The sequence below is a fragment of the Pongo pygmaeus genome, chromosome 20, assembly GCF_028885625.2.
Source record: "Pongo pygmaeus isolate AG05252 chromosome 20, NHGRI_mPonPyg2-v2.0_pri, whole genome shotgun sequence".
Lineage (NCBI taxonomy): Eukaryota > Metazoa > Chordata > Mammalia > Primates > Hominidae > Pongo > Pongo pygmaeus.
The window spans coordinates 12135673-12278111 of NC_072393.2; the positions used below are offsets into that span (position 1 = coordinate 12135673).

The following is a 142439-nucleotide window of genomic DNA, read 5'->3' on the forward strand; positions in this document are numbered from 1 at the left end:
AAGTAACTGGAGCAGCACTTGCACTCTTGTCCAATTGGCGATCTCTTTCACACTGGCATTTCGTCAACCAAAAAAAAAGAAAAGCCACAACACCAAAAAATAAGAGAAGCCCCTTATAAGTCTTTTGACTCTCAAGTTTACATAAAGGCCATTAGAGTCCCATGGGGAGTGCCTAACAAGTTCAAAACCTGAGACCAAATAACTGCAAGATTTAAATCCATATTTCCCTGAATAACTATTAATAAAAATGTAGCTTAGATAAATTACATCTATTATAATTAGCAGCAGTTTATGAATTACACCAAGGATCTTATCAAAAAATAGCTGACCAATTAAGGCCTACTAGCTAAATGGCTTAAGAAAACAGAATCACTTGACTGGGCGTGGTGGCTCACACCTGTAATCCCAGCACTTTGGGAGGCCGAGGTGGGCGGATCACGAGGCCAGGAGATCGAGACCATCCTGGCTAACACGGTGAAACCCCGTCTCTACTAAAAAATACAAAAAAATTATCCGGACGTGGTGGCGGGCGCCTGTAGTCCCAGCTACTGGGGAGGCCGAGGCAGGAGAATGGCGTGAACCCGGGAGGCGGAGCTTGCAGTGAGCCGAGATTGCGCCACTGCACTCCAGGCTGGGCGACAGAGCAAGACTCCATCTCAAAAAATGAAAAAAAAAGAACCAGAATGGCTCTAGACATATTATTAGCCGAAAAAGGTGGAGTTTGTGTTATGATTAAAACTCAGTGTTGTACCTTCATCCCAAACAACAGTGCCCCCAGTGAGAGCATAACAAAGGACTTCTGCTTTATCCAATGAATTAGCTAAAAATTCTGGAGTCAATGACCCTATTTCAAGATGGCTAGGAAAGGAGTTCAGTCAGTAAAGAATCATAGCCTCAATACTTCTTTCTTTCACAGGCGTAACAGGTGTACTTATTCCTGTTAGGCGTTGTGTCATACCATGCATCCATAGGCTAATACAAAGGACTGTACAAACAGCACTTACTGAAACCTCCCTTAGTTCTCCTCCACCTTGTTCAAGTAAGCTTTTCCTTTTAAAAGATCAAATCAAACAGCAAAGCCAAAACATGTTAAAAAAGTTTAAAGAGAAAAAATCGTAAGAAAATTAAAAGGGAGGAATTGTAACATACAGTAAATTTCTCTGAGTTTCTTTTTGTTTGTTTGTTTTTGAGACGGAGTCTTGCTCTGTCACCCAGGCTGGAGTGCAATGGCGCGATCTCGGCTCACTGCAAGCTCCACCTCCTGGATTCACGCCATTCTCCTGCCTCAGCCTCCCCGAGTAGCTGGGACTACAGACACCGGCCACCACGCCCGGATAATTTTTTGTATTTTTTAGTAGAGACGGGGTTTCACCGTGTTAGCCAGGATGGTCTCGATCTCCTGACCTCATGATCCACCTGCCTCGGCCTTCCAAAGTACTGGGATTACAGGCGTGAGCCACCGTGCCTGGCCTCTCTGAGTTTCTCTTCAAAGACAGCCTGCTAACTTCCTTGTCTTTTGTTCTCAAGCTCAACTTTCCTGTTCCTCCTTGCCCCTAGTTACTGTAAAACAGCCTACCCCCTTCCCGTCAGCTCTAATCAATAACTCACATCTGTTCCCTTGGTTAGCTGTACCCATTGTTCCCCCGAAACTGCACGTCTCACACTCTCCATCTCTGTACCTCACGTTCCCCTCTCCTTCTATATTTAGAAAAATATGTACAAGCAGCCAATCGGGTCAGCTCAGACTGTGTGGTCGAACCCCAGCCCATGAAGGAGTGACACGGAGATAGGGACTGCGTTAAGGATAAAAACCCCCTGGTGACCTTTGTTCTCTGTGCTCTTGTAATCTTGATTGACACAAGTGGCACCCTTCTGCAGAAGTAAATTGCCTTGCTAAACAAATTAAACTTTTCCCTAAGTGCTAGTTTTACTTCGTGGGACCAAGAATTTATTCCTAAAGCATTTTATATCCAACAGAGATATTCATATATATAAAGAAAATGTGGGCCGGGCGCGGTGGCTCACGCCTGTAATCCCAGAACTTTGGGTGGCCCAGGCTGGTGGATCACTTGAGGTCAGGAGTTCGAGACCAGTCTGGTCAACATGGTGAAACCTTGTCTCTACTAAAAATACAAAAAATTAGCCGGGCGCGGTGGCATGTGCCTGTAATCCTAGCTGCTGGGGAGGCTGAGGCAGGAGAATCACTTGAACCCAGGAGGCGGAGGTTGCAGTGAGCGGAGATCGCGCCACTGCGTTCCAGCCTGGGGGGACAGAGCGAGACTCTGTCTCAAAAAAAAAAAAAAAAAAGAAAAGAAAATGTGTGAATATCAGGCTAGAGCCAGAATTGTTTGGGAGCGTCACCTGGATAAAGGGTTCATGAAGTTGACAGTTTATTTAGGTCAAAAGCTTAAATTAACCCCTGGAGAGAGTTTCCTGCTGGTGAAAATGAAGATCTGGAAGGAGGGAGCATTTTCACACTGTTAGGAGGGGATGGGGGTGTGAGAGCAAGTCTTAGCCATGCCTCATCCCCAGTTGCGGCCCGCTCCAGGACATATGCTTCTCCTCCTGGTACAGTCGTGCTTGGCCTGGTCTCCGTTCCACTGCTGCTGTGAGGCAGGAGATGGCTCCTGTGGACACTGAGTCTGAAATTTCCTACACACTCCTGTGACCCCGTGCAGAACGAAGGAGCAGGGACAGTCCCTTGAGTGAGGAAGACGCTAGTGTTCTCCTCTATCAATAGCAAGTTTGGCTGAAATGCAAATATCCAATAACCAGAGTGCAGGAAGGAGCTCGCCCTTAGAGAAGCTGTGGTTAGAATCCGTCAGTCTGGCTCTGCGGGGCCTGATACCCAGGGCTTCCGCTGTCACTCAGACATGGGGGGCGGGGCCTAGCATTCCATCCAATCAGAGGCACTGGGGCGGTTCCGTGCCCACTGTTCATCCAGACACGGAGCGGGTCGCATTCCTTCCCGCACCTTTGTCCCTGCGCGGGCCGCGGTTAGGATCCGGTCTTTCCAGCCCCGAGAGGGACCTGGTTCCTTTACCCAGGCTTCTGTCGCTCTGTCACCTACGCTATGCCCTGCTGTAGTCACAGGAGTTGTAGAGAGGACCCCGGGACATCTGAAAGCCAGGAAATGGTGCGTGTCTGGGGCCGGGTGTCGTGAGACGGGGGAGGGGCTGCCTGGACCGACCGGAACCGACTGTGGCGAGACCCGGGCCTTCCTGCGGGCGACTTTGGGATCTGGGACCGAGTCCTCCTGGAGTCGCTCGGCCCTCGGTCCCCTCGGCTGCTCGGTATGGCTGGGCCGGCAGCCGGGACACCAGGCGTCCTGTTCCGTCCCTGCGCGGCGCCTGCGGTTCCCGAGCCCTCTCTGGGCAGCTCCGCGCCCGCAGCCACGCGTCTACCCAGATTGTGCGGGGGCCACGAGAGGGTCATATGGGTGATCCCGACTCGGGTGTGGGGTTCGTGCGTGGGAGGAGCAGCGGTCTGTGAGGCCCCCAGTGTCCACTTTTTCTCCTGTTAAAAATTAAACTGAGGAACGTTAACAAAGAGTTCATTTGAGCAAACAGCGATTCACGAATGAGACACACCCAGTCCTGGCTTGTGGTTTGTCAAAGGAAAAAGCCAAACTATGTAAAATAAAGAAATTTATTCGGAGTCGAACAGGAGAGACCTTGGCCGAGGGAAAAACAACCCCAAGCAGCCTGGAGTAAGTGGTCCCGAGGCGGCTCAAGACAGTTTGGTTTTATTCATTTTAGAGAGACAGGAATTGCAGGGAAAATCATGAATTAGTGCCTGGAAGGTGTAAGTTCCTTTGGCAGAAAGGGCGGGACCTGGCCGGGCACGGTGGCTCACGCCTGTAATCCCAGCACTTTGGGAGGCCAAGGCAGGCGGATCACCTGAGGTCAGGAGTTCAAGACCAGCCTGGCCAACGTGGTGAAACCCCGTCTCTACTAAAAATATAAAAAAGAAACTAGCCGGGCCTGATGGTGGACGCCTGTAATCCCAGCTACTCGGGAGGCTGAGACAAGAGAATTACTTGAACCCAGGAGACGGAGGTTGCAGTGAGCCCACACAGTGCCACTGCACTCCAGCCTCGGCGACAGAGTGAGACTCTGTCTCAAAAAAAAACAAAACAGAAACGAAAAACAGAAAGGGCGGGACCTGTGGAAGGGGGGTTAGAAGGCACAGGTGGTTGAGGGATTCTGTAGGTGGCAGTTGGTTGAGAGTGTGAAGCTTTGTCTAAAGTTTGGAGGAGGTAGGAAGGAATGCTGAAGGAAGGGGGTATGTTATCTGCCACTTGATTCCATCCCAGCCAAAAAACAGACGTGTTTCTCTAGATTTTATGAATTCTAAGGTGTGACTTACCCTTGCCTTGCGTGGCCTTAGGTCTTGTTTGTAATTTGGTATCTTCTTGCCACAAGGAGTCTGTTTTTCCAGTCTGATAATGTCTGTTTTTACATGAATGTGCGTCAGTTGCTGCATCTAAACTCCTAAAGGGAGAGGGTATAAGGAGGCCTGTCTCACCTCCCATCCTGTCATACCGAGGCACTCAATTTTCAGGGTTTTTTGGGGGTTCCCTTGGCCAAGAGCCAGTCACTTCACTTACCTGGGAAGGTACTTGGTTTTTGTTTTTATTTGAAACAGAGTCTCCTTCTGTCACTCAGGCTGGAGTGCAGTGGCTCAATCTCGGCTCATTGCAACCTCCACCTTCCAGATTCAAGCGATTCTCTAGCCTCAGCCTCCCGAGTAGCTGGGATTACAGGCACGCACCTGAAGGGGGCCTGCCCCTCCACCCCGTGGGTATTTCTTGTCAGGTAGAGACAAGAGACTGAGAAAAGAAATAAGACACAGAGACAAGGTATAGGGAAAGAACAGTGGGCCCAGGCGACCGGCACTCAACATGCGAGGGCCTGCACCGGCGCTGGTCTCTGAGTTCCCTCAGTATTTATTGATCACTATTTTTACTATCTTGGCGAGGGGAGTGTGGCAGAGCAACAGGGTGATGGGGAGAAGGTCAGCAGGGAATCATGTGAGCAAAGGAACCTGTATCATGAATAAATTCAAGAAAAGTTACTGTGTCTGGATGTGCACGTAGGCCAGATTTATGTTTCACTTTACACAAATATCTCAGCGTAGCAAAGAATAACAGAGCAGTATTGCTGCCAGCATATCTCGCCTCCCACAGGGCGGTTTTCTCCTATTTCAGAATAGAATGAATGGTCGGCTTTACACCGAGACATTCCATTCCCCCGGAGCGAGCAGGAGACAGACGCTTTCCTCTTATCTCAACTGCAAAGAGGCCTCCCTCTTTCACTACTCCTCCTCAGCGCAGACCCTTTAGAGGTGTCAGGCTGGGGGATGGTAAGGTCTTTCCTTTCCCACGAGGCCAGATCTCAGGCTGTCTCAGTGGGGGGAAAACCTTGGACAATACCCAGGCTTTGTTGGGCAGAGGTGCCTGCAGCTTTCCGCGGTGCATTGTGCCCCTGGTTAACAGAGAGTGGAGAATGGCGATGACTTTTACCAGGCATACTTACTGCCTGCAAACATATTGTTAACAAGGCACATCCTGCACAGCCCTAAATCCATTAAACCTTGATTCAATACAGCACAGGTCTCTGTGAGCACAGGGTTGGAGCTAAAATTACAGATTAACAGCATCTCAAAGAAGAACAATTTTTCTTAGTACATACCAAAACGGAGTTTCTTATGTCTTCCTTTTCTACATAGACACAGTAACAATCTGATCTCTCTTTCTTTTCCCCACATGCACCACCACGCCCGCCTAATTTTTGTGTTTTTAGTAGAGATGGGGTTTCACCATGTTGGCCAGGCTGTTCTCGAACTCCTGACCTCAAGTGACCCACCCGCCTTGGCCTCCCAAAGTGCTGAGATTACAGATGTGAGCCACCTCGCCAGGCCAGAAGGTATATTTTTATTTTTAGTTGATAGGTTGAAGGCTCGGCTTTTATAAGGTACATGAGGAGACAAACCAGATAAATGCTTGATTGGTTGCAGAGATGCAGTTGCCTTATTTGGACTTGCCAACCCGAAGTAATTCAAAGGTTCAGATTTCAGTTTGAAGAGTTTATTCAAGCAGAAAGATAGCAATGGCCCATTCAGGAAAAAAAAAAAACAGACTCCAGAGAAATGGACTCAGTACTCTACAATTAGAAGTTGAGTTCTTGCTTATATTACCAGGAAAAGAGGTCCTGATCAGACCCCAAGAGAGTTCTTGGATCTCACACAGGAAGAAATTCAAGACGAGTCACAAAGTGCAGTGTGAAGGGAGTTTGTTGAAAGCTACTCTGGGCCCGCATGATGGCTTAGATCTGTTTTCCGAGCACATTGGGAGGCCAAGGCAGGAGGATCACTTCTAGTCAGCAGTTCGAGACCAGCCTGGGCAACATAGGGAAACCCCATCTTTTCCAAAAATAACAAAAATTAGCCGGTTGTGGTGGCCTGCACCTGTAGTCCCATGTACTCGGGAGGCAAGAGTTCAAGACCCAGCTGGCCAACGCAGTGAGACCCTGTCTCTATTTAAAAAAAAAAAAAAAGAAAAGAAAGAACGGAAGGGAGGGAGAGAAGGAAGGAGGGAGGGAAGGAAGGAGGAAGGAAGGAAGAAAGAAAAAGAAAAGGAAGGAAGGAAAGAAGAAAGGAAGGAAGGAAGGAAGAGAGTGATTCTCTGTTACAGAGTACAGCATCCTCATAAAGCAAGTGGAGGAACGCACTAAGTTTTTCTTATGTAGGAGTCTTCTCTATGTAAAGACTAAACTAAGCTGTGCCTACCTGCATGTGGGCTAACAGCATCACAAAATTTATTACTCTGTTGATTTAAAGAAAACTACCCTTTACATGTTAGCACCCAAGTGCATTAAAACAACTGTAATTATCTTGAAAGCACATATTGTTATGGGTATTGGGACATCGGGACATTCTGTCGTTGTGGGAGTGTAAGGATACTTGCAGGCATCTTCAGGCTGTTTTCTTCATGGGAAACATTTTATGATCACGGGTTGTGACTGGCAAGGAGTGTTTCTTGCTAGTTTCAAGATGGAGCTGAACTTAAATTGGTGTTACTCTGGCTCCCCTAGGCACCTGCTTCCCTAACACTTGTATAGGGAAATGGCAAATAAATATAATAGGATTGCATTTTCCGTAGAAGGCTGATGTATGAGGTACAATAATTTAATTTTATTTTTTTCTTTGAGCTAATGTCTTGTTCTGTGGCCCAGGCTGGAGCAGTGGTGCGATCATGGCTTGCTGCAGCCTTGACCTCCCTGGCTCAAGCACCTCCGCCTCCCAAGTAGCTGAGACTACAGTCGCACACCAGCACGCCTGGCTGATTTTTTTTTTTTTTTACGGAGGTGGCATCTTGATATGTTGCCTAGGCTGGTCTCTAGCTCCTGGCCTCAAACAGTCCTGCTTCCTTGACCTCCAAAAGTGCTGCGATCACAGACGTTAGCCAGTGCACCTGGCTAACAACTTAATTCGTTAGGGTTTGCTTTTTTCCCCCAGCGCTTGTTTTCTTTTCTTTCTAGCTGGTTTTTATTTCCTTTTCAATGTAAAAGAGTGAATTTAACATTCCAGCTGAAGACAATGTGATAACCATGAAGTCTTTGTGTGAGAAAGTTAAGAGGGAAGTTAGTCTACTATAGAGATCAGTAGTGAAGAGGGGCCCAGTGGGATGGCTCACACCTGTAACCCCAGCACTTTGGGAGGCTGAGGCAGGTGGATGGCTTGATCTCAGGAGTTCAAGACCAGCCTGGGCAACATAGTGAGACACCATCTCAATTGTGAAAAATCATATTAAATAAATTTTTAAAAAGTGAAGAGGGAAAGGGTCTTTCCCGTTTCCCTCAGTCATTTACAACATTTTACAAAACAGTATAGGTAAGAAAGAAGGCGAATCTGTAATCAGGGAAAGGAGAGTTCCAGCTGGCTATGTAAAAGCTGTGTGTTATGTGACTCAATCCCATGATCGCATTGCTTCAAGATAGAGATCCACCAGCTTAAATATTTGAATTACTTTGTTTTTGTTTGTTTGTTTGTTTTGAGACAGGGTCTCACTCTGTAGCCCAGGTTGGAGTGCAGTGGCACCATCTCAGTTGACTGCAGCCTTTGCCTCCTGGGTTCAACTAATTCTCCTGCTTCAGCCTCCCAAGTAGCTGGGATTACATGCATGTGCCACTACACTCGGCTAATTTTTGTATTTTTAGTAAACATGGGGTTTTACCACGTTGGCCAGGCTGGTCTCGAACTCCTGTCCTCAAGTGGTCCACCCACCTTGGCCTCCCAAAGTGGTGGGATTACAGGTATAAGCCAGCTTGCCTGGCCTGACTTTGGTAGAAATTTTCTAGTTATGTAATCAGAGGTTAATTGGTGGATTCTGCCTGATTAAGCATAAATTTTGTTTCCCTATAAATTAGTAATTTTGAAGAGTTGTATTTAAATTTGATTTCAGGGTCTTTAAGTAGGACCTTCGGACACTGCATACAGTTCAGTCTCATTGTTTTCTATTTAAATTTTTCCACAATCTCCAGGGAGACTGTTTTACCCTGGCATTTTCCAAATATATGGGATGCAGGGCCTCAAATCTTCCACCCTCATACCATGCCTAACTCTTCAAGGGCTTGCAGTGAAATCTGTTTCTGAACATTTCACATGAGAGGAAAGCAGAGAATAACCACTAGACATTTTCCCGAAAAAATCCTTTCTGCCTCTCCTCCTTTTCTTTCCTAGACACAGACACCTTATCAGGATGTCTTTGGGATGAGGTTCCTTTCTAGAAACTGTACAGGGTGATGTGTCTTCAGTACACCCTCCTATCTTTTCCTGGTTTGGGGTTTTAGAACTGCCTGGGGCTGACGCAAGATCCCCACAACTGCCATGTCTCCTGGAGGGTCTAGTGGGTATCAGTGCCTTAGGGGAGTGGGGCCTCCCGAGGCAGCAGCTGAATGCCTTATGGTGGAGGAGATGCCTGGTATACTCTTCATCTAGATAACCAATTCTTGGGATGCTGAACTTCTCTCTCCCAACTCCAGTTTCCATTAATTGGAGACACATAAACAGTCAGCCAATCGGATGTTGCTATTGAGGAAAAAGAGAAATGATTCCTGTCCTCTGGATTGTCTCAACTGTGAAGGGAGAAATATCCCAAAAGACAAGGAAAAGCCACTGCAACATAGTGGAGCAATAGTCTGCAAAGCAAGATATACATGGGGGTACACAGGGGACACAATGCCGTATTGGTGGGAAATAGTCATTGAGCACTTCTCCTTTCCTCTCATGTGAAATGTTCAGAGAATCACCACCAGACACTCCCGTGTGAAAATTTGTATGCGTCTCCTCCTTTCATCTATCCTAAAAACAGAGATCTCTTTTTTTGAGACAGTCTTGCTCAGTCGCCCAGGCTGGAGTGCAGTGGCGCGACCTCGGCTCACTGCAAGCTCCGCCTCCCTGGTTCACGCCATTCTCCTTCCTCAGCCTCCGGAGTAGCTGTGACTACAGGCGCCTTTTAGTAGAGACAGGGTTTCACCATGTTAGCCAGGATGGTCTCCATCTCCTGACCTCGTGATCCACCCGCCTTGGCCTCCCAAAGTGCTGGGATTACAGGCGTGAGATACCGCACCTGGCCTAAAAACAGATATCTTATCAGATTGTCTTTTGGTTGAGGCTCCCCTTTGGAAACTTCGAAGAGTATTGTGTCTTCAGCACACTCTCCTATGTTTTCTTGGTCCTGGGTGGCAGAATTGGGGTGACCTTATATGCCCACAGCTGCCATGTCTCTTGGAGGGTCTAGTATCAGCCCCTGAGTCACTCCTCCCAGGGGACAGACTGAGGTAGGAGAATGGGGACTCCCAAGAAAGCAGCTGAATGCCTTATGATGGAAGGAGACTCCTAGTATACTCTGCATCTAGATAGCCAACCCCTTGAGATGCTCAGCTTTTCTTTCCCAGTCCCAGTTTTCATAAGTTGGAGACACATGGCTGGTCAGCCAGTTGGATGGTGCTGTTGAGGGAAAGGAGAAATGATTCCTGTCCTCTGGATTGTGTCAACTGTGAAGGAAGACAAAACCCCAAAAGACAAGGAAAGCCCACCCCAATGGGGTGGACCAGTAGCCTGCAAATCAGAAATATGAAATTGAGGTTCACAGGGGGGCATAGTGTGGTGTTGGTGGAAAGTAGTCATGAGCGCTTTGGTGAGCAGGATGGGGGTAGAGAGATGTCTCATGTGATAGGGTGACCTGTGCTGACACACGAGTCAGACATCACTGTGTTCCAGCCAGTATTGCCCCTCTGTGGGCTTGTCCCTTGTAAAAAATTGTTCATAGATTGCCGCTTGAGTGTTTCAAGTTAACTTTACATTGCATTTGTCACTAGAGCCAAATCCAAGAATGATTGCATAGATCAGGTAAGACACGGAAGAGGCAACTCAACAAAGCCCATGACATACAGTGCATGGCTCACAGTCCTAGGAGATGAGGGCAGCACTGCTGAGCTGTGCTGAGATGAGAGCAACACAGAGTTGGGGGGAACATCCAGGATGCACATTTCAACCAGCAGGTGGGGAGCAAGACAGTTAGGGACCTGTGGGCCAAAGCTTTTCTCAGGGTCCAGGGAATGGAACAAGGAGATGTCGCTCAGGGAGTTGTTTCTGGTGGATTTAGAGCAAGCAGGCACTAGTTCTGTGAAGTCGTACTGTGATTAAGAGGTGGTTTGTGCCATCCGTATGGGGTGTAAGGGTTAGTGGAACAAGTCAAATTGGTTATATCTAGCTGTCCCACAGGGAGATGGTCACCAGAATGCAGTCGTGTAAGAAAGATATGTGAGTTGACCACATGGAGGAACTGGGAGAAAGTGGAGAACTAGAAACTCTGTTGAGTTTGAATAAAGTTTTCTTGTTATGAGAAAGTTAAATCCATAAAGAAAATGCATGCTAAGGTAACATATGATTATAAGAACTCGGTATAACAGGCAACTCCAGAATTAATTAAATTATTGTATATGGAGATGATGGGTAGTAAACTGATTATTCTCCTGTAGATAACCATTTGTCCTTGCTTTTTCTGTTAAGTGTTCACCACTTGTATCATTGGCTGGCAATACCTGGTTTGTCATAGTTTCACATTACCTTAAACAGATGCCCAGACTGGGCACGGTGGCTCATGCCTTTAATCCCAGCACTTTGGGAGGCTGAAGCGGGTGGAACACCCGAGGTCAGGAGTTCAAGATCAGCCTGACCAATATGGTGAAACCCCGTCGCTACTAAAAGTACAAAATTAGCCAAGCATGGTGGCGCATGGCTGTAATCCCAGCTACTCGGGAGGCTGAAACAGGTTCTCTGAATCACGAGAACCTGGGAGGTGGAGGTTGCAGTGAGCCGAGATCACACCATTGCTCTCCAGCCTGGGCAACAAGAGCGAAACTCCATTAAAAAAAAAAAAAAAAAAAAAAAGATGCCCTGGTTTCACAATTTGCTGTTTTCCATTGGTCTATCTTTCCATCTCTCTAATAATACCATTTTCTCTTAATTAGTATAGCGTTCAAAGCTGCAGTGTTTAGTGGGTATATTGCCTGTCTATCTTAGTCATCTTGGGCTGCTATATCAAATTGCCATAGACTGGATGACTTAAGGAATAAACATTTATTTCTGGCAGTTCTTGAGGTTGTGAAATCCATGTTCAGGGAGCTGGCAGATCTAGTGTATGGTAAGGGCCCGCTTCCTGGTTTGCAGATGGTCATCTTCTTGTGTTTCTTCACGTGACAGAAAAGAGAGGAAGCCAGCTCTCCTGTGTCTTCTCATCTAGAAAGACTAATCTCGTCTAGAAAGGATCGACTCTTATGCTGTCATCTAATCCTAATTACTTTTCAGAGATGTCAACTTTTAATACTATATTGGGGGGTAGGTTATTAATGTGTGTTTTTTTGGAGTGATGCAAATATTCATGCCATAACCTCCCCCAACCGTATTCTATAGAGCATCTTGGCTATTCTTAGTCATTGTGTTGTATTTCAGTTTTTAGAAGTAGTTTTTTCTTAATATTAGTGAATAAAACAAACTGCCTTGTAAATTTCATGGACTAAAATATAACTGTAGTCATATTTCAGAAAGGTTACATCATAGTGCTATTTAATCTCCTTTTAAGGACACATGACATTTTTCCATTTATTTCATTTTATATTGATGTTTTTCTTTGTAGACTTTTTGCATAATAATCATTTTATATCCTTCCTGAGACTTTTTTGGACTTCAAGAAAATTAGTTTTAATAGAAATTAGTGGCTGGGCATGGTGGCTCATGCCTGTAATCCCAATATTTGGGAGGCCAAGGTAGGTGGATCACCTGAGGTCAGGAGTTCAAGACCAGCCTGATGAACATGGAAAAACCCTGTCTCTACTAAAAATACAAAATTAGCCAGGCCTGGTGGCACATGCCTATAATCCCAGCTATTTGGGAGGCTGAGGCAGGAGAATCACTTGAACCCGGGAGGCCAAGGTTGCGGTGAGCCAAGATCGCACCATTGCACACCAGCCTGGGCAACAAGAGTGAAACTCCATCTCAAAAAAATAAAAATAAAAATAAAGAGATTATTCCAGCGTCGGCAACATGGCAAACTTTGCCTATACAAAAAATTACCTAGTCACTGTGATGTGTGCCTGTAGTCCCAGCTACTCAGGAGGCTGAGGTAGAAGGATCTGTTGAGCCTAAGAGTTCAAGGCTGCAGTGAGCTATGATTGCACCACTACACTCCAGCCTGGGCAACAGAATGAGACCCTGTTTGAAAAAAAAAAAGAAAAGGGTCAGGTGTGGTGGCTCACGTCTCTAATGCCAGCACTCTGGGAGGCCGAGGTGGGGGGATCACAAGGTCAGCAGATCGAGACCATCCTGGCTAACATGGTGAATCCCCGCCTCTACTAAAAATATAAAAAATTAGCCGGGCGTGGTGGCGGATGCCTGTAGTCCCAGCTACTCGGGAGGCTGAGGCAGGAGAATGGCGTGCACCCGGGAGGCGGAGGTTGCAGTGAGCCGAGATGGCGCCACTGCACTCCAGCCTGGGTGACAGAGCGAGACTCCATCTCAAAAAAAAAAAAAAAAAGAAAAGAAAAAAGAAAAAAATTAGTTTCAATTAAGTATGCTGTCTTTTAAAAATTATATTCAGCAGATTGTTGCTGATAATTAAAATTCACTGATAGTTATTTCTGTATAAAGTGTGCATTCTAGAATCTTACTAAAAATATTACATATGCACAAAATACATAAAAGAATTGCACAATTAATCCAAATAATGATGGAGACAGTATTGGGAATAAGATAACTGCCTTACTTTTCCTTATACTTTCACAACCTGGGTACGCATCCTCATCAGTATGTTTTATTTTTGCATGTTTTTTATGCAAATGATAACCAATATGTGATATTTCATATCGGATTTTATTTTTACTCAGTTATGAACCTTATATGGAATGATAGTTAATTCACTTTCTTATTTAATGGATTTTATTATTTAGAACAGTGGTTGTTTCCCCAAAACATTGAGCAGATAATCCACAGAGTTCCCTCATTTTTCTTCCAGGCTCATAGTTCCCCCCAGCTTTTTTTTTTTTTTCTTTTTTTTTTTTGAGACAGAATCTCGCTCTGTTGCCCGGGCTGGAGGGCAGTGGCATGATCTCGGCTCACTGCAACCTCCGCCTCCTGGGTTCTAGCAATTCTTCTGCCTCAGCCTCCCGATTAGCTGGGAATACAGGCGTACACCAACAAACCCAACTAATTTTTGTATTTTTAGTAGAGAGAGGGTTTCACCGTATTGACCAGGCTGGTCTTGAACTCCCAACCTCGTAATTCGCCCACCTCAGCCTTCCAAAGTGCTGGGATTACGGGCGTGAGCCACCGCGCCCAGCATAGTTCCCACTATTTTAAACATCTTGACTGGCCAGGTGCTGAGCCTCATACCTGTAATCCTACCACTTAGGTAGGCCAAAGCAGGAGGATAGCTTGGACTCGGGAGTTGGAGGCCAGCCTAGGCAACATAGCAAGACCCTGTTTCAAAAAAAAAAATTGTTTTAAACCAAAATAACCATATTGAATTTGTGTAGTGTATCCTACAACTTGTGCAAGAACATATTACATGTGAACATGATGAAAATTGAAGAAGCCAATGTTATTATTACCTGAAGTCCATCTTTTACATTAGGCTTCACTCTTTGTGTTCTGTGGTTTAAGACAACTACATGTGTCATGTATCCACCATCACAGTCTTACACAGAAGCGTTTCACTGCCCTCAAAATCCCCTGTGCTCCTCCTAATCATAGCTCTCCCCTCCCTCTTTTGCCACCCCTGTTTATCCCTGGCAACAAATGATGATGTTCCTGCCTCTAGAGTTTGCATTTTCCAGAATATCACATATTTGGAATGATGCTGTAAGTGGCCATTTCAGACTTGCCTCTTTCATGTAAATATATGCATTGAAGGTCTCTTGATACCTTTGTTGCTTGACAACTCATTTATTTTTAATTTTTCTTTCTTTATCTAAAGATTTTTGTTTTGTGAGAGATGGGGTCTCAAACTCCCCAGCTCAGGTGATCCTCCCGCCTCAGCTTCCCAAAGTGCCTGGATTCCACTTGTGAGCCACCATGTCCAGCCGCTCATTTTCTTTCATTACTGAGTAACATTCCATTGTACGGATGTTACCATAGTTTGTTTCTTTATTCATCTATTGAAAGACTCATCTTGAGCCTGGTGTGATGCCTCATCCCTGAGTTCCCAGCACATGGGAGACTGAGGTGAGAAGATTGCTTAAGGCCAGAAGTTAGAGAACAGCCTGGTAGATACAGTGTGAGACCTTGTCTATTTTTTTTTTTAAGACTCACCTTGTTTGATTCTAGTTTTTGGCAGTTATGAGTAAGGCCGCTAAAAACATTTGTGGGAGGACTTTTGTGTGGACATCAGTTTTCAGTGCATTTGGGTCAATATGTAGGAATGAGACTACTGAATCAGTAAGACCATGCTTATTTTCTTCAGAGCTCCTCAGACTGTCTTCCAAATTGGCTGTAGAATTTTCCATTCACATCCCTAGTGAAGGAGAGTTCACTGTCTCCAGCATTTGGAAGTGTCAGTGTTTTGGATTTTAACTACTCTACCAGATACTTACTAGTGCTTTTTTTTTTTTTTCCTTTTTTTTTTCTTTGGAGACAGAGTTTCATATTCTTTTTGCCCAGACTGGAGTACAGTGGCGCAATCTCAGCTCACTGCAGCCTCTGCCTCCTGGGTTCAAGTGTTCTCCTGACTCAGACTCCCGAGTAACTGGGATTACAGGTGTACGCTGCCACGCATGGCCGCTGTTCATATTATTAGTAGAGACAGGGTTTCACCATGTTGGCAAGGCTGGTCTCAAACTTTTGACCGTAGGTGATCCACCTGACTCAGCTTCCCAAAGGGCTGGATTACAGGCGTGAGCCACTGCGCCCGGCCTGTTTTCATTTGGTCTTTAATAACATGTAATGTAGAGCATCCTGTCATATGTTTGTTTGCCATAATTACATTCTTTAGAGGTAGGTATACTTGGAAAGATTGGGCTTTTTTTTTTTTTTTTTTTTGAGACTGAGTCTGACTATGTCACCCAGGCTGGAGGGCAGTGGCGCGATCTCGGCTCACTGCAACCTCTGTCTCCTGGTTTCCAGCGATTCTCCTGCCTCAGCCTCCTGAGTAGCTGGGATTACAGGCTCACGCCACCAGGCCCAGCTAATTTTTGTATTTTTACTAGAGAAGGGATTTCACCTTGTTAGTCAGGCTGGTCTCAAACTCCTGACGTCGGTGATCCACCCGTCTTTGCTTCCCAAAGTGCTGGGATTAAGGCATGAGCCACCGCACCCGGCCTTTTGCTTATTTTTTGATCGGTTGGTTTTTTTAATAGAATTTTAGGAGTTCTTCATACCTCTTGGGTACCAGTCCTTGATCAGATAGGTGTTCTGCAAATATTTTGTCCCAGTCTGCTGCCTGTCTTTTTATTCTTTTAACAGAGTCTTTTCCAAAACATTTTTGTTTTGAATGAAGTCCAATTTATCGATTTTCTCATTCACAGATCATGCTTTTTGTGTTGTGTGTGAAATCTTATTGCCAAATCCAAGGTCGTCTTGGTTTTGACAAGTGTGAAATTGTGAGTTTTGCATTTTCCATATAAGTAAATGATTCATTAGGAAGTAGTTTTGTAAAAGGTACAGTTCTGTGTCTAATTCATTTCTTTGCATTTGCTAATTCAGTTGTTTCAATACCATTTGTTTTGTGCTACCATGCCTAATTTTTTATTTTATTATGGAGACGGGGTCTCCTTATGTTGCCCAGGCTGGTCTCGAACTGTGGGGCTCAAATGATCTGTCCACCTTGGCCTCCGGCTTTGCATTTTTAATACATGTCTTTATAGTAGATTTTTCTATGTTCCTAGTGCCTCTCTTGTCATCTTATGGAATCTTCTCTTGTATATTTAGTTTATTGAGCATTTTTAATCATGAGGAGATATTAACTTATTTATGCCGGAGGTTGCACTTTTTTGAATTGCCGACGTGTGAAAAATAAGACTTTGGCCATGACCTTAAGCAGTAGGATATAAACAACTCCCACATTCTTAGCGTTCCAAAAATGGAACACTAGGCATAAATTGGTTAAGGCTTGCCAGATGCCTTTTCTGCCTCTATTAGGACATTCTTATGGTGTTTTGTTTGTTTGTTTTAAGAGTCTCACTCTGTTGCCCTGGCTGGAGTGCAGTGGCACGATCTCGGCTCACTGCAACCTCTGCCTCCCAGGTTCAAATGATTCTCCCGCGTCAGCCTCTCAAGTAACTGGGACTACACATGCCACCATGCCTGGCTAATTTTTGTATTTTTTAGAGATGGAGTTCCACCATGTTGACCAGAGTGGTCTCAAACTGCCGACCCCAAGTGATCTGCCCGCCTCAACCTCCCAAAGTGCTGGGATTACAGGCGTGAGCCACCATGCCTGGCTGCTACCATGATTTATTATCATTACTTATCTTAAAACAAAATGTAAAACTTATCAGCTTAAGAAATTTTACAGGTACAGTTGAGATAGTTTGACAAATCTACATAAGTTCTCTAAGATGAATTCTATTGTGTTTTGCTTTTTTCAATTATCCTGAGGTTTCATGCATGTTGTAGTTTAGGCCAAGATGTTATTTTTTCTTTTTCTTTTTTTTTGTTTTGTTTTGTTTTTGAATAGGAGTTTCACTCTTGTTGCCCAGGCTGGAGTGCAATGGTGCAATCTTGGCTCACCACAACCTCCACCTCCCAGATTCAAGCAATTCTCCTGCCTCAGCCTCCCGAGTAGCTGGGTTTACAAGCACGCGCCACCATGCCCGGGTAATTTTGTATTTTTAATAGAAATGGGGTTTCTCCATGCTGGTCAGGCTGATCTTGAACTCCAACCCTCAGGTGATCCGCCCACCTCGGCCTTCCAAAGTGCTGGGATTACAGGCGTGAACCACCATGCCTGGCTAAGATGTCATTTTCTAAGAGCAAATAGTATCCCATTTTATGTATATGCTTACCACATTTTGTTTATCCATTCAGCCATCAATGGATATGTGGGTGGCTGCATTGCTCATTACTGCCACCTCAGGAAGTTCGTATAGTGGTTAAATCTGTGCTTATGACACCTGGGTATCTCTTAGGAGTTTCTTGTTTGCCCTCTTGTGTACATACGGTGCCAGGTTTTGCTTAGGAATGTCCCCTTTGCCCTATCAGCATCTATCTAGCTACATTCTGACAGGATAACTGCAAAGTGAATGATTCCTGGGCATCATAATGGAAGTTTCTTTCTACCTAGGTGATTCCCCTCCTCTCTGCTTATATCTAGCATGCCTGATTTGGGTGGTCCCTGGGGGTGTGGGATTTCCCAGGTGCTCCCCCTCCTGCTCTTAGCTACCTATGTGCTTCCTCTGACAATATCATCAAAGATTACACTTTGGGAACAGGCATTTTCAAGGATACACAGCCTCAGGACTGCTAATGTTAACTTTGTTAACAAAAGTGAGCCCAGGCAACTCACTTTTCTCCCTGGGATGAGTAAATACATTTCCTATCCTGCTGTGGCTTTACCCTTGTTCAGTTCTAGCATCACAATTGCTTTATGAACTAGCCAGGTGTGGTGGCACATGCCTGTGGTCTCAACTACTCAGGAGGCTGAGGCATGAGAATTGCATGAACCCAGGAGTAAGAGGTTGTAGTGAGCCAAGATGGTGCCACTACACTCCAGCCTGGGTAACAGAAGGAGACGCTGTCTTGAAAAAAAAACAACTGCTAGCCGGGCATGGTGGCTCATGCCTGTAATCCCAGAACTTTGGGAGGCTGAGGCAGGCAGATCACCTGAGGTCGGCAGCCTGACCAACATGGAGAAACTCTGTCTCTACTAAAAATATAACATTAGCCAGGTATGGTGGCACATGCCTGTAATCTTAGCTACTCAGGAGGCTGAGGAAGAAGAAGTGCTAGAACCCCGGCAGTGAGGCGAGATTACGCCATTGCACTGCAGCCTGGGCAACAAGAGTGAAAAAAATGTTGCTTTATGGAAGAAAGTAAGTATACACAGGGAGAAAGGGATCTGATGACACTTGGAGTCCACAGCATCCTGAGAACTTCTTGAGAATAGAGTCTAGGCCCCCAGTGCTGTCACTCTCACCTATCCTCCTCTACACATGTGAGATGTTTCAGGACCCAGTGGCCTTTGATGATGTTGCTGTGAACTTCACCCAGGAGGAGTGGGCTTTGCTGGATATTTCCCAGAGGAAACTCTACAGGGAAGTGATGCTGGAAACTTTCAGGAACCTGACCTCTATAGGTAAGGATGACAGTATTCCTCCCCTCAGTCCATTAGTGAACCAGTGTTTCTAGCTCATGAATGCTATTGAGTGATTTAGAACATAGACAGGAAATACTTTGATGAATAAATGAGGTATGGCTGCAATAAATCATGGGCATAGAATCTAATAATTTTTTCACAATTTTATAATGCCTCAGGACTATTTTTCTGTGTCTATATTTTAGGAAAAAGTTGGAAAGACCAGAACATTGAATATGAGTACCAAAACCCCAGGAGAAAATTCAGGTAATTTGTACTTACAAGACAAAACAGTGTCTCTCTAGACAATCTTAGAATATGACAATATATTAAAAATAAGTAAAACAAAGAACTAAGTCCAGGACCAAATTCATTTATTTTTAGAATATTTGATCAAAAAACATATATGTAAATGTGACCTAGGCTGTGGGCTCACTCCTGTAATCCCAATCCTTTGAGAAGTGGAGATAGGAGGATAGCTTGAGGTCAGCAGTTCAAGAACAGCCTGGGCAACATAACGAGACCACATATCAACAACAGCAAAAAATTAGCTGGGCATTGTGGTCTATAGTCCCAGATACTCAGGAGGCTGAGGCAGGAGGATCACTTGAGCCAGTAAAGGCTATAGTAAGCTATTATGGTATCACTGCACTCCAGTGTGGGCAACAGGACAAGACCCTGAAATAAAAGAAAAATGACACAGAGTATTTAGTATTTGTAAAATAGTTTACATGGGAAGAGTATTAAGAAACCCCATATAAACATTTTTTTAAATAATAGTTATGGCTGGGTCACCTTGTAGAATATGTTGTCCAGTCACCTTCAAACGATTCAGACAGGGCAGAAAGCCTACACTTTGATGGAGAGTGTTAAAAATGCAAGTGCAATACTTGTTGATGAATATAAAATTACTTATAAACCCTTCGTAATGTGCTTCTCATTTTTGACAGGAGTGTCATAGAAAAGAAAGTCAATGAAATTAAAGAAGACAGTCATTGTGGAGAAACTTTTACCCAGGTTCCAGATGACAGGCTGAACTTCCAGGAGAAGAAAGCTTCTCCTGAAGTAAAATCATGTGAAAGCTTTGTGTGTGGAGAAGTTGGCCTAGGTAACTCATCTTTTAATATGAACATCAGAGGTGACGTTGGACACAAGGCCTATGAGTATCAGGAATATGGACCGAAGCCATGTAAGTGTCAACAACCTAAAAAAGCCTTCAGATACCACCCCTCCTTTAGAACACAAGAAAGGGATCACACTGGAGAGAAACCCAATGCTTGTAAAGAATTTGGAAAAACCTTTATTTCCCATTCAAGCATTCAAAGACACATGGTAATGCACAGTGGGGATGGACCTTATAAATGTAAATTTTGTGGGAAAGCCTTCCATTGTCTCAGTTTATATCTTATCCATGAAAGAACTCACACTGGAGAGAAACCATATGAATGTAAACAATGTGGTAAATCCTTTAGTTATTCTGCTACCCTTCGAATACACGAAAGAACTCACAGTGGAGAAAAGCCTTATGAGTGTCAGGAATGTGGGAAAGCATTTCATAGTCCCAGATGCTATCGTAGACATGAAAGGATTCACACGGGAGAGAAGGCTTATCAATGTAAGGAATGTGGAAAAGCATTCACGTGTCCCCAATATGTTCGTATACATGAAAAGACCCACTCTGGGAAAAAACCCTATGAATGTACGCAATGTGGGAAAGCATTATCCTCTCTTACAAGTTTTCAAACACACATAAGATTGCACTCTGGAGAAAGACCTTATGAATGTAAGATATGTGCAAAAGGCTTTTGTTCTGCCAATTCATTTCAAAGACATGAAAAAACTCACAGTGGAGAGAAACCCTATAAATGCAAGCAATGTGGTAAAGCCTTCATTCATTCCAGTTCCCTTCGATATCATGAAAGGATTCACACTGGAGAGAAACCCTACGAGTGTAAGCAATGTGGGAAAGCCTTCAGGTCTTCCTCACACCTTCAATTGCATGGTAGGACTCACACTGGAGAGAAACCGTATGAATGTCAGGAATGTGGGAAAGCCTTCAGATCTATGAAGAACCTTCAAAGTCATGAAAGGACACAAACACACGTAAGAATACACTCTGGAGAAAGACCGTATAAATGTAAGCTATGTGGGAAAGGCTTTTATTGTCCCAAATCATTGCAAAGACATGAAAAAACTCACACTGGAGATAAACTCTATGAATGCAAGCAATGTGGTGAAGCCTTCAGTAGTTCCAGTTCCTTTCGATATCATGAAAGGACTCACACTGGAGAGAAACCGTATAAATGCAAGCAATGTGGGAAAGCCTTCAGAGCTGCCTCAATCCTTCGAATGCATGGTAGGACTCACCCTGAAGATAAACCCTATGAGTGTAAGCAATGAGGGAAAGTCTTCAGATCTGCCTCACACCTTTGAATGCATGGTAGGACACACAGTGGAGAGAAACCCTATGAATGTAAAGAATGTGGGAAACCCTTTGGATCTGCCCAGAACCTTCGAATTCAGTAAAGGACCCAAGCACACAAAAGAATGCACTCCAGATAGCTGAACAAAAGGCAGCAGAAACTTCTGCAGACTTAAATGTCCCAGTCTGCCAGCTTTGAAGAGAGTAGCAGTCCTCCCAGCATGGAGTTTGAGATCTGAGAACGGACAGTCTGCCTCCTCAAGTGGGTCCCTGACCTCCAAGTAGCCTAACTGGGAGGCACTTCCCAGTAGGGGCCAACTACCTCATATGGCCGTGTGCCCCTCTGTGATGAAGCTTCCAGAGGAAGGATCAGGCAGCAACATTTGCCATTCTGCAATATTTGCTGTTCTGCAGCCTCCGCTGGTGATACCCAGGCAAACAGGGTCTGGAGTGGACCTCAAGCAAAATCCAACAGACCTCAGCTGAGGGTCCTGACTGTTAGAAGGAAAACTAACAAACAGAAAGGACAACCACACCAAAACCCATCTGTACGTCACCATCATCAAAGACCAAAAGTAGATAAAACCACAAAGATGGGGAGAAACCAGAGCAGAAAAGCTGAAAATTCTAAACATCAGAGCGCCTCTTCTCCTCCAAAGGAACGCAGCTCCTCGCCAGCAATGGAACAAAGCTGGGTGGAGAATGACTTTGACGAGTTGAGAGAAGAAGGCTTCAGATGATCGGTAATAACAAACTTCTCCAAGCTAAAGGAGGATGTTCGAACCCATCACAAAGAAGCTAAAAACCTTGAAAAAAGATTAGACAAAATGGCTAACTAGAATAAACAGTGTAGAGAAGACCTTAAATGACCCGATGGAGCTGAAAACCATGGCACGAGAACTGCGTGACGCATGCACAAGCTTCAGTAGCCGATTCGATCAAGTGGAAGAAAGGGTATCGGTAATTGAAGGTCAAATGAATGAAATGAAGTGAGAAGAGAAGTTTAGAGAAAAAATAGTAAAAAGAAATGAAAAAGCCTCCAAGAAATATGGGACTATGTGAAAAGACCAAATCTATGTCTGATTGGTGTACCTGAAAGTGACAGGGATGGAACCAAGTTGGGAAACACTCTTCGGGATATTATCCAGGAGAACTTTCCCAACCTAGCAAGGCAGACCAACATTCAAATTCAGGAAATACAGAGAACGCCACAAAGATACTCCTTGAGAAGAGCAACTGCAAGACATATAATTGTCAGATTCACCAAAGTTGAAATGAAGGAAAAAATGTTAAGGGCAGCCAGAGAGAAAGGTCGGATTACCCACAAAGGGAAGCCCATCACACTAACAGCGGATCTCTCGGCAGAAACTCTACAAGGCAGAAGAGAGCGGGGTCCAATATTCAACATTCTTAAAGAAAAGAATTTTCAACCTAGAATTTCAAATCCAGCCATACTAAGCTTCATAAGTGAAGGAGAAATAAAATCCTTTACAGATACAAATGCTGAGAGATTTTGTCACCACCAGGCCTGCCTTACAAGAGCTCCTGAAGGAAGCACTAAACATGGAAAGGAACAACTGGTACCAGCCACTGCAAAAACATGCCAAATTGTAAAGACCATCAAGGGTAGGAAGAAACTGCATCAACTAACGAGCAAAATAACCAGTTAACATCATAATGACATGATCAAATTCACACATAACAGTATTAGCCTTCAATGTAAATGGGCTAAATGCTCCAATTAAAAGACACAGACTGGCAAATTGGATAAAGAATCAAGACCCATCAGTGTGCTGTATTCAGGAGACCCATCTCACGTGCAGAGACATACATAGGCTCAAAATAAAGGGATGGAGGAAGATCTACCAAGCAAATGGAAACCAAAAAAAAAAAAAAAAAAAAAAAAAGCAGGGGTTGCAATCCTAGTCTCTGATAAAATAGACTTTAAACCAGCAAAGATCAAAAGAGACAAGGCCATTACATAATGGTAAAGGGATCAATTCAACAAGAAAAGCTAACTATCCTAAATATTTATGCACCCAATACGGGAGCACCCAGATTCATAAAGCAAGTCCTTAGAGACCTACAAAGAGACTTAGACTGACAATAATAATGGGAGACTTTAATATCCCACTGTCAACATTAGACAGATCAATGAGACAGAAAGTTAACAAGGATATCCAGGAATTGAACTCATCTCTTCGCCAAGAGGACCTAATAGACATCTACAGAACTCTCCACCCCAAGTCAACAGAATATACATTCTTCTCAGCACCACATCACACTTATTCCAAAATTGACCACATAGTTGGAAGTAAAGCACTCCTCAGCAAATGTAAAAGAACAGAAATTATAACAAACTGTCTCTTAGACCACAGAGCAATCAAACTAGAACTCAGGTGAAGAAACTCACTCTAAACCACTCAACTACATGGAAACTGAACAACCTGCTCCTGAATGACTCCTGGGTACATAACAAAATGTAGGCAGAAATAAAGATGTTCTTTGAAACCGACAAGAACAAAGACACAACATACCAGAATCTCTGGGACACATTTAAAGCAGTTTGTAGAGGGAAATTTATAGCACTAAATGCCCACAAGAGAAAGCAGGAAATATCTGAAATTGACACCCTAACATCACAATTAAAAGAACTAGAGAAGCAAGAGCAAACACATTCAAAAGCTAGCAGAAGGCAAGAAATAACTAAGATCAGAGCAGAACTGAAGGAGATAGAGACACAAAAAAAACCCTTCAAAAAATCAATGAATCCAGGAGCTGTTTTTTTGAAAAGATCAACAAAATTGATAGACCACTAGCAAGACTAATAAAGAAGAAAAGAGAGAAGAATCAAATAGATGCAATAAAAAATGATAAGGGGGATATGACCACCGGTCCCACAGAAATACAAACTACCATCAGAGAATACTAGAAACACCTCTATGGAAATAAACTAGAAAATCTAGCTAAAATGGATAAATCCCTTGACACATACACCCTCCCAAGACTAAACCAGGAAGAAGTTGAATCCCTGAATAGACCAATAACAGGCTCTGAAATTGAGGCAATAATTAATAGCCTACCAACCAAAAAAAGTCAAGGACCAGATGGATTCACAGCTGTATTCTACCAGAGGTACAAAGAGGAGCTGGTACCATTACTTCTGAAACTATTCCAATCAATAGAAAAAAAGGGAATCCTCCCTAACTCATTTTATGAGGCCAGCATCATCCTGATACCAAAGTCTGGCAGAGACACAACAAAAAGAATTTTAGACCAATATACCTGATGAACATCGATGCAAAAATCCTCAATAAAATACTGGCAAACCAAATCCAGCAGCACATCAAAAAGCTTATCCACCATGATCAAGTTGGCTTCATCCCTGGGATGCAAGGCTGGTTCAACATACGCAAATCAATAAACGTAATCCATCATATAAACAGAACCAAAGACAAAAACCACAGGATTATCTGAATAGATGCAGAAAAGCTTTGACAAAATTCAACAGCCCTTTATGCTAAAAACTCTCAAAAAACTAGGTATTGATGGGATGTATCTCAGAATAATAAGAGCTATTTATGACAAACCTACAGCCAATATCATACTGAATGGGCAAAAACTGGAAGCATTCCCTTTGAAAACTGGCACAAGACAGGAATGCCCTCTCTCACCACTCCTATTCAACGTAGTGTTGGAAGTTCTGGCCAGGGCAATCAGGCAGGACAAAGAAATAAAGGGTATTCAAGTAGGAAAAGAGGAAGTCAAATTGTCCCTGTTTGCAGATGACATGATTGTATATTTAGAAAACCCCATCATCTGAGCCCAAAATCTCCTTAAGCTGATAAGCAACTTCAGCAAAGTCTCAGGATACAAAATCAATGTGCAAAAATCACAAGCATTCCTATACACCAATAACAGACAAACAGCCAAATCATGAGTGAACTCCCATTCACAATTGCTTCAAAGAATAAAATACCTAAGAATCCAACTTACAAGGGATGTGAAGGACCTCTTCAAAGAGAACTACAAACCACTGCTCAATGAAATCAAAGAGGACATAAACAAATGGAAGAAAGTTCCATGCTCATGGATAGGAAGAATCAATTCATGAAAATGGCCTTACTGCCCAAGGTAATTTGTAGATTCAATGCCACCCCCATCAAGCTACTGATGACTTTCTTCACAGAATTGGAAAAAACTACTTTAAAGTTCATATGGAACCAAAAGAGAGCCCGCATTGCCAAGACAATCCTAAGCTAAAAGAACAAAGCTGAAGGCATCAGGCTACCTGACTTCAAACTATACTACAAGGCTACAGTAACCAAAACAGCATGGTACCAGTACCAAAACAGAGATATAGACCAATGGAACAGAACAGAGCCCTCAGAAATAATACCACACATCTACAACCATCTGATCTTTGACAAACCTGACAAAAACAAGAAATGGGGAAAGGATTCCCTATTTAATAAATGGTGCTGGGAAAACCGGCTAGCCATATGTAGAAAGCTGAAACTGGATCCCTTCCTTACACCTTATATAAAAATTAAATTCCAGATGGATTAAAGACTTAAATGTTAGACCTAAAACCATAAAAACCCTAGAAGAAAACCTAGGCAGTAACATTCAGGACATAGGTATGGGCAACAACTTCATGACTAAAACACCAAAAGCAATGGCAACAAAAGCCAAAATTGACAAATGGGATCTAATTAAACTAAAGAGCTTCTGCACAGCAAAAGAAACTACCATCAGAGTGAACAGGCAACCTACAGAATGGGAGAAAATTTTTACAATCTACCCATCTGACAAAGGGCTAATATCCAGAATCTACGAAGAACTTAAACAAATTTACAAGAAAAAATCAAACAACCCCATCAAAAAATGGGCAAAGTATATGAACAGACACTTCTCAAAAGAAGACATTTATGCGGTGAACAGACACATGAAAAAATGCTTATCATCACTGGCCATCAGAGAAATGCAAATCAAAACCACAACGAGATACCATCTCACACCAGTTAGAATGGCAATCATTAAAAAGTCAGGAAAAAACAGGTGCTGGAGAGCATGTGGAGAAATAGGAACACTTTTACACTGTTGGTGGGACTGTAAACTAGTTCAACCATTGTGGAAGACAGTGTGGTGATTCCTCAAGAATCTAGAACTAGAAATACCATTTGACCCAGCGATCCCATTACTGGGTATATACCCAAAGGATTATAAATCATACTGCTATAAAGACACATGCACACGTATGTTTACTGCAGCACTATTCACAATAGCAAAGACTTGGAACCAACCCAAACGTCCATCAGTGATAGACTGGATTAAGAAAATGTGGCACATGTACACCATGGAATGCTATGCAGCCTTAAAAAAGGATGAGTTCATTTCCTTTGTAGGGACATGGATGAAGCTGGAAACCATCATTCTGAGCAAACTATCACAAGGACAGAAAACCAAACACTGCATGTTCTCACTCATAGGAGAGAACTGAACAATGAGAACACTTGGACACAGAAAGGGGAACATCACACACTGGGGCCTGTCGTGGGATAGGGGGAGGGGAGAGGGATAGCATTAGGAGATATACCTAATATAAATGATGAGTTAATGGGTGCAGCACACCAACATGGCGCATGTATACATATGTAACAAACCTGCATGTTGTGCACATGTACCCTAGAACTTAAAGTATAAAAAAAAAAAAAGAATGCACTCTGTAGAAAGACCTTATAAATGTAAGATATGTGGGAAAGGCTTTTATTCTGCCAAGTCATTTCAAATATATGAAAAATCTTACACTGGAGAAAAACCCTATGAGTGTAAGCAATGTGGTAAAGCCTTTGTTTCTTTCACTTCCTTTTGATATCATGAAAGGACTCACACTGGAGAGAAACCCTATGAGTGTAAGCAATGTGGGAAGGCCTTCAGATCTACCTCACACCTTTAAAAGCATCGTAGGACTTACACTGGAGAGAAACCCTATGAGTGTAAGCAATGTGGGAAAGCCTTCAGATCTGTCAAAAATCTTTGAATTCATAAAAGGACACACACTGGAGAGAAACCCTATGAAGGTAAGAAATATGGAAAAGCGTTCCACAATTTCTCTTCTTTGCAAATACATGAAAGGATGCACAGAGGAGAGAAGCCCTGTGAATGTAAGCATTGTGGGAAAGCATTCATATCTGCCAAGGTCCTTTGAATACATGCAAGAACACACACTGGAGAGAAACCCTATGAATGTAAAGAATGCAGAAAAGCATTCAGCTTGCCTACTTCCTTTCATAGACATGAAAAGACTCACACTGCAAGGAAACCCTATGAAGGCAAGCAATGTAGCAAAGCTTTCACTTCTTCCGGTTCTTTTCAATATCATGAAAGAACTCACACTAGGGAGAAACCCTATCAATGTAAGCAATGTGCGAAAGCCTTTATTTCTTCCACTTCTTTTCAATATCATGAAAGGACTCACATGGGAGAGAAACCCTATGAGTGTATGCCATGTGGGAAAGCCTTCATTTCTTCTAGTTCCCTTCGATATCATGAAAGGACTCACACTGGAGAGAAGCCCTATGAATATAAGCAATGTGGGAACGCCTTCAGATCAGCCTCACACCTTCAAATGCATGGAAGGACTCACACTGGAGAGAAACCCTATGAATGTAAGCAGTATGAGAAAGCATTCAGATCTGACAAGATTCTTTGAATACAGATAATGAATGTAAACAATTAACTGTTTATAATAACTGTATACTAACAAATGTTATTTTTAAATAATGAAGAAGCTATAATAGTAAGGCTGGGTGCCGTGGCTCACGCTTGTAATCCCACCACTTTGGGAGGCCAAGGTGGGCAGATCACGAGGTCAGGAGATCGAGACCATCCTGGTTAACATGGTGAAACCCCGTCTCTACTAAAAATACAAAAAATTAGCCAGGCATGGTGGTGGGCGCCTGTAGTCCCAGCTACTCGGGAGGCTGAGGCAGGAGAATGGCATGAACCCAGGAGGTGGAGCTTGCAGTGAGCCAAGATTGTGCCACTGCACTCCAGTCTAGGCGACAGAGCGAGACTCCATTTCAAAAAAAAAGCTATAATAAAATATCCCACTGGTGTCATGTATTAGATCAACCTTATACTGTTAAATTGTTATTATTTGGACATTGTAAGTCAGTATAACCATGTGGATAAAATGCCAGGCATCTTTTTTTTCAGAAATTTTACTTTTCATGCTTATGTACTTAAAATTTTATTTCAACCCTAATTTTTCTTATCTTTTTTTTTTTTTTTCCAGAAAAAAATCTCACTCTGTCACCCAGGCTGGAGTGCGGTGGCATGATCTCGGGTCGCTGCAACCTCCGCCTCCAGGGTTCAAGCAGTTCCCCTGCTTCAGCCTCCTGAGTAGCTGGAACTACAGGCATGCACCACCATGCCAGGCTAATTTTTTGTATTTTTTAGTAGAGACAGGGTTTCACCATATTGGCCAGGCTGGTCTTGAACTCCGGACGTCATGATTCCCCTGCCTTGGCCTCCCAAAATGCTGGGATTACAGACATGAGCCATCATGCCCAGCCGCAACCCTAATTTTTTATTCAGTCATAATACCAATAGTTATCTCATGTACCTCTGAGTGCCTTCTTCCCCAAAACCAGCAGTGCCATACCTGCTGTCAGCAAGGGTGTAATATACCATAGTGATAAATATGACCAAAAGCCACAAATGACTGTGAGATGTATGAGAATTACAAGTCACATTAGTAAGAAGAGAAAAATTTTGGCCATGTTTATGATTTGAAATATGTTTTCCTCTATCACATTTAGAAATATAGTTACAAAATGCCCTTGGTTTTGTCCTGATTCATCATGGTCACTGAGGAGCGTCTCATATGCCTGATATGTGACACGTGTCTCTCCAGCAGTAAAAGACTTGGCCTTGGCTGGGCATGGTGGCTCACGCCTGTAATCCCAGCACTTTGGGAGGCCGAGGTCAGGAGTTAGAGACCATTCTGAGCAATATGATCAAACCCCGTCCCTACTAAAAATACAAAAATTAGCAGGGTGTGGTGGCATGCTCCTGTAATCCTAGCTATTCAGGAGGCTAACACAGGAGAATCGCGTGAATATGGGAGGCAGAGGTTGCAGTGAGCCGAGGTCACACCATTCACTCCAGCCTGGGCAACAAGAGCGAAACTCCATCTCAAAAAAACAAAAAAGGCTTGGCCTTGTGGTGAAGGGAGGTCATCTGTAGACTCCTGGACCTGTTTTTGCCTTACTTATTGTCTAAAGACTGAAATATTTCCTAAAATGTATGGGCACCGTTTACCAGAAAGTACCTTAGTTAAAACATACAAATTCATTTATGCCTTATAAAGCTATATTTTTTCAAATTGCTTTACTGAGTCATAAGAGGCTAATAAATTTGTGTAAATTGTCTAAATACAAGCCTGTCTTTCTCTGATAACGTGCTGTTGATGCTAACTTGTCAACAGCCTGCTTATCTCAGCAGTGCAAAGTTAACAGCAACATGGAAAAGTTTCTTTTATATATTATGCAACGGCATAGAACAATTCAGTCATTTCTTTTAAGGTACCAATGAAGCTGCTCTTCAGAAACGCTTATTTAAAACTCCCTAAGGTCAAAATCCAGGCACCACAAGATGCAGCATCAGCCACTGACCAAACCCTGTCTGTGTGTGGAGGTGACATACCCAGTTCCAGATAATGTATCCACATCAGTGAAGGGTGGAGTCATCGATTGTCAGATCACACAAAGTGACTCAGAGCAGGGAAGACAGGGCAGTGAAACCTGGCCAGGCACAGTGGCTCACACCTGTAATCCCACCACTTTGCTAGTCCAAAGTGGGTGGATCACTTGAGGTCAGGAGTTCAAGACAAGCCTGGCCAACATGGTGAAACCCTGTCTCTACTAAAAATAGAAAAATTAGCTGGGCATCCTGGTGTGTGCCTGTAATCCCAGCTAATCAGGAGGCTGAGGCAGGAGAATGGCTTGAGCCTGGAGACAGAGGTTACAGTGAACTGAGATCACATCATTGCACTCTCCAGCCTAGTCGACACAGCGAGACTCTGTCTCAAGAAAAAAAAAAAAAAAGTTGGGTGCACCTGAATCCAACCCCTGTCTCATCCCTTTCCCTTGAAGGCCAAATACACCCTTATACTTTTCACCAAAGAGTAGAAACAACACCATCCACTTGACCCCAAATGTGACTTTCCACAGGATGCAAGCACAGTGTTGGAATGGCCAATGACAGTGACAATGAAAGTGCAGGCTGAGGGTGATGAACAGGACACACTGGAGAGCCTGACATTGGCCTAGACTATGGGGGTGTCTTGATCCTTCACAAAGAGCCCAAGGAGCACCCCCAAAGAGGACACTGGAGCACAGGCCCAAAGGGTGTTCATATGCCAGGAAGGCCACTAATTTTGGAAGTCAGGGACATTGGTGCCTGTTTGAGTCCTGATCCTACAAAGAGTGATCATTGAAAGCTCACACCAGGCGGGGTGGCTCACGCCTATAATCCCAGCACTTTGGGAGGCTGAGGTGGGTGGATCATCTGAGGTTGGGAGTTTGAGAGCAACCAGGCCAGCATGGCAAAACTCCATCTCTACTACAAATACAAAAAGTAGCTGGGTGTAGTGGCTCATGCCTGTAATCCCAGCCAGTTGGGAGGCTGACGCACGAGAATAGCTTAAACTCACAAGGCGGAGGTTGCAGTGTGCTGAGATCGCGCCATTGCACTTCAGCCTGGGTGACAGAGCGAGACTGTCTCCAAAAAAGAAAAAAAAGCTCACTTGGTTCTTCCCCTGGTGCCCCCACTGCAGGTGTACCAGCTACTCACATTGACCATGGGAGGAGCCCTTTATGCTGAGAGAACCTCAGAGCCTTGGAAAGCTAGGGATCCACAGGCAGATGCAGTAGTCAGTGATGCCGTCCACAAGTGATAGTTTTTGTCATGGGGCTTTTTCCAGACATTCTAGTAAAACAAATGTGGGTTTAGGTAAGAAATTAATTCTAGACCTTGAAGTCAGCTTGTCATTAAAACAGTTCATAGCAAAAAAGTCTAGGTACTGAACTTGCAAGTAAAAATAAAAATATTAAATAAATATTTAATAAGATATTAAATAAACACATAAAATGTGCTTGTATATAGGCTTAGAAGGGGTCAGTCAAAAATTCGGGGGCCGCTGGGCAGATTGGCTCATGCCTGTAATCCCAGCACTTTGGGAGGCTGAGGCAGGTAGATCACTTGAGGTCAGGAGTTAAAGACCACCCTGGCCAGCATGGTGAAACACTATCTCTATGAAAAATATAAAAATTAGCTGGGCGTGGTGGCACACACCTGTAACACCAGCTACTCCAGAGACTGAGGCATGAGAATCACTTGAACCAGGGAGGCGGAGATTGCAGTGAGCCAAGATCGTGCTACTGCACTCCAGCCTGGGCTACAGAACAAGACTCTGTCTCAAAAAAACAAAAAAGTTCAGGAACCTGGAGGAAGGAGAGAAACTGAAGCATGCTTTGGTTAATAGATATTTCATTTTGACTGATCACTAAAGAGAAAACTATTCACCTAATGGTTTGTGAGGTAAATACTGCGATTTCTAGTCTGTGTCTGGTTTGTCATAGGTAACAAACGTGGCACCATCTAAGTCATCATGGGAAGCTTGTTTCATTGTAGTAAGGTGCTCTTGCACAACACAAAGGATTGGGGAGTTCATGAATCACAGCCATTTTCAGGATTGCCCACCCACCCCCATCTCCTTTCCACACCCCTTACTCTTTTTCTATCCATGTCTTTGATTTGACTGGTCCTGAGTTGTATCCTTCATAGTAAGTGGGTAAATGTAAGTGAACTGTGGGTAGTTCTATCAAATTATGGAACTTGAGGAGGCTGTTGTACAGGACCCAGATCTAGATGCGGTTGCTGAGAAGTACACGTGGCCCCTGGGGCTTTGACTTGCATCTGCCGAGTGGGGCTGTGTTGGGTGAACCAGGAACTTGTGGAGTCTCTGCTAACTCTGGGTGGCTTCTGAATTGAGTGGTCGCATAACTGCTTAGTGCTGGAGAATTGGTTGGTGTTCAGCAAGCACCACACATTTGATGTCAGAAAAAAAGACAGCCTAGGTCAGAACCTTCCACGGACTCACAGTGAGCGAGTGGTCTTTGCTGGGCATTGAGACCCAGGTAGAAGGACTGTGTCCACACTGTGGGGATGGGCCAGCAGGGTGTGTGTGGAAGTCCCAGAAGTAATTTTCTGGCTGCTCACATTTCCTTCACATACTGCCTAGGAGTGGGCCAGCCTGGCCTGTGTCTCCACGGTCCAAGTGGTTCCTAAGCTTGGGAATGTGTAACTATTGGAGTGTGGGTTTCCTTGTGAGCTGTGGGTGAGGCAGGCTGCCTACCTGAGCTGCCTCCCTTTTGTTTTTTTACAGAATCTTGCTGCCATGGAATTGCTCTTTCCCCATGCATCTGAGAATTTATTTATTTGTTTGTTTGTATATTTTTCAGATAGAATCTCACTCTGTGGCCAAGGCTGGATCAGTGGCGCGATCTCAGCTCACTGCAACTTGCCTCCCAGATTCTCCTGGCTCAGCTTCCTGGGTAGCCGGGACTATTGGCACATGCCACCACGCCCTGTTTTTTTGTTTTTTTTTTGTTGTTTTTTTTTTTGTATTTTTAGTTACGACAAGTTTTCACCATGTTGACCAGGGTGGTCTCAAAGTACTGACTTCAAGTGATCCACCTGTCTCAGCCTCCCCAAAGTTCTGGGATTACAGGCATGAACCGCTGCACTGACCGCATCTAAGAATTTTATTCTGTGATTTGGGTGTTAGGATTTTAATTAGCTGATTGGAACCTTAGTCAACAGTTTGATAATGTTTGAAGAAGGAAATCGAGTTCTTGAAATAAGCTGTTTTATGCCAAGTCAAAATAATAGAAATATGAATACTCAGAGACATACCATCCCAAAAAATAAATAGGCCTTGGGCATTTCTGGTGTGTCTCCTTGGTCTCACTTATTTCTGCTATGCAAAGGTGATCAAAGTTTTGATTCTTTTTATTGTTCTTTGTAACTTTGTCATCTCTGTCACAAAGCAGAATTTTGCCGCTTTTGAATTTTTTGGTAACAGAATATTACCATGATACACCATTAGTATTATGCTGAGAGGGTGTCTTTCTGGTTTTCTTGCCTGAGCCTGTTGCAAACATGCTGCTCTGTGAAGTTATGGGTCATGTAATTGACTCGCCCATTCCACTACTTAATGGCACTTGAGTTGGTTCAACTCTGTCTTTTGATTTTTTTTTTTTTTTGAGACAGAGTCTTGCTCTGTCGCCCAGGCTGGAGTGCAGTGGCGGGATCTCGGCTCACTGCAACATTTGTCTCCTGGGCTCAAGCAACTCTCCTACCTCAGCCTCCTGAGTAGCTGGGATTATAGGCACCTGCAACCACACCCAGCTAATTTTTGCATTTTTAGTAGAGACGGTTTCACCATGTTGTCCAGGCTGGTCTCGAACTCCTGACCTCAGGTGATCCACCCGCCTCGGCCTCCCAAAGTGCTGAGATTACAGGCATGAGCCACCATGCCCAGCCTATCTCTTGATCTTATTGACAATGTTTTTCTTGTTTTTATTCCTAATTGGAAATACAACACAAAGTTTTACACATTGGGAAATAATTGCTGGGTTGTAGATTATGGATAAATTCAAATTTACTAGGAAATGTCAATAGAGTATGAATGTAACTTATGAATTAACCATCTCACCTTTCATGCATGTGTCTTTATTCTTGTGACCCAACACTTTGAATTATCTAACTCACTTTTCGTCGCCCATTTACTCTTAAACAGAATCTGTGTGTGATTATGTATTGCTTTTTATTTGTTGCCATTGGTTGAGCATTTTTCTTATGTAATCTTTCATCTTCTGTGTAGCAGTATCCAGTCATCCTCTTACATTTGACTAATTTGTAGTTATTTCTCTTTTTTTTTCCTCGTTTTCTTTTATTTTAATTTGAGACAGCCTTGCTCTGTAGCCCAGCTGGAGTGCAGTGGTCTGGTCACTCACTGCAGCATCAAGCTCCTGGGCTTGAGCAATCCTCCCACCTCAGCTTTCTGCCCAGCTAATTTTTAAAAATTTTTTGTAGAGACAAGGGTGTCACGGTTTTGCCCAGGCTGGTCTCGAACTCCTGGGTTCAATCAATCCTCTTGCCTTGGGCTCCCAAAGTGCTGGGATTGCAAACATGATCCACCATGCTCAGCAATTAGGGTTTTTTTTTTTTTTAAACCAAGATATCTGTACATGTTTCTGACAAATATTTTATTTAAAATCTTTAACAACTGTATACTAACCAAGGTTATTCTGTTTTTCATTTTCATTATGATTACTTGTTTTTCTTTTCTTTTTTTTTTTTTTTTGAGACAGAGTCTCGCTCTGTCGCCCAGGCCGGAGTGCAGTGGTGCGATCTCCACTCACTGCAAGCTCCGCCTCCTGGGTTCACACCATTCTCCTGCCTCAGCCTCCTGAGTAGCTGGGACTACAGGCATCTGCTACCACGCCCGGCTAATTTTTTGTATTTTTAGTAGAGATGGGGTTTCACCATGTTAGCCAGGATGGTCTCGATCTCCTGACCTCGTGATCCACCTGCCTCGGCCTCCCAAAGTGCTGGGATTACAGGCGTGAGCCACCGCACCCGGCTCCTTGTTTTTCTTTTTTATTCTCATTTTTTCCTAGATAATTATAATAATTTTCCATGTAGTGGCCCTGGCATGCATTTTCATCCTTCATGCAGTCATACAGCTACCTCGATGTCCCTTCTCTCTGCCATTCTGAAATTGGACTTCACTCCTTTGTGACTCTTGCTCCCTATCTGCTATGTGATAAAGTCCTGTCTGATTACATTGTCTCCAAAGCCTCTTTGTTTACCCCTTGGCGTGTCCTGTATTTACTCTCCTCGGAATATATACTTGGAGGCCAGGTGTGGTGGCTCACGCCTGTAATCCCAGTGTTTGGGAGGCTGAGGTATGAGGATCCTTGAGCCCAGGAGTTTAAAACCAGCCTGCGCCACAGAGGGAGACCCTGTCTCAAAAACAAAATTTATACTTGTAAGCCCTAAACCCCAACACAGTCATATTTGGACACGAACCCATTAGGAGATCACATAACATTTATAAAGGAGGGCCCTCATAATGGGATTAGTAAGAGAGAGAGAACTCTGTCTGTCCAGCATGTGAGGACAAAGCAAGAAGGCATCTAGCTGCAAACCAGGAAGATAGCCTTCACTAGGAACAAAATTGCTGGCAGCAAGATGTTGGACTCCCGAAGCTCCAGAACTGTGAGAAAAAAATTCTGCTGTTTAAGAAACTGTGTCCATGGTATTTTATTATACCAGCCTCAGCTAAGTCACCCCAAGAGTCCTCACATTAACCATATACTATCGTATAAGTGCTGCATTTGGATCTACCTGGAATGTCTCCAAATCTTCTACTTTTCCTCTTGGACCCACTGTGAGAATAGGTTTTGCTTCATAGGCAACTACTGGTGATAGTAGTGATAGCCCATAACAACTTGGGACAAAAAAGGAACTTTTACTTTTTGTTTTTTTTTTCTTCCTGAGATGGAGTTTGTGCTCTTTTGCCCAGGCTGGAGTGCAATGGCGTGATCTCAGCTCACTGCAACTTCTGCCTCCTGGGTTCAAGCGATTCTACTGCCTCTGCCTCCCGAATAGCCAGGATTACAGGTGTGCATTACCACGTCCCGATAATTTTTGTATTGGTAGTTAGAGACAAGGTTTCACCATGTTGGCCAGGCTGGTCTTGAACTCTTGATATCAGGTGATCCACTCACTTTGGCCTCCCAAAGTTCTTGGATTACAGGCATGAGCCACCATGCTCACCCTGTTTTATGTATATAAATGTGTGTGTGTGTGTGTCTGTGTGCGTGTGTGTGTGTGTGTCTGTGTGCGTGTGTGTGTGTCTGTGTGCGTGTGTGTGTGTCTGTGTGCATGTGTGTGTGTATTTCTCTTTTTAATAAAATGGAGACTAGGTCTCACTATGTTGCCCAAAGTGGTCATAGGCCAAACTTCTGGGCTCAAGCAATCTACCTGCCTCGACCACTCAACGTGCTGGGATTAAGGCATGGGAAACTGTGCCAGGCCAAATGAAAGAGACTTAGTGGGAGGCCGGGCGTGGTGGTTCACACCTGTAACCCCAGCACTTTGGGAGGCTGAGGGGGTGGATCACCTGAGCTCAGGAGTTCAAGACCAGCCTGGACAACATGGTGAAACCGCGTCTCTATCAAAAATACAAAAAATTAGCCAGGCATGGTAGTCCCATTCTCACAGTCACAGAAAGGTTCTTTCTTAAGGATTCCACCTGCTGGAAAGCATTATATACTACCAGAACTTGTTCAATTCAAGAGTGTCTGGTTTCATCTCCATGTCATAATTACAACCAAAATCCTAAAGGGACTGATTTACCACATTGTGGTTGCCATAAGGCCCAATTTTTACCCTCAGCAGCAGCTGTAACATCCCAAGTTACAGCTCTACCCTCTAAAGATGTGCCTGAGGCTTGTGCCTGCCATACTAACATGTTAATATGTCCAAAGCTTCCTGCAGAGCTGTGTCCCAGTCCCAAAGTGCCCCTTTCTAATAAGTCTATATATTGGTCTCAAACATTGGACTAAGTGTCAGATAAATGCTCTCCAATAATCCAAAGACTAACAAATGTTTGGATTTCTTTTTTCCTTTTTTTTTTTTTTCTTTAAGAAACAGAGTATGGTTCTGTTTCCCAGGCTGGAGTGCAGTGGTGGGATCATAGCTCACTGCAGAAACTCCTAGGCCCAAGGGATTCTCCTGCCTCAGCCTCCCAAGTAGCTGGGAATAAAGGCACATGCCACCATGCCTGGCTGTTTTTAAATTTTTTTGTACAGATGGAGTCTCACTATATTGCCCAGGCTGTTCTTGAACTCCCAGGCTCAAGTGATCCCCCTACCTCAGCCTCTCAAAGTGCTGAGATTACAGTCATGAACCAATGCTCCCAGCCCTGAAATGGAAATATTTCTTTTGTTTGTTCGTTTGTTTTTTGAGACAGAGTCTCACTCTGTCATCCAGGCTGGAGTGCAGTGGCATGATCTCGGCTCACTGCAACCTTCCAACTCCCGGGTTCAAGCGATTCTCTGCCTCAGCCTCCTGAGTAGCTGGGATTACAGGCACCCGCCACTATGCCTGGCTAATTTTTGTATTTTTAGTAGAGACAGGGTTTCACCATCTTGGCCATGCTAGTCTTGAACTCCTGACCTCAGGTGATCCACCCGCCTCGGGCTCCCAAAGTGCTGGGATTACAGGCGTGAGCCACTGCGCTCGGCCCTGAAATGGAAATATTTCAAAGGGAAAACCTCTAACGTTCAAGTTGTTATCTACAGAGCAGTTAACAGGAACTATCATTTAGGGTCCATCGTGAGGCAGAAATTTAAAAATAATAAGTACTGAATTTATTTACTCCAAGAAAAGTAAAAGCTAAGGCCCAGAGTGTAGCAAGGCAAGGGTTAAAAAGAAAAGAAAAGCACAAGTTTTCCTCTGCCTAGCAGCTCACTTCCAGGACCTTATCAAGAAGATAACGATGTCCAAATAGCCAAGGCCAAAGGAATAGGCTCCAGACACCCCTCCCTTCCAGAGCAAGGTTGAAGGAAAAAAAAAAAAAAGAGATTCTTTTACTGTTACTCTTTTCCAAGTCTTCTTAAGCATTATTATGTTTTACAAATGTCTGTATTTAGCCAATTCTTGTTTTTCTTTCAATGCAGCTACAAGGACACTGGCTATGCAAGGTCATAAATTATGTTATGCTATAGATTACATGACCTGTTACTCTATGATTAACTGCTTTTGTTTTGCATCTGTAAGGCAGCTTATAAAAACCCTGCTTTATCTTTGTTCAATGCTCAGCTTTTTGGATATAAATCGTCTGAGCCAGTGCGTACCTAAAATATAAGCAAATCCTCCTGTACTCCATATTGGTCTCTCTTTCCTCAGTTTACCGCAACAATGGGATTCTAGGACACTAGGTATGAAGCAAATATGAGGAAGGTCAGGGAACAAGCTGACTTAATGATTAATGCTGAAGGTGCTGCCAGCTTGGTTTAAGTTTTCCTCCTCCCTTCCTCCCTGATGAATTTGATAAAGTTTAAAGGGATGGTTTCACCAGGGGCCTTTTCCATCGACTGCAAGGAGGTCATCCCGCCTGGTAAATCCTCAGTAGGATTTACCTCAGTAGCATTCAAGCCTCTTATCGTGGCTAGAATGCTCCAGTCCATGAGGAAATATCACCACCTGTTGTGTTTTACAATTAGACCATCCAAGGGGGTCAGGGTTTCCCCAGGGAGTTTGGTGGGCTTTTTATGGGTTTTTTTGTTTTTGATTTTTTTTTTTTTGAGACAGTGTCTTGCTGAAGTTCAGTAACCTGATCACAGCTCACAGCAGCCTCAAACTTTGGGGCTCAAGTGATCCTCCTGCCTCAGCCTCCTGAGTAGCTGTGACTATAGGTACACACCACCTCTCCTGGCTAATTAAAAAATAAATTTATGGAGATGGGAGTGTCTCAATTCACTGCTCAGGGTGGTCTTCAACTTCGGGCTTCAAGTGATCCTGCCACTTTGGCCTCCCAAAATGTTGGGATTGCAGGCATGAGCCATGGCACCCGGCCTCCCAGGCTGTTATTGAAAGATCTTTGCAATCTCTAAGAGTTCTGCAGCAGTTTATTCCCTAACAGCGAGAGTCTCATCCTTTGACCCCATTTTGCAGCAGTAGTTGAGCGTTCACTTTTCTTTCCATAAGGAAGCGAGCTTGCCAGTGACCCTTATCCCCCTCCTCATCGATGACTTCTTTGTCATCAGAGCCTTCCTCTTCATAAATTCCCACGGAATCCAAGTTTTCACGTCCCAGTTGGGCTTAGTTATGATAGCTACTGACTCACAAAAGCTGCAACAGCACCCCGTCCCATGGAAGCCACCAGACTCTCTTCTCCCTGAGTTTCCTGTCCTGGGAGCCCCCATCTCTGTTCTCCCGGGCTCCGGGCCCTAGAGCCGCGCTGCTGCAGAGCCCAGTTCCCAGGGCAGCTCCCTCCACCTATCCACATCCATCTCCAGCTCTCCACCCTCTCCCACCAGCCTGGCCTGGAGGTGCTGCAGTGGTCATTGACTGCGAGTCCCTCAGCTGCCACCTCCACTGCGATCTGGAAGTCTTTCAAATGCACTTAAGTTATCTTAGATTTTTCCTCCCCCACTTTATACATAAGCATAGGAGGAGAGCAGGGACTCTGCTGGTGTCTTATTTATACAATGGGATTGAAGGTGTTTGTCTCGCGAAACTAATCGATGTGGTGAGAAGTAGCGGAATAACCTGCAGGGGGCAGCAGAGCCCAAGGCCAGTGATTCCACGTTGAGGACAGTCTCTGGAGCTTGCAAAGGGAGGGAAAGAGAGTTTCCCTGGGGGCTTCGCGGGCAGCCCACCCCCTTCTACAAGTGGCCTCCAGCTGCTCAGAGCAGCTCCAGAAAGGGTGTGGATTCCGAGAAGCTGCAGAGCCCTGGAAAGCGGAAGACCCACGTGCAGATGCATTTGTGGCGTCTCTGTCCTTTCTGGTGTTGTACCTCTGGAGCTGTCTTCTGGGCAGGGTTTGGGGTTTGACATGCATGGGGTCGTTGGGGTCAGAGTTATTTGTATAGATAAAGAAAATGTGTGGCCGGGCGCGGTGGCTCACGCCTGTAATCCCAGCACTTTGGGGGGCCGAGGCGGGCGGATCAAGAGGTCAGGAGATCGAGACCATCCTGGCTAACACGGTGAAACCCCGTCTCCACTGAAAATACAAAATATTAGCCGGGCGTGTTGGCGGGCGCCTTTAATCTCAGCTGCTCCGGAGGCTGAGGTAACAGAATGGCGTGAACTCGGGAGGCGGAGCTTGCAGTGAGTCGAGATCGCACCACTGCACTCCAGCCTGGGCTACAAAGCAAGACTCCGTCTCAAAAAAAAAAAAAAAAAAAAAAAAGAAAATGTGTGAAGATCAGGCTAGAGCTAGAGAAAGAATTGTTTGGTGGCGTCACCTGGATAAAGGATTCATGAAGTTGACAGTTTACTTAGGTCAGAAACAAAACCTGGTGAGAGTTTCCTGCTGGTGAAAATGAAGATCTGAAAGGAGGAAGCATTTTCACAAGGGGATGGGGGTGTGTGAGCAAGGCTTGGCCATGCCTCATCCCCAATTCCGGCTCGCTCGAGGACAGATGCCTCTCCTCCTGGTGCAGTCGTGCCTGGCCTGGTCTCGGTTCCCCTGCTGCTCTGAGGCCAGCAGATGGCTCCTATGGACACTGGTCTGAAATTCCCTGCACACTTCTGTGACCCCGTGCAGAACGAAGGAGCGGGGACAGTCCCTTGAGTGAGGATGACGCTAGTGTTCTCTTATATCAATAGCAAGTTTGGCTGAAATGCAAATATCCAATAACCAGAGTGCAGAAAGCAGCTCGCCCTTAGAGAAGCTGTGGCTAGAATCCATCAGTCTGGCTCTACGGGGCCTGATACCCGGGGCTTCATCTGTCACTCAGATGTGGGGGGCGGGACCTAGCATTTCATCCAATCAGAGGTGCTGGGGCGTGGCCCTGCCCACAGTTCATCCGGAAATGGAGGGGGTCGCTTTCCTCACCTTCCTAGCTGCGCGGGCGGCGGTTGGGAACCGGTCTGTCCAGCCCAAGAGGGACCTGGTTCCTGTACCCAGGCTTCTGTCGCTCTGTCGCCTGCGCTATGCCCTGCTGTAGTCACAGGAGCTGTAGAGAGGACCCCGGGACATCTGAAAGCCGGGAAATGGTGCGTGTGCGGGACCAGGTGTCGTGAGACGGGGGAGGGGCTGCCTGGAACAGGCGGGAACCGGCTGTGGCGGGACCCGGGCCTCCCTGTGGGCGACTCCAGGGTCTGGGACCGAGTCCTCCTTGAGCAACTCGGCCCTTGGTCCCCTTGGCCGCTGGATGGGGCTGGGCCGGCAGCCAGGACCCGGGCGTCCTGTCGCGTCCCTGCCCGGCGACTGCGGCCCCGGCCCCGGCCCCGGAGCCCTCTCTGGGCAGTTCCGCTCCCGCAGCTCCGCGTCTCCCCAGATTGTGCGGAAGCAACGGGAGGGTCATGGGGGCATCCTGACTCGGGTGTGGGGTGCGTGCGTGGGAGGAGCAGTGGTCTGTGAGGCCCCCAGTCCCCACTTTCTCCTGTTAAAAATTAAACTGAGGTACGTTAACGATTAAAGAGTTCATTTGAGCAAACAGCGATTCACGAATGAGAAACACCCCGTCCTGGCTTGTGGTTTGTCAACGGAAAAAGCCAAACTATGTAAAATAAAGTTTATTCAGAGCCGAATAGGAGAGACCTTGGCCGACGGAAACACAACCCCAAGCAGCCTGGAGTAAGTGGTCCCGAGGCGGCTCAAGACAGTTTGGTTTTATTCATTTCAGAGAGACAGGAATTGCAGAGAAAATCATGAATCAGTGCCTGAAAGGTGTTAAGTTCCATTGGCAGAAAGGGCGGGACCTGTGGAAGGGGGGTTAGAAGGCACAGGTGGTTGAGGGATTCTGTAGGTGGCAGTTGGTTGAGAGTGTTGAATCTTTGTCTAAAGTTTGGAGGAGGTAGGAAGGAATGCTGAAGGAAGGGGGTCTGTTATCTGCCACTTGATTCCATCCCAGCCAAAAAACAGACCTGTTTCTGGAGATTTTATGAATTCTGAGGCGTGACTTTACTTTTGCCTTGCGTGGCCTTAGGTCTTGTTTGTAAGTTAGTATCTTCTTGCCACAAGGAGTCTGTTTTTCCATTCTGATGATATCTATTTTTACATGAATGTGTGGGAGAGGGTATAAGGAGACCTGTCTCACCTCCCATCCTGTCATACAGAGGCACTCAATTTTCAGGGTTTTTTGGGGGTCTCCTTGGCCAAGAGCCGGTCACTTCACTTAGCTGGGAAGGTACTTTGTTTTTGTTTTTGTTTTTGTTTGAGATGGAGTGCAATGGCCTGATCTCGGCTCACTGCAACCTCCGCCTTCCGGGTTCAAGTGATTCTCCTGCCTCAGCCTCCTGAGTAGCTGGGATTACAGGCATGCACCACTATGCCCTCCTAATTTTTGTATTTTTAGTAGAGATGAGGTTTCACCATGTTGGCCGGGCTGGTCTCGAACTCCTGACCTCAAGTGATCCACCCACCTCAGCCTCCCAAAGTGCTGGGATTACAGATGTGAGCCATCTCGCCAGGCCAGAGGTATGTTTTTATTTTTAGTCTACCAGTTTAGGGGTAGGCTTTTATAAGTTACGTGAGGAGACAAACCAGATAAATGCTTGATTGGTTGCAGAGATGCAGTTGCCTTATTTGGACTTGTCACTCCAAAATAATCGAAAGGTCAGGATTTCAGTTTGAAGAGTTTATTCAAGTGGAAAGATAGCAATGGCCCGTTTGGGAAAAACACAGACTCTGGGGAAATGGACTCAGTACTCCAAAATTGGAAGTTAAGTTCTTGCTTGTATTACTGGGAAATGAGGTCCTGATTAGACCCCAGGAGAGTTCTTGAATCTCACACAGGAACGAATTCAAGACGAGTCACAAAGTGCAGTGAGAAGAGAGTTTATTGAAAGCTACTGTGGGCCAGCATGATGGCTTAGGCCTGTAATCCAAGCACTTTGGGAGGCCAAGGTGGGAGGATCACTTGAGGTCCGGAGTTCGAGACCAGCCTGGGCAACATAGTGAAACCCCATCTCTTCCAAAACTAGCAAAAATTAGCCGGGTGTGGTGGCCTGCACCTGTAGTCCCAGGTACTCAGGAGGCTGAGGTGAGAGAATCACTTGAACCCCGGAGGCAGAGGTTGCAGCCCAGCCGAGAATGCACCACTGCACTCCAGTGTGAGTAACAGAGTGAGACCCCATCTCAAAAAACAAAACAAACAAGAAAGAGTTCAAGACCAACCTGACCAACACAGCGAGACTCTTTCTCTATTTAGAGAAAAGGAAAAAGAAAAGAAAAAGCTTCTCTGTTTCAGAGTAGGGCATCCTCATACAGCAAGTGGAGGAACGCACTAAGTTTTTCTTACGTAGGGATCTTGTCTATGTAAAGACTAAACTAAGCTGTGCCTACCTGCATGTGGGCTGACAGCATCACAAAATTTATTACTCTGTTGATTTAAAGAAAACTATCCTTTACATTTTAGCACCCAAGTGCATTAAAACAACTGTAATTATCTTGAAAGCACATATTGTTATGGGTATTGGGACATCGGGACATTCTGTCGTTGTAGGAGTGTAAGGATACTTGCAGGCATCTTCAGGCTGTTTTCTTCATGGGAAACTTTATGATCACGGGTTGTGACTGGCAAGGAATGTTTCTTGTTAGTCTCAAGATGGAGTTAAACTTAAATTGGTGTTACTCTGGCTCCCTTAGGCACCTGCTTCCCTAACACTTATATAGGCAAAAGGCAAATAAATGTAACAGGATTACATTTTCCATAGAAGGCTGATGTATGAGATACAACAATTTAATTTTTTTTTTTTTTTTGAGACAATGTCTTGCTCTGTGACCCAGCGATGATGGCTTACTGCAGCCTTGACCTCCCCTGCTCAAGCACCTCAGCCTCCCAAGTAGCTGAGACTACAGTTGCCCACCAGCACACCTGGGTAATTTTTTATTTTTTACAGAGGTTAGGTCTCGTTATGTTGCCCAGGCTGGTCTCTGGCTCCTGGCCTCAAACAGTCCTGCTTCCTTGGCCTCCAAACGTGCTGGGATTACAGATCCAGATAATCAGCCACTGCACCTGGCTAACAACTTAATTCGTAATGGTTTACTTTTTTCTCCCAGAGCTTGTTTTCTTTCTAGCTGGTTTTTGTTTCCTTTTCAATTTAAAAGAGTGAATTTAACATTCTAGCTGAAGACAATCTGATAGCCATGAAATCTTTGTGTGAGAAAGTGGTCTCTGTAGTCTACTACAGAGATCAGTAGTGAAGAGGGGTCTGGCAGGATGGCTCACACCTGTAACCCCAGCACTTTGGGAGGCCAAGGCAGGTGGATGGCTTGATCTCACGAGTTCAGGACCAGCCTGGGCAACATATTGAGACCCCATCTCATTTGTGAAAAATCATATTAATATAAGTTAAAAAAAATAGTGAAGAGGGAAAAGGTCTTTCCTGTTTCCCTTCAGTCATTTACAACATTTTACAAAACACTACAGGTAAGAAAGAAGGTGAATCTGTAATCAGGGAATGGAGGATTCCAGCTAGCTATGTGAAAGCTGTGTGTCAGGTGACTCAACTCCATGATCACATTGCTTCAAGATAATTTAGAGATCTACCAGCTTAAATTTTTGAATTACTTTGTTGTTTTTGTTGTTTGTTTTGAGATAGGGTCTTACTCTGTCACCCAGGCTGGAGTGCAGGCGCGATCTCAGCTCACTGCAGCCTCCGCCTCCTGAGTTCAAGTAATTCTCCTGCCTCAGCCTCCCAGGTAGCTGGGATTACAGGCATGTGCTGCCACACTCAGCTGATTTTTGTATTTTTAGTAAAGACAGGGTTTTACCACGCTGGCCAGGCTAGTCTCAAACTCCTGTCCTCAAGTGATCCACCCACCTTGGCCTCGCAAAGTGGTGGGATTACGGGTGTGAACCACTGCGCCCAGCCTGACTTACTTGTTCAAACAGCCTATGTAGGTAGAAAATTTCTAGGTATGTAATTACAAGGTAGGTAAATTGTGCCTGGTTAAGCATGAATTTTATTTCCCTATAAATTAGTAATTTCCAAGAGTTGTATTTAAATTTGATTTCAGGGTCCTTAGGTAGGACCTTAGGACACTACACACAGTTCGGTCTCATTGCTTCTTATTTAAATTTTTCCACGCTTTTCCAGGGCAACTGGTTTCCCCTTACATTTTTCAAATATATGGGATGCCGGATCTCAAATCCTCCACCCTCATACCACAGCCTAACTCTTCAAGGGCTTGCAGTAAAATCTGTTTCTGAACATTTAACATGACAAGAAAGCAGAGAATAACCACTAGACATTTTCCTGAAAAATCCTTTCTGCTTCTCCTCCTTTTATCTTTTCTAGACACAGACACCTTATCAGGACGTCTTTGGGATGAGGTTCCTTTCTGGAAACTTTGCAGGGTGATATGTCTTCAGTACACACTCCTATCTTTTCCAGATTTTGAGTTTTAGAACTGCCTGTAGCTGACCCAAGACCCCCACAATTGCCATGTCTCTTGGAGGGTCTAGTGGGTATCTGTGCCTAGGGGAGTGGGGCCTCCCAAGGGAGCAGCTGAATGACTAGTGGTGGAGGAGATGCCTGGTATACTTTTCATCTAGATACCCAGTTCGTGGGTGCTCAGCTTCTCTCTCCCAACTTCAGTTTCCATTAATTGGAGACACATGGCTGATCAGCTAATCGGATGTTGCTACTGAGGAAAAACAGAAATGGTTATTGTCCTTTGGATTGTCTCAACTGTGAAGAGAGAAATATCCCAAAAGACGAGGAAAGACCACCCCAACAGGGTTGTATTTAGCTGTCCTACAGGGAGGTGGTCACCAAAATGCAGTTGTGTAACAAATATATGTGAGTTGACCACATGGAGGAACTGGGAGGAGGTGGAGAACTGGCAACTCTGCTGAGTTTGAGTAAAGTTTTCTTCTGTTATGAGAATGTTAAATCCATAATCAAAATGCATGCTAAGGTAACATATCAATATAAGAACTCACTATAACCGGCAACTCTAGAATTAATTAAATTATTGTATATGGAGATGATGGGTAGTAGATTATTCTCCTGTAGATAACCATTTGTCCCTGCTTTTTCTGTTAAGTGTTCACCACTTGTATCATTGGCTGAAATACCTGGTTTGTCATAGTTTCACATTACCTTAAATAGATGCCCAGACTGGGTGCAGTGGCTCACACCTGTAATACCAGCACTTTGGGAGGCTGAGACTGGCATATCACCTGAGGTCAGGAGTTTGAGACCAGCCTGACCAATATGGTGAAACTCCATGTCTATTAAAATTCAAAATTAGCCAAGCATAGTGGTGCATGGCTGTAATCCTAGCTACTGGGGAGGCTGAGGCAGGAGAATCACTTGAACCTGGGAGGTGGAGTTTGCGGTGAGCCGAGATTGTGCCATTGCTCTCTAGCCAGGGCAACAAGAGCAAAATTCCGTCTAAAAAAAAAAAACAACAACAACATAGATGCCCTCGTTTCACAGTTTGCTGTTTTCCATTGGTCTGTCTTTCCATCTCTCTGTTAATACCATTTTCTCTTAATTAGTATAGAGTACAAAGCTGCAGTGTGTAGTAGGGATAGTGCCTCTCTATCTTAGTCATCTTGGGCTGCTATATCAAATTACCATAGACTGGGTGACTTAAAGAATAAACATTTATTTCTGGCAGTTCTTGAGGTCATGAAGTCCATCTTCAGAGAGCTGGCAGATCTAGTGTCCAGCAGGGGCCCACTTCCTGGTTTGCAGATGATCGTCTTCTTGTGGTTTCTTCACATGACAGAAGAGAGGAAGCCGGCTCTCCTGTGTTTTCTTATAAGAGCACCAATCTCATTCAGAAAGGATTTACTCCTATGCTCTCATCTAATCCTAATTACTTCCTAGAGATGTCAACTTCTAATACTATATTGGGGGTAGGTTATTAGTGTATGATTTTTTTGGATTGATGCAAATATTCATGCCATAACACCTCCCAACAATATTCTATAGAGGATCTTGTCTATTTTTAGTCATTGTCTTCTATTTCAGTTTTTAGAAGTACCTTTTTCTTAATTTTAGTGAGGGAAACAAACTTCCTTGTAAATTTCATAAAATATAACTGTAGGCATATTTCAGAGAGGTTACATCATAGTGATACTTAATCTCCTTTTAAGGACACATGGCATTTTTCCATTTATTGCATTTTATATTGATGTTTTTCAGTATAAACTTTTTGCATAATAATCATTTTTTATCCTTCTTGAGACTTTTTTGGACTTGAAGAACATTAGTTTTAAAATTAGTGGCCAGGCACGGTGGCTCACGCCTGTAATCCCAGCACTTTGGGAGGTCAATGCATGCAGATAGCCTGAGTTCAGGAGTTCAAGATCACCCTGACGAGCATGGAGAAACCCCATCTCTACTAAAAACACAAAATTAGCCAGGCGTGGTGGCAGAGGCCTGTAATCCCAGCTACTCAGGAGGCTGAGGCAGGAGAATCGCTTGAACCTGGGAGGCGGAGGTTGCAGTGAGCCAAGATCCCAAGATCATGCCATTGCACTCCAGCCCAGGCAACAAGAGTGAAACTTTGTCTCAAAAAAAAAAAAGAAATTAGTCCAGCCTGGGCAACATGGCAAACCTTGTCTATACAAAAACTTACCTGGTCATGGTGATGTGTGCCTGTAGACCCAGCTACTCAGGAGACTGAGGTGGAAGGATCTGTTGAGCCTAGGAGTTCAAGGCTGCAGTGAGCTATGATTGCACCACTACACTCCAGCCTGGGTAACAGAACGAGACCCTGTTTCAAGAAAAAAGAAAAGAAAACAAACAAAAAAATTAGTTTCAATATGCTATGCTGTTGTTGCTGATAATTAAAATTCACTGAGATTTATTTCTGTATAGAGTGTGCATTCTAGAAACTAAAAGTATTACATATGCACAAAATACATAAAAGAATTGCACAATGAATCCAAATATTGATGGAGTCAGTACTGTGAACGATAACTGCCTTACTTTTTTTTATACTTCCCCAACCTGGGTACCCATCCACATCAGTATATTTTATTTTTGCACGTTTTTTATGCAAATGATAACCAATGTGTGGTTTGTTTTTTTTTTTTTTTTTTTTTTGAGACAGAGTGTTGCTGTGTCGCCCAGGCTGGAGTGCAGTGGCGTGATCTCGGCTCACTGCAAGCTCTGTCTCCCGGGTTCATGCCATTCTCCTGTCTCAGCCTCCCAAGTAGCTGGGACTACAGGCGCCCGCCACCCCGTCCGGCTAATTTTTTGTATTTTTAGTAGAGACGGGGTTTCACCCTGTTAGACAGGATGGTCTCTATATCCTGACCTCGTGATCCGCCCGCCTCGGCCTCCCAAAGTGCTGGGATTACAGGCGTGAGCCACTGCGCCCAGCTAATATGTGATATTTTATATTGGATTTTATTTAAACTCAGTTATGAACCTTACATGGAATGATAGTTAATTCACTTTCTTATTTAGTTGATTTTATTATTTAGAACAGTGGTTGTTTACCCAAAACATTGAGTAGATAATCCAGAGTTCCCACATTTTTCTTCCAAGCTCATAGTTCCCCCTATTTTAAACATCTTGACTGGCCAGGTGCTGTGCCTCATACCTGTAATTCTACCACTTAGAGAGGCTGAAACAGGAGGATAGCTTGGCCTCAGGAGTTGGAGGCCAGCCTAGGCAACATAGCAAGACCCTGTTTCAAAAAAAAAAAAAAAATGTTTTAAACCAAGGAAACCATATTGACTGTGTGTAGTGTATCCTATAATAGATGCAAGAATATATTACATGTGAACACGATGAAAATTGAAGAAGCCAATATTATTATTACCTAAAGTCCATCTTTTACATGAAACTTCACTCTTTGTGTTCTGTGGTTTAAGACAACTACGTGTGTCATGTATCCACCATCACAGTCTTATACAGAAGCGTTTCACGGGCCTCAAAATCCCCTGTGCTCTTCCCAATCATAGCTCTCCCATCCCTCTTCTGCCACCCCTATTTATCCCTGGCAACAAATGATAATGTTCCTGCCTCGGTTTTGCATTTTCCAGAATATTAAATATTTGGAATGATGCTGTAAGTGGCCATTTCAGACTTGCTTCCTCGATGTAAAAATATGCATTGAAGGTCTCTCGATACCTTTGTTGCTTGACAACTCATGTATTTTTTATTTTTATTTATTTATCTAAAAAAAATTTTGTTTTTGAATGGTGTGGTCCCAGGAGGCGGAGCTTGCAGTGAGCTGAGATCACGCCACTGCACTCTAGCCTGGGCGACGGAGCAAGACTCCATCTCAAAAAAAAAAAAAAAAATTTGTTTTTGTTTTGTTAGAGACAGGGTCTCAAACACCCCAGCTCAGGTGATCCTCCCACCTCAGCTTCCCAAAGTGCTGGGATTCCACTTGTGAGCCATCATGTCCGGCCACTCATTTTCTTTCATCACTGAGTAACATTACATTGGATGGGTGTTACCATAGTTTGTTTCTTTATTCACCTGAAACAATGAAAGGCTCATCTTGAGCCTGGTGTGATGCCTCATCCCTGAATTCCCAGCTACATGGGAGACGGAGGTGAGAAGATTGCTTGAGGCCAGGAGTTAGAGAACAGCCTGGTAGATACAGTGTGAGACCTCATCTATTTTTTTTTAAAAAAAGACTCACCTTGTTTGAGTCTAGTTTTTGGCAGTTATGAGTAAGCCTGCTAAAAATGTTTGTGGGAGGACTTTTGTGTGGACGTCAGTTTTCAGTTCATTTGGGTCAATATTGTAGGATTGAGACTACTGAATCAGGAAGACCATGCTTATTTTCTTCAGACCTCCGCAGACTGTCTTGCAAATTGGCTGTAGAATTTTCCATTCACATCGATAGTGAATGAGTGTTCACTGTCATTGGCATTAGGAAGTGTCAGTGTTTTGGATTTTAGCTACTCCACCAGGTATTTGCTGCTGCCTCATTGTTTTCTTTTTTCTTTGGTTTTTTTTTTTTTTTTTTTTTTTTTGAGATGCAGTTTTGCTTTTGTTTCCCAGGCTGGAGTGCAATGGCGCAATCTCAGCTCACTGCAACCTCTGCCTCCCAGGTTCAAACGATTCTTCTGACTCAGCCTCAGGAGTATCTGGGATTACAGGCATGCGCTGCCTCTCCTGACCAATTTTTGTATTATTAGTAGAGATGAGGTTTTACCATGTTGGCCAGGCAGGTCTCAAACTCCTGACCTCAGGTCATCCACCTGCCTCGGCTTCCCAATGTGGTGGATTACAGGCGTGAGCCACTGCGCCCAGCCTGTTTTCATTTCGCTCTTTAATGACACGTAATATAGAGCATCCTGTCATATGTTTGTTTGCCATAATTACAGTCTTTGGCCGGGCGCAGTGGCTCACGCCTGTAATCCCAGCACTTTGGGAGGATGAGGCGGGCGGATCACGAGGTCAGGAGATCAAGACCATCCTGGCTAACATGGTGAAACCCCGTCTCTACTAAAAATAGAAAAAATTAGCCAGGCGTGGTGGCAGGCACCTATGGTCCCAGCTACTGGGAGGCTGAGGCAGGAGAATGTTATGAACCCAGGAGGCAGAGCTTGCAGTGGGCCGAGATCTCACCACTGCACTCCAGCCTGGGGGCGACAGAGCGAGACTCCGTCTTAAAAAAAAAAAAAAAATTACAGTCTTTGTGGGGAGGTATACTTGGAAAGATCTTGTTTTTTTTTTTTTTTTTTGAGACTGTGTCTGGCTCAGTCTGGAGTGCAGTGGTGTAATCTCGGCTCACTGCAACATCTGCCTCCCAGGTTCAAGTGATTCATCTGCCTCAGCCTCTAGAGTAGGTGGGATTATAGGCTTACGCCACCAGGCCCAGCTAATTTTTGTATTTTTAGTTGAGACTGGGTTTCACCATGTTAGGCTGGTCTTGAACTCCTGACCTCGACGATCCACCCACCTCAGCCTCCCAAAGTGTTGGGATTATAGGCGTGAGCCACCGTGCCTGGTTTTTGCTTCTTTTTTGATTGGTTGGTTTTTTTCTTATAGAATTTTAGAACTTCTTCATACCTTTTGGATACCAGTCCATCACCAGATAGGTGTTCTGCAAATATTTTGTCCCAGTCTGTCACCTTTTTATTCTGTTAACAAAGTCACTTCCAAAACAGACAGTTTTACTTTGTTTTGTTTTTTAATTATAGTTTAAGTTCTAGGGTACATGTGCACAACGTGCAGGTTTGATACATAGGTATAACATGTGCCATGTTGGTTTGTTGCACCCATCAACTTGTCATTTACATTTGGTATTTCTCCTAATGCTATCCTTCTCCCAGCCCTCCACCCCCTGACAGGCCCCGGTATGTGATGTCCCCTGCCCTGTGTCCAAGTGGTCTCATTGTTCAGTTCCCACCTATGAGTGAGAATATGCGGTGTTTGGTTTTCTGTTCTTGTGATAGCCTGCTGAGAATGATGGTTTCCAGCTTCATCCATGTCCCTGCAAAGGACATGAACTCATCCTTTTTTATGGCTGCATAGTATTCCATGGTGTGTATGTGCCACATTTTCTTAATCCAGTCTATCATTGATGGACATTTGGGTTGGTTCCAAGTCTTTGCTATTGTGAATAGTGAATATTGCTTTATAGTAGCATGATTTATAATCCTTTGGGTATATACCGAGTACTGGGATTGCTGGGTCAAATGGTATTTCTAGTTCTAGATCCTTGAGGAATCGCCACACTGTCTTCCACAATGGTTGAACTAGTTTACAGTCCCACCAACAGTGTAAAAGTGTTCCTGTTTGTTTCTCCACATCCTCTCCAGCACATGTTGTTTCCTGACTTTTTAATGATTGCCATTCTAACTGGTGTGAGATGGTATCTGATTGTGGTTTTGATTTGCATTTCTCTGATGACCAGTGTTGATGAGCATTTTTCCATGTGTCTGTTGGCGGCATAGATGTCTTCTTTTGAGAAATGTCTGCTCATGTCCTTTGCCCACTTTTTGATGGGGTTGTTTGATTTTTTTCTTGGAAGGTTGTTTGAGTTCCTTGTATATTCTGGATATTAGTCGTTTGTTGGATGGGTAGATTGCAAAAATTTTCTCCCATTCTGTAAGTTGCCTGTTCACTCTGATGGTAGTTTCTTTTGCTGTGCAGAAGCTCTTTAGTTTAATTAGATCCCATTTGTCAATTTTGGCTTCTGTTGCCATTGCTTTTGGTGTTTTAGTTATGAAGTCCTTGCCCATGCCTATGTCCTGAATGGTATTGCCTAGGTTTTCTTCTAGGGTTTTTATGGTTTTAGGTCTAATATTTAAGTCTTTAATCCATCTTGAATTAATTTTTGTATAAGGTGTAAGGAAGGGATCCAGTTTCAGCTTTCTACATATGGCTAGCCAGTTTTCCCAGCACCATTTATTAAATAGGGAATCGTTTCCCCATTTCTTATTTTTATCAGGTTTGTCAAAGATCAGATGGTTGTAGATGTGTGGTGTTATTTCTGAGGCCTCTGTTATGTTCCATTGGTCTGTATATCTGTTTTGGTCCCAGTACTGACAGTTTTACTTTGAAGTCCAATTTATCGATTTTCTCATTAACAGATCATGCTTTTTGTGTTGTGTGTGAAACCTTATTGCCAAATCCAAGGTTGTCTTGATTTTCACAAGTGTTACGTTCTAGAAGTTGTGAGTTTTGCATTTTCCATTTAAGTAAATGATTCATTAGGAGGTAGTTTTGTAAAAGGTGAAGTTCTGTATCTAATTCATTTCTTTGCATTTGCTAATCCAGGTGTTTCAGTACCATTTGTTGTGTGCCACCATGTCTAATTATTTATTTATTTTATTATAGAGATGGGGTCTCCCTATGTTGTCCAGGCTGGTCTCGAACTGCTGGGCTCAAATGACCTGTCTGCCTTGGCCTCTGGTTTTGAATTTTTAATACATGTCTTTATAGTAGATTTTTCTTTTTTTTTTTTTTTTTTTGAGACGGAGTCTCACTCTGTCACCCAGGCTGAAGTGCAGTGGCGCCATCTCGGCTCACTGCAACTTCCACCTCCTGGGTTCAAGCCATTTTCCTGCCTCAGCCTCCCGAGTAACTGAGACTGCAGGTGCCTACCACCACGCTCGGCTAATTTTTTGTATTTTTAGTAGAGACGGGGTTTCACCATGTTAGCCAGGATGATCTCGATCTCCTGACCCCGTGATCCGTCTGCCTCAGCCTCCCAAAGTGCTAGGATTACAGGTGTGAGCCACTGCACCTGGCCTATAGATTTTTCTGTGTTCCTTGTGCCTCTCTGTCATCTTATGGAATCTTCTCTTGTATAGTTCGTTGAGTGTTTTTAATCATGAGGAGATATTAACCCATTTATGCTGGAGATTGCAATTTTTTGAATTGAAGATGTGTGAAAAATCAGACTTTGGCGATAACCTTGAACAGTAGGATATAAATAACTCCCACATGCTTAGCGTTCCAAAAATGGAACACTACTCATAAATGGGCTAAGGCTTGTCAGATGCCTTTTCTGCCTCTATTTATTCATTCTTGTCGTTTTTTGTTTGTTTGTTTGTTTGGAGGCGAAGTCTCACTCTGTCATCCAGGCTGGAGTGCAGTGGTGTGATCTCGGCTCACTGCAACCTCCATCTCCCAGGTTCAAATGATTCTCCTGCCTCAGCTTCCCAAGTGACAGGGACTACAGGTACACACCACCACACCTGGCTGATTTCTTTTTTAATATTATATTTTAAGTTCTAGGGTACATGTGCACAATGTGCAGATTTGTTACACATGTATACATGTGACATGTTGGTGTGCTGCACCCATTAACTCGTTATTTACATTAGGTATATCTTCTTATGCTATCCCTCTCCCTTCCCCCCACCCCACGACAGGCCCCAGTGTGTGATGTTCCCCTCCCTGGGTCCAAGTGTTCTCATTGTTCAATTCCCGCCTATGAGTGAGAATATGTGGTGTTTGGTTTTCTGTCCTTGAGATAGTTTGCTCAGAATGATGGTTTCCAGCTTCATCCATGTCCCTACAAAGGACATGAGCTTATCCTTTTTTATGGCTGCATAGTATTCCATGTATATATGTGCCACATTTTCTTAATCTAGTCTATCATTGACAGACATTTGGGTTGGTTCCAAGTCTTTGCTATTGTGAATAGTGCTGCAATAAACATACATGTGCATGTGTCTTTATAGCAGCATGATTTATAATCCTTTGGGTATATACCCAGTAATGGGATGGCTGGGTCAAATGGTATTTCTAGTTCTAGATCCTTGAGGAATCGCCACACTGTCTTCCACAATGGTTGAACTAGTTTACAGTCCCACCAACAGTGTAAAAGTGTTCCTATTTCTCCACATCATCTCCAGCACATGTTGTTTCCTGACTTTTTAGTGATCGCCATTCTAACTGGCGTGAGATGGTATCTCATTGTGGTTTTGATTTGCATTTCTCTGATGGCTAGTGATGATGAGCATTTTTTCATGTGTCTGTTGGCTGCATAAATGTCTTCTTTTGAGAAGTGTCTGTTCATATCCTTTGCCCACTTTTTGATGGGGTTGTTTGATTTTTTCTTGTAAGTTTGTTTAAGTTCTTTGTAGATTCTGGATAGTAGCCCTTTGTCAGATGGGTAGATTGTAAAAATTTTCTCCCATTCTGTAAGTTGCGTGTTCACTCTGATGGTAGTTTCTTTTGCTGTGCAGAAGCTCTTTAGTTTAATTAGATCCCATTTGTCAATTTTGGCTTCTGTTGCCATTGCTTTTGGTGTTTTAGTTATGAAGTCCTTGCCCATGCCTATGTCCTGAATGGTATTGCCTAGGTTTTCTTCTAGGGTTTTTATGGTTTTAGGTCTAACATTTAAGTCTTTAATCCATCTTGAATTAATTTTTGTGTATGGTGTAAGGAAGGGATCCAGTTTCAGCTTTCTACATATGGCTAGCCAGTTTTCCCAGCACCATTTATTAAATAGGGAATCATTTCCCCATTTCTTGTTTTTATCAGGTTTGTCAAAGATCAGATGGTTGTAGATGTGTGGTATTATTTCTGAGGGCTCTGTTCTTTTCCATTGGTCTATATCTCTGTTTTGGTACCAGTACCACGCTGTTGTGCTTGGCTAATTTTTGTATTTTTAGTAGAGATGGAGTTCCACCATGTTGGCCAGGCAGGTCTCAAACTGCTGACCTCCATAATTGCACCTGCCTTGGCCTCCCAAAGTACTGGAATTATAGGCATGAGTCACCACGCCTGGCTGCTACCATGATTTATTATCATTACTTATTGGAAAACAAAACTTAAAACTTATCAGCTTAAGGAATTTTACATGTACACTTGAGATAGTTTGACAAATCTACATAAGTTCTGTAAGATGAATTCTATTGTATTTTGCTTATTGCAGTTATCCTGAGGTTTCATGCATGTTGTAGTATGTAACAAGATGTTATTTTCTTTTTTTTTTTTTTTCGAGACAGCAGGCTGGAGTTCAGTGGTGCAGTCTCGGCTCACTGCAACCTCTGCCTTTCAGGTTCAAGCAATTCTCCTGCCTCAGCCTCCTGAGTAGCTGGGATTACAGGCATGTGCCACCATGCCTGGCTAATTCTGTATTTTTAGTAGAGACGAGGTTTCTCCGTGTTGGTCAGACTGGTCTCCAGCTCCAACCTCAGGTGATCGACCCGCCTCGGCCTCCAAAAGTGCCGGGCTTACAGGCATGAGCCACAGTGCCTGGCCAAGATGTTACTTTCTAAGTATAAATAATATCTCATCGTATGTATATACTTACCACATTTTGTTTATGCATTCAGCCATCAGTGGATATGTGGGTGGCTGCATTGCTCATTACTGCCACCCCAGGAAGGTTGTATAGTGGTTGAATCTGTGCTTATTACACCCTGGTATCTCTTAGGAGTTTCTTGTTTGCCCTCTTGTGTACTTAGGGTGCCAGGTTTTGCTTAGGAATGTCCCCTTTCCTTTGCCCTTCTTACCAGCATCTATCTAACTACATTCTGACAGGATAACTGCAAAGTGAATGATTCCTAGCATCATAATGGATGTTTATTTCTAGTTAGGTGTCTCCCCTCCTCTCTGCTTATATCTAGCATGCCTGTTTTGGGTGGTCCCTGGGGGTGTGGGCTTTCTCCTGGACTTCCCCTCCTGCTCTTGACTAGCTATCTGCCTTCTCTAACAATGTCATCAAAGATTACACTTTGAGAACAGGCATTTTCAAGGAAACACAGCCTCAGGACTGCTAATGTTAACATTTTTCTGCATATTAATTCATAGGACTCTGTTATGACAGGTGCTACAGACCCACAGTCCAAAGAGACATTAAGGACAGCCCAGGCAGCTCACTTTTCTCCCTGGATTTGTGGCAGGACAAGCTGCAGACAAAACCTCTCAGACACTGGGTTAGAGAAGGAAGTGGCTTTATTCTGCCGGGAGCATCAGCAGACTTGCATCTTAAAAACTGAGCTCCCCGAGAGAGAGAAATTCCTGTCCCTTTTAAAGACTTACAAGGAGGTCCATGTGAAAGGATCGTGATCAATTAAACAAGGATGGGGTGTGTAACTGGGGCTGCATGCATCGGTAACAGGACAGAGCAGAACAGAAAAGAGACTTTCACAATGCTTTCTCATACAATGTCTGGAATCTATAGATAATACAAGTGGTTAGGTCAGGGGTTGATTTTTAACTACCAGGCCTGGGGTGTGGCACCAGACTGTCTATTGATCTCATTTCTGCCTTCTTTTAACTTTTGCTTCGTCTTTCTTTTTCTGAGGTATGAGACAATAAGAGAGGTGGTCTCCTTCCTTATTCCCCCCTTTGAGAATCTCACTTATTAATGGGGGTTCTCACTTTCATCCTTACTACCTAGGTCTTCCTGTAAGACAGATCAGTAGTGGTTAATGTAATACACTTGTGCTGAAACATTTTGGTGGACCAAGGTAGTGACAAAGCTTCTCATTATTTGAAGGAGCACAGGTAGCAAGCAGGGGAGTAACAAGCAGGTTTCTATTATTATTTCTATTATAAGTGTTTTAAATCCTCCTAGTGCTGGAAACCATTTTCCAAATACAGATTTAGGATTAAACCCATGCCAAACCTGTACAGGCACATGTGCCAACTTTGTTATGTCCTTAACTATATTTTTGACTACTTGCCCTTGATTATTTATATGCAGACAGCAATTGGTTAGGTTAAATTCTCCATAGACCCCTCCTTTAGCTGCTAGCAAGTAGTCTAGGGGCCAATCTATTTTGATAGATAGCATTTTTCATCTGGGTTTCTTACCAGGCTAAAACAGTTAAAGCTCTGCCAGTTTTATTAGTGATTATTTCTAAGATAGCTTGTAACTATATGATCCGGTTGAGCATGTAAATGGGGGTTTCTTTTTTTTCTGTTTTAGCTATTTTTTTTTACTTCTATTACCTAGAAAAGAACTAGCTTTTTAATCTTATTTCAAAGACTGTGATCATGGGAGGCTCAGATGGGTTATAGTACACATCAGGTCAGGCATTTCCTCGGTTACGCACTTTGTACTGAGTGGTGTTACACAGGCAAGTTCCTTTTAAAGTTCCTAGGCATTCATAATAACTAGAAAACAGAAAGATTGTTTTAACTTGTTGCCCTACCTCAGTAACCTGATGAATACACTGGGAACAATCTTCCATGTGGGGAAAATCAGTTGATGTCCTTATTCTACAAGTCCAAATTTTAAGGAGAATGAGTCCCATGATGAGTTTCCTCATGCTTTGGCCGCACATAGACCAGTCAGCTTCCAGGTGTGACAGGAGCAGGGCTTGTCGTCTTTTTCAGAGTCACTTTGCAGGGGTTTTCCAGGCTTGGTCCTGCCTCCCAGGAGCCGCAGGTTTTACACGACTGTGGTGGATCCAGGCCAGGATTCCCTCTACCTTCATGGTGGTGTGAGTGGTCTGGGTTCCCTTCCACCATGGGCACAAGGGGACTACGTTCCAGTCCTTGATCCACACTCGATTACCTGGGAAGAAAGGGTGAACTGGGGAGAATAAGCTAATGGGGCATTTCTCGTTTACCCAGGCTGAGATTGTTCATGTAGTTTTTCGTAAGGCCTGTAGCTGTCGCTGTAACTTAATTTCACCTAATTCTCAGGGAGTGCCTGGAAGTCCCCATAGTGTGGGAGGAGGGCTATGATATAATATTTCATAAGGGGAATATCCTGTTTTTCTAGAAGGGGTAAATTTAATCTTAAATAGTACCATAGGGAGAGCTTGTACACACTTTAATCCTGTTTCTTGACACACTTTCCCTAAACTATTTTTGATAGTCCGATTCATCCACTCTACCTTTCCGGAACTCTGAGGTTGGTAGGCGGCATGCAGTATCCATGTGATCCCCAATACCTTTGCTGTCTTCTGTACCAAGTCAGCCACAAATGCTGGCCCGTTATCTGAGCCGATTCGTAAGGGCAGTTCAAACCTAGGAATAAGATCTTGAAGAAGCACACGGGTTACTTCACCAGCTTTCTCAGTTCGCGTTGGATAAGCTTCCACCCACCCAGAGTATGTACACACAAGAACTAGTAAATACTTGTTATCTTCACATTTTGGCATTTCTGTGAAGTCTACCTGCAGATCTTCAAAGGGGGCTGCTCCATAAGCTTGTATGCTGGGTGGGACGGTTGGACTCTGCCTTGCATTGTGTTGTTGGCAGGTAATACATCGCTGTGCCACTGTTTTGGCAAGGGCTGATAAATGTGAGATGTAGAAGTACCGGCTTAACAACTTTTCAAGTGACTCCTGGCCTAGATGGGTGGTTTTATGCACAGCCAGTATGACTGTGGCTCCCAGCAGCTGTGGCACAGCTACTCTCCCATCCGGTAACCAGATCCATCCTTCTTCCATCACCTGTCCTCCCTCTGCCTGGAGAAAGTCCTTTTCTTCTTTAGAATAAGTGGGTACAAGGTAGGCCACTGGCCTTGGCCAGCGCCCTACAGTCTGGGTTAGAACTCTGACTGCCATCTTTTTCTTTTTCTGACACAGTGTAAAAGGCTTTGTCAGATCAGGTAGCCCCAGGGCTGGGACTGACATAAGTTTTTCCTTTAACTCATGAAAGGCTCACTGTTGTTGGGATTTCCATTCAAAAGGTTCCCAGCACCCCCCTTTGTGACCCCATATAGAGGTTTGGCCAGTACTGCAAAGTTTGGGATCCACAGTCTGCAGAACCCTACTGTTCCTAAGAATTCTCTCACCTGCCTTCTGGTTTTAGGTTGCAGTAGGCTGCAGATGACTTGCTTTCTTTCTGAGCTTGATTGACCAAGCACAAGTCCTGTACTGGCCTGTAGTTCTTGGTTCCTGGCTTGGGAACAGGCAGGAGGGTAGTGTTCCATGGAGACTGACAAAGGACTATAATTCCAAAGGCTCTCAGGTGCTTGAGATGGACCTGGATTCCTTCAAGAGCTTCTCTGGGGAACCGGGTACTGTTTTTGCCTCACCGGCTGGGCCCCAGGCTTAATTTCTATAGGTATGGGGGTTTGGTTGACTGCCAGCCCTGGAGGGTTGTCTTCTGCCCACAACTTTGACCACCGCTTAGCCAGAGCTGGTCTTATCTCTTGACCTGGCTCGGTTAAGAAAAGTCTTCATTCCTCCTCCTGGGGGACCGTAAGGGCCGTGATGACTCCCTTTCCAGGTGACTTTAGCTGTAAAAGAGCTGTGCTTTGTAAAAGAGATGGTGGCTCTCAGCTTGCTAAGCAAGTCCCTTCCCAGCAAGGGCAAGGAGCAGTCGGGCATGTACAAGAACTGATGAATTACTTCATGTCCCCCTACAGTATAAGTCGAGGGCAAGCAGAAAGCTTGTTTTGCCGAGACTCCTGTGGCTTCGATTATATCAATGGTCTTTTTGGATAAGGGGGTGACCGGAGTGGTTACTACTGAATGTTCAGCACCAGTATCAACAAGAAACTCAACGTCCTTGTCCCTGACTGTCGTCCTGACCATGGGCTTGTTAGGGGCACCTGAGCCCGGTCCCCCTTAGTCCAGTAACCCTTCTGCCAGATTAAACAAGGCCCTTTCGTCCTTGCCTGAGACCTCTGGCTTGGAGCCATTTTGTTTCTTCTTTAACTGGGGGCATTTGTCTTTCCAGTCTTAGGTCGTAAATGACCTGCCAAGGGAGGGGTTTCTCCCACAGCTTCACATTCTCTCTTGTCTGCTCTGGGTGGTCTAGGGGTGTATCTGTCCGGAGGAGGCACAGGTGCTGTGGGCTCAGGAGTGGGGAGTCTCTCTTCTAGGTAAGGGCGGGGGGCATTGCTGTGCTATTTCCTGCCATGGGTCCTCTGACATTGGGTCAGATAGAACTTTAGGGGCTGACTTCCCTTGGCAGGTGGGGAGAGATCCCTCATTGGCTATCTGTCCCTTTGCCACTAACACTGCTGCTGCCTGTCCTCTCAACCACTGGAGGGGGCGTCTAAAACCAGCTGTAAGTAAGTGTCTATGTACGGGAACTTGTCTGGATGCCCTGGCTTACAGGTAATCTTGTGCCATACCTTTGAAATAAGGGACCTATCCAGGCTTCCTTCTGATGGCCAACCCACCTCTAATGCTGGCCAGTCTGTCTCACACAAAGTTCTAAGTTTTCCTGGTGTTATAGTAGCTCCATAGTCTCCCTTAAATCCCTTTTTGAAATTTTTTTTAACAAAGTTCCTAGTGGGGTAGGCTTACTTTGTGTCTGACCCATTTTTCTTTTGAGACAAGACAACACTCACACTACAAGAGGGAAATGGTAAAGGTCACTCACGCGTGGCAGTACATGCCTGTAATCCCAGCTACTTGGGAGGCTGAGGCAGGAGAATCGCTTGAACCCTGGTGGTGAGCCAATATTACGCCATTGTACTCCAGCCTGGGCAACAAGAGCGAAACTCTGTCTCAAAAAAAAAAAAAAAAATTGATTTATGGAAGAAAGTAAGTATAGATGGAGAGAAAGGGATCTGATGACCAAAGCAGGGAATAAATGTTTGGAGTCCATGGCATCGTGAGAACTTCTTGGGAATAGGGTCTAGGACTCCAGTGCTGTCACTCTCACCCATCTTCCTCTACACATGTGAGATGTTTCAGGACCCAGTGGCCTTTGAGGATGTGGCTGTGAACTTCACCCAGGAAGAGTGGACATTGCTGGATATTTCCCAGAAGAATCTCTTCAGGGAAGTGATGCTGGAAACTTTCTGGAACCTGACCTCTATAGGTAAGGATGACAATATTCCTTCCCTCAGTGCATTAGCAAACCAGTGTTTCTAGCTCATGAATGCTGTTGAGTGATTTTGAACATAGACAGGAAATGCTTTGATGAATAAATGAGGCATGGCTGCAGTAAATCATGGGCATAGAATCTAATAATTTTTTCACGATTTTATACTGCTTCAGGACTATTTTTCTGTGTCTGTATTTTAGGAAAAAAATGGAAAGACCAGAACATTGAATATGAGTACCAAAACCCCAGAAGAAGCTTCAGGTAATTTGCACTTCCAAGAGAAAGCAGTGTCTCTCTGCACAATCTTAGAATATGAGAATATGTTGAAGAGAAGTAAAACAAAGAACTAAATCCAGCATCAAATTCATTTCTTCTTAGAATATTTTCTCAAAAAACATATATTTAAATGTGACTGAGGCTGAGGGCTCACTCCTGTAATCCCAATCCTTTGAGAAGTGGAGATAGGAGGATAGCTTGAGGCCAGCAGTTCAAGAACAGCCTGTGCAACATATTGAGACCACATATCAACAACAGCAAAAAATTAGCTGGGCATTGTGGTATGCATCGGTAGTCCCAGCTACTCAGGAGGTGAAGGCAGGAGGATCACTCGAGACTTCAGGAGTTAAAGGCTGCAGTAAGCTGTGATGATATCACTGCACTCCAGCATGGGCAACAGGGCAAGAACCGGACTCAAAAGAAAAATGACATACAGCATTTAGTAATTGTAAAATAGTTTACATGGGAATAGTATTAAGAAGCCCTTTATGAATATTTTTTTAAACAATAGGTATGGCTGGGTCATCTTGTAGAACATGTCCAGTCACCTTCAAACGATTCAGACAGGGCAGAAAGCCTACACTTCAATGGACAGTGTTAAAAATGCAAGTGCAATACTTGTTGATTAATATAGAAGTACTTATAAACAAACCCTTCATAATGTGCTTCTCATGTTTTACAGGAGTCTCATAGAAGAGAAAGTCAATGAAATTAAAGACAACAGTCATTGTGGAGAAACTTTTACCCAGGTTCCAGATGACAGACTGAACTTCCAGGAGAAGAAAGCTTCTCCTGAAGTAAAATCATGTGACAGCTTTGTGTGTGCAGAAGTTGGCGTAGGTAACTCATCTTTTAATATGAACATCAGAGGTGACACTGGACACAAGGCATATGAGTATCAGGAATATGGACCAAAGCCATATAAGTGTCAACAACCTAAAAATAAGAAAGCGTTCAGGTATCGCCACTCCATTAGAACACAAGAAAGGGATCACACTGGAGAGAAACCCTATGCTTGTAAAGTCTGTGGAAAAACCTTTATTTTCCATTCAAGCATTCGAAGACACATGGTAATGCACAGTGGGGATGGAACTTATAAATGTAAATTTTGTGGGAAAGCCTTCCATTCTTTCAGTTTATATCTTATCCATGAAAGAACTCACACTGGAGAGAAACCATATGAATGTAAACAATGTGGTAAATCCTTTAGTTATTCTGCTACCCTTCAAATACATGAAAGAACTCACACTGGGGAGAAGCCCTATGAATGTAGCAAATGTGATAAAGCATTTCATAGTTCCAGTTCCTATCATAGACATGAAAGGAGTCACATGGGAGAGAAGCCTTATCAATGCAAAGAATGTGGAAAAGCATTTGCATATACCAGTTCTGTTCGTAGACATGAAAGGACCCACTCTGGGAAAAAACCGTATGAATGTAAGCAATATGGGGAAGGCTTATCCTATCTTATAAGTTTTCAAACATACATAAGAATGAACTCTGGAGAAAGACCTTATAAATGTAAGATATGTGGGAAAGGCTTTTATTCTGCCAAGTCATTTCAAACACATGAAAAAACTCACACTGGAGAGAAACGCTATAAATGCAAGCAATGTGGTAAAGCCTTCAATCTTTCCAGTTCCTTTCGATATCATGAAAGGATTCACACTGGAGAGAAACCCTATGAGTGTAAGCAGTGTGGGAAAGCCTTCAGATCTGCCTCACAGCTTCGAGTGCACGGTGGGACTCACACTGGAGAGAAACCCTATGAATGTAAGGAATGTGGGAAAGCCTTCAGATCTACCTCACACCTTCGAGTGCATGGTAGGACTCATACTGGAGAGAAACCCTATGAATGTAAGGAATGTGGGAAAGCCTTCAGATATGTGAAGCACCTTCAAATTCATGAAAGGACAGAAAAACACATAAGAATGCCCTCTGGAGAAAGACCTTATAAATGTAATATATGTGAGAAAGGCTTTTATTCTGCCAAGTCATTTCAAACACATGGAAAAACTCACACTGGAGAGAAACCCTATGAATGCAACCAATGTGGTAAAGCCTTCAGATGTTGCAATTCCCTTCGATATCATCAAAGGACTCACACTGGAGAGAAACCCTATGAGTGTAAGCAATGTGGGAAAGCCTTCAGATCTGCCTCACACCTTCGAATGCATGAAAGGACTCACACTGGAGAGAAACCCTATGAGTGTAAGCAATGTGGGAAAGCCTTCAGTTGTGCCTCAAACCTTCGAAAGCACGGTAGGACTCACACTGGAGAGAAACCCTATGAGTGTAAGCAATGTGGGAAAGCCTTCAGATCTGCCTCAAACCTTCAGATGCATGAAAGGACTCACACTGGAGAGAAACCCTATGAATGTAAGGAATGTGAAAAAACGTTCTGTAAATTCTCTTCTTTTCAAATACATGAAAGGAAGCACAGAGGAGAGAAGCCCTATGAATGTAAGCATTGTGGGAATGGATTCACATCTGCCAAGATTCTTCAAATACATGCGAGAACACACGTTGGAGAGAAACACTATGAATGTAAGGAATGCGGAAAAGCATTCAATTATTTTTCTTCCTTGCATATACACGCAAGGACTCATATGGGAGAGAAGCCATATGAATGTAAGGATTGTGGGAAAGCATTCAGCTAGCCTGGTTCCTTTTGTGGACATGAATAGACTCACACTGGAAGGAAACGCTATGAATGCAAGCAATGTAGCAAAGCTTTCACATTTTCCAGTTCTTTTCGATATCATGAAAGGACTCACACTGGGGAGAAACCCTATCAATGTAAGCAGTGTGGGAAAGCCTTCATTTCTTTTACTTCTTTTCAGCGTCATGAAAGGACTCACACAGGAGAGAAACCCTATGAGTGTATTCTAGTTCTCTTCGATATCATGAAAGGACTTACACTGGAGTGAAACCCTATGAATGTAAGCAATGTGGGAAAGCCTTCAGATGTGCCTCGCACCTTCAATGGCATGGAAGCGTTCACACTTGGGAGAAACTCTATGAATGCAAGCAGTATGGGAAAGCCTTCAGATCTGCCAAGATTCTTTGAGTACAGATAATTAATGTAAACAATTAACTTTATCATAACTGTATACTAACGTTATTCTTTTTAAATAAGAAGCTATAATAAAATATCCCATTGGTTTTACGTATTAGATCAAGCTTATAATGTTACATTGTTATTATTTGGACATTGTGAGTCAGTATTACCATGTGGATAAAATGCCAGGCATCTTTTTCCTCATGGAAAGTTTACTTTTCGCACCGGGTGCAGTGGCTCACGCCTGTAATCCCAGCACTTTGGGAGGCCGAGGCAGGCGGATCACAAGGTGAAGAGATCAAGACCATTCTGACCAACATGGTGAAACCCTGTCTCTACTAAAAATACAAAAATGAGCTGGGCATGGTGGCATGCACCGGTAGTCCCAGCTTTGGGAGGCTGAGGCAGGAGAATCGCTTGAACCTGGGAGGCGGAGGTTGCAGGGAGCAGAGATCACACCACTGCACTCCAGCCTGGCAACAGAGCAAGACTTCGTCTCCAAAAAAAAAAAAAAGAAATTTTACTTTTCATGCTTATGTACTTATTTTTTATCTCAATCCTAATTTTGCTGGTTTTTTTTTTTTTTTTTTTGATAGTCTCATTCTGTCGCCCAGGATAGAGTGCAGTGGCGCAATCTCAGCTCACTGCCACCTCCGCCTCCTAGGTTCAAGCGATTCTCCTGCTTCAGCCTCCTGAGTAGCTGGGACTACAGGCATGCCCCACCTCGCCCAGCTAGTATGTGTATTTTTTAGTAGAGACAGGATTTCACCATATTAGCCAGACTGGTCTCAAACTCTGGACCTTGTGATCTGCCCACCTCAGCTTCCTAAAGTGCTAGGATTACAGACATGAGCTACTGGGCCCGGCTTCAACCCTAATTTTTCATTCACTCATTATACCAAAAGTTATCTCATATACCTCTGAGTGCCTTCTTCCCCAAAACCACCAGTGCCATACCTGCTGTCAGCAAGGGTGTAATATACTGTAGTGGTAAATATGACCACAAGTCATAAATGACTGTGGGATGTATGAGAATTACAAGTCACATTAGTAAGAAGAGAAAAATTTTGGTCATGTTTATGATTTGAAATATGTTTTCTTTTATCACATTTAGAAATATAGTTATAAAATGTTCTCTCTTTTTGTCCTGATCCATCATGGTCACTGAGGAGCATCATCTCATATGCCCGATGTGTGACTTGTGTCTCTCCAATGGTAAAAGACTTGGCCTTGGCCGGACACTGTGGCTCACGCCTGTAATCCCAGCACATTGGGAGGCTGAGGCAGGCAGATCACCTGAGGTCAATACTTTGAGACCAGCCTGACCAATATGATGAAACCCCGTCTCTACTAAAAATACAAAAACTAGCCAGGCATGGTTGCATGCTCCTGTAATCCTAGCTAGTCAGGAGGCTGAGACAGGAGAATCGCTTGAATCCGGGGGGAGGGCAGAGGTTGCAGTGAGCCAAGATGGCACCATTGCACTCCTGCATGGGCAACAGGAGTGAAACTCCGTCTCAAAAAAAAAGACTTGGCCTTGTGATGAGGGGAGGTCAGCTCTAGACTCTTGGACTGGTTTTTGCCTTACTTATTCTCTAAAGACTAAAATATTTCCTAAAATGTATGGACACTGTTTACTAGAAATTACCTTAGTTAAAACATACAAATTCATTTATGCCTTATAAAGCTATATTTTTTCAAATTGCTTTACTAAGTCATAGGAAGCTAATACCGTTGTGTAAATTGTCTGAATACAAGCCTTTCTTTCTCTGATAATGTGCTGTTGATGCTAACTTGTCAACAGCCCGCTTATCTCAGCAGTGTAAAATTAACGGCAACATGGAAAAGTAACTTTTATATATTATGCAATGGCATAGAACAATTCAGTCACTTCCCTTAAGGTACCAATGAAGCTGCTCTTCAGAAACCCTTATTTAAAAAACACTGAAGTCAAAATCCAGGCACCAAAGGATGCAGCATCAATCATTGACCAAACCCTATCTGTGTGTCGAGATGACATACCCAGTCCCAGATAATGTATCCACATCAGTGAAGGGTGGAGTCATTGATTGTCAGATCACACAAAGTGACTCACAGCAGGGAAGACAGGGCAGTGGCAGAGATAGGGGCACCTGATCAGGTGCAGTGACTCAACACCTGTAATCCCAGCATTTTGGGAGGCTGAGGCGGGTGGATAACTTGAGGTCAGGAGTTCAAGACCAGCCTGGCCAACATGGTGAAACCCCATCTCTAGTAAAAATACAAAAATTAGCTGGGCATCATGGTGTGTGCCTGTAATCCCAGCTACTCAGGAGGCTGAGACAGGAGAATCGCTTGAGCCTGGGAGGCGGATGTTACACTGAACTGAGATCATGCCATTGCACTCTCTAGCCTGATCAACAGAGCGAGACTCCATCACAAAAAAAAAAAAAAAAAAAAAATTAAAAAAGAGTTGGGTGCACCTGGATCTAACCCCTGTCTCATCCTTCTGCCTTGAAGGCCAAATGCACCCTGATACTTTTCACCAAAGAGTAGAAACACCACCATTCACTTGACCCCAAATGGGACTTTCCACAGGATGCAAGCACAGTGTTGGAATAGCCAAAGACAGTAACAATAGAAGTGCAGGGTGAGGGTGATGAACAGGACACACTGGAGAGCCTGACATTGGCCTAGACTATGGGGGTGTCTTGATCCTTCACAAAGAGCCCAAGGAGCAACCCAGAGACACTGGAGCACAGGCCCAAAGGGTGTTCATATGCCAGGAAGGCCACTAATTTTGGAAGGCAGTGATGTTGGTGCCTGTTGGAGTCCTGATCCTTTATAACATATGCTTTTCTGCATCTGGTTAGACAAGGAAATCTGCAATTTTTGACTTTCAGCATTCAGAAATAAGTTATTTTAGCAATCCACACACTCGTGGTTTATTCTGAACTCACTTGAGACAAACAGCTACAGATAGGGAATATCATGAGTATTTCCAAGACTAAAACTCTTCACGAAGTCAGTGGGACCCTCTCATGGCTACAGATAGGGAATATCATGAGTATTTCCAAGACTAAAACTCTTCATGAAGTCAGTGGGACCCTCTCATGGGAGGGTTTTAAGACCCACAGTCAAAAAGGTGGGGAAACATTGAGTGGAAAGAGGGCAGCAGAAGGTCAGGGGCCTTCCCCAGAGGCCTAACACACCCAACATTACCCTGGATGAAAACAAATACATACCATAACACCACAGTCTCTTCAATGTATAACAGAGAAAATGAAATGTATTCAAAGGTAAGCTTTCAGAATTCCACTTTACACAATAAGGTTTTAATATTACTCTATGTGTTGATGTTAAGGAATTATTAAATATGAACAGCATTTTCTGGTTATATATGGAAAATACCTTGATTTATGAGGTATGAAAATGCTCATTTTTACATATGCATGTTTTACTTTTGTGCTTTGTTATAAAACAAGGTGAAAAGAGGAAAAAAATTTCAGATCAAGGAAGTTAAGCAGATTAATAGGAGAAAAGTTATACAAATTTATTTAACATGTGTATATGGGAGCCTTCCGAATGAAGACCCACCCAACAATAAGACAAAAACGTATATACCATTCCAGGGTAGGAAAGAATGCAGACGTGGCATGGCCAAAAAATCCCAGATTTGATGGGTAAGTCAGGTTTAATAGCAAGACAGATTCTGCAAGAGGAAAGGAAGAAGCTTGGCTAGCAAAGCAGACCTTGTTATGTAGATGAAGGCTCCCTCAGAGAGAATAGGTGGGAAATTCTGATTTTCATTCAGGCTTTCATTTAGAATTTTAAGTAATAGAGACAGGATTATGCTATGTTGCCCCGGCTGCTCTCTAATTGTTTGTCTCAAGCAATCCTCCCAGCTCAGCCTCCCAAAGTGCTGGGATTCTAGGCATGAGCCACCATGCCCAGACAGGGTTTGTCTCCTTATAAAGAATTATTCATTGCTGGGCACAGTGGCTCACATCTGTAATCCCAACAATTTGGGAGGCCAAGGCAAGAGGATCACTTGAGCCCAGGAGCTCAAGACCAGCCACAGCAACATGACGATTCCCTCTCTCTACAAAAAATACAAAAACTTAGCTGGATATGGTGGCACGTACCATATCCAGGAGGCTGAGGCAGAAGGATAACCGAAGCCTGGGAGGTTGATGCTGCAGTGAGCTGTGATTGTGCCCCCGCACTCCAGCCTGGCAATTGAGTGAGAGCCTTTGTTAAAAAACAACAACAACAAAAAAATTGTTCACTTATTGCAGCTTCAGATTTTTTAAATGAATTGTAAATTGCATTTTCATTACAATTGGAAAGATAAGAAAACTTTGCACAGAGCCCAGATAAAGACAGATTTCAGGAAAATATCATTTGTGTTATACAGCATTTGTTTCAAAAAAAAAAATTTTTTTTTTTTTTGAGACAAAGTTTTACTCTTGTTGCCCAGGCTGGAATGCAATGGCTCAATCTTCGCTCACTGCAACTTCTGCCTCCCAGGTTCAAGTGATTCCCCTGCCGCAGCCTCCTGAGTAGCTGAGACTACAGGTGCACGCCACCATGCCTGGCTAATTTTTGTATTTTTAGTAGAGACCGGATTTCACCATGTTGGGTAAGCTGGTCACAAATTCCTGACCTTGTGATCCGCCCACCTCAGCATCCGAAAGTTCTGGGATACAGGTGTGAGATACCGTGCCCAGCCTGAAAATTCTTGTTTAATTTTTTTCTTCCTTAGAGGCCGTGTAGTACATTTCTTGGTCTGTCCTTTTTCGTGGATGATTTCTTTTTCTTTTTCTTACTTTCTTTTTTTTTTTTTGAGACAGGGTCTGGCTCTGGTGCCCAGGCTGGGATGCAGTGGCACAATCTCAGCTCAGCTCACTGCAGCCTTCATCTTCCAGGCTTAAGCTATCCTTCCACCTCAGCCTCCCTAATAGCTGAGACCACAGGCGCACGCCACCATGCCCAAAGTGCTGGGATTACAGGTGTGAGCCACCGTGCCTAGACGTTCATGCATCATTTCTAACAGTTTCAGGGCTTAGCTTTGGGAATGCTGCTTGGGAAAAGAAATAGGGAAAATCTTTTATCACAGCTGGAGAAAATGAATAAACTTCCACAACAAAGTATAGTAGATAATCAGTGAATTACAAAGATTCAGAAAAATATCAGTCCTCCTTTGCAGGTTGGAGAACTTGTAACGGTGGATAACTCTTCTCTTCCTGTTATCTATGGGGTAAGACCTGGCTGGCAACTGTTGTGATATGTTTGTGTTCACATATGGTTAATGTGTAGTATGTACTTTGTTATGGAAATCATAAGTAATAATGTCCACCTTAAGATAATAAGATTCAGAGAATATGATTAAATATTGAGTTTATGTGAACACAAAGTTTGAGGGTAGCCACTGGGGAAACAGACATCCTGAAGAGTGGGGTCACTGCTCCCACTCTTAACTGGAGAAGTTAAGTCTTCACTTCTGTAGGGCAAAATGAAGATGCTTAATAGGGTTACATTTTCCATACAAGGCCAATGCATATATTTCAGTGATTTCATTGGTTGCCGCTTGCCAAATTGCAGCTTACCAAATTTCAAGGATGATTGCTTTAACTTTTTTAAGGAGGGGTAGTGGTGTCAAAAGGATCCTACCTCTGGCACTTCTCAGTGTTTTCTAATCACTTATAGCCCAAGAACAAGGAAGAGAGTTAATCTTTTTGACATGCACACGGAAGGAGCAATTACATGGTAGTGTAAACACATTTCTCAATATGTTTATTGAGTGAAAGGGTTAGATACTTTCCCTGATGAGGGGTGATAGGTAAGTGTCTTATAATTTCCTTCCAGCCTATAATAAACCGAGTTTGAGAGATTTTACTGGATTCTTCAAACACTGGGTATTTTCTCATTGAAACAGAGGCCTGAGTCCACTGACTGCAAGCTAAGGCCAATGAGAAACCTACAAAAAGAGGTCATTGAAAGCTCACACCAGGCACAGTGGCTCACACCTGTAATCCCAGCACTTTGGGAGGCCGAGGCAGATGGATCATCTCAGGTAAGGAGTTTGAGACCAACCTGGCCAACATGGCAAAACCCCATCTCTACTAAAAATACAAAAATTAGCCAGGTGTAGTGGCTCAAGCCTGTAATCTCAGCCATTTGGGAGGCTGAGGCATGAGAACTGCTTGAACTCGGGGCAGAGGCTGCAGTGAGCCAAGATCACGCCATTGCACTTCAGATTGGATGACAGAGCAAGACTCTCTCTCCAAAAAAATAAATAAAGCTCACCTGGTTCTTCCCATGGTACCGCCACCACTGTAGTGTTTCAGCTGCTCAAATTGACCATGGGAGGAGCGCTTTATACTGAGAGAACCTCAGATCCCTGGAAAGCTAGGGATCCACAGGCAGATACAGTACTCAGTGATGCCCTCTGCAAGTGACAGTTTTTGTCATGGAGCTTTTTCTAGACGTTTCTAGTGAAACAAATGTAGGTTTAGGTAAGAAATAACTTTTTTTTTTTTTTTTTTTTTTGAGATGGGGTCTCGCTCTGTCACCCCGGCTGGAGTGCAGTGGCACGATCTCAGCTCACTGCAACCTCCACCTCCCGGGTTCATGCCATTCTCCTACCTCAGCCTCCTGAGTAGCTGGGACTACAGGCGCCTGCCACCATGCCGGGTTAATTTTTTCTATTTTTTTTTTTTTTGTAGAGACGGGGTTTCACCGTGTTAGCCAGGATGATCTCGATCTCCTGACCTTGTGATCCACCTGCTTCGGACTCCCAAAGTACTGGGATTACAGGCGTGAGCCACCGTGCCCAGCCAAGAAATAACTTTTAATTTTAGACCTTGAAATCAGCTTGTCATTAGGAGAGGTCATAAAAAGAGTCTAGGTACTGAACTTGCAAGTAAAAATAAAAATACTAAATAAATACATAAAGTGGGGTTGCATATAAGCCTAGAAGGGGTCAGTCAAAAATTCAGGGGTGGCTGGGTGTGGTGGCTCATGCCTGTAATCCCAGCACTTTGGGAGGCTGAGATGAGCAGATCACTTGAGGTCAGGAGTTCAAGACCACCCTGGCAAGCATGGTGAAACACCATCTGTACAAAAAATACAAGTATTAGCTGGGCATGGTGGCACACACCTGTAACCCCAGCTATTCTGGAGACTGAGGCATGAGAATCACTTGAACCAGGGAGGTGGAGGTTGCAGTGAGTCAAGATCGTGCTAATGCACTCTAGCTTGGATGACAGAACAAGACTGTCTCAAAAAAATAAAGTTCAGGGACCTGGAGGAAGGAGAGAAACTGAAGCATGCTTTGGTTAATAGATATTTCATTTTGACTGATCACTAAAGACAAAGCTTTTCGCCTAACGGTTTGTGAAGTAAATACTGCAATTTCTAGTCTGTGTCTGGTTTGTCATAGGTAACAAACGTGGCATCATCTAAGTCATTGTGGGAAGGGTGTTTCATTGCAGTAAGGTGCCCTTGCACAACATAAAGGATGGATTTCTTGAATCACAGCTATTCTCAGGATTACCCATCTACCCCCATCTCCTTTCTACACCCCTCACTCTGTCCCTATCCATGTCTTTGATTTGGCTGCTGCTGAGTTGTATGCTTCATAATAAGTGGGTAAATGTAAGTGAACTGTGGGTAGTTCTATCAAATTATGGAACTTGAGTAAGGTGTTGTACAGGACCCAGGTCTAGATGCAGTTGCTGAGAAGTACAGGTGTCCCCTGGGGCTTTGAGTGGCATCTGCCGAGTGGGGCTGTGTTGGGTGAGCCAGGAACTCATGGAGTCCCTGCTAACTCTGGGTGGTTTCTGAATTGAGTGGTTGCATAACTGCTTAGTGCTGGAGAATTGGTTGGTGTTCAGAAAGCACCACACATCTGGTGTCAGAAAAAAAAGACAGCCTAGGTCAGAACCTTCCGCTGACTCACAGTGAGCGAGTGGTCTTTGCTGGGCATTGAGACCCTGGTGGAAGGACTGTGTCCACACTGTGGGGAGGGGCTACAAGGGTGTTAGTAGAAGTCCCAGAATTAATTTTCTGATTGCTCACATTTGCCTCACACACTGCGTAGGAGTGGGCCAGCCTGGCCTGTGTCTCCACAGTCCAAGTGGTTCCTAAGCTTGGGAATGTGTAACTATTGGAGTGTGGGTTTCCTTGTGAGCTGTGGGTGAGGCAGGCTGCCTACCCTGAGCTGCCTCCATTTTGTTTCTTTTATAGAATCTTGCTACCATGGAATTGCTCTTTCCGCATGCATCTGATAATTCATTTGTTTGTTTGCTTATTTATTTATTTTTCAGACAGAATCTCACTCTGTGGCCCAGGCTAGAGTGCAGTGGCACGATCTCGGCTCACTGCAACCTCTGCCTCCCAGGTTCAAGCGATTCTCTTTGCTCAGCCTCCCAAGTTGCTGGGACTACAGGCACATGCCACCACACCCTGCTCATTTTTGTGTGTGTTTTTAATAGTGACGGGGTTTCACCATGTTGACCAGGCTGGTCTCAAAGTCCTGACCTCAAGTGATCCACCTGCCTCGGCCTCCCAGAGTTCTGGGATTGCAGGCATGAGCCATTGCACCTGGCCACATCTGAGAATTTTATTCTATGATTTGGATGTTAGGATTTTAATTAGCTGGTTGGAACCTTAATGAGTAGTTTGGTAACCTTTGAAGAAGGAAATAGTTTTTTAATAAGCTGTTTTATGCCAAATCAAAATAATAACAATATGAATAATCAGAGACATACCACCCCAAAAAATAAATAGGCCTTGGGCATTTCGGGTGTGTCTCCTTGGTCTCACTTATTTTTGATACGCAAAGGTGATCAAAGTTTTGATTCTTTTTGTTATTCTTTGTATCTTTGTCATCTCTTTGTCACAAAGCAGAATTTTCTCACTTTTGAATTCTCAGTAACATAATTTTACCATTAATACACCATTAGTATTATGCTGAGAGGGTGTATTTCTGGGTTTTTTGCCTGAGCCTGTTGCAAACATGTTGCTCTGTGAAGTTGTGGGTCATGTAATTGATTCTCTTATTTCACTGCTTAATGGGACTTGAGTTGTTCAAGTCAATAAGATCAAGTCTTTTGATCTTATTGACAGTACTCTTCTTGTTTTTGTCCCTAATTGGAAATAATTGCTGGCTTGTAGATTATGGATAAATTTAAATTTACTACAAAATGTCAATAGAGCGTGAATGTAACTTCTGAATTAACCATTTCACCTTTCATGCACGTGTCTTTATTCTTGTGATTTGTCAACATTTTGAATTATCTAACTCACTTTTTGTTGCCCATCTACTCTTAAATAGAATCTCTGTATGATTATGTATTTTTTTACTGGTTGCCATTGGTTGAGCATTTTTCCTATGTGATCTTTCATCTTCTGTGTAGCAGTTTCCAGTCATCCCCTTACATTTGACTAATTTGTAGCTATTTTTTTTCTTTTTTTTTTTTTTTTTTAGACAGAGTTTGGCTAAAACTCTGTTGCCCAGGCTGGAGTTCAGTGGCGTGTTCTCACCTCACTGCAACCTCTGCCTCCTAGGTTCAAATAATTCTTGTGCCTCAGCATCCCGGGGCGCACACCACCACCCCAAGCTAATTTTTGTATTTTTAGTAGAGATGGGGTTTCACCATTTGGCCAGGATGGTCTCAATCTCTTGAACTCGTGATCTGCCCACCTTGGCCTCCCAAAGTGCTGGGATTACAGGCGTGAGCCACCGCGCCCGTCTCTTGTTTTCTTGTTTTTAATTTGAGACAACCTTGCTGTGTAGCCCAGCTGGAGTGCAGTGTGTGCAGCATTAAGCTCCTAGGCTTGAGCAATCCTCTCACCTCAGCTTTCTGCCCAGCTAATTTTTAAAAGTTTTTTGTAGAGACAGGGGTCTCAGTGTTTTGCCCAGGCTGGTCTCAAACTCCTGGGCTCAATGAATCCTCCTGCCTTCACCTCCCAAGGTGCTAGGATTGCAGACATGATCCACCACGCTCAGCAATGAGCGTTTTTTTTTTTTTTAAACCAAGATATCCGCACATGTTTCTGACAAATATTTTATTTAAAATCTTTAACAACTGCATACTAACCAAGGTTATTCTGTTTTTCATTTTCATTATGACTACTTGTTTTTCTTTCTTATTCTCATTTTTTACCTAGATAATTAAAATAATTTACCATGTAGTGGCCCTGACATGCATTTTGCTGCTTCATGCAGTCGTACAGCTACCTCGATGTCCCTTGTTTCTGCCATTCTGAAATTGGACCTCACTCCTTGACTCCCCATCTGCTATGTGATAAAGTCCTGTCTTATTACATCATCTCCAAAGCCTCTTTTATAGACTTCCATTTGCCCCTTGGCATGTCTTGCATTTACTCTCCTCAAAATATATACTTAGAGGCTGGGTACAGTGGCTTATGCCTGTAATCCCAGTACTTTTGGATGCCGAGGCAGGAGGATCCCTTGAGCCCAGGAGTTTAAAACCAGCCTGCGCCACAGAGGGAGACCCTGTCTCAAAAACAAAATTAATACGTACCAGCCCTAAACCCCAACACGGTCATATCTGGACACAAACCTTTTAGGATATCACATAACATTTATAAAGGAGGGCCCTCATAATGGGATTAGTAAGAGAGAGAGAACTCTGTCTGTCCAGCATGTGAGGACAAAGCAAGAAGGCATCTAGCTGCAAACCAGGAAGATAGCCTTCACTAGGAACAAAATTGCTGGCAGCAAGATGTTGGATTCCCCAAGCTCCAGAACTGTGAGAAACAAATTTCTGCTGTTTAAGAAACTGAGTCCATGGTATTTTGTTATACCAGCCTGAGCTAAGTCACCCCAAGAGTCCTCACATTAACCATATACTATTGTACAAGTGCTGCATTTGGATCTACCTGGAATGTCTCCAAATTTTCTGCTTTTCCTCTTGGACCCATTGTGAGAATAGGTGTGCTTCATAGGAAACTGCTGGTGATAGTAGTGATAGCCTAACAACTAGGGACAAAAAGGAAACTTTTTTTTTTCTTTTTCTGAGATGGAGTTTGTGCTCTGTTGCCTAGGCTGGAGTACAATGGCGCTATCTCAACTCACTGCAACTTCTGCCTCCTGAGTTCAAGAGATTGTCCTGCCTCAGCCTCCAGAGTAGCTGGGATTACAGATGCGTGCCACCACGTCTGGATAATTTCTGTATTGTTAGTTAGAGATGGGGTTTCACCATGTTGGTCAGGCTGGTCTCAAACTCTTGACTTCAGGTGATCCACCTGCCTCGGCTTCCCAAAGTGTTAGGATTATAGGCGTGAACCACCATGCTTGGCCTCTTTTACACACACGCACACACACACATATATATTTTTTTCTTTTTTAAATAAAAATAAACAGAAACTAGGTCTCACTATGTTGCCCAGGGTGGTCATAGCCCAAGATTTTGGGCTCCAGTGATCTACCCGCCTTGGCCACCCCAGTGCTGGGATTAAGGTGTAAGAAACTGTGCCAGGCCAAACGAACGAAGCTTAGTGGGAGGGTGGGCGCACTGGCTTACACCTGTAATCCCAGCACTTGGGAGGCTGAGGGGGGTGGATCACCTGAGCTCAGGAGTTCAAGACCAGCCTGGACAACATGGTGAAACCCCATCTCTACTAAAAATACAAAAAATTAGCCGGGCGTGATACTCCCACTCTCATAGTGAAAGTTCTTAAGGATTCTACCTGCTGGAAAGCATTATATACTGCCAGCACTTGTTCAATACAAGACTGTCTGGTTTCATCTCCATGTCCTGTTTCCCAGGCAGGAGTGCAGTGGTGGGATCATAGCTCACTGCAGAAACTCCTGGGCTCAAGGGATCCTCCTGCCTTAGCCTCCCAAGTAGCTGGGAATAAAGGCACATGCCAACATGCCCGACTGTTTTTAAATTTTTTGTACATATGCAGTCTCACTATATTGCCCAGGCTTTTCTTGAACTCCCAGGCTCAAGTGATCCCCCCCACCTCAGCCTCCCAAAGTGCTGAGATTACAGTCATGGACCAATACTCCCAGCCCTGAAACAGATATATTTCAGAGGGAGAACATCTAATGTTCAAGTTGATATCTATAGAGCAGTTAACCAGAACTATCATTTAGGGTCTGTGGGATTCTAGGACACTAGGTATGAAACAAATATGAGGAAGGTCAGAGAACAAGCTGACTTAATGATTAATGCTGAAGGTGCTGCAAGCTTGGTTTAAGTTTTCCTCCTCCCTTCCTCTCTGATGAATTTGATAAAGTTTAAAGGGATGGTTTCACCAGGGGCCTTTTCCATTGACGGCAAGGAGGTCATCCCTCCTGGTAAATCCTCAGTAGGCCAAGCCTCTTACGTGGCTAGAATGATCCGGTCCATGAGGAAATATCACCACCTGTTGTGTTTTATAATTAGACCATCCAAGGGGGTCAGGGTTTCCCCAGGTAGTTTGGTGAGAGAGAGAGAGAGAGAGAGAGAGAGAGTGTGTGTGTGTGTGAGAGAGAGAGAGAGAGAGACAGTGTCTTGCTGAAGTGCAGTAGCCTGATCATAGCTCACAGCAGCCTCAAACTTTGAGGCTTAAGTGATCCTCCTGCCTCAGCCTCCTGACTAGCTGAGACTATAGGTACACACCACCTCTCCAGGCTAATTCTAAATAAAAATGTATGGAGTTGGGAGGGTCTCACTTCACTGCTCAGGGTGATCTCCAGCTTCTGTCTTCAAGTGTTCCTCCCACTTTGGCCTCCCGAAATGTTGGGATTACAGGCGTGAGCCATGGTACCCGGCCTCCCAGGCTGTTGTTGACAGGTCTTTGCAATCTCTCAGAGTTATGCAGCAGTTTATTCCCTGACAGCGATACTCTCATCCTTTGACCCCATTTTGCAGCAGTGGTTGAGTGTTCACTTTTCTTTCCATAAAGGGGCGAGCTTGCCAGTGATCCTCTTCCCCCTCCTCATCAATGACTTATTTGTCATCAGAGCCTTCCTCTTCATAAATTCCCACGGAATCCAAGTTTTCACGTCCCAATCGGGCTTAGTTATGATAGCCACAGGCCCACACCAGCTGCCACAGCACCCCCGTCCCATGGAAACCGCCCGACTCTCTTCTCCCCAAGCGTCCTGTCCCAGGAGCCCCCATCTCTGCTCTTCCCGGCTCCGGGCCCTAGAGCCGCGCTGCTGTAGAGCCAAGTTCCCAGGGCAGCTCCCTCCACCTGTCCACATCCAGCTCCAGCTCTCCACCCTCTCTCTGACCAGCCAGGCCTGGAGTTGCTGCAGTGTCACTGACCAGGGGACCCTCAGCTGCCACCTCCACCGCGATCTGAAAGTCTTTTAAATGCACTTAAGTTATCTTAGAATTTTCCTCCCCCATTTTATACATAAACAGGAGGAGAGCAGGGGTTTGAGGGTGTTTGTCTCATGGACTGATCAGTGGGATGAGAAATAGCTGAATAACCTGCAGGGGGCAGCAGAGCCCCAGGCCAGTGACTCCACGCTGAGGCCAGTGTGGTTCCTGCAAAGGAAGAGAGAGTTTCCCTGGGGTCTTCCCGGGTAGCCCGCCCTCCCCTACAAGTGGCCTCCAGCCGCTCAGAGCAGCTCCAGAAGGAGTGTGGATTCCGAGAAGCTGCAGAGCCCTGGAAAGCAGAAGACACGTGCAGACGCATTTGTGGGGTTCTGTCCTTTCTGGTGTTGTACTTCTGGAGCCTGGGGCTGTCTTCTGGGCAGGGTTTGGGGTTTGACATACATGGGGTCGCTGGGGTCAGAGTTATTTGTATATATAAAGAAAATGTGTGAAAATCAGGCTAGAGACACAATTGTTTGGTGGCGTCACCTGGATAAAGGGTTTATGAAGTTGACAGTTTATTTAGGTCCGAAGGTTAAATTAACCCCAGGTGAGAGTTTCCTGCTGGTGAAAATGAAGCTCTGCAAGGAGGGAGCATTTTCACACTGTGAGGAGTGGATGGGGGGGTGTGAGCAAGGCTTGGCCATGCCTCATCCCCAATTCCGGCCCGCTCAAGGACATGTGCCTCTCCTGGTGCAGTCGTGCCCGGCCTGGTCTCGGTTCCCCTGCTGCTGTGAGGCAGGAGATTGCTCCTGTGGACACTGAGCCTGAAATTCCCTGCACACTCCTGTGACCCCGTGCAGAACGAAGGAGCGGGGAAAATCCCTTGAGTGAGGAAGACGCTAGTGTTCTCTTATATCTGTAGCAAGTCTGGCTGAAATGCAAATATCCAATAACCAGAGTACAGGAAGCACCTCGCCCTTAGAGAAGCTGTGGCTAGAATCCGTCAAGTCAGTCTGGCTCTGCCGGGCCTGATACCCAAGGCTTCCGCTGTCACTCAGAAGTGAGGGGCGGGGCCTAGCATTCCATCCAATCAGAGGTGCTGGGACAGGGCCCTGCCCATTGTTTATCCAGGCACAGAGTGGGTCGCATTCCTGTCCTCACCTTTGTCCCTGCGCAGCTGGTGGTTGGTATCCGCTGTATCCATCCCCGAGAGGGACCTGGTGCCTCTACCCAGGTTTCTGTCGCTCTGTCTCCTGCGCTATGCCCTGCTGTAGTCACAGGAGCTGTAGAGAGGACCCCAGGACATCTGAAAGCCAGGAAATGGTGCGTGTGCATGGCCGGTTGTCCCGAGACGGGGTAGAGGCTGCCTGGAACCGACCGGAACCGGCTGCGGCGGGACCCGGGCCTCCCTGCGGGCGACTCCAGGGTCTGGGACCGAGTCCTGGAGCTGCTCGGCCCTCGGTCCCCTCGGCCGCTGGTTGGGGCTGGGCTGGCAACCGGGACCCCGATGTCCTGTCTTGTCGCCGCGCGGCGACTGCGGCCCCGCCCCGGAGCCCTCTCTGAGCAGTTCCGCGCCCGCAGCCCCGCGTCTCCCCAGATTGTGTGGAAGCCACGGGAGGGTCATGGGGGAAATCCCGACTCGGGTGTAGGGTTCGTGCGTGGGAAGAGCAGTGGTCTGTGGGGCCCCCAGTCCCCACTTTCTCCTGTTAAAAATTAAACTGAAGTACATTAACAATTAAAGAGTTCATTTGAGCAAACAGCAATTCAGTAATGAGAAACACCCAGTCCTGGCTTGTGGTTTGTCAACTGAAAAAGCCAAACAATGTAAAATAAAGTTTATTCGGAGCCAAATAGGAGAGACCTTGGCAAGGGAAACACAATCCCAAGAAGCCTATAGTGAGTGGTCCCATGGCGGCTCAAGACAGTTTGGTTTTATTCATTTCAGAGAGACAGGAATTGCAGGGAAAATCACGAATCAGTGCCTGGAAGGTGTAAGTTCCATTGGCAGAAAGGGCGGGACCTGTGGAAGGGGGGTTAGAAGGCACAGGTGGTTGAGGGATTCTGTAGGTGGCGGTTGGTTGAGAGTGTGAATCTTTGTCTAAAGTTTGGAGGAGGTAGGAAGGAATGCTGAAGGAAGGGGGTCTGTTATCTGCCACTTGATTCCATCCCAGCCAAAAAACAGACCTGTTTCTCGAGATTTTATGAATTCTAAGGCATGACTTACCCTTGCCTTGCGTGGCCTTAGGTCTTGTTTGTAATTTGGTATCTTCTTGCCACAAGGAGTCTGTTTTTCCAGTCTGATAATGTCTGTTTTTACATGAATGTGCGTCAGTTGCTGCATCTAAACTCCTAAAGGGAGAGGGTATAAGGAGACCTGTCTCACCTCCCATCCTGTCATACAGAGGCACTCAATTTTCAGGATTTTTTGGGGGTTCCCTTGGCCAAGAGCCAGTCACTTCACTTAGCTGGGAAGGTACTTTTTTTTGTTTTTGTTTGAGACAGAGTATCCTGTCGCCCAGGCTGGAGTACAATGGCTGGATCTCGGCTCACAGCAGCCTTTGCCTTCTGGGTTCAAGTGATTCTCCTGCCTCAGCCTCCTGAGTAGCTGGGATTACAGACACGCACCACCATGCCCGGCTAATTTTTGTATTTTTAGTAGAGATCGGGCTTCACCATGTTGGCCAGGCTGTGCTCGAACTCCTGACCTCAAGTGATCCACCTGCCTCGGCCTCCCAGAGTGCGGGGATTACAGATGTGAGCCACCTCGCCTGGCCGCAAGGTATGTTTTTAAGTTTGCAGGTTGAAGGCTGGGCTTTTATAAGGTACATGAGGAGACAAATGAGATAAATGCTTGATTGGTTGCAGAGATGCAGTTACCTTATTTGGACTTGTCACTCCGAAATAATCAAAAGGTTCAGATTTCAGTTGGAAGAGTTTATTCAAGCAGAAAGATAGCAATGGCCCAAACAGGAAAAACACAGACTCTAGAGAAAAGGACTCAGTCCTCCAAAATTGGAAGTTAAGTTCTGGCTTTATATTACCAGGAAAAGAGGTCCTCATCAGACCCCAAGAGGGTTCTTGGATCTCGCATAGGAAGGAATTCAAGACGAGTCGCAATGTACAGTGTGTAGAGAGTTTATTGAAAGCAATTCTGGGCCAGCATGATGGCTTAGGCCTGTAATTCAAGCACTTTGCAAGGCCCAGGCGGGAGGATCACTTGAGGTCAGGAGTTCGAGACCAGCCTGGGCAACTTAGTGAAACCCCCTCTCTTCCAAAAATAACAAAAATTAGCCGGGTGTGGTGGCCTGTGCCTGTAGTAGCAGGTACTTGGGAGACTTAAGTGGGAGAATCACTTGAACCTGGGAGGCAGAAGTTGCAGCCCAGCCGAGGACTCGCCACTGCACTCCAGTGTGGGTAACAGAGTGAGACCCCATCTCAAAAAACAAAAACAAAATAAACAAGAAAGAGTTGAAGACCAACCTGGCTAACACAGCAAGACCCTGTCTTTTTTTTTTTTTTGAGACGGAGTCTCGCTCTGTTGCCCAGGCTGGAGTGCAGTGGCGCAATCTCAGCTCACTGCAAGCTCCGCCTCCTGGGTTCACGCCATTCTCCTGCCTCAGCCTCCCAAGTAGCTGGGACTACAGGCACCCACCACCACGCTCGGCTAATTTTTTGTATTTTTAGTAGGGACGGGGTTTCACCGTGTTAGCCAGGATGGTCTCGATCTCCTGACCTCGTGATCCACCCGCCTCGGCCTCCCAAAGTGCTGGGATTACAGGCATGAGCCACCGTGTCCGGCCCCTGTCTCTATTAAAAAAAAAAGAAAGAAAAGGAAGGAAGGTTCTCTGTTACAGAGTAGGGCATCCTCATAAAGCAAGTGGAGGAATGTACTGTCTAAGTTTGTCTTATGTAGGGATCTTGTCTATGTAAAGACTAAACTAAGCTGTGCCTACGTTCATGTGGGCTGACAGAGTCACAAAATTTATTACTCTGTTGATTTAAAGAAAACAATCCTTTACCTTTTAGCACACAAGTGCATTAAAACATAACTATAATTATCTTGAAAGCACATACTATTATGAGTATTGGGACATCCGGATGTTCTGTTGTTGTGGGAGTGTAAGGATACTTGCAGGTATCTTCAGGCTGTTTTCTTAATGTCAAACATTTTATGACCATGGGTTGTGACTGGCACGGAGTGTTTCTTGTTAGTCTCAAGATGGAGCTGATTGGTCTTTCTCTGGCTCCCCTAGGCACTTGCTTCCCTGACACTTACATAGGCAAAAGGCAAATAAATATAACAGGATTACATTTTCCATAGAAGGCTGATGTATGAGGTACAATAATTTAATTTTTTTTTTCTTTGAGACAATGTCTTGCTCTGTGGCCCAGGCTGGAGCAGTGGTGCCGTCACGGCTTACTGCAGCCTTGACCTTCCCAGCTCAAGCACCTCAGCCTCCCCAGTAGCTGAGAGTACAGTTTCCCACCAGCACACCTGGCTAATTTTTTGTATTTTACAGAGGTGGGGTCTCGATATGTTGCTCAGGCTGGTCTCTAGCTCCTGGCCTCAAACAGTCCTCCTTCCTTGGCCTCCAAAAGTGCTGGGATTACAGACATGAGCAATTGCACATGGATAACAACTTAATTTGTAGTGGTTTGCTTTTTTCCCCCAGAGCTTGTTTTCTTCTCTTTCTAGCTGGTTTATATTTCCTTTTCAATTTAAAAAAGTGAATTTAATATTCTAGCTGAAGACAACATGATAGCCATGAAGTCTTCATGTGAGAAAGTTAAGAGGGAAATTAGTCTACTATAGAGATCAGTAGTAGAGAGGGGCCTGGCGGGATGGTTCACACCTGTAACCCCAGCACGTTGGGAGGCCGAGGCAGGTGGATGGCTTGATCTCAGGAGTTGAAGACCAGCCTGGGCAACAGAGTGAGACCCCATCTCAATTGTGAAAAATCATATTAAATTTAAAAAAATAGTGACAAGGGAAAGGGTCTTTCCTGTTTCCCTTCAGTCATTTACAACATTTTACAAAACACTATAGGTAAGAAAGAAGGCAAATCTGTAATCAGGGAAAGGAGGGTTCTAGCTGGCTATGTGAAAGCTGTGTGTCACATAACTCAACCCCATAATCACATTGCTTCAAGATGATTTAGAGATCCATCATTTTAAATCTTAGAATTACTTGGTTGTTTTTGCTTGTTTGTTTGTTTTGAGACAGGGTCTCACTCTGTCGGACAGGCTGGAGTGCAGCAGTGCGATCTCAGCTCACTGCAGCCTCTGCCTTCTGGGTTCAAGTAATTCTCTGGCCTCAGCCTTTCAAGTAGCTGGGATTACAGGTGTGTGCCACCACACTCGGCTAATTTTTCTATTTTTAGTAAAGACAGGGTTTTACCACGTTCACCAGGCTGGTCTCGAACTTCTGTCCTCAAGTGGTCCATCCACCTTGGCCTCCCAAAGTGGTGGGATTACAGGTGGGAGCCACTACACCGGGCCTGACTTACTTGTTCACGCAGCCTATATAGGTAGAAAATTTCTAGTTACGTAATCAGCGGTTAATTGGTAGATTGTGCCTGATTAAGCATAAATTTCATTTCCCTATACATTAGTAATTTTCACGAGTTGTATTTAAATATGATTTCAGGATCCTTAGGTAGGACCTTAGGACACTACACACAGTTTGGCCTCGTTGCTTCTTATTTAAATTTTTTCACATTCTCCAGGGCAACTGGTTTCCCCTTACATTTTCCAAATATATGGGATGCAGCGTCTCAAATCCTCCACCCTCATACCACAGCCTAACTCTTCAAGGGCTTGCAGTAAAATCTTTTTCTGAACATCTCATATGAGAGGAAAGCAGAGAATAACCGCTAGACATTTTCCCTTTCTGCCTCTCCTCCTTTTATCTTTCCTAGACACAGACACCTTATCAGGATGTCTTTGGGATGAGGTTCCTTTCTGGAAACTTTACAGGGTGATGTGTCTTCAGTACACCCTCCTATCTTTTCCTGGTTTTGGGTTTTAGAACTGCCTGGGGCTGCCTCAAGATCCCCACAACTGCCATGTCTCCTGGAGGGTCTCATGGGGTATCAGTGCCTTAGGGGAGTGGGACCTCCCATGGGAGCAGCTGAATGCCTTATGGTGGAGGAGATGCCTGGTATACTCTTCATCTACATAACCAATTCTTGGGGTGCTCAGCTTCTCTCTCCCAACTCCACTTTCCATTAATTGGAGACACATGGCTGTTCAGCCAATCGGATGTTGCTAATGAGGAAAAACAGAGATGATTCCTGTCCTCTGGATTGTCTCAACTGTGAAAAGAGAAATATCCCAAAAGACAAGGAAAGGCCACCCCAACAAGGATGTATTTAGCTGTCCCACAGGGAGGTGGTCACCAGAATGCAGCCAAGTAAGTCCTATATATGAGTTAACCACATGGAGGAACTGGGAGGAGGTGGAGAACTAGAAACTCTGTTCAGAGTTTGAGTAAAGTTTTCTTCTGTTATGACAACGTTAAATCCATAAAGAAAATGCATGCTAAGGTAACATATAAATATAATAACTCACTATAACAGGTAACTCTAGAATTAATTAAATTATTGTATATGGAGATGATAGGTAGTAGATTGATTATTCTCCTGTAGATAACCATTTGTCCCTGCTTTTTCTGTTAAGTGTTCACCACTTGTATCATTGGCTGACAATACCTGGTTTGTCATAGTTTCATGTTACCTTAAATAGATATCCAGACCAGGCGCAGTGGCTCACACACTTTGGGAGGCTGAGGCTGGCAGATCACCAAAGGTCAGGAGTTTGAGACCAGCCTGACCAATATAGTGAAACCCCATCTCTACTGAAAATACAGCATTAGCTGAGCGTGGCAGCACATGGCTGTAATCCCAGCTATGTGGGAGGCTGAGGCAGGAGAATCGCTTGAACCTGGGAGGTGGAGGTTGCAGTGAGCCGAGATCCCGCCTTTGCCCTCCAGCCTGGGCAAGAAGAGCGAAACCTCATTTCAAAAAATAAAACTAAAAAACTAGATGCCCTGGTCTCACAATTTGCTGTTTTCCATTGGTCTATCTTTCCATTTCTCTGTTAATACCATTTTCTCTTACTTAGTATAGACTTCAAAGCTGCAGTGTATAGTAGGGATATTGCTTCTCTATCTTAGTCATCTTGGGCTGCTATATCAAGTTACCATAGACTGGGTGACTTAAAGAATAAACATTTCTTTCTGGCAGTTCTTGAGGTTGTGAAGTTCATGTTCAGGGAGCTGGCAGATCTAGTGTCCGGTAAGGGCCCGCTTCCTGGTTTGCAGATGATCGTCTTCTTGTGGTTTCTTCACATGACAGAAAAGAGAGGAAGCCGGCTCTCCTGTGTCTTCTTATAAGAGCACTAATCTCATTCAGAAAGCATCTACCTTTATGCTCTCATCTAATCCTAATTAATTCCCAGAAATGTCAACTTCTAATACTATATTGGGGGGTAGGTTATTAATGTATGATTTTTTTAGAGTGATGCAAACATTCACTCCATAACACCCTCCAACAATATTCTATAGAACATCTTGGCTGTTCTTAGTCATTGTCTTCTATTTCAGTTTTTAGAAGTACTTTTTTCTTAATTTTAGTGAAAAAAACAAACTGCCTTATAAATTTCATGGAATAAAATGTAACTGTAGTCATATTTCAAAGAGGTTACATCATAGTGATATTTAATCTCCTTTTAAGGACATATGACATTTTTCCATTTATTGCATTTTATATTGATGTTTTTCAGTATAGGCTTTTTGCATAATAATCATTTTATATCCTTCCTGAGACTTTTTTGGACTTCAAGAAAATTAGTTTTAATAGAAATTTGTGGCCAGGCGCCGTGGCTCACGCCTCTAATCCCAACACTTTGGGAGGCCAATGTGGATGGATAGCCTCAGTTCAGGAGTTTGAGACCAGCCTGACAAACATGGAGAAACCCCATGTCTACTAAAAATACAAAATTAGCCAGGCGTGGTGGCGCAGGCCTGTAATCCCAGCTACTCAGGAGGCTGAGGCAGGAGAATCACTTGTACCCGGGAGACAGAGATTGCAGTGAGCCAAGATGGTGTCATTGCACTCCAGCCCAGGCAACAAGAGCAAAACTTTGTCTCAAAAAAAAAAAAAAAAGAAATTAGTCCAGCCTGGGTAACGTGGCAAACCTTGTCTATACAAAAACATACCTGGTCATTGTGATGTGTACCTGTAGTACCAGCTACTCAGGAGGCTGAGGTGGAAGGATCTGTTGAGCCTAGGAGTTTGAGGCTGCAGTGAGCTATGATTGCACCAGTAAACTCCAGCCTGGGCAACAGAATGAGCCTGAGACCCTGTTTCAAAAAAAAAAAGGGAAGAAAAGAAAAAAGAAAAAAATTAGTTTCAATAGAGTATGCTGTCTTTTAAAAATTACATTCAACAGGTTGTTGCTGATAATTGGAATTCACTGAGATTTATTTCTGTATAAAGTGTGCATTCTAGAAACTTAGTAAAAATATTACATATGCACAAAATACATAAAAGAATTGCACAATGAATCAAAATATTGATGGAGCCAGTATTGGGAATAAGATAATTGCCTTACTTTTTATACTTTCACAACCTGGGTATGCATCCCCATCAGTATATTTTATTTTTGCATGTTTTTATGCAAATGATAACCAATATGTGATATTTTATATCGGATTTTAACTCAGTTATGAACCTTACATGGAATGATAGTTAATTCACTTTCTTATTTCGTTGATTTTATTATTTAGAACAGTGGTTGTTTGCCCAAAACATTGAGCAGATAATCCACAGAGTTCCCACATTTTTCTTCCAAGCTCATAGTTCCCCCTGTTTTAAACATCTTGACTGGCCAGGTGCTGTGTCTTACATACCTGTAATCCTACCACTTAGGGAGGCTGAAGCAGGAGGATAGCTTGAACTCCAGTGTTGGAGGCCAGCCTAGGCAACATAACAAGACCCTGTCTCAAAAACAAAAAATTGTTTTAAACCATATTGTCTGTGTGTAGTGTATTCCACAATTGATGCAAGAATATATTACATGTGAACATGATGGAAATTGAAGAAACCAATATCATTATTACCTAAAGTCCATCTTTTACATGAAACTTCACTCTTTGTGTTCTGTGGTTTAAGACAACTACGTGTGTCATGTATCCACCATCACAGTCTTATACAGAAGCGTTTCACTGCCCTCAAAATCCCCTGTGCTCTTCCCAATCATAGCTCTCCCCTCCCTCATTTGCCACCCCTATTTATCCCTGGAAACAAATGGTGATGTTCCTTCCTCTAGTGTTTTGCATTTTCCAGAATATCACATATTTGGAATGATGCTGTAAGTGGCCATTTCAGACTTGCTTCTTTCATGTGAAAATATGCATTGAAGGTCTCTCGATACCTTTGTTGCTTGATGACTCATTTATTTTTTATTTTTATTTATCTAAAAAAATTTTTGTTTTGTGAGAGATGGGGTCTCAAACTCCTCAGCTCAGGTGATTCTCCCGCCTCAGCTTCCCAAAGTGCCTGGATTCCACTTGTGAGCCACCATGTCTGGCCACTCATTTTCTTTCATCACTAACATTCCATTGTATGGGTGTTACCATAGTTTGTTTCTTTATTCACCTATTGAAAGGCTCATCCTGAGCCTGGTGTGATGCCTCATCCCTGAATTCCCAGCATATGGGAGACTGAAGTGAGAAGATTGCTCGAGGCCAGCAGTTAGAGACCAGCCTGGTAGATACAGTGAGAAACCTCGTTAATTTTTTTTTTTTTTTTTTAAAGACTCACCTTGTTTGATTCTGGTTTTTGGCAGTTATGAGTAAGGCTGCTAAAAATGTTTGTGGGAGGACTTTTGTGTGAACATCAGTTTTCAGTTCATTTAGGTTAATATGTAGGAATGAGACTTCTGAATCAGTAAGACCATGCTTATTTTCTTCAGAGCTCCACAGACTGTCTTCCAAATTGGCTGTAGAATTTTCCATTCATATCCATAGTGAAGGAGAGTTCACTGTCTCCAGCATTTGGAAGTGTCAGTGTTTGGGATTTAGGCTACCCCACCAGGTGTTTGCTGGTGCCTCATTGTTTTCTTTCTTTCTTTTTTTTTTCTTTGGAGATGGAGTTTTGTGTCTAGTTCTTGTTACCTAGGCTGGAGTGCAATGGCATGATCTCAGCTCACTGCAGCCTCTGCCTCCTGGGTTGAAGCAATTCTCCTGACTCAGCCTCCCAAATAGCTGGGATTACAGGCGTGGGCCTCCACTCCTGGCAAATTTTTGTATTATTAGTAGAGACGAGATTTTACCATGTTGGCCAGGGTGGTCTCAAACTCCTGACCTCAGGTGATCCACCCGCCTTGGCCTCCCAAAATGCTTGATTATAGGCGTGAGCCACTGCCCCCGGCCTGTTTTCATTTACTCTTTAATAACATGCAATGTTGAGCATCCCGTCATATGTTTGTTTGACATAATTACATTTTTTAGGGGGAGGTATAGTTGGAAATATTTTGCCTTTTTTTTTCGGGGGGGATGGAATCTGGCTCTGTCGCCCAGGCTGGAGTGCAGGGGCACTCCTGCCCTTGGTAATCCACTCGCCTCAGCCTCCTTAAGTGCTGGGATTACAGGCATGAGCCACTGCACCCAGTCTTTTGCTTCTTTTTTGATTGGTTGATTTTTTTTCTTATAGGATTTTGAGTTCTTCCTACCATTTGGGTACCAGTCCTTGATCAGACAGGTGTCCTGCAAATATTTGTCCCAGTCTGCCACCTGTCTTTTTATTCTGTTGAGTTTTTTCCAAAACAGTTTTATTTTGAATGAAGTCCAATTTATTGATTTTCTCATTCACAGATCATGCTTTTTGTGTGTGTGAAACCTTATTGCCAAATCCAAGGTTGTCTTGGTTTTCACAACTGTTATGTTCTAGAAGTTGTGAGTTTTGCATTTTCCATTTAAGTAAATGATTCATCAGGAGGTAGTTTTTAAAAAGGTGAAGTTCTGTGTCTAGTTCATTTGTTTGCATTTGCTAATCCAGGTGTTTCAGTACCATTTGTTTTTCGCCAGCGTGCCTGACTAATGTTTTGTTTTATTATGGAGACGGGGTCTCCCTGTGTTGCCCAGGCTGGTCTCGAACTGTTGGGCTCAAATGATCTTTCCGCCTTGGCCTCTGGTTTTACGTTTTTAATACATGTCTTTGTAGTAGATTTTTCTATGTTCCTAGTGCCTTTCTTATCTTATGGAATCTTCTCTGGTATATTTAGTTTATTGAGTGTTTTTAATCATGAGGAAATATTAACCCATTTATGCTGGAGGTTTCAACTTTTTGAATTGCAGACATGTGAAAAATCAGACTTTGGCGATGACCTTGAGCAGTAGGATATAAATAATTCCCACATGCTTAGCGTTCCAAAAATGGAACACTAGGCATAAGTAGGTTAAGGCTTGTCACATGCCTTTTCTGCCTCTCTTAGGACATTCTTGTGGTTTTTTGTGTTTTGTTTTGAGATGGAGTCTCACTCTGTCACCCAGGCTAGAGTGCAGTGGCACGATCTCGGCTCATTGCAACCTCCGCCTCCCAGGTTCAAACAATTCTCCCACCTCAGCCCCCCAAGTAACTGGGACTACAGGCACACGCCACCACACCTAGTTAATTTTTGTATTTTTAGTGGAGATAGAGTTACACCATGTTGGCCAGGCTGATCTCAAACTGCTGACGTCAAGTGACACACCTGCCTCGGCCTCCCAAAGTGCTGAGATTACAGGCATGAGCCACCACACCTGGCTGCTACCATGATTGATTTTCATTACTTACTGTGAAACAAAACTTAAAACCTAACAGCTTAAGGAATTTTACATACACAGTTGAGATAGTTGGAGAAATCTACATAAGTTCTCTAAGATCAATTCTATTGTATTCTGCCTTTTGCAATTATCCTGATGTTTCCTGCACGTCATAGTACGGGCCAAGATGTTATTTTCTTTTTTTTTTTTCGTTGAGATGGAGTTTTACTCTTGTTGCTCAGGCTGGAGTGCAATGGTGGAATCTAGGCTCACCACAACCTCCGCCTCCCGGGTTCAAGCGATTCTCCTGCCTCAGTTCTCCCGAGTAGCTGAGATAAAACGCATGTGCCACCACGCCTGGCAAATTGTGTATTTTTAGTAAAGATGGGGTTTCTCCACGTTGGTCAGGCTGGTCTCGAACTCCCAACCTCAGGTGATTTCCGCCCCACCCCCACTGCGCAAAGTTCTGGGATTACAGGTATGAGCCACCGCGACCAGCCAAGATGTTATTGATGTTTTTTTTTTGTTTTGTTTTGTTTTTTTATTTTTTGAGATGGAGTCTTGCTCTGTCACTCAGGCTAGTGGCGCTAGTGCAGTGGCACAATCTCGGCTCACTGCAATCTCCTCCTCCCGGGTTCAAGTGATTCTCCTGCCTCATCCTCCCGAGTAGCTGGGATTACAGGACCCCGCCACCGCACACGGCTAATTGTTGTATTTTTTAGTAGAGACGGGGTTTCACCATCTTGGCCAGGCTGGTCTCAAACTCCTTACCTCATGATCCACCCGCCTCTACTTCCCAAAGTGCTGAGATTACAGGCGTGAGCCACCGCCCCAGCCAAGATGTTATTTTCTTTTTTCTTTTTTTTTTTTTTTTTTTTTGAGACGTAAGTCTTGCTCTGTCGCCCAGGCTGGAGTGCAGTGGCGCAATCTCGGCTCACTGCAAGCTCCGCTTCCCAGGTTCATGCCATTCTCCTGCTTCAGCCTCCTGAGTAGCTGAGACTACAGGCAGCCGCCACTGCACCCAGCTAATTTTTCGTATTTTTAGTAGAGACGGGGTTTCACCGTGGTCTCGATCTCCTGACTTCATGATCCGCCCGCCTCGGCCTACCAAGGTGTTGGGATTACAGGTGTGAGCCACCGCGCTCGGCCTTTAAGATGTTACTTTCTAAGACTAAATAATATCCCATTGTATATGTATGCTTACCACATTTTGTTTATCCATTCAGTCATCAGTGGATATGTGGGTGGCTGCACTGCTCATTACTGCCACCCCAGGAAGGTTGTATAGTGGTTAAATCTATGCTTATTACACCTGGATATATACACCTGGATATAAACCAGGAGTTTCTTGTTTGCCCTCTTGTGTACTTACAGTGCCAGGTTTTTCTTAGGAATGTCCCATCTGCCCTTGTTACCAGCATCTATCTAGCTACACTCTGACAGGATAACTGCAAACTGAATGATTCCTGGGCATCATAATGGATGTTTCTTTCAACTTAGGTGTCTCCCCTCCTCTCTGCTTATATCTAGCATGCCTGATTTGGGTGGTCCCTGGGGTGTGGGATTTCCCAGGGGCTCTCCCTCCTGCTCTTGGGTAGCTATCTGCCTTCTCTAACAGTGTCATCAAAGATTACACTTTGGGAACAGGCATTTTCAAGGATACACAGCCTCAGGACTGCTAATGTTAACATTTTTCTGCATATTAATTCATAGGACTCTATTATGACAGGTGCTACAGTCCCACAGACCAAAGAGACATTAGGGACAGCCCAGGCAACTTCCTTTTCTCCCTAGATTCAGTGAATGCACACATTTTCCCAACCTACTGTTGCTTTATCCCTTGTTCAGTTCTAGCATCACAATTGCTTTATGAACTAGCCAAGCATGGTGGCACATGCTTGTGGTCTCAGCTACTCAGGAGGTTGAGTCATAAGAATTGCATGAACTCAGGAGGAAGAGGTTATAGTGAGCCAATATCGTGCCACTACACTCCAGCCTGGGCAGCAGAACGAGACTCTGTCTCAAAAAAAAAAAAAAAAAATTGCAGGCCGGGCGCAGTGGCTCACGCCTATAATTTCAGCACTTTGGGAGGCCGAGGCGGGCAGATCACCTGAGATTGGGAGATCAAGACCAGCCTGACCAACATGGAGAAACCCTGTCTCTACTAAAAATACAAAATTAGCCGGGTGTGGTGGCACATGCCTGTAATCCCAGCTACTTGGGAGGCTGAGGCAGGAGAATCACTTGAACGCCAGTGGTGAGCCAAGATCACACCATTACACTCCACCCTGAGCAACAAGTTGTTGTTTTGAAAATCCATCTCAAAACAACAACAACAAAAATGCTTTATGGAAGAAATTATAGAAAGAGAGAAAGGGATGTGATGACCAAAGCAGGGAATAAGTGTTTGGAGTCCACGGCAACTTCTTGGGAATAGAGTCTAGGCCCCCAGTGCTGTCACTCTCACCCATCCTCCTCTACACATGTGAGATGTTTCAGGACCCAGTGGCCTTTGAGGATGTTGCTGTGAAGTTCACCCAGGAGGAGTGGGCTTTGCTGGATATTTCCCAGAGGAAGCTCTACAGGGAACTGATGCTGGAAACTTTCAGGAACCTGACCTCTATAGGTAAGGATGACATATTCCTTCCCTCAGTCCATTACTGAACCAGTGTTTCTAGCTCATCAATGCTGTTGAGTGATTTAGAACATAGACAGGAAATACTTTGATGAATAAATGAGGTATGGCTGCAGTAAATCATAGACATAGAATCTAATAATTTTTTCACAGTTTTATATTGCTTCAGGACTATTTTTCTGTGTCTGTATTTTAGGGAAAAAGTGGAAAGACCAGAACATTGAGTATGAGTACAAAAACCCCAGAAGAAGCTTCAGGTAATTGGCACTTACAAGACAAAGCAGTGTCTCTCTGCACAATCTTAGAATATGAGAATATGTTGAAGAGAAGTAAAACAAAGAACTAAGTCCAGTATCAAATTCATTTCTTCTTAGAATATTTTCTCAAAATCATATATTTACATGTGACTAAGTCTGAGGGCTCACTCCTGTAATCCCAATCCTTTGAGAAGTGGAGATAGGAGGATAGCTTGAGGCCAGCAGTTCAAGAACAGCCTGTGCAACATAATGAGACCACAAATCAACAACAGCAAAAAATTAGCTGGGCATTGTGGTATGCATCGGTAGTCCCAGCTACTCAGGAGGCTGAATCAGAAGGATCACTCGATCCCCCAGGAGTTAAAGGCTGCGGTAAGCAATGATAATATCACTGCACTCCAGGATGGTCACAGGACGAAACCCTGACTCATAAGAAAAATCACACAGAGTATTTAGTACTTGTAAAATAGTTTACATGGGATAGTATTAAGCCCCTTATGAATATTTTTTTAAACAATAGGTATGACTCTGTAACCTTGTAGAACATGTTGTCCATTTACCTTCAAACAATTCAGCCAGGGCAGAAAGCCTACACTTTGATGGACCATGTTAAAAATGCAAGTGCAATACTTGTTGATTAATATAAAATTACTCATAAACCCTTCATAATGTGCTTCTCACTTTTGACAGGAGTCTCATAGAAGGGAATGTCAATGAAATTAAAGAAGACAGTCATTGTGGAGAAACTTTTACCCAGGTTCCAGATGACAGGCTGAACTTCCAGGAGAAGAAAGCTTCTCCTGAAGTAAAATCATGTGACAACTTTGTGTGTGGAGAAGTTGGCGTAGGTAACTCATCTTTTAATATGAACATCAGAGGTGATATTGGACACAAGGCATACGAGTATCAGGACTATGCACCAAAGCCATATAAGTGTCAACAACCTAAGAAAGCCTTCAGATATCGCCCCTCCTTTAGAACACAAGAAAGGAATCACACCGGAGAGAAACCCTACACTTGTAAAGAATGTGGAAAAACCTTTATTTCCCATTCAGGCATTCGAAGACACATAGTAATGCACAGTAGGGATGGACCTTATAAATGTAAGTTTTGTGGGAAAGCCTTCCATTGTCTCAGATTATATCTTATCCATGAAAGAACTCACATTGGAGAGAACCCGTATGAATGCAAACAATGTGGTAAATCCTTTAGTTATTCTGCTACCCTTCAAGTACATGAAAGAACTCACACTGTAGAAAAGCCTTATGAATGTCAGCAATGTGGGAAAGCATTCCATAATTCCAGTTCCTTTCAAGCACATAAAAGAACCTACACTGGGGCAAAGCCGTATGAATGTAAACAGTGTGGCAAATCCTTCTGTTGGTGTCATTCCTTTCAAATACATGAAAGAACTCACACTGGGGAGAAGCCCTATGAATGTAGCAAATGTAATAAAGCATTCCATAGTCACAGATCCTATCTTAGACATAAAAGGAGTCACACGGGAGAGAAGCCTTATCAATGTAAGAAATGTAGAAAAGCATTCACGTATCCCAGTTCCCTTCGCAGACATGAAAGGACCCACTCTGTGAAAAAACCTTATGAATGTAAGCAATGTGGGAAAGCATTATCTTATCTTATAAGTTTTCAAACACACCTAAGAATGCACTCTGGAGAAAGACCTTATAAATGTAAGACATGTGGGAAAGGCTTTTATTCTCCCAAGTCATTTCAAAGACATGAAAAAACTCACACTGGAGAGAAACCCTATGAATGCAAGCAATGTGGTAAAGCCTTCAGTAGTTCCAGTTCCTTTCGGTACCATGAAAGGACTCACACTGGAGAGAAACCCTATGAGTGTAAGCAATGTGGGAAAGCCTTCAGATCTGCCCCACACCTTCGAATGCATGGTAGGACTCACACTGGAGAGAAACCCTATGAGTGTAAGGAATGTGGGAAAGCCTTCAGATCTGCCAAGAACCTTCGAATTCATGAAAGGACACAAACACACATAAGAATGCACTCTGTAGAAAGACCTTATAAATGTAAGATATGTGGAAAAGGCTTTTATTCTGCCAAGTCATTTCAAATACATGAAAAATCTTACACTGGAGAGAAACCCTATGAGTGTAAGCAATGTGGTAAAGCCTTTGTTTCTTTCACTTCCTTTCAATATCATGAAAGGACTCACACTGGAGAGAAACCCTATGAGTGTAAGCAATGTGGAAAAGCCTTCAGATCTACCTCACACCTTTGAAAGCATGGTAGGACTCACACTGGATAGAAACCGAGGCAGGCCAAAGCAGGTGAATCACCTGAGGTCAGGAGTTCAAGACCGGCCTGACCAATATGATGAAACCCCTGTCTCTACTAAAAATACAAAAATTGGCCAGGTGTGGTGGGCTGTTCCTGTAATCCTAGCTAGTTGGGAGGCTGGCACAGGAGAATCGCTTGAATCTGGGGGGCAGAGGTTGCAGTGAGCCGAGATCATGCCATTGCACTCCAGCCTGGGCAACAGGAGCAAAACTCCGTCTCAAAAAAAAAAAAAAAGAGACTTGGCCTTGTGGTGAGGGGATGTCAGCTCTAGACTCCTGGACCTGTTTTTGCCTTACTTATTCTCTAAAGACTAAAATATTTCCTAAAATTTATGGGCGCTGTTTACCAGAAAGTACCTTAGTTAAAACATAGAAGTTCATTTATGCCTTATAAAGCTTTTTTTTTCAGGTTGGTTTAGTGAGTCACAGGAAGCTAATAAATTTGTGTAATTGTCTAAGTACGGCCTTTTCTTTCTCTGATAATGTGCTGTTGATACTAACTTGTCAACAGCCTGCTTATTTCAGACGTGTAAAGTTAATTGCAACATGGAAAAGTCACTTTTATATATTATGCAATGGCATGGAAAAATTCATTTTCATTAAGGTTCCAATGAAGCTGCTCTTCAGAAACGCTTATTTAAAACTCCCTAAGGTCAAAGTCCAGGCATCACAGAATGCAGCATCAATCACTGACCAAACCCTGTCTGTGTGTGGAGGTGACATACCCAGTCTCAGATAATGTATCCACATCAGTGAAGGGTGGAATCATTGATTGTCAGATCACACAGCATGACTCACAGCAGGGAAGACAGGGCGGTGACAGAGGTGGGGGCACCTGAGCAGGTATGGTGGCTCACACCTGTAATCTTAGCACTTTGGGAGGCCGAGGAGGGTGGATCACTTGAGGTCAGGAGTTCAAGACCAGCCTGGCCAACATGGTGAAACCTTAAAAAATAGATAAATTAGTTGGGCATCATTGTGTATCCCTGTAATCCCACATACTCAGGAGGCTGAGGCAGGAGAATCGCTTGAGCGTGGGAGGCGGTTGGTACACTGAACTGAGATCACACCATTGCACTCTCCAACCTAGTCGACAGAGCGAGACTCTGTCTCAAAATGAAAAAAACAAGAGTTGGGTGCACCTGAATCCAGCCCTGCCTTATCCTCCCTTGAAGGCCAAATACACCCTGACACTTTTCACCAAAGAGTAGAAACAACACCATCCACTTGACCCCAAATGGGACTTTCCACAGGATGCAAACACAGTGTTGGAATGGCCAATGACAGTGACAATGAAAGTGCAGGCTGAGGGTGATGAACAGGACACACTGGAGAGCCTGACATCGGCCTAGACTATGGGGGTGTCTTGATGCTTCACAAAGAGCCCAAGGAGCACCCCAAAGAGGACACTGGAGCACAGGCCCAAAGGGTGTTCATATGCCAGGAAGGCCACTAATTTTAGAAGGCAGTGATGTTGGTGCCTGTTTAAGTCCAGATGCTTTATAACTTATGCTTTTCTGCATCCGCTTAGACAAAGAAATCTGCAATTTTTGAGTTTCAGTATTTAGAAGTAAGTTATTTTAGCAGTCTACACATTTGTGGTTTATTCTGAGCTAACTTCAGACACACAGCTACAGATAGGGAATATCATGAGTATTTCCAAGGCTGAAACTCTTCATGAAGTCAGTGGGACTCTCTCATGGGAGGGTTTTAAGACCCACAATCAAAAAGGTGGGGAAACATTAGAGTGGAAGGAGGGCAGCAGAAGGTCAGGGGCCTTCCCCAGAGGCCTAACATACCCAACATTACCCTGGATGAAAACCAATACATACCATAACACCACACTCTCTCCAATGTTTCACAGACAAAGTGAAATGTATTCAAAGCTAAGCTTCCAGAATTCCACTTTACACAATAAGGTTTTAATATCACTCTGTGTTGATGTTAGGCAATCACTAAATAGCATTTTCTGGTTATATATGGAAAATACCTTGATTTCTGGGATATGAAAATGCTCATTTTTAGATATGCTTGTTTTTGAACTTTTTTTAATAAAACAAGGTGAGAAAACAGGAAAAAAATTTTCAGATCAAGGAACTTAGGCGAATTAATAGGAGAAAAGTCATACAAATTTATTTAACATGTATATATGGGAGCCTTCAGAATGAAGACCCACCCAGCAATAAGACAAAAAAGCTTACATACCATTCTGAGGCCAGGAAAAATGCAGACTTGGCATGGCCAAAAAAATTCCAGGTTTGGGGGGGAAGTCATTTTTAATGGCAAGACAGATTATGCTATAGGAAAAGAAGAAGCTTGGCTAGCAAAGGAGACCTTGTTATGTAGATGAGAGAATAGATGGGAAATGCTGCTTTTCAGACTTTTATTTAGAATTTTAAGTAATAGAGTCAGGATTATGCTGTGTTGCCCAGGCCGTTCTCTAATTCTTTGTCTCAAGCAATCCTCCCAGCTCAGTCTCCCAAAGTGCTAGGATTCCAGGCATGAGCCACCATGTCCAGACAGGGTTTGTCCCCTTGTAAAGAATTATTCATTGCTGGGCACAGTGATTCACAGTGACGTCTGCCTGGCATCTGCCTATAAAGGAAGCATGGCACCAGCATCTGCTCAGCTTCTGGTGAAGGCCTCAGGTAGCTTTCAATCATAGCGGAAGGTGAACGGGGAACAGGCAGTCACATGGCGAAAGCAGGAGTGAGACAGAGAGAGTGGTGTAGGAAGGTGCAGCTCACTAGAACTCACTGATTATCACAAAGACAGCAACAAGCCATGAGAGAAACAAGCCATAGGTCCCCCTGACCCAAACAACTCCCATCAGGACTCACCTCCAACATTGGGGATTACAGTTCCTTATGACATTGGGTGGGAACATACATTTAAACTATCACGTGACAATATTACTTCCCTCAGTTTATTAAAGAACAAGTGTTTCTAGCTCTTCAGTGCTGTTCAGTGATTTGGAACGTGGACAGGGAAAACTTTGATAAATCAGGCATGGCTGCAGTGAGCTGTGAACATAGAATCTAATAATTTTTAAACTAATTTTATAATAGCCAGGCATGGTGGCTCATGCCTGTAGTTCCAGCACTTTGACAGGCCAAGGTGGGTGGATGACTTGAACCCAGGAGTCTGAGAACAGCCTGGGCAACATGGTGAAACCCTATCTCTACAAACTTTTTAGCCAGGATGGTGACATGCACCTGTAATCCCAGCTACTTGAGAGACTGAGGTAGGAGAATCACCTGAACCCAGGAGTTTGAGGCTGTAGTGAGCTGTGATCATGCCATTGCACTCCAGCCTGGGTGACAGAGTGAGACCCTCATCTCCAAAAAAAAAAAACTCATAATTTTATAATCAGGACTATTTTTTTTTTTTTTTTTGAGATGGAGTCTCACTCTGTCTCCCAGGCTGGAGTGCAGTGGCGGGATCTCAGCTCACTGCAAGCTCCACCTCCCAGGTTTTACGCCATTCTCCTGCCTCAGCCTCTCAAGTAGCTGGGACTACAGGCGTGCGCCACCTACGCCCGACTAATTTTTTTTGTATTGTTAGTAGAGATGGGGTTTCACCATGTTAGCCAGGATGGTCTTGAACTCCTGACCTTGTGATCTGCCCGCCTCGGCCTCCCAAAGTGCTGGGATTACAGGTGTGAGTCACCGTGCCTGGCAATCAGGACAATTTTTTATGGATCTGTATTTTAAGAAAAAAATGGAAAGACCAGATCATTGAAGATCAGTACAAAAATCTCAGGAAGAATCTAAGGTAATTTTCCCTCACAAAATAAAGCATTCTCTCTCTAGAAAATCTTATACTGCCTGAAAATGTTTTGGTTTTTTGGAGACAGAGTTTCACTCTTGTTGCCCAGACTGGAGTGCAATGGCTCAATCTTGGCTCATCGCAACCTCTGCCTCCCAGGTTCAAGTGATTCTCCTGCCTCAGCCTCCCGAGTAGCTGGGATTACAGACGCCCACCACCACGTCCGGCTAATTTTGAATTTTTAATAGAGATGGGGTTACTCCATGTTGGTCAGGCTGGTCTCGAACTCCTGTCCTCTGGTGATCCGCCCGGCTCGGCCTCCCAAAGTGCTGCAATTACAGGAGTGAGCCATTGTACCCGGCTGAAAATGTTTAAAATATGCAAATAAAAGAAATAAGACCAGCATCACATTTATTTACTCTTAGAAAATTTTCTCTAAAAACATAATATTTAAATGTGACATAGGCTAGGCACAGTGGCTCACACCTCTACTCCCAGCCCTTTGGGAGACCAAAGACAGATGATTGCTTGAGGCTAGGAGTGAGACCAGCCTAGGCAACATAATGATACATCACCTCATTAACAAAAAATGTTAGCTGCGCATGGTGGCACTTGCCTGTAGTTCCTGCTACTTGGGAGGCTGAGGCAGGAGGATGGCTTGAGCCCAGGAATTCCAAGCTACCATGAACCATGCTCAGTTAGACCCCTGCCTTATCACAAGGACAGAGGGCTTTCTGTATCCTAAGTTTCTTGCCTTGGTATACTGGAAGAATGGTATCACACGTGGGCTTGGAGAATGAGTGCAAGTTTTTTCCTTTTTTTTTTTGAGAAAGGGTCTCAGTCTTGTCGCCTAGGCTGGAGTGCAGTGGCCTGATCTCGGCTTACTGCAACCTCCACCTCCCAGGTTCAAGTGATTCTCCTGCCTCAGCCTCCTGAGTAGCTGGGATTACAGGCACCTGCCACCACGCCCAGCTAATCGTTGTACTTTTAGTAGAGATGGGGTTTTGCCATGTTGGCCAGGATGGTCTGGAACTCCTGACCTCGGGTTATCCACCCATCTAGGCCTCCCAAAATGCTGGGATTACAGACGTGAGCCACCGTGCCCGGCCGAAAATGCGAACTTTCTACTTTGGGTACTACCATTTTGGCGGGCATCAGATCCTCCATGCCCGAGCTCTGTGGGCACTGCTGCCTCTCTCCACCTCAGGCACCACATCCCAGAAGCCCCCGTCCCACTGCCTGGCTTGTGCTTTAGAACAGCTGCTGCTGCAGGGCCTTCAGCTGCCACTACCGACGTTGCGATTTAGAAGTCTTTTAATGCATTTAAATATCTTAGAATTTGGCTTCCCCACTTTATACACACAATCATGAGGAGAGCAGGGACCCTATTGGTGTCTTATTCACACAGTGGGATTGAGGGTGTTTGTCTCATGAAACTGATCAGTGAAGTGAGAAGCAGCTGAATAACCTGCAGGGGGGCAGCAGAGCCTGAGGCCAGTGTGGAGCCTGCAGAGGAAGGGAAAGGGAGCTCCTTGGGGGCTTCCGGGGCCCCCTGCCTTCCCCTGCAGGTGGCCTCCAGCTGCCCAGAACAGCTGCAGAGTGTGGATTCTGAGAAGCTGCAGGGCCCTGGAAAGCAGGAGACCCTCGTGCAGGTGTACTTAGGGGGTTCCATCCTTTCTGAGGTTGCCCCTCTGGAGCCTGGGGCCATTTTCTGGGAAGTGTTTTGGTTTTGACATGTATAGAGTCGCTGGGGTCAGACTAATTATTACATATGAAGAAAATCTGTGAAGGTCAGCCTCAGTGAGACTTGTTGGGTTTGTCTTATAACAAAGGGTTTATGAAGTTGACAGTTTATTTAGGTCAGAAGCTTAAATTGTCACCAGGTGAGAGTTTCCTGCTGCGGAAAATGAAGATCTGGAAGGAGAGAGCATTTCTACACTGTGAGGGGGCGTGGGGTGGGAGTAGGGGAGCGAAGATGAGGAAGCCTTGGTCTTGCCTCATCTCCAGTTCTGGCTCCCCGGAGGACATCTGCTTCTCCCTCCTGGTGCGGTCATTCTTGGCCTGGTCTGGGTTCCCCTCGTGCTCTGAGGCAAAGGGGGTGGCTTTGTGGGGGCAATAGGCCCTTGGTGTCTGTCCTAAAGGTTTGCTGAAAACTCACTGACATGAGGCAGTTGGATTAACTCTGAAAAGGCATACAAATTTATTTAGTATGTACACACAAGAGCCTTCAGAATGAAGACTCCTCAACAGTAACACAGAAAAGCTTATATACCATCCTGAGGACAGCAAAGAATGCAGACTCAGTATGGTCCAAAAATCACACGTTATGTTGGCAAATCGGATTTAGTGGCAAGACATCTTCTGAGAGAGGGAAAGAAAGGGGCTTGGCTAGCAAAGATGGACTGTTATATAAATGAAGGCTCTCACAGAGAGAAGAGAAATGCTTCTTTTCCAACTTTTTAACGTTTTTCTTTTTATTTGGATACTTAAATAATAAAGATGGGAGTCTCCCTGTGTTGACCAGGCCTTCAACTCCTTGCTTTAAGGCAGGGATGTCCAATCTTTTAATCTTTTGCCTTCCCTGGGCCACACTGAAAGAATTGTCTTGGGCCACACAGAAAACACACTAACACTAATGATAGCTGATGAGCTAAAAAAAAAAAAAAAAGAAAAGGAAAAAAATCGCAAAAAACTCTGTTTTTTTTTTTTGTTTTTTAGCCGGAGTCTCACTCTGTCACCCACACTGGAGTGTAGTGGCGTAAATCTTGGCTCACTGCAACCTCCGCCTCCGGGTTCAAGCGATTCTCCTGCCTCAGCCTCCTGAGTACCTGGGACTACAGACGCCTGCCACCACACCTGGCTAATTTTTGTATTTTTAGTAGAGATGGGGTTTCACCATATTGGCCAGGCTGGTCTTGAACTCCTGACCTTGTGATCTGCCTGCCTCGGCCTCCCAAAGTGCTGGGATTACAGGCGTGACCCACAGTGCACGGCAGAAAATCGCAAAAAAAAGTTTTTAATATTTTAAGAAAGTTTACTAATTTGCGTTGGGCTGTATTCAAAGCCGTCCTTAGCCCACAGGCCATAGGTTGGACAAGCTTGCTTTAAGGGATCCTCCAGACTCGGCCTCCGAAATTGCTGGGATTGGAGGCGTGAGTCACAGCTTCCTACCTGTGTTCAGGTTTTAAAGACGTCAGACCCCGAATCTCTACTAGTTCCGGTGAAGGGAAATAAGCAGGGAGGGGGCCATGGCTTTGTTAACGGAGATTCTCCGCAGATGCACATTTTCCTCCCAAAGGCACATTTGCAAGACCACACTGTTGGCCAAGCGGCCACGATTTCAAAATACGTCAAAGGAGTGACCGGGCGCGGTGGCTCACGCCTGTAATCCTAGCACTATGGGAGGCTGGGGCGGATCACTTGAGCTCAGGAGTTCGAGACCAGCCTGGCTGAAACCCCGTCTCTACTAAAAATACAAAAATTAGCAGGGGTGGTGGAGCACGCCTGTAATCCCAGCTACTAGGGAAGCTGAGACAGTAAAATCGCTTAAACCCAGGAGGTGGAGATTGCCGTGAGCCAGGATAGCGCCACTGCACTCCAGCCTGGGTGACAAAGTGAGACCCAGTGTCAAAAAAAAAAAAGTCAAAGAAATATATTTTGGGGTAAAAAAATTTAATTTCCTTCACCTCCATTGGACTCTTGAGTCTGGAATTCCCTACACACATTTGTGACCCTGTGCAAGACGAAGGACCCCATTGAGTGAAAAAGACAACAGTGTCCCTTGTAGCAGTTAGGAGCGAGTTTGGCTCAAATGCCAGTATCCGAAGAACAGGGAGCTGAAAGTGAGCTCATTTAGAGAACCTGCGGCTGGAACAGCAGCGACCGGCTCTGCAGGGCCCTGTTACCCAGGGCTTCTGCTGTCACTCAGGGCTGAGGGGGCGGGTTAGGATGCCCTATCCAATCGGGGTGCTGGGGCGGGGCCCTGACAACTGTTTATCCGCCGGAATGAGGGCCCCGCATTGCCAGTCTTCTCATTGCCTGGCTGCTGGAGCCAAGCAGAGGTCGGGATTCCTTCTTTTCTGCTCTGAGAGGGACCAGGTGCCTCCTCCGTAGCTTTTGTCTTTCTGTTGCCTGCGCGTGTCCTGGACTGCTCACGGGACTTCTGCAGGAGACGCCGGAATATCTGGAAGCTGAAAAATGGTGAGTGTGCGGAGCCGGAAACCCCGAGGTGGGCTTGGGGGTTAGGGGACGGTCTGGTCAGAACCGCGGAATCGGCTGTGGCGGAATGCGGGCCTCCATGTTGCGACTCGGGGGTCTGAGGCCCGAGTTCCCCTGGCGCAGCTCAGCCCTGGGTCCCCTTGGCCTCAGGGTGGGTCTGGGCGGCAGTCGGGATCCCTGGCGTCTTGCTGTCCCTGCGCGGCGACTGGGGCCCCTGCCCCGGAGCTGTCTCTGGGGAGCTCTGCGCCCGCAGCCCCGCGTCTCCCCAAACTGTGCGGAAGTCATGGAGGGAATCCCGCCTCATGTGTGGGGTTCCCAGTCACACGTTTCTTCTGTTAAAAATTAAACTGAGACGCTGTTAACAAGTAAAGATTATTTTGGGCAAACAGCCAATCATGAAGGAGAAACACCGGGTCATGACTTGTTTGTTAACGGAAAAAAAAAAAAAGCCAAACTGTAAAATAACTTAAAGAAGTTTTATTTTGACCTGGCGGCTCATACCTGTAATCCTAGCACTTTGGCAGGCCGAGGTGGGTGGATCACCTGAGGTCAGGAGTTTGAGACCAGCCTGGCCAACAAACCCTATGTAGGGTCCAGCCCCACTGGGCCTGTGGGTTTTTCTCCTCGTGTGCGGAGACAAGAGATCGTAGAAATAAAGACACAAGACAAAGAGAAAAAAAGACAGTCCGCGGGGACCACTACCACCTAGATGTGGAGACCGGTAGTGGCCCCGAATGCCTGGCTGCGCTGTTATTTATTGGATACAAGACAAGGGGGGAGGGTAGGGAGTGTGAGTCATCTCCAGTGATAGGTAAAGTCACGTGAGTCACGTGTCCGCCACACAGGGGGCCCTTCCCTGTTTGGTAGCTAAGATGGGGAGAGAGGACAGCTTACGTCATGATTTCTTCTATGCATTTCAAAGACTTTAGTACTTTCACTATTTCTGCTGCTGCTATCTAGAAGACGGAGCCAGGTGTACAGGGTGGAATATGAAAGCGGACCAGGAGCGTGACCGCTGAAGCACAGCATCACAGGGAGACGGTCAGGCCTCCGGATGGCTGCGGGTGGGCCTGGCTGATGTCAGGCCTTCCACAAGAGGTGGTGGAGCAGAGTCTTCTCTAACTCCCCCGGGGAAAGGGAGACTCCCTTTCCCAGTCTGCTAAGTAACGGGTGCCTTCCCAGGCGCTGGCGTTACCGCTAGACCAGGGAGCCCTCTAGTGGCCCTGTCCAGGCGTAACAGAGGGCTCACACTTGTCTTCTGGTCACTTCTTACCGTGTCCCTTCAGCTCCTATCTCTGTATGGCCTCGTTTTTCCTAGGTTATAATTGTAGAAGAAATATTATTATAATATTGGAATAAAGAGCAATGCTACAAACTAATGATAATGATATTCATATATAATCATATCTATAATCTATTTCTAGTATAGCTATTCTTATTCTATATATTTTCTTTATTATACTGGAAACAGCTTGTGCCTTCGGTCTCTTGCCTTGGCACCTGGGTGGCTTGCCGCCGACATCTGCCCCGTTTTTATTGACTAGGATCGTCATCGCCATCATTGCTTGTCTCTGTCTTTGGACTTGTCCTTGGACTCCTTGGAGACATCTGCAAACTAGAAGTAGACAACATAAACATACCAATATTAATAATGCCAGTGACAACAGTGATCCTCTGAGGGGTTTGATCCATTTAAAGGCATTAAGATCAGACAGTCCTTTAGTTATTCCCTCAAAAATGTCTGAATCAGGAACAGTAGTTAAATGAGCCTGTGAGGCCTCAAACATTTGTTCTTTAAGTTTTGAAATATCTAAGGTTAAATTATCATCCTATTCTAAATGATGAGGTTATTGAACAATTATGAAAATGTTGCCTAGATGCTTGGGATAAGATTCAAGATGATGGCAAGGTATGCCCATCTTTTATGGCCGTCAGACAGGGACAACATGAACCCTATGCAGACTTTATTGCCCATCTTCAAGACGCAGCAGAAAAAGCTATCCCTGATAGCCATGGCCAACGACTTGTTGTAGAACTTATGGCTTATGAACAAGCAAATCCAGATTTCTTCTCCTTATCACTGTTTAGGAATACAGCTAGAAGCTAGAAGACAAGAATTAAGCCCCACGATGGTCACTTCTCATCGTGTCCCTTCAGCTCCTATCTCTGTATGGCCTGGTTTTTCCCAGGTTATAATTGTAGAACAAAGATTATTATAATATTGGAGTAAAGAGCAATGCTACAAACTAATGATTAATGATACTCATATATAATCATATCTATAATCTATTTCTAGTATAACTATTCTCATTCTATATATTTTCTTTATTATACTGCAACAGCTTGTGCCCTCGGTCTCTTGCCTTGGCACCCGGGTGGCTTGCTGCCCACAACCCTGTGTCTAAAAATATGAAAATTAGCTGTGCATGGTGGTGGGTACCAGTAATCCCAGCTACTCCGGAGGCTGAAGCAGGAAGATCGCTTGAACCTGGGAGATGAAGGTTGCAGTGTTATGAAACACCTTGGCCGAGGGAAACAACCCCAAGCAGCCTGGAGTAAGTGGTCCCGAGGCAGCTCATGACAGTTTGGTTTTATTCATTTCAGGGAGACAGGAATTGCAGGGAAAATCATGACTTAGTGCTTGGAAGGTATGAGTTCCTTTGGCCGAAAGGCAGGACTTGTGGTAATGGGCTTAGAAGGCACAGGTGGTTGAGGGATTCTGTGGGTGGCAGTTGGTTGAGAGTGTGAAGTTTTGGTCTAAAATTTAGAGGTGGATAAAAAGGAACGAACTAATGGCATTTGCAGCAACCTGGATGGAATTGGAGACTATTCTAAGTGAAGTAGCTCGTTAAAATGGAAAACCAAGCATCACTTATGTTCTCACTCATAAGTGGGAGCTAAGCTATGAGGATGCAAAGGCCTAAGAATGATACAATGGACGGTGGGGAATGGGGAGGGTGGGAAGGTGGGTGTGAGGGATAAAAGACTACAAATTGGGCCGGGCGTGGTGGCTCACGCCTGTAATCCCAGCACTTTGGGAGGCTGAGGCGGGCAGATCACCTGAGGTCAGGAGTTCGAGACCAGCCTGGCTAATATTGTGAAGCCCCATCTCTACTAAAAATACAAATGTTAGCTGGGCATGGTGGCACATGCCTGTAGTCCCAGTTACTCGGGAGGCTAAGACAGGAGAATTGCATGAACCCAGGAGGCACAGGTTGCAGTGAGCCGAGATCCTGCCACTGCACTCCAGCCTGGGCGACAGAGCGAGACTCCATCTCAAAAACAACCCAAAAACCAAAAGACTACAAATTAGGTTCAGTGTATACTGCTCCAGTGATGGGTGCACCAAATTTTCACAAATCACCACTAAAGAACTTACTCATGTAACCATATACCACCTGTTCCCCATAAACCTATGGAAATATATATATATATTTTTAAAATTTTTAGAGGCGGTAGGAAGGAGTGCTGTAGGAAGAGGCGCTGTTATTTGTCACATGATTCCATCCCTGCCCAAAAAACAGGCCTGTGTCACCAGATTTTATGAATTCTGAGACATGAATTACACTTTTCCTTAAGTCCCTTTAGACGATGTTTGTAATTTCGTGTCTTACTGCCACAGAATCTGTTTTGTGAGTCTATCGATGTCTAATGAACATGAATGTAGATCAGTTGCTGTGTATAGATTCTAAAAGGGAGACAGTATAAGGAGGCTACTCCGATCTTCCCGTCACAACGGGGAACTCCATTTTGAGAGTTTTTATTGGTGATCTTGGCCAAGAGCAGGTCAGTTCACTTAGTTGTTGGTGGGGGGCTGCTTAATTTTGTTAACGGCTTATAGGTTGGAGGACAGGCTTTTATAATGTGAAAGGAAAATAAAACCTCAGGACCCCAATTTTTATACCAAAAGGAAAATATTAAGCTAAAAGCTGAGTCAAGCAAGAAGTTGCCTTTCTTTTTGTTGCTAAGTGAATAGCTACAGATAAAAATTTATGTATCTCGGGCCGGGCACAGTGGCTTACGCCTGTAATCTCAGAACTCTGGGAGGCTGAGGCAGGCGGATCACTAGATCAGGAGTTTGAGACCAGCCTGACCAAAATGGAGAAACCCTGTCTCTACTAAAAATACAAAACAGCCAGGCATGGTGGCCTGTGCCTGTAATCTCAGCTAATCAGGAAGCTAAAGCAGGAGACTCACTTGAACCTGGGAGGCGGAGGTTGCAGTGAGCCAAGATCGAGTCACTGCACTCGAGCCTGGGTGACAGAGCGAGACTGCATCTAAAAAAAAAAAAAAAAAAAAAAGTTATATATCTCCACAGGAAACTGTATCTCATGTAAAGTGTTGATTTACTGGGTGAGACACAAATATCTAACTGACTGTTCTCTTGCCTGCTTCTTTTCTGTTGCAATATGTGGATTACATACTAACCCTCCCTCTTACCTATCCAGCACACTTTTCCCCTTTATATATTGAAGTCCTCAAAATTGTCCTTGGAGAAAGTCACAGACTGTTTCTGTGATTCCATGTTGATTTCTTCTGGGTCTGTTCTTAACCTTGGGAAAATAAACTTCTAAGTTGATCCAGAAGCATCTCCAATATTTTTGGTTTACAATATGTTGCATGAGGAGCCAAACCATATTAAATACTAGAGTGGTTACAGTGATGCAGTCGCCTTCTTTGGACTTGTCAGCTTGAAGTAATTGAAAAGATCAGATTCCAGTTTTGAAACATTTATTCAAGTAGTAAGCTGAGAATGGCCTATTTGGGAAAACACAGACTCCAGAGAAATGGCTCAGTGCTCTGAAGTCAGATGTTAAATTCTTCCCTATATAGGCAAAAGGCAAAGAAATTGAACAGTATTACATTTTCCATAGAAGGCTGATGTATGAGGTACAACAATTTAATTTGTTACAGTTTGCTTTTTTCCTCCTAGGCCTTTATTTTCTTGACAGCTGATTTTCATTTCTTTCCCAATTTAAAAGAATGAGTTTGGCCAGGTGCGGTGGCTCATGCCTGTAATCCTAGAACTTTGGGAGGCCATGGTGGGTGGATTGCCTTAGCTCAGGAGTTTGAGACCAGCCTGGGCAACACGATGAAGCCCCATCTCTACTAAAATACAAAATTAGCTGGCTGTGGCAACGTGCACCTGCAATCCCAGTTACTTGGGATGTTGTGGGAAATAAAGGACTAGAGAGACTGATACAAGGAACAGGAGAATTGTTTATTTAAGGTATGCACCGGCTCAGTGGATTCACATCTAAAAAGCTGAGCACTGAACAAAGACTGAGCGAGGTTTTTATAAGCAAACTTACAGAAGCAAAACAAAAGTAGTTAATCATACAGTGATAGGTCATGTAATCGATAGCATAGCATAACTTGTGGCCTTGCATAGCTGGTGGCCTTGTAGCTGCATTTAAAGAAAAACAAGAACTGACTAAATACAGACTTCTTTCCTTTTTTTTTTTTCCTTCACCTTCATTCTGGAGGGAGGATGTCTGGAACCTATTCTTTTGGCTTTGACTTCTCAAACAGCATTATAACTGTCTTTGAAGTGAGCTTGCTAGGCAGAGGAAAACTTGTTCTTTTCTTTTTAACCTTTGCCTTGCCTGTTACTTTTCTTGGAGTGAATGAATGCATGTTTATTTTTTAAATTTCTGCCTCAGGGAGGCTGAGGTAGGAGAATTGCTTGAACCCAGGAGGTGGAGGTTGCAGTGAGCCGAGATCGTGTCACTGCACTCCAGCCTGGGTGACAGAGCAAGAGTTGGTCTCAAAAAAAAAAAAAAAAAAAAGGAGTGAGTTGAACATTCCGGCTTAAGACAGTGTGATAGCCATGAAGTCTTTGTGTGAGAAAGGGCAAGATGAAAGTTCATCTATAATGGAGATCAAGAGTGAAGAGGGAAGGGTCTTCCCTGGCTCCCTTCAACATTTACATTTCAACATTTACATAATTTTGTGAAACAATATAGGTAAGAGTGAAGACAAAAAGGCAGATCCACAGTCTGGGAAAGGAAAGTTCCAGCTGCCTGTCATGTGACTCAATGCCATCTTAATCACATTGCTTTAAGGCTCAAGATAATTTAGAGATGGAACAGCTCAAATTTTTGGCTTTAGTTTCACAGACTGTACAGGTAGAAAATGTTCTGGTTATGTAATCAGGTTAATTGGGGGATTTGGGTTGGTTAAGCCTAAATTTCATTTCCCTATAAATTATTATTTTATCAGAATTGTATTTGAGTTGTATTTCAGGGTCCTTAGGTAGGTCCTAGGGCACTATACACAGTTCAGTCTTATTGTTTCTCATTTATTTATTTATTTATTTATTTTTGAGACAGGGTCTTGCTCACTGCAACATCTGCATCCTGGGCTCTGGGTGCAAGCAGTCCTCCCACCTCAGCCTCCTGAGTAGCCAGGACTGCAGGCATGCACCATCACACCTGACTTAATTGTTGTATTTTTTGTAGATGCCAGGTTGCCCAGTCTAGTCTCAAAATCCTGAGCTCAAGTGATCCATCTGCCTCTGTGTCTCACCCAAAGTGCTGGGATTACAGGTGTGAGCCACAGTGCATTGTCTCATTTAATTTTTTGTTTGTTTGTTTTGTTTTTTGAGACTGAGTCTAGCTCTGTTGCCCAGGCTGGAGTGCAGTGGTGTGATCTCGGCTCACTGCAACCTCCGCCTCCCGAGTTCAAGTGATTCTTCGGCTTCAGCCTCTCCAGTAGCTGGGATTACAGGCGCACACCACCACGCCCCGCTAGTTTTTGTATTTTTAGTAGAGACTGGGTTTCACCATGTTGGCCAGGCTGGTCAAGAACTCCTGACCTCAAGTGATCCACCCACCTCGGCCTCCCAAAGTGCTGGGATTACAGGCGTGAGACACCGTGCCCGGCCTATTTAAATTTTTTAACACTCCCCTTGGGGACTGGTTTCCCCCTACTTTCCAAATAGATTGGATGCAGTGTCTCCTATTCTCCACCCTGTATCCGAGGCTAACTCTTCCAGGGCTTGCAGTAAAAATCCTAAATGTTCAGTTTCTCTCCCACATTTCCAACATCAACTCCATTCTCCAGTTCACAATATTATCAACTATTTCTTCTTTATAGTACAACATTGTATTTATTCATTCTGTTTAAAACAGATGCAGTGTATTTTAATTGTTTATTATTTTATCACAGAGCAATAGATGATTCTTTTTAAAGTATTTGTTTGCTATTTCTGAAAATTTCACATGAGAAGAAGGCAGAGAAAAATCACCACACAATCTCAGTGAACAAAATCTTTGTGCCTCTCCTTTTGTTTTTCCTAGGCACAGACATCAGGATGTCTTTGGGTTGAGGTTCCTTTTTGGAAACTTTACAGAATGATCTGTCTTCCGTTCCCCCTCCAATTTTTCCTGGTCCTGGGTTTCAGAACTGCCTAGGCTGAGCCAAGATGCCCACCACTGCCATGTCTCTTGGAGAGCCTAGTGCATATCAGCCCCTGAGTCATGCCTCCAAGAGAACAGCCTGAAGTAGAGGAGTGGGGCCTCCCAAGGGAGCAGCTGAATGCCTTGTGGTGGGAGGAGACTCTTGGTATACTCTTCATCTAGATAACCAATCCCCTTGGGGTGCTCAGCTTTTCTCCCTCAACCCCAGTTTCCATTATTTGGAGATACATGGCTGGTCAGCCAATTGGATTTTGCTCCTGAGAGGAAAGAGAAATGATTCCTGTCCTCTGGATTGTCTCAGAAATGTAAAGAAAGAAAACTTTTTTTTTTTTTCCTTTCCTACGCATTCCAAGGGAGAAAACTCAAAACGTGTGGGAGGAAACAAAACAAACAGAAAAAGTTGGTACAAAAGTAATTGTGGTCTTTGCATTGTTGAAATTTGCTGTTTGATATTGGAATACATTCTTTTTTTTTTTTTTTTTGAGACAGAGTCTCGCTCTGTCACCCAGGCTGGAGTGCAGTGCAGTAGTGCAATCTTGGCTGACTGCAAGCTCTGCCTCTCGGGTTCACACCATTCTCCTGCCTCAGCATCCCGAGTAGCTGGGACTACAGGCGCCCGCCACCATGCCTGGCTAATTTTTTTTGTATTTTTAGTAGAGATGGGGTTTCACTGTGTTAGCCAGGATGGTCTTGATCTCCTGATCTCGTGATCCGCCACGTCGGCCTCCCAGAGTGCTGGGATTACAGGCATGAGCCACTGCACCTAGCCTTCTTTTTTTTTTTTTTTTGAGACAGAGTCTTGCTGTGTTGCCCGGGGGCATGATCTCTGCTCACTGCAACCTCTGCCTCCCAGGTTCAAGTGATTATCATGCTTCAGCCTCCCGAGTAGCTGGGATTACAGGCGTGCACCATCATTGCCAGCTAATTTTTGTATTTTTAGTAGATTTGGGGTTTCACCATGTTGGCCAGGCTGGTCTCCAACGCCTGACCTCAAGCGATCCTCCCACCTTGGCCTCCCAAAGTGCTGGGATTACAAGTGTGAGCCACTACACCTGGCGCCAAAAATCTTAATAATCTTGGACTTAGGAAAAAGATTCTATGACATGACACCAGGAGCCCCAGGATCAAAGAACAAGTATGTCATTTAGACTACATCAGAATTTAAAACTTTTGTGCATCTGGCCAGGAATGGTGGCTCACACCTGTAATCCCAGCACTTTGGGATGCGTAGGTGGGTGGATCACGAGGTCAGGAGGTCAAGACCAGCCTGGCCAACACAGTGAAACACCGTCTCTACTACAAATAGAAAAATCAGCTGAGCGTAGTGTCACGCGCCTGTAATCCCAGCTACTCAGGAGACTGAGGCAGGAGAATCGCTTGAACCCAGGAGGTGGAGGTTGTAGTGAGCCGAGATCATGCCACTGCACTCCAGCCTCGGCAACGGAACAAGACTCCGTCTAAAAACAAAAACAAAAAACTTTTGTGCTTCAAAAAACACCATCAAGAAATTGAAGCCTGTGTGGCCATGCCACCCTAAACGCATCTGTTCGCCATAGCTAAGCGGGATTGGGCCTGGTTAGTAAATGGATGGAGAATGCCTGGGAATACTGGGTGCTATATGCTTTTAAAAAAAAAAAAAAAAAAAAGAGAAGAAGAGGGTGGGGAATTTGACAAGAGAATTCCCCAAATGAGAGAAAACCTTCCATATTGAAAATCTGTTCATTCCCCTTCATGACACAGGGTAGATGCTGTATTGGTAGCCAGCACTCTGAGGCATCGTGGCCCATTACTGCAGGAAATGAACTCTACCCTGCAGTTCTCTCTGGCAGTGGTGTGCCCACAGTCCCCAGTCTCTCCCAGTTTATGGGATGACAACAAAGTGGTCATCCGGAGAGAAATCTGACCTTGTGTTTGGATTTATGAGTACAGACACTCCCAGGACACCCTCCTTCCTCCCCAAAGAAAGGCAGCTTTTTATCACCAACCATTCCAGTCATAGGAAGCAGGGTCTCAAGTCTAAGTCCTTATTCCATGCAAAGGGAGATTGCACTGAAAACTTGTTAAAAATGTCAAGGAAGGCTTCATTCAACACAATTGCAATATGTGTTGGGAGAACTGTAATATGGGAAAGAGATTGAACTCAATCTTGAATGCATCAACAAGAGAATTATAGCTAAAGGGCAGGGTGAGGGAGAGGATGGAATTTGGTTAGGTGTCAAGAGTTGGGAGACTGATTAATTATCATAGATGGGGGAAATGGAACTTGATTAGATACCAAGTTTGAGGGCATTCTAAGCTCTAAGTCTGGTCAAGAAGAGGGTTCTGAGGAGCCTGACTCAACTTTGGTCAAGGAAGGAGTCTTGAGATTCCCCCAGCCTAGTTCTTGCTAGGGCTGATGATAAATCCTTAAATTTCTGGTTTCCTCCCCACATTCCAGAACACCCATTTCCTCTCTCTAGTGGACATTATCAACTATGTGTTCCCAGTGATACATTTGAAACTGCTGCAATATTGTTTATTTTTTGACAGAGCAGTAAGTGGCTCTGTGTAAGTTTGAGACAGTCTCTCTCTGTCGCCCAGGCTGGAGTGCAGTGACGCAATCTGGGCTCACTGCAACCTCCACCTCCTGGGTTCAAGCTGCTATCCTGCCTCAGCCTCCTGAGTAGCTGGATTACCTATGTATGCCACCACACTGGGCTAATTTTTTGTATTTTTAGTAGAGACAGGGTTTCACCATGCTGGCCAGGCTGGTCTTGAACTCATGACTTCAAGTGATCCACCTGCCTCAGCCTCCCAAAGTGCTGGAATTTATAGGTGTGAGCCACCGCACCTGACTTGTATGTAAATTTTTAAATTTTGTTTATAAATATTTTTCATGAGGGGAAAACATTCAATAACCACTCAACTACATTGTGTAAATCCTTGTGCCTAATGACTCCTGATGTCAACAGTCTTTCGCGTGCTTACTAGCCATTTGTATGTATCTTGCAGAAATGTCATTCAGATACTTTCCCATCTTTTAAGGAATTAGTTTTTTACTTGGTACAATAATTTATTATAGTTAAGTATTGTAAGAAATCTTAAGATGTACCAGCTGAAGGAATTTTACATGTACAGTTAAGATAGTTTGACAAATCTACTTCTCTAAGATGAATAATACTGTATTTTTATTTTTGTGACTGGCTTTTTGCAATTAGTATACCATTGCTTATACCATGGAACAGGATGTTATTTTCTAAGGCTAAATAATATCCCATTGTATGTATATGCTTACCACATTTTGGTTATCCATTCAGCCATCAGTAGACATTGATGGATTGATCCACCTCTTGGCTATTGTGAACCATGGTTTTCAAATATCTCTTCAAGATCCTATTTTCAATTTATTTGAATTGAATAAAAATAGACCTGGAAATGGGTTGCTGGAAGATAACATTTTTTAAATTAGCTTTTGAGTACCACCATACTGTTTTCCATAGAGGTTGAACCATTTTACAATCCTTTGGACAGAGCACATGGGTTCCAGTTTTTCAACATTCTTTCCAAAACTTTATATTTGGGGTGTTTGAATTTTTTTCTTTGTAGTTGAGTGTAGGAGTTGATTATATTTTCTGAATATTAAGACCTTGCCAGATGCATGACTTACTTATATTTGCTCCAATGTCATGGTGATACGGACGTGTCGGGAAGGGAAGAGCGTGGTCCCTTTAAATAATACCGAAGTGGGTAAGGGAAGTGCTGGGTAGAGGAGGGTGTGATCCCTGGCTAGGGCTCCACCCCCACAGACCTAGGTGAGGACAGTCATTTCCTGCCCCAATGTTGCATTTCCCAAGACCACCCTGGCCCACCGTGCCCCATCCTGGGCCTATAAAAACCCCAGACCCTAGTGGGCAGACACACAAACAGCTGGTTGTCAAGAGGAGCACACCAGCAGAAGAGCACACGATAGGCACTGGCACGCCAGCAGGCCATCAACTGGCAGATGAGGCAGCCCGTCAACTGGCGGGACTGGCAGGACAAGGCAGAGTTTGGCTGAGCCAGGGCCATCGAGCAGCCCAGCTCCCAGGAAGACCATCTTGCTTCTGGCTCCCCTATCACTTCCACTCAATAAAACTATTCACTCATTCTCCAAGCCCACGTGTGATCTGATTCTTCCAGTACACTAAGGCAAGAACCCAGGATACAGAAAGCCTTCTGTCCCTGCGACAAGGTAGAGGGTCTCATTGAGCTCATTAACACAAGCTGCCTATAGGCAAACTAAGAGAGCACCTGTAACACGCGCCCACTGGGGCTTCAGGAGCTATAAACATTCACCCCTTGACACTGCTGTGGGGTCGGAGCCCCACAGCCTGCCTGTCTGTATGCTCCCCTAGAGGTTTGAGCAACGGGGCACTGTAGAAGCGAGCCACAACCCCAACACACACCTGCTAGGGGAATGAGGGAAACTTTCACATTTCGGTAGGGTGCCTTTTCCCTCTGTTTGTAGTGTCCTCTCATGGGCAAAAGTTTTAAATTTTGATAAACATTTGCTTTTTGTTAAGACTGAGCTCCCTGGAGGTTTTACCTCTGAACCTTGTCCCCATTCAGCCTTCAGCAGTTCATCAATTACAATTTAAGTTTTTCTACCACAATACTGTTTCTCACAAAGGTTTCTGCTCTTCAGTTTTTGATTTAGTTAGTTATGACTCGTCAGTTAGGTCGGTTGAGTCCCTTGCAAAAATCGAGTTGTTGTGCTTTTTTGTTTTTTCTTTTTGCTAATTGAATCAGAACAAAATCTCCCTTTTAGGTATCCTCAATGGTTAAACTTTGTGAACAGGCATTTTCAAGGAAACACACTCTCAGGACTGCTAATGTTAACATTTTTCTGCATATGAATTCAGAGGACTTTGTTATGACAGGTGCTGTAGACACACACTACAGACAGACATTAGGGACAGCCCAGGCAGCATGCTTTTCTTTCTGGATTCACTGAAGACATTTCCTGTTCTGCTGTTGGTATTGCTTAGTTCAGTTTTAGCATCCGAATTGCTTTATGGAGGAAAGTGGGTGTACACCAAGTGATAACCAAGTCATGGAATAAATGTCTGGAGTCCACAGCATCATGGGAACTTTTTAGGAATAGAGTCTAGGCCCCCAGTGCTGTCAGTCTCACCCATCCTTCTTTACACGTGTGAGATGTTTTAGGACTCAGTGGTCTTTGAGGATGTAGATGTGAGCTTCACCCAGGAGAGTAGGCTTTGCTGGATCCTTCCCAGAAGAATCTCTACAGAGATGTGATGCAGGAAACCTTCGGGAACCTGTCCTCTCTAGGTGAGGGTGACAATATTACTTACTTCCTTCAGCGAATTAGAGAACATGTTTTTTTGTTTTTTGTTTGTTTTTTTTGTTTTTGAGATGGAGTCTCGCTCTGTCGCCCAGGCTGGAGTCCAGTGGCGCCATCTCGGCTCACTGCAAGCTCCGCCTCCTGGGTTCAAGCCATTCTCCTGCCTTAGCCTCCCGAGTAGCTGGGACTACAGGCACCCGCCACCGCGCCTGGCTAATTTTTGTATTTTTAGTAGAGACAGGGTTTCACTGTGTTAGCCAGGATGGTCTCAATCTCCTGACCTCGTGATCCACCCGCCTCAGCTTCCCAAAGTGCTGGGATTACAGGCGTGAGCCACCGCACCCAGCAGAGAACGTGTTTTTAGCTCATTAATGCTGTTCCGTGATTTGGAATATGGACAAGGAATATGTCAGTGAATAAATGAGGCATGGATGCAGTGTACCATGAACATAGAATATTATTTTTATTATAGCTTTATACTAATTAAGACTATTTTCCTGATTCTGTATTTTAGGAAATAAATGGAAAGACCAGAATATTGAAGATCACTACAGAACTCTAAGGTAATTTACACTTACAAAACAAAGCAATGTCTTTCTAGAAAATCTTAGAATGTGAGACTATGTTTCAAAAAAAAAGGCTGGGCGCGGTGGCTCATAGCGCATTTTGGGAGGCTGAGGCGGGCGGATCACAAGTTCAGGAGATCGAGACCATCCTGACTAACACGGTGAAACCCCGTCTCTACTAAAAATTAGCTGGGCATGGTGGCACACACCTGTAGTCTCAGCTACTTGGGAGGCTGAGGCAGGAGAATTGCTTGAACCCAGGAGGCAGTGGTGGCAGTGAGCCGAGATCTCACCATCGCACTCCAGCCTGGGCGACAGAGCGAGACTCTGTCTCCAAAAAAAAAAAAAAAGAAAAGCAAATGAAGGAAATAAGCCCAGCATCAAATTTGTTTATTTATAATAATAATTATTTTTTCTTTCTGAGACAGAGTTTCACTGTTGCCCAGGCTGGAGTGCAGTGGCACGATCTCGGCTCACTGCAACCTCTGCTTCCCAGATTAAAGCAATTCTTGTGCCTCAGCCTCCTGAGTGGCTGGGATTACAGGAGTGCGCTACTACCCCTGGCTAATTTTTGTATTTTTAGTAGAGACAGGGTTTCATCACCTTGGCCAGGCTTGTCTTAAACTCCTGGCCTGGCCTGAAGTGATCTGCCTACCTCGGCCTCTCAAAAGTGCTGGGATTACAGGCATTAGCCGCCGCGCCTGGCCATTTTTTCTTTTTCTTTCCTTTTCTTTTTTTTTTTTTTTTTTTTTTTTTTTTTTTTTTTTTTTTGAGACAGAGTCTTGCTCTGTCACTCAGGCAGGAGTGTGGTGGCGCAATTTTTTTTTTTTTTGAGACAGAGTCTTGCTCTGTCACTCAGGCAGGAGTGTGGTGGCGCAATCTTGATCTCCTGACCTTGTTGATCCGCCTGCCTTGGCCTCCCAAAGTGCCGGATTACAGGTGTGAGCCATCGTGCCTCGCTGCCACATTTATTTACTCTTAAAACATTTTATCTAAAATCCTATATTTCATAAACTGGGCACAATGGGTCACACCTGTAATCCAACTATTTGGAGGTGGAGGTGGAAGGATTGCTAGAGGCCTGGAGTTTGAGAACAGCCTGGGCAAAACAGCAAGACTTCATAACAACAAAGAACTAGCTAGACATTGTGGCATGTACCTGTAGTTCTAGCTGCTCAGGAGGCTGAGTCAGAATCACTTCAGTCCAGGAGTTTGAGGCTGCAGTAAACCACAATGATGACACTACACTCCAGCCTGGGCAACAGGATGACCCCCATTCAAGAAAAATGATAGAGGTTTAGTATTTGTAAAGTACTCTATGGGAAAATAGTATTAAGAATTTCCAGGCCAGGCACAGTGGCTCATGCATGTAATCCCAGCACTTTGGGAGGTCAAGGTGGGTGGATCACGAGGTCAGGAGTTCGAGACCAGCCTGGCCAGTATGGTAAAACCCCATCTCTGCGCATGGTAGCGCACACCTGTAATCCCAGCTACTTGGGAGTCTGAGGCAGGAGAATCGCTTGACCCTGGGAGGTGGAGGTTCCAGTGAGCCAAGATCATGCCACTGCGCTGCAGCCTGGGCAACGAGAGTGAAACTCTGTCTCCAAAAAAAAAAAAAAAAAAAGAATGTCACTTTCTGACAGGCCCAGGAGCCCCAAGTTATCTTGGGACCTTGACAGGAGGAAAATTCACTCAACTCATACGGATATTTGCAGTATAGATAAGTCTGTGGCTGGGCTTCAAGGCTTTAAAAAGTATAATCAGATTCCTTAGCGAACAAAGTTTCAACAAAGCCAATTTTTAAAAAGAATTTAGTCTCAGAACTAGGAAATTGACTAAAAAGATATGGGAGAAGATATTTAAATTTGCCCTTTTCTGTCTATCCCAATCTAACAACTTCTGACTCAAATCTCTCGCTGCTAATGACCCCATGTCTGATTGGTTCTCAAAGCTGTTTTTGTTTTTTTTTTTTTTTAGATTGAGTTTTGCTCTTGTTGCCCAGGCTGGACTGGAGTCCAGTGGTGGGGTCTCGGCTCACTGCAACCTCCGCCTCCTGGGTTCAAGCGATTCTCCTGCCTCAGCTTCCTGAGTAGCTCCAATTACAGGCACCTGCCACCGCACCCAGCTAATTTTTTGTATTTTTAGTAGAGACGGGGTTTTATGATGTTGGCTAGGCTGGTCTCGAACTCCTGACCTCAGGTGATCCACCCACCTTGGTCTCCCAAATTGCTGGGATTACAGGCGTGAGCCACCATGCCTGGCCGGTTCTCAGGGCTTTTTACCTATATCCCTCAGAGCTTAAGATCAATTCTACAAAGGCTTCTAAAGCTAAGACTTTCACTCTTTATCCTGGGACTCATTATTTACCTTATAGTTCACTGTTCTGTGCTAAAACTATAGTATGCTGTTTGCATAAATATTAATACTGTACTAAAACTATAGATGAGAATACTAATGCCTTTGTCATGCAAGCCTTCGAACCCCAACCCAGCCTATGTGAGCATGCTCAGATGGCTGCAAAGTGGTTCCACTTCTCACACTTTGGGGTAAGCACCTACCCCCACTACATCCCCTGTCAGCGGGAAGAAGTTAAAGTGGTCTTCATCCTTTTTCCATCCTTATAGCCCACACCTTAAGAATAAGGTGTTATGAAACCCAAAGGGAGATTGAAACTACCTTTACAAAAGTTATAAATGAGACAGTTAGTACAGTGAAAAGAGATCCGACCTGACTCCACCTTACTTTTTTTTTTTTTTTTTTTTTTTTTTGAGACGGAGTCTTACTCTGTCGCCAGGGCTGGAGTGCAGTGGTATGATCTCAGCTTACTGCAACCTCCACCTCCCAAGTTCAAGAGATTCTCCTGCCTCAGCCTCCCGAGTAGCTGAGATTACAGGCACCCGCCACTACGCCCAGCTAATTTTTTGTATTTTTAGTAGAGGCGGGGTTTCACCATGTTGGCCAGGCTGGTCTCGAACTCCTGACCTCGTGATTTGCCCGCCTCAGCCTCCCAAAGTGCTGGGATTACAGGCATGAGCCACCAAACCCAGCCGGCTCCATCTTGCTTCTAACCTCCAAGCTGTCCTTGTTCATTCCTGGGCATAGGCCAAACTAACCTTGGGAGGGAATTTAGCTTATAGTTTAACTCTGAAACGAAATTGAAAATAGCCCTTCTCCCTCTGCCCCCCAAAAAATTTTGCTCTTGCACTGTTGGCATATTTCTGAATGCTATCAGGTCCCAGTGTAATCCCAGTACTTTGTGAGACCTAGCCAGAAAGATCGCGTTAGCTCAGGAGTTCCAAACTAGTTTAGGCAACATTAGGGAGTCCTCATCTCTACCAAAAAAAAAAAAAATTAAAATTAGCCAGGAGTGGTGGTGAATACCTGTAGTCCCAGCTACTGGGGAGGTTGAGGTGAGAGGATCGCTTGAGCCCAGGGGTTGGAGGCTACAGTGAGCCATGGTGGCACCACTGTACTCCAGCCTGGGCAACAGAGTGAGATCTTTTCTCAAACACACAACAAACAAAGCATACCATTTTTTTATTTTATCTTTTATTTTTTTTGAGACAGAGTTTCACTCTTTTTGCCCAGGCTGGAATGCAATGGCGCGATCTTGGCTCACTGCAACCTCCACCTCCTGGGTTCAAGTGATTCTCCTGCCTCAGCCGCCTGAGTAGCTGGGATTACACGTGCACGCCACCACACCTGGCTAATCTGGTATTTTTAGTAGAGATGGGGTTTCACCATGTTGGCCAGGCTGGTCTCAAACTTCTGACCTCAGGTGATCCCCCTGCCTCAGCCTCCCCAAGCACTGGGATTACAGGCATGATCCACCATGCCTTCGGGGAGGCCAGGATTTGAACCTTTATCTTCCTGGTCCTTCTTGCCTGGGGCTCTGCAATAAAAGCCTTTCTTTCTAGCCCATCAAACCTCAGTGTAAGTATCCAGTTTTCCTGGGTAACATGAGTGGACCTCAGTTCTGTAGTTCTGTTCTACATTCTTTTTTTTTTTTTTTTTTTGAGCAAGACGCTCAGTCACCCAGGCTGGAGTGAAATGACGCAATCACAGCTCACTGCGACCTCCACCTCCTGGGTTCAAGGAATTCTTGTGCCTCATCCTCCTGAGTAGCTGAGGCTACAGGTGTCCGCCACTATGCCCAGCTAATTTTTTTTTTGTATTTTTAATAGAGATGGGGTTTCACCATGTTGCCCAGGCTGCCTCCTGAGCTCAGGCAATCCACCCAGGTTGGCCTCTCAGTGTGCTAAGATTATAGGCATGAGCCACCGCACCTGACCCACATTTCTTTATAATAGTGAATTTCTTTATAATTGTGAATTCCAGTATGCTTTGGGGAAAAGGGTCTTTTTTTTTTTTTTTTTTTTTTTGAGATGGAGTCTTGCTCTGTCGCCCGGGTTGGAGTGCAGTTGTGTGATCTTGGCTCACTGCAAGCTCCGCCTCCCGGGTTCACGCCATTCTCCTGCCTCAGCCTCCCGAATAGCTGGGACTACAGGTGCCCGCCACCATGCCTGGCTAATTTTTTTGTATTTTTTTAGTAGAGACGGGGTTTCACCATGTTAGCCAGCATGGTCTTGATCTCCTGACCTCGTGATCCGCCTGTCTCAGCCTCCCAAAGTGTTGGGATTACAGGTGTGAGCCACCGTGCCCACCCCAGAAAAGGGTCTTAAAATGTATCTTCCCTTGCTGCAGAAGCTATTTTGAAGTGCCATATTTTTCATTAAGCATTAAGTAGAGAACATCAGGATAATTAGTAGGATCATCAATATTACATGAAACATTAGATTGCTGAATGAATTGCATAATTTAACTAGAAACACTTTATTCTCAAGTAGAAAAGTTGTTTGCTTTGGAGAATTTAATCATCTGTTATTTGTTCATAAATATTCCCCCGAAGGGCTCTGACCTCTCCCTCCAGTGTGAGCCTAATTCCTAAAACTGAATAATTATTTGCTGCTGCCTGTTTCACAAACACACATGGATGGGTCAGATGTGTCTCCTTTTCCTCAACCTTATATGAAGGAAGGAGCATCTGAATGATCCAAACCAAACTACTGTGAAGTGTAAAGAGAGCAGCATGGCTTTTCCAAACAGGACAGCATCACAAACCCTCCCAAGGGTACAAGGAGAGCAGTTAGAACAGAAGGAAAGGTGACCTGAAGACTGTTAGGACTGGTGAAAATGATTCATTGAAAATCTAAGGAAGAACTCTTGTCTTTGGAGTCCTGTGCCCATTTCTCTGGCGTGTGTGTTTTCCTGAAGGGCCATTCCCAGCTTTTCACTTGAATAAACTCATCACAACTCAGTCCTACGTTTTTGCATGATGTGAGGTTGACGGGACACACACCCAATACCCATGGACTGTATGCTCCCTGCCACTGCCTTCCTCTTCCCTCCTGGCCTGCACAGATGTCCAGGATCCAGCCCTTCACTCTGAATCCTCCTAACTCCCTGACTGGACCCAGTCATTCTGGATCCCTCAGCAGACCCATACAACTTAGAAACTCTCTCCCCTGTCCCCTAAACCTGGCTTGACTCTCATGCCCTCCCCCAGGCACCTTTACCCTCAGCTTGAACTGGCCTCAGCCATGATTTGAACTTCACCCTGTGCTCCTTCATGCTCCACACCTACCTCCCTCAGGTGCCATCGCCCCCAGCAGTCCTGGACCTAAGGACATCACCATGTCTCTGGCATTGCATCCTGGGAGCCCTCACCTTTTCCCACCTCTCCCTCCCTTTAAAGTCACGGCTGCTGTGAGACCCGGACCACCATTTTGTTCCAGTAGCCCCCTGCCCAGCCATTCTCCCTCGGTGACTTTGCCCTGCCCAGCAGATGCCATTGTATCCCAGCCACGGATTTCTCAACTGCCAGCACCACCAACTGCAACTCTTTTTACTTATGTATTTAATTTTTAGAATAGAGTCTCACCATGTTGCCCAGGCTGGTCTTGAACTCCTGGGCTTAAGCAGTCCTCCCACCTCAGCCTCCTAAAGCCTGGGGTTATGGGGTGTCTATGCAGTGAGCCCTTCCATGCACTTGAAGTTGTGAAGAACATCTAAAGACTTTACCACATTGCTTACATTTATAGGGTTTCTCTCCAGTGTGAGTCCTTCCATGCCTTCGAAGGTTTGAGGGACATCCAAAAGCTTTCCCACATTGCTTACATTTATACGGTTTCTCTCCAGTGTGAGTCCTTCCATGCATTTGAAGTCGCGAGGCACATCCAAAAGACTTCCCACACTGCTTACATTCATAGGGTTTCTCTCCAGTATGTGTCCTTCCATGCATTTGAAGGTGCGAGGCAGATCCAAAGGCTTTCCCACACTGTTTACATTCATAAGGTTTCTCTCCAGTGTGAGTCCTTCCATGAATTTGAAGCTGTGAGGCAGATCTGAAGGCTTTTCCACATTGCTTGCATTCATAGGGTTTCTCTCCAGTGTGAGTCCTTCCATGATATCGAAAGGAACTCGAACAGTTGAAGGATCTGCCACACTGCTTGCATTCATAGGTTTTCCCTCCAGTGTGAGTCCTTTCATGTCTATGAAATAAACTGGGCAAACTGAATGCTTTCCCATAACCCTTACATTCATATGGCTTCTCTTCTCTGTGCATCCTTTCATGTATTTGAAAGAAAGAGAAATTACTAAATGGTTTTCCACATTCCTTACATGCATAGGGTTTCTCTCCCGTGTGAGTCCTACCATGCGTTTGAAGGAGTGAGGCAGATCTGAAGGCTTTCCCACATTGCTTACACTCATAAGGTTTCTCTCCAGTGTGAGTTCTTTCATGATATCGGAAGGAACTGGAAGAATTAAAGGCTTTACCACATTGGTTGCATTTATAGGGTTTCTCTCCAGTGTGAGTTTTTTCATGTGTTTGAAGTGAACTGGGAGAATAAAAGGCTTTCCCACATATCTTACATTTATAAGATATCTCTCCAGTGTGCATTCCCAGGTGGTTTTGAAAGCTGGTAAGATAAGATAATACTTTCCCACAATGTTTACATTCATAGGGTTTTTTCCTAGAGTGGGTTCTTTCATGTCTACGAACAGAACTGGGACACTTGAATGCTTTTCCACATTCCTTACATTCATATGGCTTCTCCCCCGTGTGAGTTCTTTCATGTATTTGAAAGGAATGGGAAGAGCTGAAGGCTTTCCCACACTGTTTACATTCATATGGCTTCTCCCCAGTGTGAGTTCTTTTATGAGCATGAAGGCATGTGGAACTATGGAATGCTTTCCCACACTCATTACATTTATAAGGCTTCTCCCCAGTGTGAGTTCTTTCATGTATTCGAAGGCTACTAGAATGACTAAAGGCTTTACCACACTGTTTACATTCATATGGTTTCTCTCCAGTGTGAGTTCGTTTGTGGATAAGATACAAACTGAGAAACATCAAGGCTTTCCCACAAAATTTACACTTATAAGGTCCATCTCCACTGTGCATTATCCTGTGTCTTTGAAGGCTTGAATGGGAAACAAATGTTTTTCCGCATTCCTCACAAACATAGAGTTTCCTTCCACTATGAGCCCTTTCATGTGTCTGAACAGAGGAGAGACAGTTGAAAGGTTTTTTACAGTATTTACATTTATGTGGTTTCTGTCCATATTCTTGATATTCATATGCCTTGTGTCCAGTGTCATCTTTGATGTGCCTATTAAGAGATGAATGAGCACTGCCTACTTCTCCATACACACTGCTTTCACATGATTTTACTCTAGTAGTTGTTTTCTTCTTCAGCATGTCATCTGGAACCTGGGTCAAAATTTCTCCATGCTGATGACCTTCTTTACTTTCAAAGAGTCTCTCTCCCACAATTCTGTGAACAATGAGAAGTACATTATAATGAGTTTGCTTATCAGTGATTTTATATTCATTCACAAGTATTGCACTTGCATTTTTTCTTTTTTTTTGAGATGGAGTCTCACTCTCTTGCCCAGGCTGGAGTGTAGTGATGCGATCTTGGCTCACTGCAACTTTCACCTCCTGAGTTCAAGCAATTTTCCTGCCTCAGCCTCATAAGTAGCTTGGACTACAGGTGCATACCACCACACCCAGCTAATTTTTTGTATTTTAGTAGACGGGATTTTCACCATGTTGCCCAGCATGGTCTTGAACTCGTGAGCTCAGGTGATCCACCCACCTCAGCCTCCCAAAGTGCTGCGATTACATTAATTTTTGTATTTTTAGTAAAGACAGGGTTTCACCATGTTGTCCAGACTGGTCTCGAACTCCTGACCTCAGGTGATCCACCTGCCTCGGCTTCCCAAAATGCTGGGATTACAGGCGTGAGCCACCGTGCCTGGCCTGTACTTCCATTTTTAACATCATCCAGCAAACTGTAGGCTTTCTGCCCTGTCTGAATTGTTTGAATATGAACGGACCACAGGCTCTACAAGATGGCCCAGCCATATCTATTATCAAAAAAGATGATAGAAGGCTTCTGAATGCTGTTTTTTGTTTTTTTTGTTTTGTTTTGTTTTGCTTTTTTGAGATGGAGACTCACTCTGTTGCCCAGGCTGGAATGCAGTGGGGCAAACTCGGCTACTGCAACCTCCACCTCCTGGGTTCAAGCGATTCTCCTGCCTCAGCCTCCCAGGTAGCTGGGATAACAGGTGTCCATCAGGATGCCTGGCTAATTTTTATATTTTTAGTAGAGATGGGGTTTCACTATGTTGGCCAGGCTGCTTTTGAACTCCTGACCTCAAGTGACCCACCCTCCTTGGCCTTCCAAAGTGCTGGGATTACAGGTGTGAGCCACCACGCCTGGCCTCTGAATACTATTTTAAAGTAAACTATTTTACAAATACTAAATATCTGTCTTTTTAAATTTGTTTTTGGGTCAGGGTCTCACACTCTTGCCCAGGCTGGAGTGCAGTGATGCCATCATGGCTTAGTATGGCCTCAAACTCCTGGGCTCAAGTGATCCTCCAGCCTGAACCTCCCAAAGGGCTGAAATATAGGCCTGAGCCATTGTGTCAAGCCTACATCACACTTCAATATGTGTTTAGAGAAAATTTTCTAAGAATAAATAGATTGAAAATTGTGCTTATTTCTTTTGTTTCCTTTTTTTTTTTTTAAACATTTTCTCCCATTCTAAGATTTTCTAGAGACATGTCTTTGTCTTGTGAGTGCCAGTTACCTTAGGTTTCTCCTTAGATTTTCGTACTCTACATATATGTTCTGGGCTTTCCATTTTTTCCCTACAACACACAACAAGGAAAATAATCTTGAATTAGTATAAAATTATAAAAAAATTACATGATTCTATGTTCATGGTACACTGCAAGCATGCTTCCTTTATTTATCAAATATTCCCTGTCCACACTGTAAATACATAAGCTAAAAATACTTGTTCTCAGAAAAAAAAAATACTTGTTCTCTCATTTACTGAAGGAAGTAATACTGTCACCCTTACCTATAGAGGCCAGGTTCCTGAAGGTTTCTTGCATCACATCTCTATAGAGATTTTTCTGGGAAGGATCCAGCAAAGCCCACTCCTCTTGGGTGAAGGTCACAGCCACATCCTCAAAGGCCACTGAATCCTGAAACATCTCACATGTATAGAGGAGGATGGATAAGACTAACAGCACTGGGAGCCTATACTCTATTCCCAAGAAGTTCCCATCATGCCGTGGACTCAAAACAATTATTCCGTGACCATCAGACCTCATACTCTCTGTCTACACTCAGTTTCTTCCATAAAGTAATTCTGAGGCTACAATTGAACCATGTGGTAAAGCAACAGGAGAATAGAAAAATGTGTATTTTTGGTAAATCCAGAAAGGTGTGCTGCCTGGGCTGCCCCTAATGTTTGTTTGTAAAGTGGGAGTACAGCACCTGCCATAACAAAGTCTTCCAAATTCCTGTGCAGAAAAAGTTAACATTAGCAGTCCTGAGGCTGCATATCCTTGAAAAAAATGCCTATCGACAAAGTTTAACCTTTGATGTTATCTAGAAAGTGAATTTTGTTCTGAGTACTGCAGCAGAAACAAAAACCAAAAAACTGGATTTTACAAGAGGTCTTATCAATCTAAATGATGAGTCATAAATAACTAAAACAAAAACTCATGAGCTCATGCCACTGCACTCCAGCCTGGGCAACAGATTGAGACTCGGTCTCAAAATAATAAAATAAAATTAGCCAGGTGTGGTGGTGCGTGCCTGTAATCCCAGCTACCCGGGAGGCTGAGGCAGGAGAATTGCGGGAATCCGAGAGGCAGAGGCTGCAGTGAGCCAAGATCACACCACCACACTCCAGCCTGAGTGACAGAGCAAGACTCCCTCTTAAAAAAAAAAAAAAAAAAAATTTCCAGGCACCTAGTCTCAACAAAAAGGCAAATATTTATCAAACTTTTAAAAACTTTTGTGGCCAGGCATGGTGGCTCACGCCTGTAACCCCACCACTTTGGAAGGCTGAGGCAGGTGGATCACCTGAGGCCAGGAGTTGGTGACCAGCCTGGCCAACGTGGTGAAACACCGTCTCTACTAAAAATACAAAAATTAGCCAGGTGTGGTGGTGCGCACCTGTAATTCCGCTACTTGGGAGGCTGGGGCAGGAGAATCACTTGAACCCAGAAGTGGGAGGTTGCAGTGAGCTGAGATCATGCCACTGCACTCCAGTTTGGGCAACAGCACGACTCCATCTCAAAAAAACCACTTTTGTGCATGAGATGACACCATCAACAGAGGGAAAAGGGACTCCTTGTGCTCTGTTTAAAGGATAATAAATGGCTCAGCTTCTATGGAAACAGTACAGTAGTGCCTAAAAAAATAAAATTATTTTCCAGCATCCCACTTTTGGGTCTAGTTATATTAAATTCGAAAAAATTGAAAACTGAACCTTGAAGACATATTTGAAAACCATTCTTCACAAAATCAAAGAGCTGGATCAATCCACATGTCCATTGATGGCTGCATGCATAATGAAAATATGCTAGGCATATATATACATTGAAATATTAATCTTATCCTGTCTCATGCTACAACAATCACAAAACTTCAGGATGCTATGGTAATTGCAAAAAGCTAGTCACAAAAAGAAAATTACAGTATAATTCACCTTAGATGAGTTATGTAGTGTTGTGCAACTATTCACTTAAAACTGCTTAAGCTGGTAAAATTGAAGATTATTATTTTACAATAATTAAAAATAATCACAGTACCAAGTAAAAAAAAAAAACTAATTGATATTGATTAAAAGATGGGCATAGGCCAGGTATGATGGCTCACACCTGTAATCTTAGCACTTTGGGAGTCCGAGGTGGGCGGATGACTTGAGGTCAGGGGCTCAAGACCAGCCTGGCCAAAATGGTGAAACCCCATCTCTACTAAAAATACAAAAATTAGCCGGGCATGATGGCACATTCCTGTAATCCCAGCTACTCAAGAGGCTGAGGCAGGAGAATCGCTTGAATCTGGGCAGCAGAGGCTACAGTGAGCCGAGATTGTGCCACTGCACTCCAGCCAGGGCAAGACAGCAAGACTGTGTCTCAAAAAAATTAAAAAAAGAGCAAAAGTATTTGAATGACATTTCTGCAATACATAGAAATGACCAATAAGTATATGAAGTGGTGCTCAACATCAGGAGTCAACAGGCATAAGTATTTTACACAGTGTAGAGCACTTTCTCTCATGAAAAGTATTCATAAAATAATAAAATTTTAAATATAGCCATTTATTAAAGTAAAAAATAATAAATACTGTAGCTGTTTCAAGTGTATCATGAGAAACACATAATTGAAGACATCCTTTCAAGAGAGGAGTGAGTGTTTTGGAATGTAGCGAGGAAAGCAGAAATTTAGGGATTTATTGTCATTCCTAAGAAGAGGTGGCTGAGCGTGGCGGCTCACGCCTGTAATCCCAGCACTTTGGGAGGCAGAGGTGGCCAGATCACCTGAGGTCAGGAGTTCGAGACCAGACTGACTAACATGGTGAAACCCTGTCTCTACTAAAAACACAAAAATTAGCTGGGTGTAGTGATGGGTGCCTGTAATACCAGCTACTGGGGAGGCTGAGGCAGGAGAATCTCTTGAATTGGGGAGGTGGAGGTTGCTGTGAGCTGAGATTGAGCCATTGCACTCCAGCCTAGGCGACAGAGCGAGACTGTCTCAAAAACAAAATAAAACAAAACAAAACAAAACAAAACCAGCACTAAGCTACAGGGGTCTTAAGGACTCCTGCTTTACTTTTTCTTTTTTTTTTTTCTTTTTTTTGAGACGGAGTAGTCTCACTCTGCCGCCCGGGCTGGAGAGTAGTAGCGCAATCTTGGCTCACTGCAACCTCTGCCTCTGGGTTCAAGCAATTCTCCTGCCTCAGCTTCCCAAGTAGCTGGGATTACAGGCACCCCCACTACAGCCGGCTAATTTTTTTGTATTTTTAGTAGAGATGGGGGTTTCACCATGTTGGCCAAGCTGGTCTCAAACTCCTGACCTCATGATTCACCCACCTCAGCCTCCCAAAGTGCTGGGATTACAGCTGTGAGCCACTGCACCTGGCCAGGACTCCTTCTTTGACCAAATTTGAGCTCACAGCCCTCTTCTTGTCTAGGCTTTGGCCTTCTGCAGAGCCCAGTTACAGCAAAAAGCCTTTTAAGGCAGTGCACAGAGAATCCCCCCCTCCCCACCAAAACTTAGTATTGCCAATCAAGTTCAATTTCCCTCACTCATGATAATCCAACAACTTTGTCTTCCCTAACTGCTGACACCTCACCAAGTTCCATCCTTTCCTTTCCCTCGCTTTGCCCTGTAATATAGGAGGGAGATTAAACTCAGGGAGACAGCCTATTACATGTCGTGAGAACTGTAATATAATATACAGAACTGTAATCTCACTCCATATTATAGTTCTCATGACACACATTACAATTGTGCTGAATAAAGCCTTCCTTGATATTTTAAACACATTTTCAATACAATCTCTCTAAGGGATAGGGACTTAAGCTGGAGACCCTGCTTCAGAAATCTAGAATGCATAGGGGGTAATAGGCTCTCTCCCTGTGGGGAGACAGCTGAGAATACCTCCCACTCACAAAACCAAAACACCAGGTCAGATTTCTCTCCTGAAGACCACTCCCTGCTGTTACCCCACAAACTTAGTAAGATAGGGGACTGTGGGTGCACTATTTCCCATACAGGGTACTAGGGTAGAGCTTACCTCCTGCAGTGATGATGCAGGATGCCTGGCGGTACTGGCTACCAATTCAACCATCACGCTGTGATAGAGACTTAGGTGTTGGGAACACGGCCCCAAATATGGCTATAAACTGGCTCCAAAACTGGCCATAAACAAAATCTCTGCAGCACTGTGACATGTTTGTGATGGCCATGACACCCACACTGAAGATTGTTGGTTTACCAGAATGAGGGCAGGGATCACCTGGCCCACCCAGGGCAGAAAACCACTTAAACGTGTTCCTAAACCACAAACAATAGTGTGAGTGATCTGTGCCTTAAGGACATGTTCCTGCTGCAGATAACTAGCCAGAGTCTATCCCTTTGTTTTGGCCCATCCCTTTGTTTCCCGAAAGGAATACTTTTAGTTAATCTATAATCTACAGAAACAATGCTTATCACTGGCTTGCTGTCAGTAAATATGTGGGTAAATTTCTGTTCGTGGCTCTCAGCTCTGAAGGCTGTCAGCCCCGATTTGCCACTCCACACTCTATATTTCTCTGTGTGTATCTTTAATTCCTCTAGTGCCCCTGGGTTAGGGTCTCCACGACCGGGATGGTCTTGGCAAGTGGTGTACATATGTGGGGCTCGAATCTGGGTCAAAGTGTCACCGGAGTAACAGTTGGAGAACGTGGAACTAAGCTGGAGGACACCCGAGTACTCCAAAGCAATGCCCGTGGTGAGTAAGAAGGGGAGCTCGGAAGCATCAGGGTAACAATGGGACAAGTGTGGGCTCTGGTTCCTTCCATCTTGTAACCTTTTCACACTGATGATGAGGAGGAAGGAGAGTATAACGAAGTAACAGAAGAGATGACAGAGCAGGTTTGTTTGCCAACTAAAGCTAAAGCGGCAAAGGAGGAAGAGTCCATCCCTACCCTTCTGCACCCCCTCCTTATTTTGAAGAAAAAGAGTGACCTGACCTGCCAGATCTTTCTTTTCTGGAGGACACTGGGCGAAAAGTAGTTTCCCCAATGACTGTTCGAGCAGCACCTTGAGCAACGGCTCTCAGTTCTATTCAGGCAGGAATTCACCAAGCTAGACGAGAGGGTGATATAGAGGCTTGGCAGTTCCCTGTTAGGATACACCCCCCAGATCAACAGGAAAATATTATAGCTACATTTGAGCCTTTTCCTTTTAAATTTGGGAAACAGCATGAGGGGCCCGTCCCAGGCCCCTTTCCAAACCAAGGCATTTCCGGCTGAGGCCATTCCCTCACCCCTGTACAATATCTATCCCCCGCCACAGCCAGTAGTGCCACAGTAGATGTATGCTGCACAAAAGCTATGAGTCTTCTGCCTGGGGAACCCCTGCAAAAATTTCCAACAGGGGTCTGTGGACACTTGCTAGTGGGGACAATCGGATTACTTCTAGGTAGATCTAGTTTAAATTTAAAAGGAGTGCAAGTACATACAGGAGTCACTGATTCAGATTACAATGGGAAATTCAAATTGTTATAGCTACTTCTGTTCCCTGGAAATCACAACTCCTGATTGTGCCATATGTGGAAATGGGGAAAAGTGAAATTAAACGAACAGGAGGATTTGGAAGCACAAATAAACAAGGCAAAGCAGCTTACTGGGTGAATCAAAGTACTGATAAATGTGCTACCTGTGAAATAACTATTCAGGGAAAGAAATTTAAAGGATTGGTAGATACAGGAGCAGACATTTCAATCATTTCTCTACACCACTGGCTGTCCGCATGGCCAATTCAACCCACTCAATTTAACAGAGTTGGAGTTGGTAAAGCCCTGAAGTATATCAAAGTAGCTATATTTTACATTGTGAAGGGCCCAATGGACAACCTGGGACTATTCGATCAATTGTAACTTCTGTACCTATAAATTAATGGGGGAGAGATTTATTACAGCAATGGGGAGCACAAGTTCTAATTCCAGAGCAATTATATAGCCCTGAAAGTCAACATATGATGCATGAAATGGGGTATGTCCCTGGTATTGGACTAGGAAAAAATTTGCAGGGTTTGAAGGAACTGCTCCAAGCAGAAAGACAAAGTTCCCACCAAGGTTTAGGATATCATTTTTGATGGTGGCCATTGTTAAGCCTCCAGAAACTATACCTTTAAAATGGTTAACAGATAAGCCAATTTGGATAGAACAATGGCAGCTAAGTAAAGAAAAACTGGAGGCTTTAGAGGACTTAGTTACTGAACAATTAGAAAAAGGACACATAGCTCCAACATTTCCCCCTTGGAATTCTCCAGTTCTCATAATTAAGAAAAAATCAGGTAAACAGAGAATGTTAACTGACTTAAGAGCCATTAATTCAGTTATATAACCTATGGGGACGTTACAGCCATATGCAACTGAATCTAGAATTATTGACTTTAAATTTTTTGAGCCTGCCTAAAGGCCAGATGCTATCAGCAGCTGAACAATATCTACAGAAACCAGCTGCAAAGACAGAAGCAGAACAACTGGTTTGGTGGAGAGAGCTGATAACGAAAAGTTGGGAAATAGGTGAAATAATAACTTGGGGTAGAGGTTATGCTTGTGTTTCTCCAGGACCAAATCAACAGCCAATCTGGGTGCCATTGAGATATCTAAAGCGTTACTATGAGCCGGATACCCAGGAAGAGGTTTTGGGAGGATCCCAAAGACTCCCTGGTTGCAGCCATGTCAAGACTGATGCTGAGGAGGACCCCAACTGTCACGAGCAACACCTGTTGAACACAGCCACCTACCTGGGGACAGATCAAGAAGCTGTCACAGATGGTGGAGAAAAACCTGAGAAAAGCGGGACAACCAGTCACAATGAGTAATTTAATGATAGCTATGATAGCAGTGATCACCATTGTCATGAGTATTCCTTCAACAAGGGCTGACACAGAGAACAATTACACTTATTGGGCATATTTATCAATCTTGGCTGGCAACAATGCCTGGATGTGATCACTCTATGACACAGTTACACGTGCTTTCTGGTCTCAGTATTTATCATAATAATCTGCTCCTATAATTGAGGCATACTGCCCTCAAAAACCTACTTATAAACAGGATTAGACCTGGTCAGAAAAAATGAACGTACTTCTTTGGGAAGATTGCATTGCAGAACAGGCAAGGTGCTATGCAATGATTCCTATGGAGTCGTTATTGATTGGTCCCCTAAGGGGATGTTTAGCTTGAATTGCACCTCTCAGTCTGCCTGCCACAGCCACACTATGTTCAGCTGGTCTGAACAAAATGGTCAGATGGTAGAAATGATAAGTTATCTGGAAACATGGTGGTATAGTGGCACCTCAACCTCAAATGATATGGCCCACCGTAGGAGCTAAACATAAGGATTTGTGGAAACTATTAATGGCTCTTAATAAGATCAAAATTTGGGAAAGGATAAAAAAGCATCTAGAAGGACACTCTAGAAACTTGGATATTGCAAAATTAAAAGAACAAATATTTAAAGCATCCCAGGCACACCTGACCTTAATGCCAGGAACTGGAGTGCTTGGAGGAGCTGCAGATGGATTAGCAGCTATTAACCCATTAAAATAGATAAAAACACTTGGAAGCTCTGTGATTTCAATGATGATTGTGCTTTTAATCTGTGTTGTCTTTGTATAGTCTGCAGATGCGGATCCTGACTCCTGCAAGATGTAGCTCACCATGATAAAGCCACCTTTGCTTTTATTGTCTTGCAAAACAAAAAGGGGGAACATGTTGGGGACAGGCTCCCAAATCTGGCCATAAACAAAATCTCTGCAGCACTGTGACATGTTCATAATGGCTATGATGCCCACACTGAAGGTTGTTGGTTTACTGGAATGAGGGCAAGGAACACCTGGCCCACCCAGGGCAGAAAACTGCTTAAAGGTGTTCCTAACCCACAAACAATAGCATGAGCGATCTGGGCCTTAAGGACATGTTCCTGCTGCAGATAACTAGCCAGAGCCCATCCCTTTGTTTCACGTAAGGAATATTTTTAGTTAATCTATAATCTACAGAAACAATGCGTATCACTGGCTTGCTGTCAATAAATGTGGGTAAATCTCTTTTCATGGCTTTCAGCTCCAAAGGCCATCAGCCCCCTGTTTTGCCACTCCACACTCTATTATTTCTCTGAGTGTGTGTTTAATTCCTCTAGCACCACTGGGTTAGGGTCTCCATGACCAAGCCTGTATCAGGCTTCAGCTGATACAGATATATGTCAGGACCAGGTATAGAATTTGCATGTCTTTCTTCCATTTGGTGAATTCTCTTGCAATTTCTGTTTTTTAAGCCTATAGCAACCAGTATTCCCAGGAATTCTGAAAACCATTTACTAACCTGGCCTGAACCTGCTTAGCTGCTAAGATCAGGTGCATTCAGAGTGGCATGACCATATACCCTTTTATCTTTTTTTGTTTTTTTTCAATTTTGTTTTTTTGAGACAGGGTCTCACTCTGTCACTCAGTCTGGAGTGCAGTGGCATGATCATATCTCACTGTGGCTTCAACCACCTGGGCTCAGGTTATCCTCCCACCACAGCCTCCCCAGTACGTAGGACTGAAGTACCACAGGAAGAACTGTGACCTAAGAAAAAAAAAAGTGGGACCCGTGTAGATTATCTGCTGAATGTTATGGTCAAATGACTACTGCTGTAAAAAACAAAATCCATTAATCAAGAAAGTGAACTACCATTCCATGGAAGGTTCGTTACTAAGTAAAAATAAAACATGATATAAAATATCACATATCTGATATCAACTGCATAAAAAACATGTAAAAATAAAATATACTGATAGGGATGCATACCCAGGTTGTGAAACTATGAAGAAAATAAGAAAACAATAATTATCATTCGCAATACTGGCTCCATCAATATTTTGGTTCACTATGAAATTGTTTTATGTGTTTTGACCATATGTAATATTTTTAGTTTCTAGAGTGGAAACTCTGTGCAGAAATAACTATCAGTGCACATGGAAATACCAGCAACAACCTGTTGAATATAATTTTTAAAAAGACAACATAGCCTATTAAAACAAATTTGTATTACAGTTAATTTTCTTTTTAAAAATGTTTTTATTATTTTTGTTTTGTTTAGGGACAGGTTCTTGCTCTGTCACCCACGCTATGATGCAGGGGCATGATGACAGCTCACTGTAGCCTTGACTTCCCAGGCTCAAGCTATCCCTACCTTCCTGAGTAGATGATAATACAGGCTCCTGCCACCACACACGGTGAATTTCTTAATTTTTGTAGAGACGGGGTCTCTTTATGTTGTCCAGGCTGGTCTCAAACTCCCCGGCTCAAGCCATTCTCCCACCTCGGCCTCCAAAAGCAATTAATTTTCTTGAAGTTCCAAAAACTCTCAGAAAGGATATAAAATGATTATTATGCAAAAAGTACCCATGGAAAGATATCAATGGAAAATGTAATAAATGTAAAGATGTCATATGTCCTTAAACACACACTGATTATCACTGTGATGTAATCTCTCTGAAATACATCTAGTATTTTATTATATTCCATGAAATGCATAAGCAGGTTTGTTTTTCCATTGAAATTAAGAAAAACTACTTCTAAACACTGAAATAGAAGACAATGACTAAGAATAGCCAGGATAAGCTGGGTGTGGTAGCTCACACCTATAATCCCAGCACTTTGGGAGGTGGAGGTGGGCGGATCACCTGAGGTCAGGAGTTCAAGACCAGCCTAGCCAACATGGTGAAACCCTTCTCTACTAAAAATACAAAAATTAGCCTGGCATGGTGGCATGTGCCTGTAGTTCCCAGCTACTCGGGAGGCTGAGGCAGGGAGAATTACTTGAATCTGGAAGGCGGAAGTTGCAGTGAGCTGAGATTGCACCACTGCACTCCAGCCTCGGTGACAGAGCAAGACTCTGTCTCCAAAAAAAAAAAAAAATAAAGAATAGCCACGATGTTGTATAAAATATGACTAAGGGATGTTATGACATAAATGTTTGCATTTTCCCACTCCAAATCATACAGTGACACCCTAACCTGTAATACGATGGAATTAAGATGGCATCTCTGAGAAGTCATTAGAATTAGATTAGAGCATGAGAGTAGATCCCTCGTGAATGGGATTAGTACTCTTATGAGACACAGGATAGCTTGTTTTCTCTTTCTCTCTGTCATGTGAAAAAATAAAAAAATAGCTGGCCGGGCACGGTGGCTCATGCATGTAATCCCAGCACTTTGGGAGCCTGAGGTGGGTGGATCACTTGAGGTCAGGAGTTCGAGACCAGCCTGGCCAAGATGGTGAAACCCTGTCTCTACTAAAAAATACAAAAAATTAGCCGGGCATGGTAGCAGGCACCTGTAATCCCAGCCACTCGGAAGGCTGAGGCAGGAGAATTGCTTGAACCCCAGAGGCAGAGGTTGCAGTAAGCCGAGATCGCACCACTGCACTCCAGCCTGGGTGACAGAGCAAGACTCCATCTCAAAAAAAAAAAAAAGCCATCTCCAAACCAGGAAGCAGGCTCTTACCAGGCACCAGATCTGTCAGCACCTTGAACGTGGACTTCACAACTTCCAGACTTCCAGAACTGTCAGAAAGAAATGTGGATTCTTTTTTTTTTTTTTTTTTTGAGACGGAGTCTCACTGTTGCCAGGATGGAGTGCAGTGGCATGATCTCGGCTTACTGCAACCTCTGCCTCCCAGGTTGAAGTGATCCTCCTACCTCAGCCTCCTGAGTAGCTGGGACTACAGGTGTGCACCACCATGCCCAGCTAATTTTTTGTATTTTTAGTAGAGACGGGCTTTCACCATGTTGGCCAGGATAGTCTTGATCTCTTGACCTCGTGATCCACCTGCCTCAGCCTCCCAAAGTGCTGGGATTACAGGCGTGAGCCACCACGCCTGGCCTAGAAATGTTTATTCTTTAAGTCACCCGGTTTATGGGAATTTGATATCAAAGTCCAAGATGACTAAGATAGACAGGCACTAGCCCTAGAATACATCATAGCTTTGAGATCTATACTAATAAAGAGAAAATGATAATAACAGAGAGATGGAAATATAGACCAATGGAGAGGGTCTATGGGTACAAAAACACAGAAAGAATGAATAAGACTAAGAATTTGCAAGCACAACAGATTGACTATAGTAAAAAATAATATACTGTACATTTTGAAATAACTAAAAGAGCTGGGCATACTGGCTTATGCCTGTAATCCCAGCACTTTTGGAGGTGGAGGCAGGAGGATTACTTGAGCTCATGAATTCGAGACAAGCCTGAGCAACATGGTGAAACCCCGTCTCTATGAAAAATACAAAAATTAGCTGGGTGTGGTGGAACACACCTGTAGTCCTAGCTATTTGGGAAGCTGAAGCAGGAAGATCACTTGAACCTGGGAGGTGGAGGTTGCAGTGGTGTGGCTGGCTCACGCCTGTACTCCCAGCACTTTGGGAGGCTGAGGTGGGCGGATCACAAGGTCAAGAGATTGAGACCATTCTGGCCAACACGGTGAAACCCCGTCTCTACTAAAAATACAACAATTAGCTGGATGTGGTAGTGTGCGCCTATAGTCCCAGCTACTTGGGAGGCTGAGGCAGGAGATTCACTTGAACCCAGGAGGTGGAGGTTGCAGTGAGCCGAGATCGCGCCACTGCACTCCAGCTTGTTGACAGAGTGAGACTCCATCTCAAAAAAAAAAAAAAAAGACAAAGCAACTGACCAACATTCATGTTAAAATAGATATCAATCCAGGCACAGTGGCTCACACCTGTAATCCCAGCACTTTGGGATGCCAAGAGGGGACGGATCACTTGAGGTTAGGAATTCAAGATCAGCCTAGCCAGCATGGTGAAATCCCGTCTCAACTAAAAAAAAATAAAAAAATTAGCTGGGCGTAGTGGCAGTCACCAGCTACTCAGGAGGCTAAGGCACAACAATCGCTTGGACCCAGGAGGTGGAGGTTGCAGTGAGCCAAGATCGTGCCACTGCACTCCAGCCTAGGCAACACAGTGAGACTCTGTCTAAAAAATAAAGTAATATCAAAAGACAAAACAGACTCTTTGTGGAAATAAGACATGAAATCTGGGCAATATAGGAAGACCTCATCCCTACAAAAAATAACTAGCTGGGCAGAGTGGCATGGACCTGTGATCCCAGCTACTCGGGAGGCTCACGATGATTGCTTGAACCCAGGAGGTCAAGGCTGCAGTGAGCTGTGATCACACCAGTACACTCTAGCCTGGGTGACAGCAAGACCCTTTAAAAACAAAAAAAAACAACAAAAAAAAACCAGTCCTCCATCCTGCAAAGAACTATTTTTTTTTTTTCTTTCTTTCTCTGTTTTTTTTTTTTTTTTTTTGAGATGGAGTTTCACCGTTGCCCAGTCTGGAGTGCAGTGGCGCAATCTCGGCTCACTGCAATCTCTGCCTCCCAGGTTCAACCATTCTCCTGCCTCAGCCTCCCGAGTAGCTGGGACTACCGGCTTGTGCCACCATGTCCGGCTAATTTTTTGTATTTTTAGTAGAGACAGGGTTTCACCATGTTGGCCAGGATGATCTCGATCTCCTGACCTGGTGATCTGTGCGCCTCGGCCTCCCAAAGTGTTGGGATTACAGGCGTGAGCTACCACGCCCGGCCAGAACTGATATTTTGGGTACTCTTTGTAATTCACCAATCTACCATACTTTCTTGTGGAAATTATTTCATTTTTCTCCAGTTAAAATAGTAAACTTTCCCTATTTTTCTCCAGTAGCATTCCTAAAACTAGTCCCTATAACACAATTGGAAATCACCCACAACAAAAGGATACACCTGAGAAATGTACTACACTGTCCGTAGAGAAGAAAAAAACATATTAAGAAATGGAATATAAGACTAAATAGTGATTTTTTTTTGAGATGGAGACTCGCTCTGTAGCGCAGGCTGGAATACAATGATGCAATGTCAGCTCACTGCAGCCTCCACCTCCCAGGTTCAAGGGATTCTTGTGCCTCAGTCTCCCAAGTAGCTGGGATTATAGGCATGCGCCACTATACCCAGCTAACTTTTGTATTCTTAGTAGAGACAGGGTTTCATCATGTTGGCCAGGTTGGTCTTGAACTCCTGACCTCAGGTGATCCACCTGCCTTGGCCTCTCAAAGTGCTGGGATTACAGGTGTGAGCCACCACATCCAGCCATTTTTCTGAAATCTACCTCTTTCTGGCCTGTGTGTAAAATTTTCTTATTTTGCAAGCTCTAGTGAAAAATTCAATTTACAATTAATAAAAACCCTGAAGCTGCAATAAGTGAACAATTATTTACAAAAAGACAAACCCACAGAGGGGCAATGCTGACTAGAAAGAACACAGTGATGTTTGACTCAAGTGTCAGCACAGGCCATCCTATCACATGGGACATTTCTCTATGCCCATCCTGCTCACTGAAGTGCTGAATGACTATTTTCCAACAACACTGCACTGTGCCCCTGTGTGCCCCAAGTGCATTTCCTTTTTTTTTGTTGTTGTTTTTTTTTTTTTGTTTTTCCTTTCTTGAGACAGAGTCTCACTCACTTGCCCAGGCTGGAGTGCAGTGGTGCGATCTCCACTCATTGCAGAATCTACCTCCCAGGTCCAAGCAATTCTCGGGCCTCAGCCTCTGGAGTAGCTGGGACTACAGGTGTGTGCCACCACACCTGGCTAATTTCTTTTGTATTTCTAGTAGAGTCAAGGTTTCACCATATTGGCCAGGCTGGTCTCAAACTCCTGGCCTCAAGTGATCTACCCACCTCAACCTCCCAAAGTGTTGGGATTATAGGCATGAGCCACTGCACCTGGCCAGTGCATTTTCATTTACGTGGCTGAGGCAGGAGAATGGCATGAACCTGGGAGGTGGAGCTTGCAGTGAGCGGAGATCGTGCCACTACACTCCAGCCTGGGCGACAGAGCGAGACTCCGTCTCAAAAAAACAAAACAAAAAAAACGGGCCAGGCGCGGTGGCTCACACCTGTAATCCCAGCACTTTGGGAGGCTGAGGCGGGTGGATCACGAGGTCAGGAGATCAAGACCATCCTGGCTAACACAGTGAAACCCCGTCTCTACTAAAAATACAAAAAATTAGCCAGGTGTGGTGGTGGGCGCCTGTAGTCCCAGCTACTCGGGAGGCTGAGTCAGGAGAATGGCGTGAACCAGGGAGGTGGAGCTTGCAGTGAGCAGAGATGGTGCCACTGCACTCCAGCCTGGGCGACAGAACAAGACTCTGTCTCCAAAAAAAAAACAAAAATAGTTGATATTACAAATTGAAGAAGGAGAGTTGGTGTCTGGAAATTTTACAAAGGAACTGAAATTTTAGTATTGTACCGCAAGCTCTCCAGAGGTAGGCCAGGGTCACAGCGTGGAGGGTTTGAGATCTCGCTTCCTATATATTTGGAAAATGCAGAGAAGTACCAGTCAACTGGGGAGTGTTGAAAATTTTGAATAAGAAGTAATTAAACTTAATGCCTACAGTACTCTAAGATCTTCGCCAAGAACATGGAAATCAAATTCAAATGCTATTCATATAAAGTACTAACTTATGTGACAGTATGTGGCCTGAGAAAACAATAACAAGTTACTAATTTATTGGGAAATGAAATATGGGCTTAACCAGGTACAATTGGTCGAGTAACCTCTGATTATACAACCAAAAATTTTCCGCTGTATGGTCTGTGAAAATAATTCAAAAATTTAAGCTGTTGGAACTCTAAATTATCTTGAAGTTTAAAGTAATGTGATTCTGGAATTGAGTCACCTGACACTGGAAAGAGCCAGCTGGAACCCTCCCACACTTGACTACAGATTAACCATCAGACAGGCTTCACTATATCTGGACAGGCCTCATTATACCCGCTTCCTTTAGGAGTTTACACACAGCCACTGACCCACCTTCATGTTAAAACAGACATCAACCGACTGGAAACGCAGACTCTCTGTGACAATAAGAAACCAAATTACAAACAAGACCTAAGGCCATGCAAGGCAAGAGGTAAGTCAAATCTTAGAATTCATAAAATCTAAAGAATAGGTCTTTTGTTTTGGGTGGGATGAAATCATATGAGAAATACCAGACCCTCTTCACTTAAGCAATCCTTCCTACCGCCTCGAAGTTTTAGACAAAGCTTCACACTCTCCACCAACGGCCACCTACAAAATCTCTCAACCACCTGCACCTTCTAACCCCCCTTCCACAGGTCCTGCCCTTTCTGCCAAAGGAACTTACACCTTCCAGGCATTGATGCATGATTTTCCCTGCAATTCCTGTCCCCCTGAAATGAATAAAAACAAACTGTCTTGAGCCGCCTCGGGACCACTTACTCCAGGCCTCCTGGGGTTGTGTTTTCTTCAGCCGAGGCCTCCTATTCGGCTCTGAATAAACTTATTTATTTTACATCGTTTGGCATTTTCCGTTAACAAATTACAAGCCAGGACTGGGTGTTTATCATTCAGGAATCTCAAAGGAACTCTAATTATTAATATATATTTTTAAAACCCTATTCTGAGAAGCAAAACTCTAATTGTTAACGTGTCTCAGTTTAATTTTTAAGAGGAGAAAGGAGCTACTGGGGACCCCACAGTCCACCCTCCTCCTACACAAACCCCCACAACCGAGGCGGGATCCCCCCATGACCCTCGCGTAGTCCCCGCACAATCTGGGGAGACGCGGGGCAGCGGGCGCGGAGCTGCCCAGAGAGGGCTCTGGGAACTGGGTGACAATCACTGCGCAGTGATAGGACGAGACGCCCGGGTCCCGGCTGCCGGCCCAGCCCCACCGTGGGGCCAAGGGGACCAAGGGCCGAGCTGTCCCACGGGGAATCGGGTCCCAGACCCCGAAACAACCGGTTCCGGCCGGTTCCAACCAGCTCCTCCCCCGTCTCGGGACCCCTGGCCCCCAAGCTCACCATTTCTTGCCTTTCAGGTGACTCCCACGACCAGTGCGGGTCACAGCATAGGTGACAGAAGCTCTGGCAGAGGCACTTGAACCCTCTCGGAGGGGAAAACCAGGCTCCCAACCTCAGCTCGCCTCCCGCAGCCAGGGACTGAGGAGAGCAGGGCCTTCCCCTCCCCGATGGACACTTGGCAGGCCCCGCCCGGCGCCCCTGATTGGACGAAGCGCCGGGCCCCGCCCCCTCAGCCGTGAGTGACTTTAGAAGCCCTTGGTAACGGGGCTCTGAGAACCCGTTTGACCGGATCCAGCGATAGATTCTTTAAGCCAGAGGTCTGTAACCTTTTTAGCACCAGAACCGGTTTCGTGGAAGACAGTTTTCCTACGGGGGCAGATAGTTTCGGAATGAAACTTCCACCTCAGATCAGGCATTTTATCCTCATAAGGCGAACCCAACCTAGATCCCTCGCATGCGCAGCTCACAATAGGGTTCGGGCTCCTATGACACACTAATGCCTCTGCTGATCTGACAGGAAGCATATCTCTGGCGATAATGCCCGCTGGCTCGCCCACTAGCCGCTCACCTCCTGCTGTGCGGGCTGGTTCCTTACAGGCCATGGACCGGGGGTTGGGAACCCCTGCCATAGAGTACTGTTGAATAGAAACTTTAGCTCATCCGGCGTGGGGGTGGGGGGGGGGGTAGCTCATGCCTGTAACCCCACCACTTTGGGAAGCCAAGGCAGGCAGATTGCTTGAGCCTAGGAACTTAAGACCAGCCTGGGTAACATAGCAAAACCCCGCCTCTACAAAAAATCCAAATATTAGTCGGGCGTGGTGGTGCATGTTTGTAGTCCCAGCTACTTGGAAGGCTGAGATGAGAGGATCGCCTGAGCCCAGAGAGGTCGAGGCCACAGTGAGCTGTGATTTTACCAGCCTAGGTGTCAGAGTGAGACCCCGTCTCCGAAAAAAAAAAAAAAAAAAGGGGAATTGCAATGGAGTTTAATACACATACAGCCGGCTAAATGAAAGAGAGGAGTTTTATTTTTATTCAATTCTGCCTCCCTAAAAAATGGGAGGCTAGGTTTTGTTTTTTTTTTTTTTTTTTGAGACGGAGTCTCGCTGTCGCCCATGCTGGAGTACGGTGGCGCAATCTCGGCTCACTGCAACCTCCGCCTCCCGGGTTCAAGCGATTCTCCTGCCTCAGCCTCCTGAGAAGCTGGGATGACAGGCATGCGCCACCCTGCCCAGCTAATTTTTGTATTTTTAGTAGAGACGGGGTTTTATC

General features: G+C 44.3%; 5 protein-coding genes, 1 long non-coding RNA gene and 1 pseudogene across 15 annotated transcripts in view; 6 read left to right on the top strand and 1 right to left on the bottom strand.

The window, feature by feature from the left end:
* The first annotated feature begins 2905 nt into the window (after window positions 1-2905).
* Window positions 2906-33587, top strand: LOC134737528 (zinc finger protein 69). Of its 5 annotated transcripts, none has more exons than XM_063657885.1 (5): window positions 2932-3136; window positions 18724-18850; window positions 19057-19117; window positions 19801-20039; window positions 28573-33587. In XM_063657885.1, coding segments are annotated over exons 1-5 (492 nt in total). In that variant the 5' UTR covers window positions 2932-3073; the 3' UTR covers window positions 28575-33587. The 5 variants fall into 5 exon arrangements, with proteins under 5 accessions (XP_054320022.2, XP_063513953.1, XP_063513955.1 ...); XM_063657886.1 differs by having other exon boundaries at window positions 18766-18850; XM_054464047.2 differs by having other exon boundaries at window positions 2906-3136; window positions 19801-29719.
* LOC129020131 (zinc finger protein 440-like) lies at window positions 27068-29719 on the top strand (annotated as a pseudogene).
* A 7332-nt stretch (window positions 33588-40919) lies between the features above and the next one.
* Window positions 40920-64684, top strand: LOC129020132 (zinc finger protein 700). 2 transcript variants are annotated; one of them, XM_054464053.2, is made up of 4 exons: window positions 40920-41141; window positions 61100-61226; window positions 61433-61493; window positions 62191-64684. In XM_054464053.2, exons 1-4 carry the CDS (start codon window positions 41079-41081, stop codon window positions 64166-64168), a joined length of 2229 nt encoding a protein of 742 aa, XP_054320028.1. In that variant the 5' UTR covers window positions 40920-41078; the 3' UTR covers window positions 64169-64684. The 2 variants fall into 2 exon arrangements, with proteins under 2 accessions (XP_054320028.1, XP_054320026.2); XM_054464051.2 differs by lacking the exon at window positions 40920-41141 and adding an exon at window positions 42466-42567.
* Window positions 64685-78954: 14270 nt separating this feature from the next.
* LOC129020133 (zinc finger protein 763) lies at window positions 78955-95306 on the top strand. Its single transcript, XM_054464054.2, has 4 exons — window positions 78955-79160; window positions 92143-92269; window positions 92475-92535; window positions 93226-95306. The coding sequence occupies exons 1-4, from the start codon at window positions 79098-79100 to the stop codon at window positions 94790-94792; spliced, it is 1818 nt and encodes a 605-aa protein (XP_054320029.2). The 5' UTR covers window positions 78955-79097; the 3' UTR covers window positions 94793-95306.
* A 7262-nt stretch (window positions 95307-102568) lies between these two features.
* On the top strand, window positions 102569-132733 carry LOC129020138 (uncharacterized). The gene is made up of 3 exons (XR_008495770.2): window positions 102569-102818; window positions 116095-116143; window positions 129863-132733. It is a non-coding gene; the product is annotated as an uncharacterized LOC129020138 (long non-coding RNA).
* Window positions 103327-141394, bottom strand: LOC129020134 (zinc finger protein 433). Of its 5 annotated transcripts, XM_063657889.1 has the most exons (6): window positions 140158-140595; window positions 132041-132083; window positions 130258-130372; window positions 125584-125710; window positions 125308-125368; window positions 120141-123984 (listed from the first exon to the last, which is right to left on the bottom strand). In XM_063657889.1, exons 4-6 carry the CDS (start codon window positions 125615-125617, stop codon window positions 122160-122162), a joined length of 1920 nt encoding a protein of 639 aa, XP_063513959.1. In that variant the 5' UTR covers window positions 125618-125710; window positions 130258-130372; window positions 132041-132083; window positions 140158-140595; the 3' UTR covers window positions 120141-122159. The 5 variants fall into 5 exon arrangements, with proteins under 5 accessions (XP_063513958.1, XP_063513960.1, XP_063513959.1 ...); XM_063657888.1 differs by lacking the exons at window positions 130258-130372; window positions 140158-140595 and adding an exon at window positions 103327-104451 and having other exon boundaries at window positions 122240-123984; window positions 132041-132157; XM_054464058.2 differs by lacking the exons at window positions 130258-130372; window positions 132041-132083; window positions 140158-140595 and adding an exon at window positions 141171-141394.
* A 298-nt stretch (window positions 141395-141692) lies between these two features.
* LOC129020135 (zinc finger protein 433-like) overlaps window positions 141693-142439 on the top strand; it is a 35269-nt gene continuing 34522 nt past the window's right edge. Inside the window, exon 1 of the mRNA XM_054464061.2 lies at window positions 141693-142439. This exon is cut by the window's right edge and continues 247 nt beyond it. The gene's annotated coding sequence lies outside the window, so the exon portion shown is untranslated.

What these genes read in the sequence shown, in the direction of transcription:
- LOC134737528 (XM_063657883.1), top strand. Translation starts at nt 3,074, where the DNA reads ATGCCCTGCTGTAGTCACAGGAGTTGTAGAGAGGACCCCGGGACATCT. An exon ending in CATCTGAAAGCCAGGAAATG is followed by an intron (nt 3,137 to 18,714) that starts GTGCGTGTCTGG and finishes TACACATGTGAG; the next exon opens with ATGTTTCAGGACCCAGTGGC. An exon ending in AACCCCAGGAGAAAATTCAG is followed by an intron (nt 19,118 to 19,800) that starts GTAATTTGTACT and finishes CATTTTTGACAG; the next exon opens with GAGTGTCATAGAAAAGAAAG.
- LOC129020134 (XM_063657888.1), bottom strand. Translation starts at nt 132,157, where the DNA reads ATGACAATGGTGATCACTGCTATCATAGCTATCATTAAATTACTCATT. An exon ending in CAGGAACCTGGCCTCTATAG is followed by an intron (nt 125,369 to 125,583) that starts GTAAGGGTGACA and finishes TGTGTGTTGTAG; the next exon opens with GGAAAAAATGGAAAGCCCAG. An exon ending in AATCTAAGGAGAAACCTAAG is followed by an intron (nt 123,985 to 125,307) that starts GTAACTGGCACT and finishes CATTGTTCACAG; the next exon opens with AATTGTGGGAGAGAGACTCT.
- LOC129020133 (XM_054464054.2), top strand. Translation starts at nt 79,098, where the DNA reads ATGCCCTGCTGTAGTCACAGGAGCTGTAGAGAGGACCCCAGGACATCT. An exon ending in CATCTGAAAGCCAGGAAATG is followed by an intron (nt 79,161 to 92,142) that starts GTGCGTGTGCAT and finishes GAGATGTTTCAG; the next exon opens with GACCCAGTGGCCTTTGAGGA. An exon ending in CAGGAACCTGACCTCTATAG is followed by an intron (nt 92,270 to 92,474) that starts GTAAGGATGACA and finishes TCTGTATTTTAG; the next exon opens with GGAAAAAGTGGAAAGACCAG.
- LOC129020132 (XM_054464053.2), top strand. Translation starts at nt 41,079, where the DNA reads ATGCCCTGCTGTAGTCACAGGAGCTGTAGAGAGGACCCCGGGACATCT. An exon ending in CATCTGAAAGCCGGGAAATG is followed by an intron (nt 41,142 to 61,099) that starts GTGCGTGTGCGG and finishes GAGATGTTTCAG; the next exon opens with GACCCAGTGGCCTTTGAGGA. An exon ending in AACCCCAGAAGAAGCTTCAG is followed by an intron (nt 61,494 to 62,190) that starts GTAATTTGCACT and finishes CATGTTTTACAG; the next exon opens with GAGTCTCATAGAAGAGAAAG.